The 144179-nt window shown below is 39.4% G+C and overlaps 3 protein-coding genes across 3 annotated transcripts; 2 read left to right on the top strand and 1 right to left on the bottom strand.

The window, feature by feature from the left end:
• The first annotated feature begins 28173 nt into the window (after positions 1 to 28173).
• On the top strand, positions 28174 to 47777 carry maea (macrophage erythroblast attacher, E3 ubiquitin ligase). The gene is made up of 9 exons (XM_062524475.1): positions 28174 to 28305; positions 35603 to 35785; positions 42761 to 42964; positions 43456 to 43578; positions 43845 to 43921; positions 44002 to 44110; positions 44309 to 44442; positions 45076 to 45271; positions 47516 to 47777. Exons 1-9 carry the CDS (start codon positions 28237 to 28239, stop codon positions 47609 to 47611), a joined length of 1191 nt encoding a protein of 396 aa, XP_062380459.1. The 5' UTR covers positions 28174 to 28236; the 3' UTR covers positions 47612 to 47777.
• Positions 47778 to 51976: 4199 nt separating this feature from the next.
• On the top strand, positions 51977 to 88998 carry uvssa (UV-stimulated scaffold protein A). The gene is made up of 14 exons (XM_062524765.1): positions 51977 to 52239; positions 55140 to 55249; positions 56782 to 57112; positions 57835 to 57955; positions 58907 to 59239; positions 60481 to 60590; positions 62558 to 62686; positions 70956 to 71049; positions 78203 to 78407; positions 79079 to 79216; positions 79939 to 80122; positions 80285 to 80396; positions 86736 to 86928; positions 87388 to 88998. Exons 2-14 carry the CDS (start codon positions 55140 to 55142, stop codon positions 87479 to 87481), a joined length of 2154 nt encoding a protein of 717 aa, XP_062380749.1. The 5' UTR covers positions 51977 to 52239; the 3' UTR covers positions 87482 to 88998.
• A 4149-nt stretch (positions 88999 to 93147) lies between these two features.
• nkx1.2lb (NK1 transcription factor related 2-like,b) lies at positions 93148 to 96056 on the bottom strand. Its single transcript, XM_062525409.1, has 2 exons — positions 95654 to 96056; positions 93148 to 93860 (listed from the first exon to the last, which is right to left on the bottom strand). Exons 1-2 carry the CDS (start codon positions 96054 to 96056, stop codon positions 93148 to 93150), a joined length of 1116 nt encoding a protein of 371 aa, XP_062381393.1.
• Between the last annotated feature and the right edge of the window lie 48123 nt (positions 96057 to 144179).

Here is a 144179-nt window from a genome sequence, read left to right on the forward strand (position 1 = left end):
AAACATAGACTTTATGTAATTTAATTACATGACAATTTTCCACGTAATTATATTGCATAAGTTGAATGTAAAGGGTAAAGTTTAATAGTATGTTTTTTATCAGGTTGAACAAATGTGAATGAATCAAATAAATTAATAAATTAAATGGACACTGAATGTTAAGGTGAAGTTTTACATAAACCTTAGGTGTTTATATGTAATTATTGAGTAAAGTTAAGGCAACCTTTTACATAAACCTTAGGTGTTTATATGTAATTATTGAGTAAAGTTAAACTGAACCTTCACATAAACCTTAGGTGTTTATATGTAATTATTGAGTAAAGTTAAACTGAACTTTCACATAAATCTCAGGTGTTTATATGAAATTATTGAGTAAAGTTAAACTGAACTTTCACATAAACCTCAGGGCCCGTATTCACAAAGAATTTTAGGGCTAAAAGTAGCTCCTAACTGGCGAATTTAGGGAGGAACTCCTAAAAATAATGGGCGTGTCACTCCTAATTTTTTTCACTAAAAGTTATTCACAAAGCATTTTAAGCCTAAAAGTAGCTCCTAAGTCTAGGACAGCGTAAAAGAACTCGAGAGGACTTCTAACTCACTAAGACCTATTCACAACCCGCTTTTAGTGGCTTTTATTTCACGTCGCCATGTTTTGAAATGACCGCGCAGTGCAGGAGCTCGCTGTCATGCAAGGGAATAAATGTGCATTGCAACTAAGGGTGCAAATGCAAATTATGCAATAATGCCACCGACAACCAAAACCACCATTGCATGTAAACTAAATGTAACGTCTCATTGTGCCTAATTAAATTAAATCGCTTCTCCTCTTTCCAAATATAGGCTACGTGTTTTCATACAGATTAATTTAAAACATGTTGCAAAGATACTGCTACAGTCCATAGTGTTTCATTAAGCCTAGGCTTGCTTTACTCTTTATTCATTAAGGCTATGCCTATTTATTCATCATCTTCCATCCTTTACAGCCCGACATAGCGCACGCATTCTCACCAGCTAAGACCTAACACCTGTCACTCAACTCGTCATTGTAGGGGAGGTTTGCCATCATTCCCGCGTTATAATCACCAGCCAATCAAGGTGGTCACTTTCATCAAGCTCGTGCATGAGTAATGACGTCAACCATAGCAACGAAGACTCACTTTTAGTTTAGGAGTGGGCGTTTCTCCTTACTAAAAGTAGGTCTGAAAGGCTTTGTGAATAACTTTTAAGGGAAAACTCCTAACTAAAATCTTCTAGCGCGATTTAGGAGTACTTTTAGTGGTAAGATAAAATGCTTTGTGAATACGGGCCCAGGTGTTTATATGAAATTATTGAGTAAAGTTAAGCTGAAATTTCACATAAACCATAAGCTTTCCAGCTCTTGTAATAACACATTACAATTAATTTAGTTAAGAAACTTTATTGCCATATTCATTAATAACAGTGTTGGGTGTAACGCGTTACACTAACGGAAATACTTTTCCCGTGAAAAAGTAAGCTAACGCGTTACCTACCGACAATTTAGAACCTAACGCCGTTTATTTTTCGATCCGCCGCAACGTTACTTTTTATTTACCACTCATCTGCCGGGCGCAAGTGCAGTCTCAACTCACGTGCGAGTCATCATTCCACACTGCTTCGAGGCAAATTTTAGCCACAATAACATTAAGAACAACTTAATGCAGGACTGGCCTCAGAATAAAAAGGCTATGCTCACTGAATATGCTGGCCCTTCAGTTTGGCAGATAGAAATCAGGCGAAGGCAGGCTTACATGGGAGGCAGGCAACCTACAGTATTCCACATCAGCACAAAATGCGTGATTCTCTCATCAGGAGCAGTCTTTCGAAACGTTTATCTGAAAGTCTGTTTCTTCTGGAGGTAAGAAAGGGTATTAGTCGGCAGGCCAACACCAGGAAATGTGCTTAGAAAACACTTTTGATGGCATTTTTGTTAAAAGTTGGCAACCATGCTAGAAGTTATTAGAGGGCTCTGAGGTTCCAGAATCCAGCGGTTGCCAAAATCATATTCATAATTTAAGGTCAAAAGGTCAAAAACAATGCACTTTATGGTTCATCTATTTGGGGGGCTCTATTTTCATAGCATTCTTTTTAAAAAGTTGGCAACCATGCTAGAAGTTATCAGTAGGGTCTGAGGTTCCAGAATCCAGTGGTTGCCAAAGTCATTTTTAGAATTTAAGGTCACATTTGAAGGTCAAAAGCTCAAAAACAATAATAAATGTTATGGATTGTCTTTTTGGGGACCTCTTTTTTACATGGTATTCTTTTTTAAATGTTGGCAACCATGCTAGAAGTTAACAGTAGGGTCTGAGGTTCCAGGATCCAGTGGTTGCCAAAATCATATTTAGAATTTAAGATCAAATTCGAAGGTCAAAAGCTCAAAAACAATACATTTTATGGTTCGTCTTTTTAAAAAGTTGGCAACTATGCTAGAAGTTGTCAGTAGGGTCGGAGGTTCCAGAATTCAGTGGTTGCCAAAATCATGTTCAAAATTTAAGGTCAGATTTGAAGGTCAGAACCTCAAAAACAATAAATACATGTTACGGATTGTCTTTTTTGGGACCTCTTTTTTCATGCCATTCTTTTTTTTTAAATGTTGGCAACCATGCTAGAAGTTATTAGAGGTCTCTGAGGTTCCAGATTCCAGTGGTTGCCAAAATCATATTAATAATTTAAGGTCAAAAGGTCAAAAACAATGCATTTTATGGTTCGTCTATTTGGGGGACTCTATTTTCATAGCATTCTTTTTAAAAAAGTTGGCAACCATGCTAGAAGTTATCAGTAGGGTCTGAGGTTCCAGAATCAAGTGGTTGCCAAAGTCATATTTAGAATTTAAGGTCAAATTTGAAGGTCAAAAGGTCAAAAACAATACATTTTATGGTTCATCTTTTGGGGGGGCTCTATTTTCATAGCATTTTTTTTTAAAAGTTGGCAACCATGCTAGAAGTTGTCAGTAGGGTCTGAGGTTCCAGCATCCAGTGGTTGCCAAAATTATGTTCACAATTTCAGGTCAAATTTAAAGGTCAAAAGCTCAAAAACAACAAATAAATGTTATGGTTCGTCTTTTTGGGGACCTGTTTTTTTTATTACATTCTTTTTAAATGTTGCCAACCATGCTAGAACAGTGGGGTCTGAGGTTCCAGATGGTACTTGCCACAATGATAGGTAAATGTCAAAAGAATTTAGATTTTAACACTCACATCATAAGCGACCAGGTCGCCGGGCTCACTGAAGAAGAGTCAACATGAGTCCGCTTCAACATGAATTTGTTTTATCCACTCATTACTTTATATTGTGATGTTTGATTTAGCTTGTCATAGAGCGGTCTGGCCTGTCAGCCTGGGGCATTCGAAAATGTGTACATTCCAATTGGTTTTCGCCGAGCTACATCATAGTTCATTAGCATATTCAGACTTTTAACTTTTTCGATCTGGTCACCCAATTCATTTCGCTTTATTATTTTGTTTTATGTGAGGCACATTGAGCTCCCCTGTATTAAATGCACTATATCAATAAAACTTGCCTTGCCACCGAATTTGCTATGGCTATTTTTTTTTTTTAATTTACCCTATTTGCAGAGAAATAATGACTTTCGTCACTCTGGTTGCTTCTGATGTGAACACATGGTTAGGTGATTAGTTACATAAAACAATCTTCAGTTTTGCGGATGACAAGAAATAATGACATCATTAGGAAATAAAAACCGAGAGTAGAGACTGTATTGCACACTATCCACGTGGAATTATTCATGGTCTACAGGCAAACCATGAGGAGGCTGACACACGCATCATCCTACATATGCTGGAAGTAATTAATGCTGGGTACGAGAACATCATTGTGAAGTGCCGTGATACAGATCTCCTCCTTCTGCCTCTTCACTTCACTAGGGACCAAGTCTGCAAGGTGTGGATGATGAGTGGGACTTCCAAGGAATATGAGTGCTACCCAGTCCACCTTATCAATGAGAACTACCTCGGGTAGTTGTGGATAATATACTCGGCTTCCATGCCCTAACTGGTTGCGATACTGTCTCCTCATTTGCTGGACATGGGAAGAAGTCATGTTGGACTGTGTATTTGCAACACCCAGAATTGTTACATGAGGTTGGTTGGGATGGGCCTCAAGGTGACGTTGAGGAGTTTTTGTGCCATCTGTACAAAGCACCATGCACATCTTTGGGTATTGACAGGGCTAGACATGACTTGTTTCAGAAAGGCAAAAAGGCAATGGAAATGTTACCTCCAACAAGTGATGCATTGTCATTGCATCTTGCATGTGCAAATCACCAGGCAAAGGTATGGCTGCAATCCATTACACGGTTACACGATATCAGCCCGATTTTGGCCATTTGTCGTGACCGTCAAGTTTACAGCATCGTATCCGATTTCAAATGATCGGGCACAACATCAAACATCTTATAATGTGACATGCTTCATGACTTGCGATTTGTCATTCACAACGTTCTAAAACAGCCCGACCAAAAGACTGACTTGTCAGAAATTTGACGGGAGTCGTAATGACGCGACCGATGCTTTCGGTGTATGTGGCCACTCTCCCGACCAAGACGCAGAGAGGTTTTCATGGTTCTAAAATCGTATAGTGTGACATGGTAGATCGTAAACGACAATTGAGAGCGACAAAAACATTGTAGCCTATAGTCTGACCCTGCCATTAGTGAAATCCCTGAGGAGACAGGTGGTTGGAAGGTTGTAGACCAACACTTGGTGGTTGTGTGACTCAGGAACCTCCTGTTCCAAGTAGTTGCTTGGAGCTGATAACTTGTGGTTGTAGAATCAAGTGCCGTACACATGCCTGCACTTGCCTTAATGGACAGCCTTGCACACCTGCATGCGGTTGTGATGCTGATGGATGTCTCAACAATGTAGGGATGGAACATGATCAGGACGAGACAGCCTTTTTGTAATACAGCAACAAAAATTGCACATTGCAAAACATTGCATATATTACAAAAACATTCAGACAGTCTGAATTGACATTTGAATTGACATTGAGCTTTTGCCTTGAAATAAAGAAGCATTCTTGTTATTCATTAGCAATATATTCTGAGACGAATCATGAAATCTATTGTTTTCGACCTTTTGACCTTCATATTTGACCTTAAATTATAAAAATGATTTTGGCAACCACTGGATTCTGGAACCTCAGGCCCTATTAATAACTTCTAGCATGGTTGCCAACTTTTTAAAAAGGATGTCATGAAGATAGAGCCCCAGTAAAAGAACAAAAAAGTCCGCACACTAGGGCTCCAAAATGATTTCTTTTTTTCTTTTATTCACCACATTGTGACGTGACGTTTCGGGCCAACAGCCCTTCCTCAGACATAAGATAGGTATCTAGCAGCCCATACTTATACAAATTGTACTGATTGAACACCTGACATCACATGATGCAGGTGATTAAAGTGACGAGTGCAAAGTGCTTAAAGTGCTAGTGTGCAAAGAGCCAGTATACAGTAAAGTGCCAACATGCAATAAATAACACAAAGCACAACAGTATTTCAATACACTCATATCACCTATAGTGCCACTAGATCCCTTTAAGGAGTAGTGAATACTAAATACATAAGAATAACAGGCAGCCACATCAATATATGCAATATATACACAACATGAACACCATCAAAGATACAATCAGGAAAAACTGACAGATTGGAAATAAGAAACAAGTTACAGCATTCCAGTCCAAAACCAGGCCAAGAGCAGTTTAAAGAAAGGGACGCAAGTCAAAGTCTTCATTCATTCCTCTAGAGTGTCCAGTGTGTAAATCCAAAAGGCTTCTTTTTTTAGAAGTAAAGAGTTAGTATCGCCCCCCCTAGTGGGTGTTTTAACCACTTCAATACCACAGTAGCGCAATGAAGACAGATTGTGAGAACACTGAGTAAAATGAACAGCCACAGGGCTTTTAGGGTCATGATTTCTGATGTTGGAACGATGCTCAGAAATTCTGGTCTTTAACGGCCGTGTGGTTTTGCCGATATATGCCAGGCCACACGGGCATTTGAGCATGTATATGACATTCGAGGTGTTACAGGTGATAATCCCATTGATGTTGAAGGACTTCCCTGTGCGCGGGTGGCTGAAAGTGCTCGTCTTCTGTGTAAAGTTACATTCGGTACACCTCCCGCACCTATAATTCCCAGGGGGCGCCGCCTGTAGAAAATGAGGTGTAGTTAGAGATGGAAGGTGTGCTCTCACCAATGAGTTGCGTAGGTTGGGAGGTCTCTTGAAAACCACCCGGGGGGCTGTGGTAAGAGCCTTGAGACCTGGATCTGACTCCACTATGTGCCAATGGCTGTTGATGATGGATTGGATGGGTTTGCCCAGCGGCGAGTACTGGATAATGCAGTTCACGTTAGGTTCCTTTTTCTGGGTCCTGGTCCGTTGAAGGCAATCAGTCTGGGAAACAAGTTCATAGCGACTCCGTGCATCTTTTATCCATTTTGGTTTGTATTGTCTCTGTTCAAAACGCTTCTCCAGGTCGTCGGCTTGGTTTTGATAGTCTTCGTCCTTGCTGCAGATACGCCGTATGCGGCTAAACTGGGATATGGGAAGGGCTTTCTTCAGAGCTGTGGGGTGGAAAGATTGTCCATGTAAGATTGAGTTTCTGTCAGTGCTTTTTCTATATAGATTTGACCCCAGTGCATTATCATCTCTGTAAATCAAAATGTCCAAAAAATTCATGCGTTCAGTACTGTGTTCCATAGTGAACCGCAAATGTTGGGAATTGGAATTAATAAACTGATGGAATTTATTTAAATCTACTTCAGACCCATGCCAAACAAAGAAAATATCATCAATGTACCTCCTCCAGTGCGAGATGTTATGGAAGAATGGGTTTCGTAGTTCATTGAAGATGATTTGATGCTCAAAGGATCCACAGTACAGTGAGGCAAAACTAGGGGCCATTTTCGCACCCATGCTCGTGCCAGATACCTGAAGGTAATAGTCAGAACCAGAGAGGAAAAAATTAGACGTCAGCACAATCTCAAGGAGCTCCACAATGCACTTAGTACTGGGTATGCAGTCTGTCCGTGAGTTGAGAAAGAATTCTGATGCTCCTAACCCACCCTCAAAGGGTACATTTGTGTATAAGGATTCGATGTCCATGGTGACCAGAAAACATGGTTCATTCGTTAGTTCTATTGTTTTTAGAAGTTTTAGAAAGTCCATTGAATCTTTTACATAGGATGGTAGGGCCATCACTAGAGGCTGTAGATAGTAGTCCACAAATGCAGAGATTTTTTCGGTCAGAGAGCCTATGGCCGCAATGATAGGTCGGCCAGGGGGAAAGTCTGTGTACTTCTTATGAATCTTTGGTAAGATATACAAGACTGGTGTGACTGGAAATTTTACAGTCATAAAGGCATGTTCTGGTTTTGAGATATCACCTGACCCAAGGAAACCATCTAGTTTGTTATTTATCCTTTGTTTAAAGTCCTGTACGGGGTTATGCTGTAATTTCCTATAGAAAGTCGTATTACTCAGCTGCCTCTGAATTTCACCGTCATACGCTGAACGGTCCATTATGACAATAGCTCCCCCTTTATCTGCACTTTGAACCACCAAGGTCTTGTCTTTCTTAATCAGGTCCAATTCCATCCTTTGTTCTTTCGTTAAATTGTTTGCCACTTTATACTCCTTCTTTTTATTCAATAAGAGCGATACATCTTTCTCAACCAGTCTGCAATAGGTGTCTAAAGACGCATTTCTTTTACTGGGCGGGATAAAAGTGCTTTTACCTTTAAAGACGGTCCGCACTGATGTCACAGCTCTTGTGTTCTCCTCCGTTTGTGCTAGGCCTCTATCCTGAATCCCAGTGTCTTTAATGACTGCAACATCAGAGCCAGAGACATTGGTAGCGTTAGAGCTAAAAAATTCTTTTAGTCTGAGGGTGCGAAAAAATTTATGCAGATCAACAATGGTATCAAAGTCACGGCACTGTGTCGTTGGTACAAACGACAGGCCTTTACTTAAAGCACTCAGACATGTCTCTGACAGTGATTTATTTGAAAGATTAATCACATTCTGTACCTGTTCGGCATTTGACGAGTCCAGTATAGTTGCCCTGGATTTGTTTTTCTTCTTCCCCCGCCTGCATTTCCTCTTCTGTTGTTTGGTCGCTTGTTCTGCGGCGGTGGCCGGGCATGTTCTCCTGAGTCTCCGTCTAAAAAATGCTCACTGGTCTGCGAGTGTGTACTGGATTCGGATTCGTACTCAAAGTCTTGGGTGGCACGTTGACCATTGTGTCTTCCAAACGAGTGCCTACCAGTGTTAGCTCCCCACTTGCTCCTTTTAGTAGGGTTATTTGTTTGTGTAGGGTTTTTCCATTGATACACCCTCCCCGTTTCGTAATCAGCAGCATCTCGCTCAAACTTTGCGCACTTCGTAGCTGTAATTTCTTTTTTGAGTTCAGAGTTCCTAAGTTCACATTCATCAAGAAGCTGTTTAAGTTTCGCAGGCTCAGAGACCTCCCAACCTACGCAACTCATTGGTGAGAGCACACCTTCCATCTCTAACTATACCTCATTTTCTACAGGCGGCGCCCCCTGGGAATTATAGGTGCGGGAGGTGTACCCAATGTAACTTTACACAGAAGACGAGCACTTTCAGCCACCCGCGCACAGGGAAGTCCTTCAACATCAATGGGATTATCACCTGTAACACCTCGAATGTCATATACATGCTCAAATGCCCGTGTGGCCTGGCATATATCGGCAAAACCACACGGCCGTTAAAGACCAGAATTTCTGAGCATCGTTCCAACATCAGAAATCATGACCCTAAAAGCCCTGTGGCTGTTCATTTTACTCAGTGTTCTCACAATCTGTCTTCATTGCGCTACTGTGGTATTGAAGTGGTTAAAACACCCACTAGGGGGGGCGATACTAACTCTTTACTTCTAAAAAAAGAAGCCTTTTGGATTTACACACTGGACACTCTAGCCCCTAGAGGAATGAATGAAGACTTTGACTTGCGTCCCTTTCTTTAAACTGCTCTTGGCCTGGTTTTGGACTGGAATGCTGTAACTTGTTTCTTATTTCCAATCTGTCAGTTTTTCCTGATTGTATCTTTGATGGTGTTCATGTTGTGTATATATTGCATATATTGATGTGGCTGCCTGTTATTCTTATGTATTTAGTATTCACTACTCCTTAAAGGGATCTAGTGGCACTATAGGTGATATGAGTGTATTGAAATACTGTTGTGCTTTGTGTTATTTATTGCATGTTGGCACTTTACTGTATACTGGCTCTTTGCACACTAGCACTTTAAGCACTTTGCACTCGTCACTTTAATCACCTGCATCATGTGATGTCAGGTGTTCAATCAGTACAATTTGTATAAGTATGGGCTGCTAGATACCTATCTTATGTCTGAGGAAGGGCTGTTGGCCCGAAACGTCACGTCACAATGTGGTGAATAAAAGAAAAAAAGAAATCATTTTGGAGCCCTAGTGTGCGGACTTTTTTGTTCTTTTACTGTTGCCCTTTTTTTGAGTCCAGCACCTGCTTTGAAAGACTCAGATGTGCGCACCCGCTCTTACACTACATGAAGATAGAGCCCCCCAAAAAGACGAACCATGAAATCTATTGTTTTCGACCTTTTGACCTTCAAATTTGACCTGAAATGATAAAAATTATGTTGGCAACCACTGGATTCTGGAACCTCAGACCCTACTAATAGCTTCTAGCATGGTTGCCAACTTTTAAAAAGGATGTCATGACAATAGAGCCCCCCCAAAAGACAAACCATTAAAATCTATTGTTTCCAACTTTTTGACCTTCAAATTTGACCTTAAATTATAAATATGATTTTGGCAACCACTGGATTCTGGAACCTCAGACCCTACTAATAGCTTCTAGCATGGTTGCCAACTTTTAACAAAAAATGCCATCAAAAGTTTTTTTTAGGGTCTTGGCCTGCCGACTGTATAGCCTACCTACCGATGCACTGGATGGTGTAGCAGTGTTGTATTCATGAACACAGGTCTCACTCGGGGGAATCGGTTTAGGACCTCTAATTCTGAGCCCGACCTCAGGTAGACGGGCTCTGGTTCTATCTCTCCCGTTGTAACGCAATGAAGCCTGATAAACGTTAGCTCGCATTGCGTCTGGTTAGGACATTCCTTTAGCTTTGAAACATCACTATTTTACTTAGACTAGCCTACATGCCATCCAACTAGCTAAAATCCACCTCCGTCATACTATGTTCTGAGCGTCTGTATTTCAGCTTGGATGCGTGACAGTTCATTTAAACTTCACAATTATTTCACATATCGCCGAGTGATTTATTATTAGCTGTGAAAAGTCAGAGTTGATTATCGTGGGATATTTCAACTCATGGAACATCTCTCGGCCAATCAGAAACAAATTAACAGCTCCATAGAGCCCAATAATGTTTGATATTGTTGTTTAGTGGTGGTGTTTAAACCAACAACCCTTGCTGTGCTCTGTGCCATTTTGATAAAGAGCAGGAAATAAATATCTATTGTCCTTCATAGTAGAACTTCCACAACACATATAGGAACATGCAGTTCTGCCAAAAGTCGAGCAACATAAAAGTAACGAAAAAGTAACGAGTAACATAATAAGTTACTTTCTTCAGAGAGTAACTAAGTAAAGTAACAGGTTACTTTTTAAAAGAAGTAAAGAGAAAAGTTACTTTTTATGAGTAACTTCCCCATCACTGATTAATAACAGGTAAAAACATGACCAATACCAACAAGCTGGACTGACTTACTAGGATCATTTGGGCTCTCAGACACACACAGGCTAAGACACACAGCGCACGCACGCAAACACACAGTACACACACCAGAGTGCCGTTTAGGCTGCCAGACAAGATGGACCAGGCCAAACACGGCACACTGGGAGAAATTAGAAGCCTAACATTGCAAGCAAGTAAAGAAAAGAAAGGGTGACCCACTTAAAAGTGAACATACTAGTATGAACTTCAAAATGTTACCACTGAACTTAGCAGAATTTGTTTCCCTCTTCACAACAACAACAACAAAAACTAGAATGCATTTCCCGGTGGGAAGTGCGAAGTGTGCTTGCTCAGACGCGCCGCGACAGCGCCCGGCAGGAGACGCGACCGCTCGTCCTCAGGTCAAAGCGCCAAAGTTTGGCCAAGACGCGAAGCTGCTTCGAGTTTGGCGGCGTTGCCCTCGATTGCCGAATTCTTACACTGACGTGAAGGGTTGCCTAGGTTCATCAGTGGTATGTCCCAGAGCACCTCCAATGTAAAAATGTGGATGTCATCCCAAAGACATAAAGAGATACCATATGAGACAAAATGCATTTTTGCTAATTGCGACGCCCCCTAGTGGCCAAATTGCACCAAATTTACTGAGGTTACTTTGGATGGTGTCCAAAATCATCCCACCAAATATGGTCTTGACACCTCAAAGTGTTTCCGAGATTTGACCTCACTTCCTGTTTGGAGGCTTCGCCATCAAATTTCATTGGCTGCCATGGGCGAACGCTTTGATGTATGGAAATGAAATGTACACCTCTAAGGTCTGTAGACCTTGTGTTGAATTATGTATGAGTTGTTCACGAGTAGCCAGCATGAAACACGTAACCACTGAAAGAAGGAAGGAGCCTAAGGAACTAGGCATGTTTCTGGAACAAATACGAGTAATGTTAGGAGTATTGCGGGAACATCTGCTGTTTACTCACTGTTGAGTAAGTTGCAATGTGTTATAGCCTCAAATTGATGGTAGAATAAACAGGACGAATCACCTGTTCAAATGGTGTAATAGGATGAAATTTGGTGTTGATATGTCAAAGCAACCAGGCTGTTACTGGTTAACGTTTCTGAATATGAAATCGATTTTGGATTGGTTGCATGTGATAAAAGCTATGCCATTTCCTGTCCAGACAGCATTCATATTCAGAAATACTGTACACCGGCAACAAGGCACACACACACAGACACACATACATACACCTCTTTCAAACAGAAGCATCAGTCCGTTACATCTGCCTCTTGTCCACAAACTGCATGTTGCTGAGTTGACCCACAACGGCAACAGCAACGAAGACTTTCACACAAACACACACACACAACACCCCCTCAAACCCAAATATCTGTGTGTTACGTCTGCCTCTTGTCCACAAACTGCATGTTGCACAGTTCACCTACATCTACCCCCAATTCTTTGATTTATAAATAATCCCTGCATTAAAAAACTGCAATGTGTCAAATCTTAATATATATATATATATATATATATATATATATATATATATATATATATATATATATGTGTATATACTGTATGGGCAATTCCATGCAAAACTGTCAAGTCCATAACCCCACACAGCGTCAAACTATGATGTGGATGATGATTTCTTAAAAGTTTACCCTTTCGCTCTTCTTGTTTGTACAACATATTCAATGATATTGTTAACTTAATCATTTGCATTATATAAATGTAACCTATTTTTCCACCCTTATGTCTCAACATATACTGGAGTCACATTCATAAACTTAAACAGGATCCTAGGTTCTCAATTTGCTGGACTCGCTGTCTACCATAAAGTTAAAGAATAGTAATAACAGAAGAAAAGGAAAGAAGATGTTGATAGCGTGATTAACTAGTGTGGTGCCTCCACTGAAGAATGTCTTTACCACTGCCCTGGTGGAAATATGTAAATCCTCAGAAATGTCAAGTGACTACAGTTACTTCTACCTGCTTTGATATAGCTTATCCTCAATGAAATACTATGCATAATGCAACCATCACAAAACATTTATTGTATCCTTTGTTTTCAACTCTTAGAATTCAGTTCAGTATGACATAATAAAATGAAAGTACAAAAATAGTTTTTAAACCCCTTTTTAAAAGTTCAACCTATCACTTTCAATGAAATCTCAATTAAGGATTACGTAGTTCTAAATAGTAACTGTGTGGTAATAATTCACCTATACCACCCATAGCCTAAATTAATCAAATGTTTACCATGAACAATAGTTAAATGAAACACACAGTAATACTTTCTGTAACACTTTGTGTTGGATGTAATTAATTGGACCTAGAATTGTTAACTGCTATAAGTGGGCCAAACTTCCCAGTTTAAGTCTCCACACATAAGCTTGCCTACCGAGTCGAAAAACGTAGCTCCCACTTTCCTTAGCTGTAGTGGAATTCTGGGATTTCTCCCTAAAGCGGAAACTATTATTTTTACCTAATTATAATTACTATTATTACTGGGGAGGTTATAGGTTTGCACTGATTCGGGTAGGGTAGGCCTAGTGGCAATATACTGGATGGTATATCGGTTAGAATATAGGACGGAGAAGAGATGGGGTTTAACTTTGTATTGTTCCAGCAGAGACATTCAGGATTTCCATACAGAGAAATATGGGTATGGCTATTTATATATATATATAGATAGTCTGAAATAAGAAAAAGACAAATACAATTTAGGTTCTAGTCTTACAAATAATATATCTGCAGCATACAGAAATGCATCAACACTAAGCTCATTAAACTGAATTGTAAGCCAGGACACACATACAGCAACGCTTACCCCTTCAAGATAGAAAGGGAACCTTTTTGTTCGTGACTACAGTTATTATGTGGTCAATTACGCCATCTAGCGGCGTAAAATGGTACGGTGTAATAGCGTTAAAAACTTCCTCTATTTGGAAATGCAACATCCTTACAACACGCTAAACGGTAGATTCCTAAGCGAAACACATGAAGTATTATAATTTCAAAGAACACTTACACTATATTACTTCATGGAAATTATGTCAAGAGCAAGTTTAACAAGCAAACCTCTTGCATACCAGTGTGAATTAACTCGATGTAAACATCATACAAACTTACTTTTCATCAATGACTCGCAACTCTGAATGTCAAAGACTGGATTACTCAGGATAACTGTAGGAATTGTCAAAAGGTAAATTAATTATCTCTGTTTTAGTGCACAACGAACTTGCACGTCTCTGCAGGTAGGCCTGCTAACAAAAATAAGAAACTTAACAGGAAGGCACGCGAGTTTACCACATGAAATATCGCGACAAATGCTAAATCACAGCGAACACACAAAAGTCCCGGCCTTTTCTACATAATCACTCAAACTATAATGAATTCTACACGCTAATACCTTACAGATGTAAACTTGTGCACATTCAAAGGATACACAACGAATACAAAAGCAGTAGCCTACATATAAAAATGCAAAGCGACAGTAAACAATAGGCCTAATCTCCGTTACATCTTCTAAAGACGTTAAACAACATGTTTCAGGCACGTTACAACATATGCTGAACAGTAAATATTGTAGGCTAGGCTACTGCCTCATAAGTTCTGAGCTAGCTCAGCTATCCAGCAAGTTTACAATCACTAGGCTAGGACAAACAAAGAATGCAGGAAATCTTCACTCTTTTCTCCTTTCCTTCATTTATGCTGTAAAACTGTGAATACAAAAATAAACTATTTTCAGTCCATTTGTCTTGTCTAACCACGCATATAGCGAATTGCCACTATATCAAAAAACAAATAAATCTTTCTCTTAAACATATCTTATTTTCTGTACTTATGTCTAAACACATATTTCACCAGAACAATGTATACTTACAGGCATTGCCTTCGTATGGGTAAGAAATAACTATAGCAGGTGAAAAACATAAATTGTCCGGAGACAGCAACCAGTGTGAATCATCTCAGTGACTTCTCTCGTTTTAACGCTAAGCAGGAAGTATTTACTACACTCCAAAGTAGATTCTGATAAGGCCAGTAGATGGCGCTCTAACATAACAAATGACTGGTAAATACTGAGTGCAATAACATAAACGAAATCTTGGTCGGCTCAGACCGTGACAATATTATTGACTAAACAATAAACATGTAGGAATGAGGTGTCAAACTCACTTTATGGTCAATTATCATCACACGCACGCCAAAGATAGCACAATGTCTCTCTCGCTCAGAAAGTGCACGAACATAATGACTGGTGCATACGTGCAGGAGCGGTCTTTATTACAGGAAGTGATTTACCCAGAATGCTCCGGTCAATTATGGTAAATAACAAGAAATAAAATCGAATTACTCTCAAAACATCACAAATATATCAAACAATATCCTGTAATCATTACAATCTCCTAAATAGCAATTCATTACGAAGAGAAACTATTACAAATTGTCAAAAACGAAACACCGTCACAGTGAAAACTCGTGTGATTGCAACCTTATATACCACCTGGACATTGAATTGAATTAACAACGAGTAAGTCCGTACTTGCCTCTCGAGGCCATGGCGTCGTTAAGATATACAAAGCCTCGGGATGAGACAACGCTGCCGACAACCCAAATCGCACCATTGCGGACAATCTCAGACATGTGAGACAAAGATATTGGAATAATGATGCGATATAACTACGCTGTCATCAAAATAACGAGATGATGGATCCCGTCCCAGTTACTTTTGCAAGAATTGGCATACTTTGATTTTTTTTTTAAAAATATCAACATTGTATCTTAAATCACTCTGGAATGTCCTTTTGGCATTACTTAAGCAATTTAAGATGAGCTATTCTGCTTAATAGTATACATTCGTCAACACACACGTTTTTGCTAATTATAGAGCCATCGACAGACCGAATAACACCAAATTTATTGAGGGTGCTTTGGATGGGGTCTTAAGTCATCCCACCAAATATGGCTTTCATACGTCACAGTATTTCCAAGATAGGCACACTTCCTGTTTGGCGGCTTCGCTTGCTGAATTTAATTGGTTATCACAGGCGAACGCTTGGACGTATGAAGGCGAAATCAAGGCGGTTGATCCGCCTTGGTCTGTAGATCACGCGTGCCAAGTTTCATGACGATCGGAGGAACTATGCGGCCAGAGTCGCTTTACTTTGACTTTGGACAAAATTCAAAATGGTGGAAAATCCATCATGGCGGAAAATTACATCACATGGTGCGTTGGAATCAGCTGAGTCAGATGATTCCAATGGTATAAGTTTTATCAAAATCGGCCATACGGATCAAACGTTACAGGCATTAACGTGTTTTCCAACTTTGACCAGTTGGTGGCGCTAGGGCGCGAGAGTGGCGAGCATGAAACCTGGTGGTGTCAATCAGGGTAGTCTCCTCTATCGGTGTACCAAATTTCATGACTTTATGTCTTACGGTTTGGGCTACAGGTGGAAAAATGTGTGGGCATCAGCGCTCAAAAGTCGCTTTTCCATTCATTCCTATGGGAAAAAATCGACCGGAAAAACTGGAATAACGGGAGAACGACAAGGCGTATCAAAAAGCTGTATACAAGCCACCATCGTCGCATCAGGACGCACGCGTGAGAGGTGGAACGGTGTCTTTAGCTCCAAATCCCTAGGACAAGTTAGGGAGACAAAAGTTGGCGTTAAGATAAATGATAATAATAGGAAGAACAATAGTGTGCTTTTGCAAGCACACTAATAAGACTATGGACCCCTTTCTTTCCTGTCAGCTGTTATGGACAAAGAAATAACTCATTTTTTGTTTTAATAGAGGGATGCCTGAATGTCCAAATTTTAGAAAAGGCAGAATTCAGGATTCAGGCTGGGGAAAGAATGGCGCTCGCAGTGGCATTGAAATGGGAGGGACGTGAGAGGGCAATTAGGGAGAACACCACTAGTGCCTATCACCCCTGGTTTTGTCTCATCACGCACAAACAGAGTGCCATTTAGGCTCCAAGACAGATTAACTGAGTCAAACACAGCAAGCTGGGGGAAACTACAACCCCAATGTTTGACGGTGTGTGAGTTTGAAATATAACAGTTACCACTTAAGTAACTTAACATCAGTGCCCATAACCCCTGGTCTGGTCTCATCACACACAGCACAGATCATTTTGGGTCCCAGTCAAATGGACCGGCCAAAACACAATTCAACCTGATCTTTGCAAACTTAACAGTCTAGTTTTGAGTTGAAGGGTTGCAGAACCAGGCCAAATGAAAAAGTATTTATAAAAATAAAAAAATAAAAAAAACACAACACAGCATGTGTCCTACAAGTCCTACAAGACTGCCTCACTTATTGAAGCATCTTAATCTTCAGCGTTTGGACCTTTGGGGACAGTTTGTTTCCGTCCAAGTTCATCAGCACCTTTTGGAAGAACTCAAATGTGTACTTGAGTTCTTGGGGATAGGTCAGGTTGAGCGCATAAATGAGTCCAAAGCACATGACCCACCCAAATGCAACACTTCTCAGCTCGCTGAGTAGCTCCACACCTTCGATGACGACTCCAACATCCTCTGGCTCATCCTCTTCATCAGCGCCTTCTCTGCGAATCATGAATATTCCCATAGTGGTCTGCCCAAAGGCCTCTTCACTGTTGACATCCTAATAATGGGGGAACATTTTAAAATCTCATTGTAAAATGCTACTACTGACCAAATATTCCTTGATGAACGTGCTGCTGTCCGCAAAACAAAGCATTGCGCGGCAACTTTTAAAATTCACTGTAAAATGCTACTACTGACCAAATATTCCTTGATGAATGTGCTGCTGTCCTCTTTGAGGTAGACACACAAACTTCTGATGACGCAGTCCCTCTTCAGTTCGATGTTATCACTCTGCAAAAGGAAGCATATTATAGAACACATTTTAACAAATCATTCAGGACAACCCCAGTGGGACAGCTCCAGTGATTACTGTTTGACAGATGACTGCTCAAAATAAGACAGCATACTGATGCAAAAAGTGTTGTTCTTTTTGAGCTGTGAGATAAGGGCCCGTATTCACAAAGCGTTTTATCTTACCACTAAGAGTATTCCTAAATTGCACTAAAATATTTGAGCTAGGAGTTCTCTTAAAAGTTATTCAAAGCCTCTCAGATCTACTCTTAGTAAGGAGAATGGACAACTCCTAAGATAAGAGCTCCGTTGCTATGGTTGACATCATTACTCATGCGATGTGAATAGACCTCTGAAGTTCGCCTACAAAAAAGCCACCATCTTTGCCCAAATAAGGAGATCCGGTATCTTGAGATTTTTTCTATGGGAAAATAACATGGGGATTTTCAATAATCGCACCTGTTAAACTCTCGCGGGGATGATGACATTTGAAATGCAGACGTTTTTCACTACACAGTTTTGTCCACTGCCTTCTAGTGGATATTGTGATCTTCGGCAGGTGAAGACGGCACACTTTGATCTTTGCTACCCCAAAGCTAACTTACAATGCAACTTGCCATAGGCAGTTAGCTTCAATTAACTCCCGGATCTCCTTATATGGGCAAAGATGGCAGCTTTGGATCCTTTTTGTAGGCGAACTTCAGAGGTCTATTAGCACAAAAGAGTCAAAAAAGTTGCTAGTGACACGCCCAATAAGAGTTAAGAGTTTCACCTAAATTTACCAGTTAGGAGCTACTCTTAGCCTTACAATTCTTTGTGAATACAGGCCCAGGAACTGTTTCCCCTTCATTCCATTCATCTTAGTTTTGCAGGACTTATGATGGCATTTCAACACTTATACCTTGGACCAAAATAAAGTGACAGATTGTTGCATTTTAGCTCTGGTCCATGTGTTCAAACTCATGTTGCATGGAAAAAGATTTTATTTGGATAAGTAACATTTTAACACTTGCCTTAGCTGTCGGAGCCATGAGGAGTCGCATCTTCTTTCCAGCCGCTCCTCCTTGGTTCTTGAACATTTTCAATAAGTTGTCTGTGTATCGATAAAGTTGTGACAGAAACTTGGCTTGAAGAGTTGAGGTGGTAATTCGCATGAACTCTGCGTTTGCCTATCAGAAACATTGAAAGAAAGAAAAAAAAATACATGAGATGTACACAACTGATTTAAGAGGTCATTCTTTGACAAATAATTAGCCTATGAGCTGAAACAATTACAGTAGGAAATGCAACTCAAGGGCAACATTTTTAAACACGACATTCATTTAGCAGACACTTTAAATCCAAAGTGGCTTATGTCAGCTATATTACAAGGGATGACTGGATATTGGGCAGTTCCGTACTACAACACTATACACTACTGATCTAAAGTTTGGGATCCCTTGGAGATTTCCTTTCCACTCCATTATAGATAGAATACCAGCCGAGATCAGTAGCATTGTTTGCAGCAGTTTTCTTATTACATTATGTGCTTACGTAATTGCAAAAGGGTTCTGACTGTTGTAGAAAGAACTGACTGATCTTTAATGCAATAGCTACCCATTGCCTTGTCCATTATCAGCAACCATTCATCCAATGTTCCAAAGGCACATTCTGTTTACTAATCTGATATAATCTTAGGAAAAAATTAACTGAGTAAACATTGGAGAACCATGTTGCAACTATGTAAGCACATAATGCAATCTGAAACTGCTGCCCTGATAAACTAACAAACAAAACAATGCAACTGATCTCGACTGTACTAGTATTCTGTCTATAATGGAGTGGAATGGAAATGTTTAAGTGACTCCACACTTTTGTATTATTGAATAGAAGAAAAACATCAATACTAACCTCACTCACAGTAAATAAAGCAGGCCATCTGTTCACAACTTCATAGATCACCGGTTCATTTTGAACAACTTCCTGACGTCTGACACAGAAGCTTTACTGAAAAAGAAACAAGAGTATCGAGTACAAAATAATTTGCCAGCCACTGAAAGGAAAGCTCTTAAGGAATTAATGCAAGATCCAAGTCTAATTGTAAAACCATGTGACAAAGGGGGAGGGATATGTGTTCTGGATACCCAAGACTATGAGAGAGAAATTCACAGACAACTGTCAGACGATAGATTCTATAAAAGTTTACCTGGAAACCCAACATCTAAATTTAAAACGTTCATAAATGAGAAACTGACCTATTACAGAGAGAAAGGAGAGATTACAACTAATGAACATAACTATATGATGGTCCAACACCCGGTTACTCCCGTTTTTTACACACCACCAAAAGTTCATAAGAATCTCAGCAACCCACCCGGCAGACCCATTGTAGCCGGGATAGGGGGGCTGACAGAGAAAATATCATCCTTTGTGGACACATTTCTAAAGCCTTATGTTTGGTCTCTACCTTCTTTCACCCGAGACTCCATGGACATGATCAAACTATTGAAGCATCTTCCCATAGTGGATGAAAAGACAATCCTAGCAACTTTTGATGTTGAGAGCCTCTACACGACGATACCTCATGAAGGGGGCTTAGAGGCAATAAACTTCTATCTTTCCCAACGCCCCCTGGAAGCAAAACCAAACACTGATTGTATTTGCAAGCTGGCTGAACTTGTATTGACATGCAATTTTTTCCTTTTCCAAAATGATTTTTTTCTCCAGGTCAATGGTACGGCAATGGGAAGTAAGATGGCATGTAACTACGCCAACCTGTTTGTGGGGTACTTGGAACACCAGACAATTCTCAACCAGGACAAGAATCCCTTTCTCCCCCACATTAAACTGTACAAACGGTATGTGGATGACATCTTGGTTCTATATGACGGCACATTTGAAGAACTAGAAGCGATCCACAGATTCCTCAATGAATCTTGCGGCTGTCTAAAGTTCACTATGGAAGCAGATATGCTGAACATCAGTTTCCTTGACATTCAAATACAAAAAATGAACAATGGCCTTGAGACTAAAATCTACAGAAAACCAACTGACCGAAACACACTGCTACGAGCGGACAGCTTCCATCCAACACCTCTAAAAAGAAGCTTACCCATAAGCCAGATGAAAAGAGTTCGGAGGATCTGCAGCTCAGATGAGCAGTTTAGAGTACAAGGGGAGACCATGATGGAGAGGTTCCGGGACAGAGGCTACCCTGAAGACTGCCTCCAAGCAGCAGCTCATTGAGTACAAAGCACAACCCAAATGGAAAGCCTAGTACCAACCACAAGAAAAAAAAGCTGAAAGACAGGTACAGTGCATCATTAACTACTCACCTTTGGCAAAGGAAATCAAGAAAGTGATAATAAAACACTGGCACATAATACAATCTGACCCCACCAGTCCAAAAGTGTTCCAAACTCCTCCCAATTTAGTCTATAAGAGACCACGCAACATCAGGGACTCTATAGTGAAGGCAGACCACCCTCCCCCACCTGCAACACCACACTTTTTGAGACCCATCCCTAATGGATTTTATCCATGTGGACGTTGCGCACAAGATAACTTCACACATAAGTGCCAAACATTCACTCACCCAACAACTGGCCAAAAAATAGACATTAAGAGCAGAATCACATGCAACTCTACAAATGTAATCTACATGATAAAATGTCCATGTGGGAAAGCCTATGTGGGCAAGACCTGTCGGACTCTTAAAACAAGGATAAGTGAGCATAGGAGCAATATTAGAAACAACAATGAAAAGAGTCCCTTAGCTGTCCACTTCAAAAAACACGGACATTCTCTTGCATCTCTGAGGTTCATTGGGATAGAACAAACCAAACCCCATCGAAGAGGAGGGGACACCGAGAACCAGCTGTTGAAAAGAGAAAGTTTCTGGATCTATCATCTGCAGACATTGGCCCCAAAAGGACTCAACGAAGATTTGGATATCCGCCCCTTTTTGTAGACCAGGGCCTCCTACCCCGAACTATGTTTTATGGAATATGTGATACCATTTAAAACCTGGACTGTCCCACTTAACATATATGCTCCAATGCTATACTGTAAAAAATGTGCTGTCTAATTGTTTATTGATAGTGTGTTTAACCTTCATGTAACCCAGTGCTTTGTTTTTATACTGTAGCTTTGGCACACTTTATTCACCACACAGGACTCTATACAATTGTTTTTCTGCAGGGGAATTAAGGGTTAAGAGAGGCCACACCCCTGCAGACCAGGTGTAATTAAAAACCAATCAGTATGTTTCCTGTATTGAATCTGAAGAAGACCAAACGGTCGAAACGTTATTCTTGTGCTAGAGAAAAGAAAATAAAACCAAAAAAAGAAGGATTTCAAGTGTGCAAACCTTTTTCCATTTTTATGATTTGCCCTTGTTCTGCACCTTGACCTGGGATGTGCAAATTTTTTCCACTATAACTAATTGGTTGTTGTATGTGTCACATACAAAATGGAGCTCTGTTGACTTCACTTCTTTTGCTGAGAGAACTAGTGTCCTCAGTACATGGTCAGCATATTGCCCAAATGTTGGCAAAGGCTTTAGCTGCTGTACAAGAGCCATAGCATCCCAAATGTAGACTGAGCCATCCGGACTGTCTTTCACAGTAGCAGGCGGGCTTATCTCCTCCTCCAAGACGTGCATGAGCTTGGCTTTATTGGTTTTTGCCAGGGAGCCGTCAACGTTTGCGAGAGCCTGTGGAAAAGGACCTAAACAGTAAGTCAACATTTCTTCAATATTAATTTCTCTAACACTGCCCACAATAATTAATCTGGCAAACAAGTTGCGGTGAGTTGTCAGGGTGATTTCTCTTCCTTTGATCTTTGTTGTAGTGCTTTGGTAAGAGTCTTTAAATGTTTTAAGTTTAATTTTTTTAATTGGGTCATGGTAGGACCTTTCTGCCGTGCCGATCCGTTTGTCAAAGAATTCTGTTAGTGCTGCTTCACCTCTCTGTTTAGCCTGCATTGTGGCAATGTTTTCTGATGCTAGTTGGCCAGATGAGACTTGATAGAGAGTGTCTCCATCCAGGGAGGGGTCAAAAGGATTCAACATGTTTTCGATGGTGGTCAGAATGTTAACAACATCCGTCTGATCTCTCTTTATTCTGCTCTGTTATAGCTCTGAATTCAGATGTGCCACTGGTCCCTGCCCTGCCATGTTTTTACATTCCACAGTGATTGCAGCCCTCTCATGCTGGGTCAAGGTCCATCGGTGAACTGCACCCTTATTTAGTGATAACCCACTGATGCCTCCCTTTGTTTTAGAATCTCGATTGACTGTCTGTTCAATGACCTGATCGCATGCTGTGCCAGCAAAGCCATGTGTTTGATGCCTTTGTGCTATGAAGTCACCTGAAGTCAACTGCCAGTGTGTTGCTGGATGTGTGTTTTCCAGATTGGTCATCTCGGCCCAATATGCTGTCAGATAACGGGAATAGTTGACTTTATCACAAGCAAAGAACCAAGGCAGCATGCATTGAACAGTGGACAAATGGAGAGCCCAGTTCCCCTCCCGCGTAGCCCGGATGAAAAGAAGCAGGGTCTCCACCATTTCAATGTATTGGCTCCAAAATGCAAAGGTCAGATTTGAGTTATTTCTTTCCACAAATTCATCATAGCCTCTCAGTATATCCAGGAATGTATCAGAGCTAAGTGCCTCATTGAACTCCAAGGGAGACTTGTCTTATAGGTCTGTTGCAATTTCCATCGCAGCATAATTGCCTGTGTTTGGCAAAGTGTCTAAGTAGGCCTGCCAGCGCAGTCTTTGCAATGCCTCTGTGAAGAGCTTGTGGGCCCGCATGCTCCTGTTGTAATGGTGGCCTGTAATCACCCCATCAATAGAGCCTACAGCCACCAGTTCAGACTCAATCAACATGTCTTGAAGGCCCGCGTCTGCATAGAGCTTCCCAATGCAGGAAAGAAATGCCATGGCCGTATGGAATTCTCCCATCCTTAAAACAAGTCTCTCTGAATATAAGCTTGTCTGCCAACGGATTTCTTGTGCCTTGGCGTAGATGGCTTGGTCCATAACCAATACCATTTCTGTTTGTTTTAGGCTGTCAGCAATAGCAATGGAGCGGCTCAGGATTGTGTGAACCGTGTTCAGATCAGTTGGGCTGGCATCAATCACAGGTAAGTAGGTCACATTTGTAAGAGGTAAGACGGCATCTTCCTTCAACATGATATTAAAACCTGTCCACCCAGGAAGAACTTTACCCTGGGCCTCAGCGACTTTCATTAAGAAGTATGCTGCATCAGTTTGCCGACCGATTGTTTGGGCACCCCTGTTTTGGTCCTGCTGAATATCAATCTCTAACCCTGAGCTATGAGGACCAGCTTTCCTCTTTTGTAATGTAGAAGGTTAAGTGGTGGAGGATTGACTGACCGCTCTCTTGTTCTTTGTCTGGATGTGTTTGGTACAGGTGCTGCATCATTACCCGTGGCTCGCTGGATTGCGATACCATTGGTGTTGTGCGTTGTCCCTTTACCAGATAGGGTCTCTTCTCCAAAGTCATTGTTGTCCCAGACCAAAGTCACAGGCACTTCAGCACACATGGATTCTGAGATGTAACTTTCTCCTCTCTCCATTTGCAGATTAGCCAGGGCCGTATCATGCTCAAGGACCAGGGAATTGGATGAACAGTGGCCAAGACCATTCAACATTCCAATGAGTTGTGCTGAGCCAGTCATATGTCTAACTGCCATGGCAAGTGCACACTGCTTTGGCATGAGCCATCGTGCTCTTGTTGCCAAGGTAATGATGTCCTGACAGGAGGACAATATTTTCCTGCTATCCTCAAAACTTACCCTAACATGTTCATTTGCTGGTTCTGATGCATTCCAGATGTCCATGCAATGAAGTTGAACAGCTGGTGAGGCACTACCTCAAAGGCCCTCTCCAGGGTGAGGTCACTTGCTGTGGGAGGCCATGGGAGTTTTTCAGACAATTTGGCAGCGTTGTGGATGATCTCTTTGAGAGTAAGTGCAGCATGATATAAAAGGCGATAATCATCTGTGATCTCTGTCTAACTCCTCTCTCTCCATCTCCAGACTCATTTCTCCATCACTGTCCTCAGATGAGGATGAAGAAGACGTGGCGACATCCTGGAGAATCTCTTCAGGAGACATATCGTCCACATACACAAGGTATGTTTTGGAGGCTTTGTGGAATTTTAGAAAAGGATGGGACTTTTGAAGCCTCTGTTTCAACAGGTGATCCTTATACGCTCCAATATCTACTCCCTCGGTTTCTTTCACAGTATTTTTGAAAAGGATATTGAGCCTTGCCAAGCGAAACACCTCTCGCCTTTTTATAAGCCTCTCCTCAATGACTGTCTCGCAAAATGTTTTGTAACCAATCTCATAGAGCCTGCTCTCTGTTTTCTCTGTTTTTAAGTACAGGTACCGAGTGTAATCCCTGAAACAAGTGAAGTGGTAACGTGCTTCGCTGGCAACCAAGTCCCTGTCTCTAATATGTAGGAGGAGAGCCTCATCTTTTCTGCCTTCAGCGGCAAGAACCAGTTTCCCAGCATGCAGCGTTTGACACAGCGAAAGTTTCTCCTTTAACCTTTTCCTGCTGTGTTTTTCCAGCTTGTATTTGTTACCTTTGCAGATACTTTGCAAACACTAGTCTTTGACCTTAGAGCCCGAGTTTTGATGGACCTTCCTCACCATCCTCTAGCTCTGCCTCTACCTCTAGCCCTACACAACAAACAGAAGACAACAGATTTAGGGTGTTTAGCCTACTCTCAACAATAGTGCATTAATTTACAGATACTAGCTGTTGGATCATATTGTGAGGGCAGTGCTTATTTAAACTAAATTAGTGTTTCATCTTGTAGTGACAGTATTTGTAGTCCCCTCTATCATTCAAATCAAGCTCAAACTGGTTCCTTAAAATGTCCATGTTAATGCAAGTACCATGTGCCTGAAGAGGCTACTTCCTAGCTTTTTCATGACGTGATAGATGTATAAAACTTACATGAAATACAAATTCAAAGATGTATGTAAAAAGTTTATTAGTGTTTGCAAAGACACAGAACAAAACATCATAGATGATGCTGTAAACGTTACTTCTACACCCATACTCATTAATTAACTCATCGTTTACAGCCTTTCCCCCCATCAAGTTGAGTAAAGAGTTCAAAAACCTAAATATTCCCCAAAAATTCCACATTTCACGTTGGACACAGGTGTTTGTTTACAGCGTTGTTGGGCGGGACAAGCCGCACTGGTATGATTCCAAGAATGCGATTGGATAGACAACGAACAAACATCATGCATTTAGGACCCAAAATATAGCGGTTTTCTCTATTTGCCTGGAAAATAACGTGGAGTTCACATAAATAATTATGTGAACTAGCTGTAAGTGGCAACATTTTTTATCTAACGTGAATATACACGTAGAACGTATCTAAAAGATATTGCCGCATCCATTGTACTTTTTCCAAAATTGAACAGATACGGAGCTTCGGCCCACCGCCTATACGGCCTCCATTGAACTCCGGTCTGAACTCCGGCAGAGCCCCTTTAGGGAGAGCCGGTCCACTTCCTATTAACTCCATTGTACCGGATTGTTCCTGCAATCTGTTGAAATTCCGCTAGGGGCGCTGCAAGTGATAAATGAATTGTGGTCTATGGAGCTAAGCGGCTAAAACTCGTTTTTTTCACAGTTGACAACTTCATTTCTTAATGTACATGGTCGTAGTAGCTACCTGAGTATAGGTTTTCCACTGGAAATGAAATAAAAAGTCACTCATGTCCTTTCTGCTTTTCATAGGATGGGCCGCTTTCCGCGTAACATGCTAGCATTTAGCTCATGGATGCTGATTGGTCAGCGAGAAATCGCGACCGATTACGACGACCGTCGTGAAGCTGAACCTTCATTTAGGTCTATGGCCGTAAAGTGGTTCGCATTTGTGTCACGTGACATGAAAACTTTGAAAGGGTTTTTAGGAATAACAACACATATTGAAAATTGCATTGGTCAGCTAATTGTCAAGTCAAGTTATCCTGCATCGCATGCATTAATGCAATTTCAGGAGAAAAAATTATATAAAGACAAATGTGGTATTGGGGGGTTCAGCTCCATTGCTACCCATTCATTCATCACTTGCTCGCGATCGCCCTCTAGTTGCAGTACCATGCGGAAGTATTTAGCAAGTGGTCCTTCTCCCCTTATTAGACATTGGCCCTTTCCGAAACGGATCCCTACTCACTTCGACTCGGTTAGCGAGTGAACTTCCTTTTCAAGTCCACTCGTGGGTGCGGAGAACACTCGCATTTGAAGGGTTAGGGGGTTAAAACAGCGCTACATTTCGGATGCGCTTGAAGGGAGAAGGAAGTTGACGTCATATTCGTTTTCATAGAAATTATGAAGGCAATATATTAAATCGCCAATTAAGATGTTCTGGACACCCCTGTGTATTAGGATATACATCCCTCTTCTCTCCTTTCATTACTATGAGTGAGGAGTTGCATTTTATGCTTTATTTAACATCAAAATATAAAAGTGCTGTAAATGCGACCTGCACATGTGTTTAAATAGTACAGCCTACTTCTGTACGATCTTGCACATTTTACTGAGTATCAAACTAAACATGAGTTGTTACAATATAGCTTAAATCACGCTTTTGTCTGTAAATGCTGTCATACGGACCAAAAAACAACTGGCATGGAGATATGCGAGCTGCACGAACACTTGAAAACGGTTGCACCTGCGTTTCAAGTCAGCATCGATGCTGACTTGCTCCTGGAGGCGTGGTAGCCCCTCTCCCTAGGCACTTCACTCGACTCAAAATTCGTTTCGGATGATACTTAATGTGGCGGACCCTCGCGTGAACGCGCAAACGAAGTGGAAGTGTGTAGTGTTAGAGTTTAGGGGCTGGTTTCGGAAAGGGCCATTCTCTGACTCCGGTTAGACTGATGGACTTCGCAACAATAACTAGGGGGGCGGGGCTTAGCCAAAGGTGAACTCTGTTCATGGGGGACCATACAATAAATTAATTTATGCTACTGTACACCAACTGGCCTGTAGGTGGCCGGATACAGTTTTCTGTGAATATCTCGAGAACCGTAGGGCCGGAGGACCACTTTTTTGCCATGTTGGCTTTAAGTGGCCATGTCAACCCATCCATAACCATCTCATGTATAGCGCCACCTAGTTAAAAATGAAAAAGAAAAAATTAGGTGTTGTAATCGCAGGTATCTCTCTGGTGTTGTAATATTACTGACGTTGGCATCCCTTTGGCATTTCAATAGAAAATCACTGCTAGGACCAACTCTATTTGGGTAGACCTACTGCACAAAGTTTGGCTCCTTTGACTTGTCCTTTAACTGGCCAAATGGCACACGATGATATGAAATAGACATCTGAGATGACTAGTTGTTAACATGTTGATTGGAGATTGTCAATGTTATTATGTTCATTGTCTAGGAGTTGTAGCATTGACAACACGTTGTTTACGTGTGGAAAAATAATCACGTGTTTTTGACCCTATGGGCCTTCCATATGAGCCAATCCGCGTTCCATACTACTACTACTGCTACACTACTGCTACTGCTACATAGGTGCAACTGCAGCCTACTGTCTGAACTGAACTCCGTTTTCCCTTTAATCCAGGCGAAGATGGCGGTCAATGAGACAGCTGCACAGCTCTCCATGGCCCTGAAGGTTCAAGAATATCCGACATTAAAGGTCCCTTCTTCTGTTTTACTATAACTTAGAAGTAGTCATAGTTTTACGAGCTAGCGTATACTTAACTGTGGTTGATTTATTCATGTGCTAAGATTGCACAAGACTGGCTGTGCGTTTGATAATGTCAACGTTAACGTTAGCTTGGTGGCTCGCTGTCTAACAATCATATTATACGCTGAACTGTAATGTTAGCTAAGTAACGTTACGACAAAATTGTCCATCGTCTGTGTAACCAACCTCTGACGTTCAAAATGATGGCATGGGAAAGGCTGCAAGAATAAGAATAACACTCATCGTTAGCTAGTCAACGTCTCCTATCGTCTGTGTGTGTAGCGTTGTGTATGTGTACGTTGTGTGTGCGCGCATGCTAACTTAATGTTAACATCATCCTTACTCAAGCTACTTATTGTGTTGTTGCTCATTAATTTCAGTAATGTCAAGGTTAGCATGTCTTCGATGTCTGCGTGACCGAAGTTAGTCTGGTCTGTTTGTGATGCCTTTGACGAACCAGCTACATTTCTGAAGTAAGCTATCCTGACGTTAGCTCTTGTTAGGAACGAAGCGTTAGCAGTCGTTTGTTTGCTATTTAGCTGACGTTGTCGATGTTCCTCAATTTCAGTAACGTTTTGATGTGAAGTACCATAACGTTACAGTGGCAACATGCATTAACTGATACGATGTGTAGGAATACACATCAATATACACTATCCAGTTATTAGCAGTGCCATTCATCGTGTAGCACTAGGCTGATCATGTTCAGGTGGACATGGTACATGAGGGGAAATGCTGAGACATATGTTCACATAACAATCACTCTGTCAAAATAAAAATGGTAGCTGCTAGCAGCTCTAATTTGTTTGCTGTCCAGCGTGCAAGGCAAATAGTTGACGTAAACGTACTTGGCGATGGTGGATTATAGTTAGCTGCTTGATCGGCACCTGGGCATGTAAAATATGTAAACGCAGTTTGTGATTTTCAACCTAGCTATCAATCACTTTGTCATCGGTTGGAAAATGGTAAATTATTTGGCCTCCAGTGTGCAAGGATTGACGTTAGGCTAGCAGCTACTTGGTGATGGTGGATTACAAATATCAGTTAGCTGCTTGGTCGGTCGGTCGGTCGGTACCTGGGCATGTAAAATGTGTATCATCATGTTACATGTTATCATGTGAACACTCTTGTGATTTTTGAAACTAGCTGATTCTAGGCTGGCAGACAGGAGCGTCTTTGTATTTTCTTTACTATTGTATGAGTTGAAGGTTTGGTAAAATCACTCAACCCCATCAACAAAAAGAACACAGTATTGGATGATGCTGTATTGAAAACGTAGGCCTATTCAAGTGACAAAAGCATAGATTATACCACATGTGCGGTCAACAACAGCAACAAAAAAGTAAGGCCATGGTATGCATTCCTGACCATTTTAAATGATCGACCAATGAGGCACAGTAGTGAATCAAACCACCAGTGTCATATGCATTAGACAGTATGTTATAATGTTGCTGTGTGATCCTGTGTGAGCTGTAGGCGGTAGGCGCTCTTAAAGTTTTGTATACCCTGATTGCCCTCTTTACCCATCAGTGAATTAAGCTAATGACATTTTGATACTGTAATGGAGACAATAGACCTGTCTGACTCAACGTGGCTGCAGTTACTGTTCAAGGTGTACCACTCACAGGGCATTTACTTAGGATCACAATCAGAATATTTGAACTATAAAAAAATAGTTGTTCCAATGCAGTCCCATGAACTATGATAGCAACTACCGTGGTATCTTTGAAATGGATATTTAGCCTAATTGGTGCTTCTACGATAATGTATTTAAAATCATGTGTCTTTGGGTATTTGTGGAACAATTTTGTTATTATTATTATTTTATTATTAATATTGTATGCATTTTTTTTCATATTTGTTTCCCTTCCTCCTCTATAATGTAATGGTTATCTTAACTCATTGGCTGCCAGCCATTTTCAGTGCAGAGCGCTCCATACTGCCAGACGTTTTACATCATTTTGACTGTTTTTCTAAGATCCACCGAACAGTGAGTTTTATGACTATGTAAACGCACAAGCTACCAGTAGACTCTCTTCTTTCACCAGGAAAAACGGTTTGTTTCTATCGTTTACCGTTCTTTAGTAATCGTCAGTAGAACATGGGTTAGTTTTGCTAAAAACACATTTTGACCAAAAAATGGAGAAAACAATCTTTTTGTGAAAATCAACTTTCTAGAGGGGACATATTATGCAAAACTCACTTTTTGCGGGCCTTTGTGTTCATATTTAGGCCTCTACTGTTCTTATCAACACTCCAAGCGTGAAAAAAACCCATCCATCCGTTTTCTGTAGATCAGTAGAAAGAATACTAAGGGAATTTGCATAGACCAACCCTAGCACCAGGGTCAAACATATGTGGTTGGATGCCGGCTCTGTTTGTAGTCATTTTCACCTGTGAAACGAGCAGCGTAATCAATACACGCAGCCGGAGGCGTGGCCAGCCCAGAAACGGCTCAATTTGGAAGAGACCAATTCTAACCTCGTTTAAAAAGAGGTATAATATGTCCCCTTTAACATAAGCGTTTCAGTAGTATGTCAACCACGATTGCACTGTTATCTCGTCAGTCTCGTCAAGGTTGCTAGGGACTCTGATGGTCGCTATAGACTCTGAACAGGACGGTAGACTTAGCAAGCTAGCACTAGCAAAGTTGTTGTTAGTCTATATAGCAATATCCAATGTAAATGGATCATACCGTTCACGTGTTTTCCATCCTTGATGTAAGAAGTAAGCATATTTATTTGCTGGACCACGTGCAAACTAGATCCACTGTGGTCAATCTTGATTGTGTTTTCTTGCTGTTTGTCTCTGCATGTGCACTCTGGAGGCAGATACTAATGATCCAAATGGCACTGCTGCCATCTAGCAGTTCGGATCGCTAGTACAGTCTGTTTAAAAGCCTGAAACTGCCAGATCGTTCCCAACCCCACCTATGAGCCCTCCCCATTGAAAAATGCAAATGATGGCAGTCAATGTATGGGTCTAAATTGACGTTTAAAGACGTCAATGGCAGTTAATGAGTTAATTCATTTTGCTTTGTTTTATTTATAGGCCTAGACCTATATACTCTTATTTGTTTTTTCTACCTCTCTCTCTTTTAATCAGAATTATTATACCATATTTCTTGTTACTTCATTATTTTGTTATATCGGCTTGGTTCATCAAAGGTTGAATGAATGAATGATGAATGAATATAAAGAACGTTAAATTAGCTAGCTAAGTAACCTGCTCGGGGAGAAAGCTGATGTGAGCGATTGTATGGAGACTAGAGCTCATATAGTGCTGTATAGCAGCCTGACGAGCCAGACCCACATCAAGATGTAGGGTCTGGGAACTCACCGTAGTCAGGGTTCAATGGGAGGGGTGTGATAAATCGTTGTCTTTCAAATTCCCTCTCCGCAATAGGATAATGCTAAACGAATCATCTTCTTGTTTTTAAATAGCAGGATGTGTTACCGTCGCAACTTATGGTCGCATGTCAGTCACCATTATGTTCAGCCCACCCACCGACTTTATACACGCTGTGATTGGCCAGCTTGATTTTCCAGTTCTCAGCTCCTAAGCTCTATTGATCGTGCCGAGACTGCCCCGCCAGCCAAATTACATTTGCTGCCGCTAGGGGCATGTAGATTTCTAGGCTAGCTGCATAGATGCCAGGGCTGGCTTTTCATTTTATATAGCTCTACCCCTGTTAAGAGTGCCTAGCCTGGCTCGCTCTTGCGCATCTTAATTTTCACTCATGCATGAATGCGCGTCCATGTTCTTCGAATGGATGGAGTTAGGCAGCTTTGAGGAAAAAGGGTAGGACTATTGAGTTGTGTATTTTGTATCTGCTAGCGTTTAGCGAATCCCATACCCAACCTTTAACAGAACATTACATGAAATTAAGAACTTAACATAAAAACAAACAAAAACATGCCAGACGGAGCAGCATCTCTCGCCAGCATCCCTGTAACCTAGCAACTGATCCACTTAGTTACCACTATGATTGCTCTAGCAGCATCCTATCAACCATCTCAAGTACTCTATGGAAGTGGTTGCCAAGTTGTTTGAATTTGAATTTGAATTTCGCCCGGCAACTCAGGCTGGAAACCAGCAGATCTAGATCCTGTGCTTACTGCCAGAACCTTTTGCTCCAATCAGAAACGGCCATACTCTAGTCCTGGCACGCTATTGGCCGGTGACGTGACGATAACGAAACTTAAGCAGCAACAAAATGAAAGCAGCAGCTGCTGTCCCTTCTGTTTTGGAAGATTTTAAAGGCAAGTTTTCTTTGAAAACAGAACAGCCCTGGAACGGGGGGGTATTCCATCAACCTCGCTAAACAAGGCGGCGCTCAACAGAAATAGCCTGGCTTGAACTAGTGTAGACTTCCACTTGAAGCTAAAGCCGTTCCGTTAACTCAAGTTAGCTGCATCTTGCCCTCGTTTATTCAAACGAGGCTAAAATCAGCTTCATGTCTGCTCGTGCACGAGGTAGAAAAGTAGACCAAAACCATAGATTGACGAAAAGAGGATACATGTCGTAAAATTAAGGCAAACTAGAAGATTTCAGTTCGATTTACAAGCGCCATCTACAGGATTTTCATCGGAAGTAATCAATAAATCGTGTAAATCGCTAAACAGTAATTATGATGGTTTGAATTGGGACTTTGATTGTCTGAACAAAACGAGTGAATAAGTAGGCTATTTAAACTCAAAACAACTTTGGCAGCTATTCAACATTGATAACCATTGTAGATTAAAAGGGTTCACTCTAAAATATTTTTTCGGTGGTCATAAAATAAATTCGTATTGTCCTGGGAGTATTGGGAGAAAACCTATTGTCTCCCATAAGCATATAGTTCTGCCAAAGTGTTTGTGAAATATAATTATCTGAAATGCAATTTGGCTTTCAATATGTCATTTCATAGGCCTAATTTAATTTGTGTAATACAGTTGGTTTGATATCCGAAACTATAGGCCTAATCATAGACTATATGAAGCGGTTTTAATTATTATAGCCTTTACAGAATAAACTGTAGGCTGGCTTGCCTCATCGTAGGCTATAGCCCACTGACAGCCTGCCTACTGTCACTGAACAAGCTACTGTAGGCCTACATGACCCTTATCAATAGTGATGCCTTTCATTAAAGAGTAGCCTATAACTAAACATGTCAATATTAATGTGTTAACATAGCCTATGGAAATTCATGGCATGGGAACCGAACCTGAGAACACGCAAAACATATTTAGATTGATATCCTGTTACGCTGCGCATGACACCACGAAAGACGTAGGCCTACTTTGTGCAGAGCCGTAATATTTCTTGGACCACACACAGATCAAGTTCAAACAATGTAAGTTGCATAATTTTCAGAAATTCTTTGAAACTAGCGAATAGCTAGCCTTAATCAATGCTTGCAACACTGTCGGAAAAAAGTTTCTCCGTCTATTTTTTAAGTTGTAGGCTACAGGTGACGAAAGCACAGGTTGACGTAACCAATGGTTTGGGACTCGTTTTCCGACTGGTGTTTTTTTTTTGCCACACAGATTAATTTAGCTCGGCAGTTAGCCTGCCACCGACCAGGTTAGTTCAGAAGCATATGTTACCCCAGCAACTCAGCTGAGACTCCTGTCAGCAGGAGTAATGGAACCGAACTCTCTCTAAAATTAGCGAGGCTTATCAAAGTTAGCCGCGATTTACGGTTAGCTCGCTTGATGGAATACCCCCCAGTTTTTTATTATTATTATTATTAATGTTTATTTGGTATGGACATAGCAATTACATTGGACAAACCAGATGCATGGATTTGAGTGTTTTAGCACAGGTGCTAATTTGCAACACATAGGCGGTTCATACAGAAGAAGGACGTGTTTGCGATTCTACCGACCGGCTTTAGTAGGCTAAAAGTTTAATTTACCAACTAGCCCTGCTCGTGGCAATTGCTCATGGAGTCATTTGAACGATGCCCATTGATCACGCCTCGTTGAGTCAAAGGACAGCCTCCCCAGACTAATGTTCAATCTTAAAGGGATATTCCGCCATTTTTGGAAATATGCTATTTTCCACCTCCCCTCGAGCAAAACAATCGATATTTACCTTGTTCCCGTTCATCCAGCCATTCTGTGAGTCTGGCGATACAACTTTTAGCTTCAGCCTAGCATAGATCATTGAATCGGATTAGACCATTAGCTTCTCGCCTGCTAGCTTCATGTTTAAAAGTGACTAAGATTTCTGGTAATTTTCCCATTTAAAACGTTCTCCTCTCAAGTTAGAAAGTGCAATAAGACCAACTGAAAATGAAACCTGGCGTTTTTCTAGGCTGATTTGACATGGAACTACACTCTCATCTGGCGTAATAATCAAGGCAACTTGCAAACGTACCATAGGCGCAGTGATCTCTTACGCAGCATCTGAAAATAGTCCCCATAGACAACAAGCAGTAGTAGTGCCAGTAGCTGCAAGTTGCCTTGATTATTACGCCAGATGGGCGATCTGAATAGTTTAGGTTCAAATGTGACAACGAAGGAAGAACAATACAGGCAGAGGTCTGCGCTGTCTGAGTGCTTTTCTAGTGTTGGTGATGTGTTTTGCCAACAAAGTTGATTTGTCAGGGAATTTTGTTTTTGACTGAATGGTCTAGGTTGTTGATTGGCCGCTTTGTTAAATCCTCTACCCTCTACCCATTTGGAACTGAACATCCCCTCAGTGTAGATATGAAATTTTAATGAAGGCTATGCAATATTTCCATAGACCTCCCCTCTTTCAAGTTAATATCTGGGTGCGTGGTTATATTTACCTCCACCAAGGAGGTATATGTTTTCATTGGGGACCGGCCGGCGTTTGTCTGTCTGTTTGTTAGCAAGATAACTCAAAGAGTAATTGATGGATTTTAGGTGAGATTTTCAGGGAAGGTCGGACATGACCCAAGGAAGAAACGATTACATTTTGGGAGTGATCCGTAATTTAATTTTGCGTTTATGTATTTAGCTTAGTGGTGTAATGGCATGGTATGGCATTGTGGTGGCGATCTGAATAGTTTAGGTTCAATGTATGACAACCTAGGAAGAACAATGCAGGTGGAGGTAACTGTGCTCTGTGAGTGCTTTTCTAGTTATTAAAATTTAAGGCCAAGATCAATTGTGATGCATAGATAATTGTCTGATAATTGTGACCCTCTACATCATAAGGTAGTTGAATTCTTTGTGTGAAGGAAAGCTTAAAATTAAATATTTCAATTTCATGCTGTATTTTTTTTTTACAGGTACCATATGAGACTTTGAATAAGCGTTTCCGAGCAGCCCAGAAAAATATTGATCGGGAGACCAGCCACGTAACCATGGTGGTAGCTGAACTGGAGAAAACCCTCAGCAACTTTCCTGTTGTTGACTCTGTGGTATCACTACTCGATGGCGTGGTGGAGAAGTTGAGTGCTCTCAAACGGAAGGTATGTATTATGTCTCGTTTGCAACTCTCGTTTGCACCCAATTTTGTTGTTACATTCGTACATAACTATCGATGTATTATCATGGGTCAACATAGACCTATTCATTGCTGGTCTGAGTGTTATAATATTCAGCAATACAGTGCACTGTTTCATACACCTGGGCAGGTGTTACATACTTCATAACTTGGCTCATTTAACCACTAAAATATGAAGGGTGAGGGGAGTAACACAGAAACTTAGCTGCCACCTGATGGATCTGACAGCAAAGTGAGGCTGATTCTTACGCTGTTTCTCAAAGTCAAGAGCGCATCCTTGATAGGTGCTAGAGAGACAAGGCTACACACCTTCCCAGTACCCTCCCTAGCCGTCAAGATCACATGCAATGGAACAGCCTAGCGAGTGTGGATGTGCACGTCAACCATGCACGGTTCCGCCTACGTGCTTCATTTGAACCGTGGAAATTGTGCTGCCTTAACAGGAGTGGTGACAACTGTGCTGATGCACTTTCCTCTAAATAAACTTTTTTTTGAGTAGCCTACAGTATTTCCACATTCGACTTGGTCTTCATATCACAATCCGTAGCTTATAATTATGTTAGTGTCAATGAAAAGTTATTATTGGCAACGGTAATGGTAGCCTGTCTGTACAGTCTGTTAAACCTGTACAAACTTTGCATTGGGCGAAGTTCACAGATAAATTAATGACAAAAGTCTATCAAAACACAACTACTCATACACATTGACATGCATTTATGATGAATATGCACAATAACTTGATATAAATGCCTGAGCAAATATGCGATGACATTAACAAAACATGTTATCTCTTCATGTCGAGGATTCATCGATGCATCCTCCAAAATTCTAAGAAATTCTCAGAACGAAGGACCCAGTACTTGATACAATTTAAAGCATTATTGACTTTGGAACACTGCTTGACGAGATTTGATGATGTAACGTCCTTGAGAAAGTGGCTTTGAAGGACCCATCCTTGACTTTGAGAAACAGCGCTAGTCTACTCAAGCTACCCAGATGCATATGCATCAAGCACCTCAAGGAGGGTGTGATGTGTACTTAAAGCAACACTTTGCGGCCCTCTATCGGCTATAACCGCACCGCTGACTATGTAACTTTACCATATCGGGTAGCGTATCTGTTAGTGGTGGGCCGTTATCGGTGTTAACGTGCAACTCTTATCGGGCGATTAAAAAAATATCGGCGTTAATCTATTCTCAAAGTTGGGCTGGGAGCTGGGTCTATACCACGCAAGGTATGATCACTTTCACCTTGATATTTTAGCGCGAACGGCAAATGTTTAAGAGTACGCCTGAAAAAAGTCTAGGTCACACTGGTGCACCTGATGCTGCTCGGCTGCTTTCTTTCACAAGTTGTCATTGTAGATTATGCGTGCAACTTTACCAAACAGTATAGAAGTAACCCCCCTCTCCTTGGCCCGCTTTCTCTTGCTCTCCCTCTCCCTCCTGTGCGCGCTCAATGGACACTCGCGACCCGCCCCTCGACATGCACATTTAATCCAAATAAAACATTCACAATCGTAAAAGCAATGATGCATATAAGACGTTAGCTAAATTAATATAAATTCCGGTTAGCATCATTGCTGCAGAAAGTTGATTAAAACTCTTACATTCAAGTCACTCTTGCATGAGTTGGATGATAATCTCAATACCAATGTTTTCCAACTCCAAAACTCGAAAGGAGAAAAAGTATTAGCCCACATCGAAACGTACAGTAAACACACGAGGGGAAACTGAACAGTCCAACCAGTAAACTATGATAAACTAGCCAACTATGCTACTTTGTTTACATTTTGAGGTTTCAAGCAGACAGCTGAATTAAAGAGGCAGAGTTGTAATATGAATAGTAGGCTACAATCTGCATAAAGTGTGCTGTCATGAATATCAGAAATTTCAGTATGTAGAATAGGCTTATCGTATATAAATCATTTTGTAAAGAAAATATTCTTTTATTGTGTTTCAAGCTTTTTCTAGGCTTTTTGTTGTTAAAAAATCATTATATGAAAGGACAGCAATAAAAAGGTGACCTTTTAGCGTTAAAGGCGATGCAATGAAAAATGTGGGTGCACCTACATTTTGCGCTGGTGCACCTAAAATATATCTAGATTAATCTAGATTAATTTCAAGATTACAGTGAGATTAATCTAGATTAAATAAATTGATCTATGCCCACCTCTAGTATCTGTGTAGTTCAATGAAATGAGATCTAAGAAACTACAAATTTGACCTGCTTCGATGTCGCAATACATCACAACATACAATAAAATCATGCAACATACTCTATCTTGTCTGTGGATATCGTTATTTGCTGGATAAACAGATAGTGTGCTTGCGACAGAGGAAAAGTGCTTTAGTGTTGCTTTAAGTTGGTCAAATGTTTGTAATATCACACAAGCATGAGTGCAATGCCAGGGTCCATGTGTGGAATATTGGATGCTTAGCTGGCAGATCCTAAAAGCCTAAACAAACTAGGGATGCACCGATCCGATATTTGGATCTGATATCGGCCCCGATATGAACAAAATAGCTGGATCGGGGATCGGAAAAAATGAGCAGATCCATGGGCCGATCCTAATTTAATTTCGTTAAATTAATTCGTTAATTTCGAAAAAAAGGCTGAGCCATGACGCGCAACCAGCCATTTAGCGCCGCTGTAGCAGACAGCTCACTGTCACTGCTGCGGGTTAGAGTGAACCTCACCTCATTGTGTGCTCTGAGTGTTTAAATTCACGGATGGGATAAATACAGATACCAAATTTATGTCATAGAATCAGAAGAATATCTATACTAAACACTATTTGTCATAGGTTAATTACGATCTTCATGCTTTTTGTTGCATTTAGGCAACACGTTTAATGTGTAACAGTCAACACAAAATAGGCTACTCAAACTAAACCCATTGTCATTTTCATCTCATATCTGTATAAACTGTTCTTGGCATCAAGACATGCAAATGTTCAAATTGGCTGTTAAAAACCTCTCATTCATTAGATAAACTCTGTGTGAACTATAATTAGTTTATCGTGGGGAAACTGAGGGACCGTACCACTATGAGTAAATAGAGGGGTTTCGCGGGTGACACCATTTTGGCAGGGGTGTTTCAATGTATGTCACTAATATGGGATTTTTATCTGCAAAATTGTTTTGATGGGAGAAAATTATGCATTTGTTGAGTAGATTATTATTTCGTAATAACTGTGAACTTGAATTTGAATGCTGTTCCAAGTTAGCCTAGAAATCTAGACGCCCCTAGCGGCAGCAAATGTAATTTGGCTGGCGGGGCAGTCTAGGCACGATCCATTGAGCCAGGGAGCTGAGAACCCGAAGCACCAGCGATCCAATCACAGCGTGTATAAAGTCGGTGGGCGGGCTTAACATAATGGTGACTGACATGCGACCAGAAGTTGCGACGGTAACGCATCCTGTTATTTGAAAACAAGAAGATGATTCGTTTACCGTTATCCTATTGCGTGGAGAGGGAAGGTTACGCTAGCCTGACTCTCGCCAGACCCTTGTAGTTCCGCAATGCTCCACCAGAGGCGTTTCGCTGAGCTCCACACAAGGGTCTGGACGCGAGGGCAATCCAAACCCCTGGGCCAGTGTTCAAAAAATAAGCAACCAATCAGGAGCGCCGAAGCGAGTGTTTGATTCAAATAACAATGGCGGCACGCAGCGAGGAGTCTTGTGCTGACATTGATTCTGCTATTTCAACCGTTTTGTCGAATCTATCGAGTATTCATTCTTTAAAAGATTAACAGAGAATAGTTTTGAAGACATTTATTGGTGGCAAGGATGTTTTTACTCTTCTTCCGACCGGGTTTGGCAAGAGCTTGAAGAAGCCTAGCACGTCATTCAAGATAACAGGCAAGTGGTTTATCGAATCACATGCGAGGATGTTTTACAAGGACCCGCCTTCAGAAATACATCTCCTATCGAGAAGTCCCAGATCCTTGTGTGAAGCAGACAGCGAACTACAGGATCTGGCGAAAGTCAGGTTAAGGTTACGCATCCTGCTACTTGAAAACAAGAAGATGATTCGTTTAGCGTTATCCTATTGCGGGGAGGGAATTTGAAAGACAACTGTTTATCCCACCCCTCCGATTGAGCCCTGTCTACGGTGAGTGTCCAGACCCTACATCTTGATGTGGGTCTGGCTCGTCAGGCTAGTTCCAAGTTGCTGCTGGTGCACAACTGTTTATTTTTAATACTAGTAATATAATTGATGATGATGATGATAATAATAATAATACATTACCCTTATGTTAGGGCTGGGCACGTTAACGCATTAATATCACGTCAACTCATCAATCATTTAACGCCGACAATTATTTTATCGTGCATTAACGCAGTTTTTATTATTTATTTTATACTGTAAAAGTCTGTTGCTCACTGGCTGGTCACAGGCGTCTCATCACGCATTGAAATTCCATAGCCTATTCACGAAATCAGGAGATGTGCAACAGAAGTGAGAGAAGCCACTGGCTGCAGCAGTGCAAGAGCAAGTCACATGTTCACGGTGCACGTTGTCACAGGCACGTCTAATGTTTATGTTTTGCGCTGGATTTGCGGCTACTTTGTTCAAGTGGCATTGATAAGTTAAACAGTAGTTTTTTCCTACACGGTAACATTGTTGAATGGAAAGAAAACATTAGCCTTGAGTATTTTAATATTCAGTTGTAAACAAAGACTATGTAGCCCAAGCTGTAGGCTAAATGGACTGAAGTTCGCTCTTTAAATATCTAATTTGATCGATTATGCTAACCGTTAGCATTTCTATGGGATTTCACATAGACATTAGCCATAAGCTAATGCATTCGTTTCTATTCTGTAACTTGGAATGATAGCCTACGTGACTGCACTCTAACAAAACATTTAGGAAATAACTGAAATGTACTCTGTTGTTCTGCTTAGTTTTACAGTAAAAGTTTGAAAAGAATTTCAGCATCAGTTTCCCTTGGGAAATTGGTTAGCCCTATCCATCTATTCTAATGTAGCTGGTTGACTTCATCATTACCACACACACAAGTGGGGGCAAAATTACAAATGTGTCATGGAGTGACAATGCATTGGTTGATTTGGTTAAAAAGTCACAGGTTGGTAATTGATTATAATAGTAATGTTGCTACTCAGAAATAATGAGCTGTAAAGTAACTCAGACTTTTAAAAAAATTTTTTTAAAGGATATCGACTAATTATCGTTATCGTCAAAATCACAAAAAATATCAAGATATTATTTTTGCCCATATCACCCACCCCTATAGGCCTAAATAAAAAAATATTTTGACATTATACCAGGCTAGGCTTATTACAACAAGTATTATGGAAATATACACACACTGTTAAAGGTTTTACAAAAAAAGTGTGTACAATAAGCTTTAAATTTGTATTTGTTTTGATTACATTGTGTAAGTTGAGATTTACACTAAATCATTTATTTAACTGCTACTGTATAAACAAAATGCTGATGTTAAATGTTTGCAGAAAAAATGCTATGACACTTGCGTTCATATGGCAGCACTTTTAAAATAGAAATGTGCTATATATTACTTTTGAATTCATTATTGAGTTGCCCAGCCCTACTTTATATCTAAGTGTTATTTTGTTAGATTTTTCCTTAGGAAGGTAATGTTTATCTCATTGGCTGCCAGCCATTTTCAGTGCAGAGCGCTCCATACTGCCAGACGTTTTACAGCATTTTGACTGTTTTTCTAAGATCCACCGAACAGTGAGTTTTATGACTATGTAAACACACAAGCTGCCAAATGAAAGAGTAGACTCTCTCCTTTCACCAAGAAAAACGGTTTGTTTCTATCGTTTACCGTTATTTAGTAATCGTCAGTAGAACAAGGGTTAGTTTTGCTAAAAACACTGATTTTGACCAAAAAATGGAGAAACGATCTTTTTGTGAAAATCAACTTTTTAATATTAGTGTTTCAGTAGTATGTCAAGCACGATTGCACGATTGTTATCTCGTCAGTCTCGTCAAGGTTGCTAGGGACTCTGATGGTCGCTATAGACTCTGAACAGGACGGTAGACTTAGCAAGCTAGCACTAGCAAAGTTGTTGTTAGTCTATATAGCAATATCCAATGTAAATGGATCATACCGTTCACGTGTTTTCCATCCTTGATGTAAGAAGTAAGCACATTTATTTGCTGGACCACCTGCAAACTAGATCCACTGTGGTCAATCTTGATTGTGTTTTCTTAATGTTTGTCTCTGCATGTGCACTCTGGAGGCAGATACTAATGATCCAAATGGCACTGCTGCCATCTAACAGTTCGGATCGCTAGTACAGTCTGTTTAAAAGCCTGAAACTCTGCCAGATCGTTCCCAAGCCCACCCATGAGCCCTCCCCATTGAAAAATGCAATTGACGTCTATAGACGTCAATGGCAGTCAACATATGGGTCTAAATTGCCGTTTAAAGACGTCAATGGCGTCGTGATATCTGAAAATAGTCCCCATAGGCAACAAGCAGGAAGTAGTGCGTGGTATCACTGCGCCCATGGTACGTTTGCAACTTGCCTTGATTATTACGCCAGATGAGAGTGTAGTTCCATGTCAAATCAGCCTAGAAAAACACCAGGTTTCATTTTCAGTTTTCAGTCTTATTGCACTTTCTAACTTGAGAAGAGACACGTTTTAAATGGGAAAACCTGGGGGCAGAGTTGATATTTCCCTGTGAATATGAATAGCTAACAGTGAACTGCAGGCAGACAAACAACATGGTTGAGATTGACACCTTGTGCAATACAGGAATATATTATGTCAAACTACAACCTTCTGCCAGTGTGTGTGTGTGTGTGTGTGTGTGTGTGTGTGTGTGTGTGTGTTGGTGTGTGTGTGTGTTGGTGTGTGTGTGTGTGTTGGTGTGGTGTGTGTGAGAGTATTGTGAGCAAGCATGCCCGTACTCATACGATACGATGTGTTCTTCTGTTAGGCTGCTGAGTCCATCCAAGCAGAGGATGAGAGTGCTAAACTGTGTAAGCGGCGGATTGAGCACCTGAAGGAGCACAGCAGCGACCAGTCAGCTGGAGTTAATGTGTGGAAGAAGAAGCGCATGGACCGCATGATGGTCGAGCACCTGTTACGCTGTGGTTACTACAACACGGCTGTGAAGCTTGCACGGCAAAGTGGTATCGAGGTACAATTTTTATTCACCCTGATATTGGTATACATTGAACCCACCTCCATAGTTCATCTTTTAATTCCGCCAAGGAGGTATATGTTTTCATCGGGGACCGGCGTCTGTCTGTCTGTCTGTCTGTCTGTCTGTCTGTCTGTCTGTTTTTTAGCAAGATAACTCAAAAAGTAATGGATGGATTTCAATGAAATTCAAAAATCAGAAATGACCCAAGGAAGAAGTGATTGAATTTTGGGAGTGATACGTATTTCCGTCAGGAATCCGGAGGCGTTTATGTATTTTGCTTAGTGGTGTAATGGCATGGTATGGCCACGTGGTGGCGATCTGAATAGCTCAGGTTCAAATGTATGACACCCTAGGTAGAACAATGCAGGCGGAGGTCTGCGCTCTCTGAGTGCTTTTCTAGTTTGAAATATGATTCATTTTTTCCTGTAATGGTGTAGATCAGTGATGCCTTCATGTAAGACTTTTTTTCTCTTGGTATGTTACAGGACTTGGTCAACATTGAAATGTTTCTCACCGCAAAGGAAGTGGAGGAGTCTCTGGAACGACAGGAAACTGGCACTTGTTTAGCATGGTGCCATGATAACAAGTCACGGCTTCGCAAGATGAAAGTATGTTGAAATAACTACTAAGACAGCAAATGCAGTGACATGACTTATTTTTGCATTTTTAGTGCTCGTCAATATGTTGGAGCTTTTACAGTAGACTAAATGTGTTAGTGGTGACTTCACAGGATTTTCTTACTGAATGGTACAAGAATGTGTGAGGCTTTTAGAAGAAATGGAAATACTGGGAAAGAGAATCTCATTAATTTGACATGATGTAGTTTGGTTGTATCTGCTAATGAAATGGAATTCATATGAGCCTTTCATTGTAGAGCTGCTTGGAGTTCAGTTTGAGGATTCAGGAGTTTATCGAACTCATCCGACAAAACAAACGCATGGATGCTGTCAGGTAAGATACTTTGGCAGATAATCTGGCAAGGGATTTCTTCTCTGACACCATTGCTCATGATCTTCCATTTCTTGCTTTAGACATGCACGGAAGCATTTCAGCCAGGCTGAAGGTGGGCAGTTAGATGAAGTGCGGCAGGTGATGGGCATGCTTGCCTTTCCCTCCGACACACACATTTCCCCCTATAAGGTAATGTGTGCGATTGATGAAGTATGTTTAACATAGGCAAGACATATTACCTTCTTGATTATCTTGATGACCATGATCCCTTCCAAATAGAGGTTTTCAGTTTGAAATTATTTTAAAGTATCATCATTTCTGTTTTGATCTAATCAAATGGTGGCATCACAACTAAATTGGTTTTATTTTTGTTCTCATTCCCCCTAGGATCTGTTGGATCCAGCTCGCTGGAAGATGCTAATTCAGCAGTTTAGATATGATAACTACAGATTACACCAGCTGGGCAACAACTCTGTGTTCACAATCACACTTCAGGCTGGACTCTCTGCCATCAAAACCCCGTATCCTTTTATGGTTTTTAGAATGGATGGGCTATACAGCACAATACTTTTTATTGGCTTACATTTATGTACGGTCAGGTCCATCTATGACAGTTTTTGTAATTTTGCACAGGTTCCCGACTATTAGCCGCGGCTTATACATTGATTTTACAAAATTTCTTCAGCTATGAGGTTAATACAGGGGGCAGTTAATATGGTGTTAATATGGCTTTATTCCTTTTAAGTTGCATAAAACACAGTCCTGCGGCTTATACACAATGCGGCTTATATGCGAGAAATTACTGTAGACTATTCTTCTCTGATTTTAGGTGTGGTGCATGACTAGTGCTGGAAATGGTTTATATTTGTGTGTGTGTGTGTGTGTGTGTGTGTGTGTGTGCGCTTGCATGTAATTGTGAGTGTGATTAACAAAACTGCTGTTAAAAGCAAGGACTGTTGAAATAGCCTCACACAATCTGGCAGTGTGTCATAGAAAAATTGTTTTCTTACAAACGTAGATATCCACTTTAGTTACTTTGAATAAAAAGCATTGGTGAAGTACATTACTCCCTTCATTGCCTGTGTTTGAGAAAATGTTAACATAATGAGGTTGAAGGATTCTTATGCTGATTCCCCTTGACATGTTGCTGTTAGCCAATGCTATAAGGAAGATGGATCCTCCAAAAACCCAGATTGTCCAGTGTGCAGCAAGTCTCTAAACAAACTGGCTCAACCACTACCCATGGCCCATTGCGCAAACTCACGGCTAGTCTGTAAAATTTCAGGCGAGGTCATGAATGAGAACAATCCACCTATGATGCTGCCCAATGGCTATGTATATGGGTACAATGTGAGTAATCAGAGCAAAGCTGGGCTGTAAACTTGGGTTTTTTATTATTATTATTTTGTTTTGTTTGATATTGCAATATGTGGTCAAGGTTACTCTGCTACTTATTTCTTCCATTTTATTTGCTCTGTGATGGAAAATGACTGATTGACTTGACTACACAAAACACACAGCATAGTTAATTAATGTGAATGAATGTGGTTCTTGTCAAGCCTGTGTAGCCTTTATCCCAACCCAGCATATTTAAAAGCACTCATCACAATTCTGGTCAGATAGTGTTTTATAGCTCCATAGAAGTTTCATTGGCCCTAATTTATGAACCATACGTACAACGTAAAACAGGCGTATGACAGGCGTATGCACTTATTTCCACGCAAAGCATGGCATTTATCAATTTGAACTTGAGCAGTTGCTACGTTTGAATCTCACTTCTAGTCTCAACTCGTGTACGCATGTTTTTCAGACGGCATAGCACCATGCAGCAGTAAATCGGTGGTGGATTGGAAAGTTGAATAGTTGAATTCATGGAATATCTTGGACATGAGACTTTTCTGCACATTTGTAGCCTACTTGCAGAATGTAGCTGTTGACATATTTGATGGCTTAAGATAGCCATAGAATATGTGGAGAGAGTTACTTTCTCTTTGGAAAGTGCAACAGTCATAAATATTTTTTTTATTATTATTTTCAAATGGCAAATAGCAGTGTCGAATGATTTTGTAATGAATGTATTTGTAGTATGATTTATCTCTGCGAAAAAAGTCTGTTGCATGCGCCATAGTTCCCTGGCTTCTAGCTGTCAAAATGAACAAGGTTCAGCTGGTCTTGCAACGTCAGTGTGTGACTTTGACTACTGTATCTCAAAGTCACAAATTTTTCTCTTTCGTATAATGCACCTCCATGTCGTAAATTCTAGGGGCGAGGCCAATGAAATGAGCATATGGACATGAAATTTATATTACGCTTGTTTCCAGCCGCCACATTTATCAACATGTGTTTTTTCTTACACTGCAATTTGAGTTATACGAAAGTTTCATGAATCACATGTGATCCCCGTCGTAAGATGATTTTTACACTCAGATCTACACTGTTTTCTACGCTCGGTTGATGAATGAGGGCCAATGTCCTTGGAGTGTAGTTCATCATCTTCAGCTAAAGTTCATTTTTAGTGACCCTAACTAAAACTGCATTTAAAGGGATTATCCGGAGTAAAATGCACTTCAGATCAATTACGGATGATTGGGAGTACATACGTTGAGTTGACATCAAATCATGTCATTCGGATGTCAACTCAACGTATGTACTCCCAATAATCTGTAAATTGATCTAAAGTGCTTACTCCGGATAATCCCTTTAAATTTGGTGTCATATTGATGACTGAATCTCTCTGGGCATGTAGGTACAGTCTTGAGATGTGCAGTAGTCGGTTCATGGTACAATATTCATAAGGTCTGATGCTCTCTCACAGTTTGCTCGCCCTGTTAAAAGGTTGAGCATGGATAGTGGTGTAACTGATAAAGCGTTCAAGAAGGTTTTTTTATTATTATTGTGCATACAGTAAATAACTTGTAGTCTACTTACGTGTCTAGACGTCTCATATTAATTGAACATTCATCCACTCTTTATTTGCTCAATTTTCTCACTGAAATGTGACATTATGAAATCGCTGCTCTCTCGCTTTGAATGAATGGAATGTTTGTGTGAATAACTTAATGCAATATGTGGAGTGATTTCTAGTGGGATATGGCTATGACTATCGCTATACATCTCATGATGACTTGTGGAATGCCCGTCATTGAATCAGAAATGAATTGATAGTTTGACTGGACCTAACTGGTGTATATGATTTTGCTCTATTCCACCTCTTGACCACTTCAATCTACTGATGAGCATCTAACTAGTGCTGTCAGTTACAGAAATGGCCCTGATGCATTTGAGAAGCTTTCAATTATTCACCTTTTAAAAGTCATTTGTCTGATACTACTTAGCAATGACATTTATTGTGATCACTATTATGACTGTTGATTTAAACTGTAGTTTGAGTGTAAATTGATACATTCATTATTATTCTTAATTGTTATTTTAATGTTCAGAAAGCATATACCAAGTACTATACCCTGTGTCATTTTAAGTAGGCCTAATTACTGAAGAAAATATTGCAGTTGTGTACTAAAAGCTTTCATTCTATTTGTTTTTGTTAATTGGGTTGTACATGTTTCATAAATCAGTGTTTTTTGTTTTTCCCAGTCACTTCTATCCATTCGCCAAGATGACAAGGTGGTTTGTCCCAGAACCAAAGAGGTCTTCAATTTCTCTCAAGCTGAAAAGGTGTATATTATGTAGTGGGAATTGTCCGGACGTGAATCTGAGGAGCATCTGATGTAATTCCAGTCAAGGGCTTGAAAATGAAACCATTCAGTTGTGACTGAATCCAAGAAACTATTTGCTCCCATGCCATGTTGCCCAGACTTGATGGAGGTGGGATAGGATGGGGTGGGGTATGAGTGTGAGTGTGTTTTTTTTTTTTTTGGGGGGGGGGGGGGGGTAAATGTTGAAATGGACAGCAGTTTGGTTGAAAGAATTGTTCTTGAATAATCTTGCATTCATTTCCTAAGTGTGGTGTTGGGAACAGGGATTCAAACTCTAGAGCTCCAGAACTGTTAGACAGTTTTTATTTAGTAGGAAAATACTCAATAAGGAACAGTGGCACCACACAAGTTACTATGAAGTGTACTAAATGGACTGTTTGGTACCTTGTATTCACCACTGAAATCTTTGAGCATAAATCTGTTGGATTTCTTAGTATTTAAACAAAAAAACAGTGTGACTACCGTTTGGTTTCTTGTGATTTCCTTTGCCATTCTTGTCAGACAGCACAATCCTTAAAAACTGGCTTTGAAGAAGAACTACAAAACAGAACATCTTAAATGGTGTCCCGGTTGTACAAGACTGTCTTGGGAAGTTGCTTCTGCAGAAATCTATCTGTTAACAACAGTAAGCTAGCTTTTGTGAAATATGTACACCATGCGTAGAACATTCTTCTGTAACCAAATCTCAGGGTAGTCACATTTTATACACATTGATTTTGAAAAGTTAATAAACTTCTCATAGCTGACCCTGGGCAGGGGTGTGGATTTGGGGGTTGTTTGCCACAGGTTTCCGTATTTAAACTAATTAAACTAATTCGTACACATGTAAGGTTTGGTTTCAATTTATTGCAATTATATTATCGATACATGTTCATAAAGTTTAAAGCGGATGACGCACAAGGCAATGTTGCAGGCAATGTTTCAGAGTATTGTTGTTTGGGTACATTCCGATTGATACTGGGAATCTTTTTTTTTCCCGAGAGTACTAGCAGATTGTCATGGTCATCCAATTACATGAAACCGCTTCTGTTGCCCACAACGTTGCCCTATGTATCATCACCTCAAGAGTCATGGCAGTACCAATGCTAGGGTTACTTTGGAGATTTGTTTGTGTGCTATGCTTATAAAAGTATGAGGGCATGAAACATTAACTAAAGCCTATCTTACACTGACAGACTTAAACAAGATTTGGGGAAGATTATTGAAAGATTGTAGTCTTCTGAGTAAAGCTTGATTGAGGATCATTAGTTAAAAGACTATATCTCTCAAGAATCTTTCCCAAATCCTGTCAAAGTATGTCGGCGTAACTTGGTAGGCTTTAGAGAAAAAGAAACTTTTCTGAACTCAACTCTGAATAGGAGAAACAGGATATTTTCTTAGATGTCGTCAAACTCATAGAAGCAGTACAATGCAGTTATTTTACATTGAAAACCGGCTTCAGACTTAATTTGATGTTACACTGATATAGTACAAACAATTAAACACTCGATGTTGGACTGTGTAACATTGTTGATCGGGTAGGATCATGACCCTTTTAGCCGTTTCTTGACTGACTGGGTACTGTCTTGGCATATATATCAATTCTTCATCAGTTACTTTAATTCAGATAAAAGGGTGACTTTTCCTCATCTCAATTAGGCTACCTTCTGTGTAAAAGCATGGATAAAAGACTGGCAAACTTTTTTTTCCGTTTTTCCCCCGGGATCTTTCACACATCTCACGCGACTATTAGCAGGTCACATTAACATGCCACTTGAGTCATTTTCAGAACATGCCCAAGATCTAAAAGTTTACCACTGAAATGTAAATATTTGCAACAGTAGTAAGGTAATATCAAGCATGTTTTTACTGATAGGGTGTAAAAAGAAATTAATTTGCTAATAAAGGTTTGTTAAATAAAATAAGACTTGCTTCATTAAGTGTGCTTATTGAAACTTTGTTGACTGTATGGGACTATGTGAGGGCACCTGTAGTCTCTGTATCCAAGCATCAGTTGAGAGACATAAGCATAAAGTAGCAGAATTGTCTAAACTTGTGACTAGCAATTCTGAAACATGAACAATGTTTCCAGCAGCAGTACTGAGTCAACCTGGTTACGTTCGATGTGTCCTAATTTGTGAAATGGTGTCATTCATTGAAAAAATATTCCACCTCTATTCCATCTTCCACCAAGTAATCTGAAACCCACTATACCTACAATTTTGTCAGGTTTGTTTGCCAGGAGAAACCAGAGTCTGCAGTCATACTTTTTAAATGTATTATTATTATTATTATTATTATTATTATTTTGTTGTTATTGTTGTTATTATTATTAATAATAATAATAATAATTTAACTTGCATAGTTTCTTAAAGAGGACATAGAATGGATGAATCGAGTATTTTAATGTGTTGTGTTCTGATGTTAATATGGTATGTATTCAACTTTGATTTAGAACAAATAAACTCAATTGCAATTTTACAAGCCCAATAGACCTCTGAAGTTCGCCCAAAGATCCTTAAGGCGGAGCAAGATACGTCGTTGTAGTTCATGTCTATAGGTGCCTCTCATGCAGCGTTTATACGTCCTCCCTCGCTCCTCGGGCCTCGATCCTCACTGATCTACATAAAGAATGATGGGGGGGGGGGGGGACAATGGGATCCAGTGTTAGTTATAGATCAGTGGGAACGCCCCTCGAGGATTGAGCATCGAGGATCGAGGAGGCATGTTGAGAGGCACCCTATGGGCGCAAAACGGGGATCACTTCCTCTGCATGTCCATAGACTTCATCCCCGCGAGAGTTTAACAGGTTATTTTCCCATAGAAAAAAATCTCAAGATACCAGATCTCCTTATTTGGGCAAAGATGGTACTGTACCTTTTTTGTAGGCAAAATTCAGAGAACAAAAGTTAAAACATGAGGGTAAAATCTATATAGGGAGTGTTTTACCTTCGCAATCGTTCTCTATTCCCATAGGGTTACATAGGGGTGCCAATATTTTTGACCTCAGTATTTTGGGAAGAACATTTATTTATTTATGATTCATTATTCATTCACAAAGAAAATTGGTGTCCTTAAAGGTTGGATTTTTCCTAATTTTATTACTTAAGCCATTAAAATCAATTAACAAAAGATGATTTGATATTCCTCTTTTTAGTCAACTTTAGCATGGGTGCCAACAATTTCAACCATGACTGTATGGTTGGCGCAGATAACTGTTTGAACTCCTTTAAACCTATACAGATTTCAAAATTAACATAGGCTAGGTGTTTTGAGGACTGCAACAAAACAGCAGCAATGTAGAGTAGTAGGCCTAGTAGAGAAACTTTATTGTCCCCATGGGGAAAGTAATTGTCAGCAAATGGGGCTTGGACATGACCTTATACAGTATCAAAACATAAAAACAATAACAATAACAACCCCAAGCACATTGACATTAAGCATTAAGCCCAAGACATGACATGGACGGTGGGGACATTTTAAAACATGAAACATTTAGACAAACAGGAAAAAACTGTTTCTACACATGGCATCAATGCATAGTGACCAGTAATGCACTGAGGCAGTGTGGGTGCACAGGAAAGAATAATAATGATAATAGTAAATTATAATAATAAAATGTACAATGATAAATATACAAATGTAGGCCTACAGATGTGCAAAGTTGGTGAATGTAGGCTACAGATGTGACATCTTGCTCAAGCCCGCAGCAGGGTAGGCCTACGGCACAATTTAAATCTAGTGTTTTACCTTGTAGGCCTATGTTTATTAAAAAGGCTAATTACTTGTGGGATGAATGATGTCTTAGTCCTGTTCTTAGAAAGGGCAGTGTAACGAAATCTGCTGCCTGATGGCAGCAGTTCAAAGATATTAAATAGTGGATGTTTAACATCTGCTAAAATTGTGCAAAAGTGAGCAAAAATGTAGGCTACCAGCTACCACCCTACCACCCTGCCTGTTTCTTCAGAAATGTGATATCCACTCATAACTTCTCATCGATTATCCCCTAAAGTTAAATTCATCCCCTTCAAAGACAACCAAATCAACAAAACAACAACAAAAAAAGCATGCGGGTTTCTGATTACTTTTATTTAGGCACATAACAGAGTGTCGGGAAGTTGAAGGGGCGTTGACGAAATGCAGTGGAGCGCTGCATAAGGTTTACCTGTCTTTTGCTTCTGTCGAGCACATTTCTTCAAGTCAAGAAAAAAGGAAGACTCCTTCAGAACTTTAACCCCTTCAGTTAAAACAAACAAACTAACTAACTAACTAACAGACAAACAAAAAAAGCCGAAAACTTTTATTTTGTCTTGTAACAAATTGACCGGAAATTGAAAGAGTGTTGATGAAATGTAGTGGATCGCTTTGGAAGGGTTAGTGAGTCTTTCTTCTGTCGACCACATTTTCTTCGCTCAGGTCAAGAAAAAGAAGAACAAGTTATACCTCATCACTTTGTACTGTATACAATTACTGGATAGGACATATATTTTTTTAAACCTACGGCAAGCTTTGGGGACAGGAATATTCAAAGGTTGCGATCGAGGAGGGGACGGGCTTTGGAAATAGCTCTCTTGAACTGAACAAAACGTTAGCTGCCAAAATCCAACGTTGTCAGATAGCAGGGTATGTATTAAATCGTGTACTGTTCATGGATTTGAAAGTTTGCTGTCGCTGACAACTTTCCGTAACTCTGTAACTCTGACTGAGGTCGTTGATCTTAAATTAAGTCAAAATGATCTTTCGTGAGTGCTAGGTAAGTCTCTTAATACTAAAAATCATAGGGCAATACAAGACAAGACAATGTATAGCCTACAATATTTTCCTGGACAGCAACACCTCCCTGAGTGGTCAGCAGCAGAACATTACTGCTGCGTTAGCGCTAGAACTAGGCCTACTCCAGAACTGAGTGAAGAAGTATGTCTGCATGAAGAAGTATACATGCATGACTTCCAGTATAACAGCAGGTGCAATAGACGGCAGAAGAGAGTGGGACAGGATCAGGGCATGTTGTTGGACGAATTCCCTGAAGCATTAGTATCATAGCCTGTACACTGCTTAAAAAAGATAAGGGAACACTTTTGCTGTAACAGAGGTGGTTGTGAATCTATTTCATCAGCTTTGGTGTCAACAAAATTGACAACAGGTACAGCCATGAGATGACTCCCAAAACAGTGGTGGCAACTGATAAGTTCCCATCATACCTTTCTTTATTTTCTCTAATTTCGCATTTGGCCAGGGTTAGTGTCACGTTGGTAGCATAAGCCAGTAACTGGTTGGTAGTCTGGAATAGCACAACGTTCTATTGCCAGAAGGATTGCTGTCTCCCAGCACAGGGTGGTAAGGCCCTTAACCCAGCAGTAGGACAAGTATCTGCTCATTTGTGCAAGGAGGAACAGTAGGAGCCCTGCCAGAGCCCTACAAAATTACCTCCAGCAGGCAGCTGGTGTGATGGTCTCTGACCACACTGTCAGAGACAGACTTCATGAGGGTGGCTAGAGGGCCTGTGGAGGGACCTGTGCTCACTGCCCAGCACAGTGGAGCTCAATTGACATTTGCCATAGAATACAAAATTGTCAGGTCAGCCACTGGCGCCGTGTGTTTTTCACAGATGAGAGCAGGTTCACCATGGAGATGTCATGGAGAATGTTATGCTACCTGCAACATCATTCAGCATGACTGGTTTGGTGATGAGGTAGTGGTCTGGGGAGACATATCCTTGGAGAGGCACACAGACCTCTACTACGGGCAAGACAACGGCACCCCATTACTCTATGTATCTTCAGACACATTGTCTGACCCGTACTGTACTGTCCTGGTGCAGTGGGCTTTGGGTTAAAACTGGTGCCCAATAATGGCCGACCACAATGTGTGTGGAGGCAGTTCCTGGAGGATGAAGGAATTGTTACACGCAGGAACACAAACGCAAGCATGCACACACTCATACACACACACACAGTCACACACACTTACATACAGACACAGGCACACACACGTAAATATGCACACAAACACATATATACATACATATAAACACACACACATATAAAAATACACACATGCACAGATAATGCACAGATAAATACCCCCACGTACACAACACACTCACAAGTGAACACGCACACACACACACAGAGAGAGAGAAGCTATACACAAAAACAATCACACACTATGCACACACTCATTTATCTACGGAAGTTGCAAGAGTAGGGGCTGGAGTAGGAGATGGAGACAAATTGACAAGCCTGATTTAGAATGAGCAGCAAACATATTTTGTACCGATTTGCGGTACATCTAATTTGCACCTGTCATAGCAAAGACAGGGAAGCAATAAGAATAGATGAGACAGCCAGGCGACTAGATTGTAGTCAGCAAGAAACAAGCTTACCTGAATGCAGATCTGGAAAATGTGTGTCTAAATTGGCTTAGATGATTTGAGACTTGAATTTGCTTTTTTATTTACATGCAAAATATGACTCTTGTGCCTAAAAACATGAATGTTAAAGGAATAGTTTGGTATTTTACACGTTAAGCCCGTTTTCTGTATTGCCTAGCATGAAAACGAGTGTTCGACACCGAAATTTTGACGATTGAGCCTGTTTGTGGAATTTGGCAGCTTTAGAATGGAGCTCTGTATGGCTTAACAGTGCTCGCTTTGTGCATGGTCTATTCTGTCCTTAAAACACCCCTAAACGTTCGTTTTTTAAAATGTGCAGCTCACCGAGTGGTTACTGGTCTTCAACGACCTTCTATAGCAAGTTTAGCAGCGAAATACAGCTTCTGTCATCTTTTATCAGGGATTTACGAAATCCCGGAAGTACTTTTTCAGATACCTCACAACCGTGTGTGCCTAATAGAACACAACAGAATTTGAATTTCTCGGCGAAACTTGCCATAGAAGATCGTTGAAGACCAGTAACCACTCGGTGAGCTGCACATTTTTAAAAACGAACGTCTAGGGGTGTTTTAAGGACAGAATAGACCATACACAAAGCAAGCAATGTTAAGCCACACAGCGCTCCATTCTAAAGCTGCCAAATTCCACAAACAGGCTCAATCGTCAAAATGTCGGTGTCAAACACTCGTTTTCATGCTAGGCAATACAGAACACGGGCTTAAAGTGTAAAATACCGAATTATTCCTTTAAGATAGATATTGTTATGCAGATTAATATTTCTGCTTTTATAGAATTTGGTTGTTAGCCTATACTGCAGAGGTCACACTTTCAACGATCACAATGCACACAAATTCACACAACAGATACATGCTTCCTGAGAATCTTTTAATGTGTTGTATGGTATGTGTTTTGTGTTGTTGAATTGATGCAAGTGTTTTCTGTATTTGTGTTGCTTTATTTCAGGCCACATTACAAAGTATAGATAGATAGACTGTTAGACTTATTGGTTAATTTCTATTCTTACCATTTCAACTGTCTCGGATATTGAAAGAGTTTATATGCAAACATATGACAGAAATATTGCTTGATGCAGGAACCCCTTGGAAACCATGTTTTATGTCTCCAACAGATGGATTCTGAAAATAGGGATAAACTATCCCAACTTGTGGAAGAGCTGACTACTTCTGGTGAACCTACTCTAAATGCAAAAAAGATGAAGGAGGTGAAGAAGATATCAAAGTAAGATTTGTCCTTGTTTTATCTTCTCTCCTTTGACCTTTTGATGGCTTGAATGCATTGTGTCTGCAGAACTACTCTGTTGTGTGGTGATAGTCCTTGCTATGGGCATGTTAACAGGTTAGAGCAGCCATACTGCCATATTCTGCTAATGTACTGTAAGCACATCTCAGGCGCTGCTTGAACCACGCTGCAACCGTGACTTGTGGGAGTATGATAGTACCAATGGGTACCCTGTCTCTGCTGAATTTCTGAAGCTTATCAGGTGTGCGTTCCGTTAGTACTTGGATTGGAGACCTCCAGCAACTAAGTTGAAGCTGGAAATGGTCTTGGTGGGGAGCTAGTACAGTAGCTGGCACTCTTCCCTCTGGCCAAAGAGAAATTATCCCAATGCCCCTGTGCAGTGACAGGGACACTGCTGTAAGAGATGCTGCCGTTCGGATGAGACTTTAAATCGAGGTCCTGACTCACTTAAAGATCCCATGGCACTTATCACAAAGAGTAGGGGGTACTCTGGTGTCCTTGGCTAATTTCCAACTGGCTCATTCAGTCTGGCTCCCTAATCATGCTGCACATTGATGGTGGTTAGTGAGGTTCCCACTTCACTGGGAAGCTCTCTGGGCACCTTGAAAAGCACTATTTAAATGCAATATGTTGTTGACTGCTTTCTGGTAACAACTAGTCTGCTCTCTGGACTTCATTTTAGCTCATCAATGTAGCTCATTGTGGAATTAGTGCCATTATCAAAGGCAAACTGTAGAAAGATAGAAGCAGCAGCACCGCTTCAGAAACGGTTCTAGTGTGAACACAGAAAGAAACACAAACTGTGCAACAGCAATACAATGACTCATTGGAGGCCAATGGGAAATATAAGAACCATGTTTTTGGAGTCATTACTGAAATAGTTTACTAAAGAATAACCATTTTCTTCTGTTGCTTTTATTGGCAGGTCTCATTCACGATATTGCCAAAAGTATTGGGTCACTTACTTTGACTCGCATATGAACTTACTGTAAGTGACATCCCATTCTTAATCCATAGGGTTTAATATGATGTTGGTCCACCATTTGCTGCTTAACAGCTTCAACTCTTCTGGGAAGTCAAAGCAGGTAACCCAATGCTTTTGGCAATACATTGTATAATTCCATCTGAAATGGAGAAGTGTTCAGTTGAAGTTAATTAGAGAGATGCAACTTTGTCTACAGGAAATTGCTTGGGATGATATAGGCTTATTGTGGTCCTGATCTAGCTGAAACCTACACAATTGTGTACACGACTCTCATTTTGGTCGGACTTTTGTCAGCCATACTGACAAGCTGACCTTTGATTTAAAATGACAATGTCTGTCTTGCACTCATCCCTTCATTGTGTTTCACACATTTTGTAGGATAGCAACTGGACAATATACATCACCTTCTGTGAACATACCAATTCTATGTGCTGTACATTGATTAAACGTCATGCATTCATAGACTTTGTATTCAATATAAAAAAAAAAACTTTTGTAAAAATATATTTTACACCACCCCCTACAGGATTTCCAACGACTACATTGAGCACTTGTACCATTTGCTCATAACCCAGTTGAACCAGGAGCATGCAGAAATCAGGCTGTCAGCTTTCCACATAGTTGCTGAGTTGTTCAGCCGCTCACATTACTTTCGTGTGCTTCTAGTCGCCAATCTTCAAGAATTTCTTGACCTCACTGTAGAGACAGACATAGATCAGCCACTGCCACCACCAAAGGAAGTTGCCCAGAAGTTGAAGAGACTAGCTATCCAGACTGTACAGACATGGCATGCCACCTATGGAGAGGCTTACAAGAAGCTTGCTCTTGGCTTCCACTTTCTTAAACAAGTGAAAAAGGTCAGTATTGCCTTGTTAAATTATTTAGTTGATGTAATACATAGTTATAAGTGTCTCAAGTATGTCATGTGAATTATTTATTTTGGTAACTTTAACTTAAAATGTGACCTTATTTACGAAATTCAAAAAATGGTCAACTTGCAGCTGAGCCTAAATCACTTAGGTGGAAATTCCTTCACCACAATATTGTGAAAAATATCAAATTTAATAATACATAATTTGTATTTGTGGAGTTCAAGGGACACTTCACCGATTAGCATTAAGCTTTGTATCTTTAGAAAACCAGTCATGTTTTTGAATGGTCATGCATCATTGCCTCAGTTTGCCTTGAGATGGGAGAAATACGGATTTCAATGAAACCCATGAATAGGACTTCCTTCTTTCAATGATGTAAAATGATGATTTTTACATCATTGAAAGCAGGAAGTCCAACATTGAAATCCGTATTTCTCCCATCTCCAGGCAAACTGAGGGAATGATGCACGACCATTCAAAAACGTGACTGGTTTTCTAAAGATACAAAGCTTAATGCTAATCGGTGAAGTGTCCCTTTAAATATCAACCTGATTTATGCCATTGTTGTAAGGTGCACCATGCAGCTTTTTGGGGGAAATTTTATGTCATAAGACTGATAGTCTGAATTTGCATTTGATTTCACATAAGAGTACCATAAATAATAATTTTGATCTATTTATGTTTAAAATCATCTTTTTTTATTTAAGGTAGATTTTCAGGATGTGGAGGCTCGAACTCTTACAGAAAGAAGGAGACAAGAGGAGAGACAGAGAAGACTGCAAATGGTGTACAAAGAGAAGCTTGAGAAAGCCAAGTCAGAGATGGAGGGTACTTTTTTCTTTTTTAATGTTTTAGACAATGCGTGCTGCTTGCTGCTTTTTCACAATACAAGGTGTGAACTCTTCTGAATGTATCCCCTTAAACCTGAATTATTTGCTACATTGTTTCTACATCAGTTGGTAAACTGCACTGCTTATCGAATAAAATCTAACCAAGTGTTATGAATCTTGTATCAAGATAAAACAATCTAGTTGGTATTGTTTTCAGTATATAGAGACTTACCTAGCACTTTTTCATAAAAGCATTTGACTTAATATAAGGCGAGTTTGACTTATTTTAAGACGTCTCATCCTGAAAACGAGCAAACGAGCAATGTCTGCCAGTGCATTGTGTATATTTGTCTTGATAAGACTCCTTAAAATCACCTATTGTTTTGAGGCAGTCGTGGCCTACTGGTTAGGGCTTCGAGCTTGTAACCGGAGGGTAGCCGGTTTGATCCCCGACCAGTCCCTTGTACCCTGGGCCTGTAAGTACCCTTGAGCAAGGCACCTAACCCCTCACTGCTCTGGGTTAGTATGTGCTTCACCTCACTGTGTATTCACTGTGTGCTCTGTGTGTTCACTAATTCACAAATTGGGATAAATGCAGAGAAAAACAAAAACGTATACATACCTATACTTATATTAAGTCAAAGTTTTCTTTCAAGACAGTGCTAGACAAGTCTCTTCTTAATAAAAGCAATACCAAATAGATTTGTTGTAAGATTTGTTCTTACAGTAATGTAAGAATATACTGTAGCACTATAGATTTGATTTTTTGCAGCATGTGGACTTACTAGTATTAGGTTTTGCCTATTTACATGCTTCTTAGTCTATGTTATCCTGTAGATATGCGCCACTAACAGGATTTCAATCCCATGGGTTGTCATGAGATGTCTGGCTATCATGAGAACGGTGAGTGTGGAGTACATGAATCTGTTTTTGTGTATTGTCAATGCAGAAACCCGTGAAGACATTGAGGTGACCTTGACTGAGATCCTCAGCTGTATGAAGCTCTTACTACCTGACCCAGAAAACTTTAATATGTGCAACCTGGAGCCTATAGCCAGCACAGATGGAGCTTCAACATCCGTAGAGTTTCGAGACTCAAAGTGCAACGAAGATGTCCAGCCATGCTGCAGTCGTGACCTTAATGATGAATCTGATAAGATGACGCAGAAAAAAGATCCAAATGATTCTGAGAGTGAAACCGAGGAGAGTCCAAATGAGAGTTCCTTCCTGCGCAACTCTGGTGTGATGTCTCACAAATATAGTTTGGAACTCAGCATATCGGGTATGTTGATTTCTGTGATCAGCAGCATTTATGTGATCATTCCACTTTGCAGAAAGTTGTCAAAGGTTATCAGCTTGAAGATGGATATTACTGTGTGAATGGGTGATATATAGACACACCGAAACTCTAGATCAATATTCCATGGGAGCTGTGGAAGCTGCGGTGGAGAGCAAGCATTGATGTAAAATGAGCGCGTCTGAGGAGTACCTCTTGGGTCATATTTGCAAACAGTGCTTTGAATAAATTGTTGTGGTCAACATCAAAGCCTTAAGCACTTGTAAGCATAGCTTGTTCATGACCAGCATTTCACCGTTCTGCCAATCGTGCGTTCATGTGAAACTGAAAGCAACACTGCATGTAATGTTATACGAGAGCGTAAAAGATCGTAGGCATTTTCAATGATGCACAGGTTCAAAATGACAGGAAATATCCGATCTGCCTGTTCAGACTGCAGACACATGAACACATTTCCGACTCATATTAGATTTATTTCCACATATGAATGAGGCCTTAATCTGATCTGAACCTCTCAGAAGCCACACACTTTTTTCCTGTTTAGACGTCCGTGTTGCAGATCAGAATTTTGCCTCTGAATTGAATTGAAAAATCTGAATTGGGTCACATTTAACTGACGGTGTAAACATAGCCGTAAATGGTTGGCCAAATCTGATATGGGAATTTATGTATCTTTAAATTCTGATATTTGTCATCAAACTCTTCCAGAGGATAGCTCCTATTTTCAGATATTTGCAATCCCTGTTGACTCTACTGTTCTGGCATCTCATTTATGGCATCTCAAACATTTTATTGCATTGGCATTTACTCATCGATAACATTTAAGCACCTCACAGATTATCACCCTTCAGAATTTGAGGCTTACTTATTTATGTCACTTATAATATAATTTAATTTCACTGAAACCTTGTGTAATTGTTGGAAGTGCTTAAAGCTCAACATTGCTGGATACTGTATTGTCTAAATACAACACCGTTCCCTTGGATTTTAGACTGCCAGTCTACTCATTTTATCCAATAAAACTCCTTACTGTTATAAACAGTACAGTAAGAAATTACAGTAGTAACACTGTCTGCCAGTCAGAGACGTTGACATGAATTTAATTGGTATTAATTACTACATAAAATAGTAAATAAGAGTACTTAATTGGTATTATTAACCAATAACAATTAAAAGAGGCCCCAGGGTGACTTAAGCTAAAATTTATCCTCTCTTTTTGTGCACAGATGTGGATCTTCAGGAGACTGCAGACAATGAGGCAGTTCTGGACACTGTAAAGGACCTGCACCTACTCATCACCACCAAATATCTGCCAGCTGTACAGTCCTGGATTCAGGTAGCCCTCTGCAATCTGTCTTGGCCCATGGCACTTTTCAGTTTGCTTAGAATGCCATCTCTACAGTTTCTATTCAAATCTACTGTTTTAATGTATACATGTCAATATGTTGGTCAGCCCAAATACTTTTTTCTTTTCTGCAAATTGAATTCATTCAATTGGTGGTAATAGTGTCATGTGCCCTATGTTCTGATAGGGTATGGTCTACACCAGGGGTGTCCAAACTAAAATTAAATTAAATTAAACATTCAAATGAAATGAGTAACATAGCGTAAATTATATCTGCTGCAATGGAGATGACAAAGTTTAATCATGTAGCATGCTGTATTGACATTGACATTGTAAACATTGTAAGTAGAGTGTAAAGCAGTTTGCAGTAAAGTTAACCACAATCAGTGTCCATTTTCTTCCTGGAGTCCTGTAGTCCTGTTTCTTCCTGTAGAACTCCATGGGCCTCATGCACAAAAATGTAAGAACCTTGCGGTGGGATGCATCGAGTAACATTAACATGACTGTGTGTGTATCTTCTCGCCAACTTTCTGAGAAATACACACACAGTTGCTGACACTTAGAGGTTGTACAGAGCGACCACCACCATCTTAAACTATGAGTTAGTTTATGTAGGCCGGGCCTACAAACTACTACTTCTCAGAATTATTTGTACACTACTCAGGCATCAACCTTAAACATAATGCATCAATAATAGCACTCCTATAAGTATGTGCAAATACTATGCTCAACAATATTTAGCCAGATAAGAATCCTTATTACCTCCGCCAAGGAGGTTATGTTTTAATCAGGGTTTGTTTGTCTGTTTGTCTGTTTGTTTGCCTGTTTGTCTGTTTGTTAGCAAGATAACTCAAAAAGTAATGGATTGATTTCGCTGAAATTTTCAGGGAAGGTCTGAAATGACCCAAGAAAGAAACTATTACCTTTTGGGAGAGATCCGTCTTGATTCAGGAGGCGGTTATGTTTTTCGCTTGGTGGTGTAATGGCATGGTATGGCCACGTGGTGGTCTGGTAAACCTAACCCATTCACAAAGTGAATAGAGTCTGGTCACTCACGATTGGGAAACCTCTCCCAACACTTGCATTGCGATTTGAAGTCATAGGTCCAGCCTAACCAATCACATTGATCAGGGATTTATAACGTTACTTTAGCCTGACCAGCCAGACCCACATCAAAATGTAGGGTCTGGGAACTCGCCGTAGGCAGGGCTCAATCGGAGGGGTGGGATAAACAGTTGTCTTTAGAATTCCCTCTCCACGCAATAGGATAGCGCTAAACGTATCATCTTCTTGTTTTCAAGTAGCAGGATGCTTAACGGTCGCACCTTCTGGTCGCATGTCAGTCATCATTATGTTTAAGCCCGCCCACCGACTTAATACGATGTGATTGGTCCGGTGATTCTGCCAAAGCCCAGCTCCCAAGCTCTACGGAGAGTTGCTAGACTGACCCGGGCAGCAAATTAGATTTGCTGCTGCTAGGGGCGTCTAGATTTCTAGGCTAGCGTTACTTCCTATTTCGCTTAAACTTTACGAACTGACAATAAACAGCATTGGCAGTCAGGAAACAATGTGAGCCTACCTTTGCTGTAAATACATTTACACATTCTTCGAACTGCAATTTTTGATGTTTGCATGCGTTGCTAGTCTACTACCGTTTACCACAGCCACTTTCGGTTTCGAAACTATAGCATCATCCCCTCTCATCACTGATTGGGCAGGTAAATCTGCCGACCGATAGAAACTGTAGTGAACTATGGTGTTCCAGACTAATATCTCCCTGACTAATATTTCTCTGTCTTATGGGAAAGATTATTATTATTTTTTTTTTAAGTATTCACTGCTTAGTGTACTGTTCTGTATTGAAATCTAGCTATTGTGCCACTGCTTAGGGTACTTAACCACTGGCTGAGATTGAGACTGAGTGTTGTGTCAGACCCATGACTTGTGATCTATGGCAGGTTTTCACCAGAGCTGGAGGTGAGGAGCAGCTTCTTAGACAGGCCGTGGAGCTGAAGCACTCTCTGGAATCTGCTCTACAGAAGCACAAAACCCTTAACATCAGCCAAAAGAACAGGCATCGCAGAGTGGTAAGTCATTTCCTTTTTCGAAATAATGTTGTTTTTTGTCTTGAAGGTAGTATATCAAGGTGTTTTTTTTTCTTTCCTTCTTTGATCATATGATGATTTGTGGAAATGATGTGCTATCCAACTTTAGCCACAGGGTGGCAGTGGTTTACTGTTGAAATATGGATATTCTATTTCCTCCTCCATTATAAAATGGCAGGGTATTGATGGTAATGAAATGGCACAATATACAGTATTTACCTCAAAGTTAAAATAGAAACTGATGTTTTATTTTAACATTCAATTATTAATGAAGATCACATAATGTGGATGAAGCAAGCAATATAAAACTGCTATTCATGGACAACTTGGCTTAATATATTATTAAATTCTCCACCTGAAGTGGGTCTTTTATTTAACAAACAGTTATTATGATGATGCCTGTTTGAACTGGAATAATAAGATATTGAAATATAAAGCATGCTTTAAGAAGCAATTAAAGGGCTGTTGTAAAGCACTTTAGCATGCCATGTAGAATTGTATAACTTGTCTTGATAAGTGTTTCATCATATTTATTCTATTTTTCCTAATAACAGATTTAGTCATTTGACTTAATCTTGGTCACCACATTTTTAGACTGTCTTGACTGAGTCTGTCCAAGTAGTTTGTTTTAAGTCGAAAAAAAGCAAATGTTTAAAACCTGTTGGAGGATTTTTACTCAATACTTACATGGTGTTAAGCTTTGGTGGCTGGTGAAGTGTGATTGTCCATTGATTATTTCATCAGTACCTTGGGAAGGGATAACTAGAACACTAAATCAACAAGGAAGGTTCAGTGCAAGCATAATGATTAACCTTTTGAATCACTTACATGTTGAGATGTGAAGTATTTTTTACACAAAATGCTGAAATGTTTCTCTGGTTGCGCTGTTGGTTTGAAGAAGCACAAGAACTTTCTTTAGCACTAATCCTCTTGGGCATCTTGTTGCAACTATTTGGAAAAGCAGGATCGACACACACACACACACACACACACACACACACACTTGTGCGCGCATGCAAGTATGCACACGATGCACAATACATGTAAGTAGTTCATGAAATAGTCAATATGTGTTCATTTTGAATATGGTACCAGCACCATGTTTCAAAAAAAGTTGGGACGGGGGTAACAAAATGCTTGATAAGTTGTGTAATGATAAAGAAAACAAAAGGAGGAATGTTTCATAATTAATAGAGTAACTGGCAACATGAATTGGTATGAAAGAGCATCCCAGAAGTAAAGATGTAGGGTATTCATCACTCTGTGCAAACCTGTGAAGTCACATTATGTAAAAAGGCAATTTTGATGTTTCTTAACATAACATTGTGAACTATTTGATCTACAGTACCTAATGTAATAACAAATATTCAGAGAATCCTGAAAACTCTTCGCAAATAACTGATAGAATTGAAAAACATAATTGTATGCTTGTGGTCTTTTGGACCTCAGATGGCACTGCATCATAACCATGCATCCAATTCTGTAAAGAAAATCATTGTATAGGCTCAGGAAAGCCTCTGTTCAGTTGATTCTACTTACTGTTCCGTTAGTGTTTAGGGCCGTTAAAAACAGCCCTCATGCTACAGTGTATGCATCAGCAGTCCGTGGTCTCTTTCAGATGCTGAAAACACAATAATCCCGGGCATCTATTCTCTGTTCTTAGTACCATGACAACAGATGGAGGGCCGTGTACTTGTTGTGCCCTCCATGTAGAAACAGGGAGGGTCATGGCAAAATGTCCAGTTCCAGGGCATTAAACCAAACATGGGCTCCCCATAACTACACAAACACACACATATTTTCCATATTTTTAAAGCACCGGACATTTTTTTTTATTTTTGGTGTTTTTTCTTAAACCTTAGAAGCTGAAGTTAGAAGCGACCAAACACCTCCATGTTTTCCCTATTAAAATACAGTTACACGAGTAGTCACACAACCAAGTATGGTGAGACAAAATAAAACGTGGTGCATTTCTAAGCAGGTAAGAGGGATAATTATATTGCGTGGCGCAGTATCCTCACTCTTGCACTTTCAGTTTCACTTTGGAGTGAGGATATTACTGCGCAGAGTCTAAGCGCTCCCAATATTATTCCGCCACACAATATAGTTATTAGGATTAGTAGTAGTCTTAGCTCTCTTTTTCTCAATTAGGCTAACATTATCTATCAGGCTTTTTGAGCAGCAGAAGATTTAAAAGGCAGCCCTTTCCATATAGCCTGGGAAAGCCCAGCTGAACCTATTAGCACATTTGAATTTGCTCAGCAGGTCCATTTGGAAAGGATCTCATTGTCACCCATTTGCAGTCACAAAAAGCACCAAATACAATTGTGTGCACTCAACACAACCAATGGCTGAACTGATGGTGATAGGGTTAAACAGATATATGGACGTGTATATTTTCTTTGGAATCGAATAAAGAACTGCATGAAGTTTTATTTCACTGCAAGTCGTAAATGGAATGAAACAGAAACAAACATCAATGGGATCCTTTCTAAATGGACCTGTAGAGCAAATTCAAATTTGCTAACAGATTTGTCTGGCAAGGCAATTTTGATAGGGAATGTCTCGTAAATGTCCTAAATCATTATTTTCCATTCTCCCTTTTGTACTCCAGACTTTTGAGTATGCTGTGAGCTGTACTTCGACAAACAAAGAAAATGATCTCCTATGTCCTCTATTAGCCACTTTTCCTGAACCTAGGACATTGGAAAAGACAGTCACAGACAGTTCTTAGAGAATCTGCATGCACTTTCTCTAGGTTACGTAATTATGTGACAGTGGATATTATTGAGGTGGCTCTTTAATTATTGTTGTTGAAAGGAATTGTGGGATAGTATGGTCTCTGTCGTGTGATGGCATGATCTCTTTGCTTTTCATAAACACAATGGTACAGTGTCTTCTCTGCTAAAGGAGATGAGAAAGGAAGCATTGTAGTATCTTTCTTTAATATTTAAAGACTTCGACCAGCTCTGATCTTGGCTGCCTATTTGGGCCACCTCTACTGTAGGTAATTTCCCTCAGTTTGGAACCCTCTTAAGTAAAAAAAGACTATCCAAAACCCTCCTCAACCATTCAACACACATATTTTGACACTACTTGAAGAACCCGTATTGTGCTTTGTTGCTAGACTAAACCATGCTCAAAGGGCTGAAAGAAGTTTTACTGGTATAAAATAGAGTGCAATAAATGTGATCAATAGTAGTGTAACTGGATTTTAAGTTATTTGGAGTAAAACCACTCCATGATTATTTGTAAAAGCAAAAGGATTAGGTCTGGGCAGATGGAAGTACAGTAGCTGAAGCAGACTGAACAGAAAATGACTATGTAGAGTGTACAATAACCATACAAATCTGATCAGTGTCTGATAAATTGAGAATACTAACTTATTCAGCTTTAGGATATGTTTTAATCCAATTTACCACAAAAGTTGACAAATCATTTCACTGAATTGAAATTTCTTGTAAACTCACTCATCTGTGTATCCCTTCAGTCAGTTTTCCAAACTGTTGGAAAACCTCTGCAACTATTTCATGCCAAGACAATATTCTACTCCTCCTAGGTAGTTGTAGCCTTTGGTTCACATATCTGATTTATTGGCGCTCTCCAATCATTTCTAAGACCATCCAGCAAGACAGGAGGATATTAGCATATAAATAGCAGATGTGCTATACCACACCGCCACCCCCTGGTCATCCCATTTTTGTACATTTTATTTGTGAGTTAAGATTGAATGGGTTGTTAAATTCATAACCATTGGACTTTGGAGGAAAGACAAATGAAGTCATTAATTCAGTTGTTGTAGGTGGCCTCTTGACTTCTCACAGAGAAAACTAGACATTTTTCTCAGGCTGGTAGCAATGGTCAACACTTAACCTGGCCTGTTGTAATGTAGATGTGTAGAAAGTTGATTGCATCTTGAAAATATATTTGGAAGATGGGCTGTTTGACTTGGTTGTCATTCTCCACAGCTTTCATGAAAGGAAAACAAACTGATTGTTAACGGCTTGCAGATCAATGGGAAATCGTATGTCAAGAGATTGCTGATTCCTTGTGTCCTTTCTATGTACCTCACTGCTTTTCTATGGAACCTTTCACTTGCAACAACAGTCTGGTCAGTTATTATTGTTTTGTAATGATCTTGTTTAAACATTCTAAATGTCATCTGTCACATAACATTTACTGTAGTTATGCCAGTCGCACACAGGAAATTCACTCATCTATTGTAATGGACTTACACCAAGAAAGCATCTTCAGTGTGAAATCCAATGCATCTGTGAGCAAAATGTTTTTTTCCCCCACAACACTTGAAAAAAAAAAGCCTTTTTCTGTATCAGGTGAGTTGGGGCAGTTTAAATGCAAAGAATTGAATATAGTGCACATCCCATATTTTAGAAAATCCAGTGCCAGCAAAATGCCTCCATATAGCAACTAATTCTCAGACTACTGCATACTCTCAACCACAAGAGTTACAGTCCTGCCAGGGTCTGGTGGCAGATCTGATTTTATCACAACAGAATTAAAGTGAATTAAAAGTAAAATAATGTTTGCCTCCCAAAGAATTGTGAGCTTGGGTGGTAATAGTTTTTTACTCCTTGTTTTCATTTTCATCTATCAAGAGACGAAAAACTGCACAGGACTAAGGACAACAACTTGCACAAACAAAATAGCAATCTTCTCTCCCGCAATTACTTTTTTTTCTAGACTGCAAGAAAAACTGTTGGAATAGAAAAGATGGAAATGATAGTTAAAGTTGTGGTCGGTGCTAGGATATTTGGTTGTAGCACCTTCCTGCAGAGTAAGCATTAGTTTGTGATAGTGAATGGGAACAACAGGAACTAGTCAATAAATATATAGTAAGTACTGTTGTAGCAAACAGCATAATTGATGTGCATTTGCTTACAGAAACTGGCACGTGTTCCTGTAACGTGTGTCAAGTCGTGTCTAAATTCCATTTCAATAAGCCTGTTGTGAATTTGCATTGGGATATCAGCTAAATTAAAGCATTATACCTGCATTATCATAAAATTAAAGGAACAATCTTCAGTTCAACAAAGAAATAGCATTTGTCCTCAAATTACATGATGAAATTATTCACTGTAAAATGATTATGCACATGGATAACAGTCTTTTGGAAAAAAAAGGTCACAGGCTTCAATTGACAGCTCCATAATCTCCAATTATTGGATGCAGTATGGGGAAGGATCTAAGTCCAAAAATCTTTAGTACCTGATATAAGCATAATTACATTAGCAATTAAGGTGAATTAGCATTAAATATATAAATAATTATGTTTTAAAATAATGCAAAAACAGCTCCATTCTCTATACGCCCTAGAAAAACAAAGGGCATCCGCCTTGTGTATAATGCTTTATGAAAATGACCCCCATATTTAAAAAATGGCATTCGGTTATGCATTGTAGCACCCGGGAACAGTTAAGCACTCTCTGAGAAAATTAAAAGGCATAAATTCTGTTTAGCGCTGATGGGATCCGCGGTGCTCTCCCTGGAGTTGAGTGCTATCCCTTGCACCAGATGGAACAAAGAGGAAGGGGGAGAGAAGGAGAGGAAGCCTTGGGTTGCATTTTGTCTTCCATAAATTCTTGCCCCGAGATTTCTATGCTGTCACAGATGGGAGGAGAAAAATAATAATAATTTGCCTTTCTAGGAACTCATTGATATTACATATAGATTGATGGTGGCCATTTACCCTTCAGAAGCTAAGTGCCTCTGTCATTTCTGGGGAGCATAATTAAGAGGTGCCACAGGTCAATGTCAGTGACAGTTTTCTCTTTTGATTAGTGCCAGAGTGATAACTAAACTTACATAGAGAGGATGATTGATGTGAATGTGAATTGAAGGTAGGCTGAAAAAGCAGCATTAGGGAATAAAGAGCTTTAACGGTGCACATTTCGTATACAACTGGTTTGCAAATTGTGACTGCCCCCATCCACACCCCCCGTAACATTCATTAATGGATGCATTTTAAAATAGTCTATGCTACAAAAGAGAACTTACCTGAGTGTTCACAGTTTTGTTTTGCATATTATCACAGTGATAAACAGACATCCCCACTTTGAGAATTAATGGTTGAAATAGAACTAGTGATTCTATCAAAGACTAGTATTACCTTGTAAGGTAATCATATATCTAAGGCAAGAACCTTATTGGAGTTCAGTTTACACACAGAGTGAATAGCAAATAAGATGATGTAATGTGTAAAGGATGTATTTTGAGAAGTATGTATTGCAGCAACAAATATGGAGTATAGTGTACTGAATTCAAAACTCTAGTTTTAGTCTTACTGCTCAACCAGTCTACTTTTAGCCTATAGCTGTTAGAAAAATGGAATATTGTACACAAGCTGTGAAAATGTATGCTTGCTTTGTCCTTAAATTATCACCATTATGCTTGCTTTTCTCATTTTGGACGTAAAGTTAGATATAAGAATATAACGACATTTGGTGGAAAGTGGGGTAAAGAAGTGGGGGGTAATATTTCTGTAATTGAGTAGTATGTCAATATGACGTGTAATGTGTCAACATCATTTGCAAGGTCATTTTTACAATACAACAGGTAATTTGCTATTGAATCCTGAGATCTATTAGGAATAGCATTGTCTGTGTATTGTATCTGTGCGCTGCCCATACCACTTCACTAATAATTTGCTGCAGACAAATATGTCAGTCTGAAGCATATTAGTGCGTATTCTTCCTTTTGTAAATGTTCTGTCTTCAGTTTCTTTCAACTTTCACTGAATATGTCGTTCTATTTGAAAAAGGAACTGTAGTCTACATTACAGCAGTGTTGTATGTGGTCGCAATTAGGTGAACTATTGGTTAAGTAGATCACATTTGGAGGAAGCAGTGAAAAGATTGGATGTGGTCAACTGGAAATTCTATTAGGAGTCTGAATTATAATGGTAAGATGGACCCACGTTACTGCAGAGTGTGCTGTTCTGGGCACCATAAATCTCAGGAGATTCCCCAGGCCATTGTAGGTCCCATTTGATTGTTAATAAGCTGAGAAAGCACTGCTGTTGAGACCCTAATTCCTCTGTAAACCACTGGCAAACAAATATTGAGTGAAGGGTGGCCATATTAAGGTAGCTCAAACCTCTTGGGAACAGCCTTTTTGAAATCTTCAGTCAAATACTCACTTTTATTGCTAATACAATGTTAAACATGCATTTATTGGAGCTTCAATATAATTTTCAAGATCTCATAAGGGACAGGTATTTGCTCTGTCTTTGTAATAGTAAGCCTAATTAAATCATGATTTGGCTCATGCGAGACTGAATTCGTTACTTGCAAAAATCAATTAATAAAGAAATATATTTTGGAGCTACAGCAACTAATCACCTTAATTGACTACAAATGATTGTAGAAATAGTTCCAAACTAATGTGATAATTTAGTTGTGTATGTCATTAAGCATGCTGCTGCACACACATTAACATAAAGGTTGTTTCTAGGTCTTTGGTCTATCTAGCAAGACTACGTCACTTTGCTGTTATGAAGAGGCATTGCTGTGAAACAAGGCATAAATTAATTTGCTATATGTCTATGTAAATATATCAACTGCTTACATGTCCTTCCAAATTTTGGGAATTTACAAAAACATGTCAAAATGCCATTTCAGTAGACATTTCCATACCAACATAATTTTGACCGTCACTAATTCACTGTCAGTGTAATTAGCCAAAATGTTCAATTTCGATTCACATAGCAAAGACACCCCATTTGACAGTAATAGTCTATTGATTGCACATAGTTTAGATAAACATGGCAGTAGTGTTTAACACTACTTAAAGATGCATTAAATTGGTTACTGCTGCTACTACTAATATTACTACTGCTGCTGCTGCTAATAATAATAATAATAATAATAATAGTTGTAGTAGTAAGAGTCAAAGTAGTAGTATTGTTATTAGAGTTATTAAAACCTGTATAATGAATGAATAAAGAACCTTGCATTCTTCCACTCGTAGAGTCGTTTATATTAATTTATTCAGATGCATTTTCCTAAATCTTTGAACTAGTCAATTAATTGGATGAAGATATAAATAGATTATTTATTGCTGGTTCATATTATGATATGATATTGTTTAGGTTAAAGTTTTGGGTTATTGTGCTCAAGGTTTTTTCTTCTTCTTTTATTTGCACTTGCACTTGCACTTTCACTAATCTTTTACGTTCCTGTTTCCAAACCCCATGCACCTACGAATCCCCTTTCAACCATACAAAACCAAACAGATGAGAGGAGATGAAAGTGATGACGACTTTGAGGAGGTGCCAGAGAAGGAAGGCTTTGAGCCACAAGTTCTTGATGACCTGCGTGCCAAGTGTGGTAAGTTTATTCAGGTGGCAAGAAGTAAAGACCTCTAAAATAAAGTAAACAGACACGTGAAGGCACGTGCTGCCATGATGGCAAGCTCACACACTACTTTTGATGAAAATGCTAAATTAGGTATCAGTTGGTGAATAATTGCAACAGCATATATATATATTTGTATATATGTTAACTGTTCATTTGTATCATGTCTCACCACTCAGCAGCCATCTTGTTAATGCTAATGACTAACAAGGTCACTGGCTGCTGGGACGATGTCCATAATTCCACATAGGATATATGTAATGGTCAGACAAATATTAAAAGTAGATAAAGTGAATCTGCTACCTCAATGACGTGAGCATCTTCTGCAGAAGATATCCACAGAAATTACTTCATTCTTTGTTTTGGCCCATGTTTGCTGCAAAACTGTTGCTATGCTGACAGTGAAAATAAAGAGAAGTTGACATCAGTAATGTTGTTTCCAACAAAGCGATTGGCTCTGTATATCACAGGACAGGATGTCCTGTTACAAATCAGCCATGTTTAGCTTTACGGATTTCCCCTGTAGATCCCTATTAATTTCTGTGCAAGTGATCTGTCTCCTCCATTAGAATGTCTCTACTTTAACTACATAACAACTATTTTACCTTAGATTTTATGGTATCTTAGTTTTTTATGTTTACCCTCTCTGGGTTTGAACAGATTTGTAGAAGGCTTGTAGAAGGTATTCATTTCCATAGGCCCATAGACAAAAAAATACTTTAGAAAGTGATGGTGCTCAGAGAGAATTGGCTGCTTGTTAGGTTACAAGCTATGTGTGAATCTTTGCTAACATAAGGATTTACAGCTGAAATTGAGTGGAGAATTGAACCATCATTCAACAACTACGGAAAAACTAATAGAGCAGTTTTAAACCCAATGAAGTTTGTGGGAGCTGTGAACCCAGCCTGACCCAAGTAATCAGAAGAAATTTAGAATTGTTATCGTTATTCATATGCTTGCGTGACCATACATGTGTTCACTTTGATATGTTGTTCGAAGTGATCTCAAATAGCATCATGTGTGAAAGGCTTTAACATGTATGTGAGCTGTAGGATTCTACAGTCAGTACATGTCTGATATTGAGCTGGAAAAGATGTTGTCACAAGTATAGTTTACAAAATCTAATCTGCCTTCTGTGGCAAAACCAGATATCTCTCACCTGTCTCATAGAACAGATAGATAGCTTTTAACTTTAGCCTTTCTGGGCTCTCACCTACTGCTATTCGTCTAATTCCCCCTTTTGTTTCCATTTCTCTTTCATGCATTCTCTTGATCTGTATGTCTCTTGATCTTTTTTTGTCTTCTTTTTATTTCTATGAAGATGCTGAATTGTCATGGTTCTTGAAAATATGTTGATCTCAGGAGCCTAAAATTGTTTGGGTATCAGATTTGTAATTTGGATGGTTGACATCCTAAATGTTATTACTATTATTTCTATTGGTGTTTGGGACCAGAGAAAATAGTCCCATCCTTTTCCCTTTCAGTCATTCTTTAATTGATTTCTTAAGTCCCTTTTTCTCAATTTCTGTCTTTTTACGACTGATGTGTTATCTATCCCTTTATCAAAGCATTCTTGTCAGGACGTTATCTCTTTCCAAAATTTACATTTTAATTACAAGGCCTGGTGAACCCACTGAAATCAATACCCCTGCCATTGGCAGACTCAACTGTGTATCTACTGGAAAGGCCCTCTCCATTTCCTGCTATTGATTTATCTCTTTAACACCTGCAACTTTATTGCTTCAGACAAATAGCTACCATTTTGGTCAATTTGAACAGAAATAGAAGGGATTTGGTAATATTTTACCATGATTCCCGACAAGGGCTTGGCTATGATGCAGTATGTCTCCGGAATAGAATGGAGCACCTGAAAGCATCCCCGGCAGTAGTCAGCTATTTACAGCCAGACATTTATTGTTTCCCTCCTCCTTTTTCTGCAATTTTCAGTGCTTGCTATTTTATCATTTACTAGGAAAACAAATTCAAATGCACAGACCACAATAATTGTCAAACTGCTACATATAATTTCAATTTCAATTTAATTTCACTTATAGAGTTCCAAAACATTACACATGTCTCATGGTGCTTTACAGAGTGTTAAACATTCAAAGAAAGCCCATGAGTAACAGGGGCAAGGAAAAACTCCCTAGAATTGGAGATACATATAGGAAGAAACCTAGGACAGATCCACGACTCAAGGGCCCAACCCATCTGTCTAGGGTCAGTTACAGTAGAGTAAAGTCATTTGTAGTATCAGAAAGTTCAAATACTCCAGTGTAGGGAATAAATTGTCCATTAGTAATTAGTAATTTTCGGAAAGCAATGGGTCGCTAGGATGCGTGGGCCAGGAATCCGGGCAGGGGACCACAGCAGGCGATGGTAGGGCAGTCATAGGGATGGGACCTCAGGTGTGATAAGGGCCAGGCACAAAGATGGCTGATGACTGGTAATGGTTTACCTCACAGGTGAGGTATAGGGGAAAGAGAAGAGAAATAAAGTGGGTTAGTATTACTATAAGTCATGATGGTTAGTAATAATAGGCATATCAATGGTGGTATAAAATACTATAGAGCAGGGCTCTTCAATTAGCGGCCCGCGGGCCGGATCCGGCCCCCGAGATACTTTGTAGTGGCCCTTGAAGTGTAGGCTAATGTTGTTATGAGCATATCCTTATATTCGGTAGAGACGTAAATAGCTGGTGAAAAAAGCGATAATGGAGGAGCAACGGTACACTGCGACGAGTTGCGCCTATAAATAATGTTCTCTGTGGTGCGTTGCCGTTGTACCATGTAGCCTATTATGCAAAGAAGTTACTTGTGCCTTGCTTCGGTTTTACCCAGCGTCTGTCACCAACATGTTGACGTGCGCCAAATCCAAGTTGTTTCCCTTGAAGCATTTTCGGTGTATGAAATCTCACTGGTAATGTGCCTCTCCAGTCCAAGCAGATCCTCGCGAAAACATTCGCCACTCCTAATGGAGCTATTGAGTCGGTTTAAAAGTTGAACATTGGTGGCATCTGTTCTCTTGCATGCTCTTGCTTGCTCTGAAGTCCTGCAGCCACTGCACCTCAGCCAATTGCACGTAACATTTTGAACGAGTTGAACTTAAGTTCCATCTTAGCTTAGTTTCAACGTAAATTGGCACTACATCGGAGTATATAACCTCCTAACATTTTAACGGGTTGCACCGCGCAGTTTCAGTGTGAAACTAATACACATACATCGCCTTAGATATCAAGTCCACTATAAGTATATTGATTTGTGAACACGTTCATCTCATTTTAATGGTGGGAACGTTAAATGTAACAAGTATGTTGAGAAGAGTTACATATGCGACCGATTACGCACATTTACACTGGAAATTTAAGGACCTAGCAGTTAATGCACAAAGCAGATTCCATTGCTGTTAATATGTTATCACAGATTAGTAGCCATATTAGCAAAATGGAGCCAGTGTCACCTTCCCAATGTTGGCCTAACCACTGTGGTAGTCTGGGCCAGTGGCAGAAATATTCCCAAAACACAAATACAACAAAATAACCACCAAAAAACTATATTATGCATTTACAAAATGCAACGTTTGAACACCCATATTGGTGGTGTTGTAGTTTATTGCATCTACATTTGTATGTGATTACTCATATTTCAAGCTGTATTTCTCCTGCCCCTCAGTTGTGACTTTTTACAAACTGGCCCCTATTACAAACTAATTGGATAGCCCTGCTATAGAGGGAAAAGGCAGAGAGGTAGAGGGAGTTGAATGACAGGACAGGGAGAGAAGGAAAGAGGGAGAGTTGAAAGAGACAGAGGGAGAGGGTAGAAGAGGAGTTGTACGGCGTGACACATGAAAAGTCCACGACAGCGCTATGCTATAGCAGCATAACTAAGGCATGGTGGATGTTAGTCAGCACCAGCACAGGTGTGGTCAGTAGCCACCATGGGACGCATGACTGGGGCACCAGTCACACAAGCCCACAGCAGAGGTGGTCCGTTCCAATAAGACCCTGAGATAGTCGAAGTTCCACACTGCACCATACCTAACTATAGGAAGCACTAAAGAGGTATGTTTTAAGTATAGACTTAAAAATAGGGAGGGTGTCTGCTAATCGAATTGAGGGAGGAAGATTATTCCAGAGGAGGGGTGCACGGTAACACAAAGCTCTGTCTCCTACTGTAGTTTTTGAAATTCTTGGAATTACAAGAAGTCCAGTATTTTGTGATCGTAAAGGTGTTAGGTGGATTACAGTATATGGGACTAGAAGATCTTAAATATATTCGGGTGCCATTTATGGCTTTGTATGTTAGAAGTAGAATTTTGAAGTCACTGCAACTTTTAACAGGTAACCAGTGTAGAGATGCTAGGATGGGGGAAATATGTTCATATTTTTTGGTCTTAGTAAGTGTGCGAGCAGCTGCGTTCTGTATAAGCGGTAAGCTTTTTAGACAGGTATTATTGCAGCCAGCTTATAGTGCATTACAATAGTCTAACCTGGAAGTGACAAAAGCGTGGATTAATTTTTCAGCGTCTGGTAAGGATAAGGACTTGCTTATCTTTGAAATGTTCCTTAAATGGAAAAATTACGTTTTTGTGATGTGATTATTAAGTAAAAGTTCTTGATAACTCCTAGATTTGTAATACTTGTGGATGAGGTCGGTGAGAGATCACTATATGTAACCTGTGATGTGGATAGAATGTCCCTAATCTTTTTAGGACCTAAAACCATAACTTTTGTTTTATCTGAGTTCATAGCAGGAAGTTATTAGTCATCTAAATTTGTATGTCTCTTAAGTTTGGCTAACGGGGTGGGTTCGTTGGGCTTTATGGAAATGTATAATTATGTATCATCTGCATAAGAATGGAAATTAATGCCATGTTTTCTAATTACAGAACCTACTGTAGGGGAAGCATATAAATAGAAAATACAGGGGCCCAAGTATACTGAGCCTTGAGGCACTCCATATTTTATCATAGTCTGGGTGGATGGTTATTATGGACCTGTACAAATTGTTGGCAGTTAGTAAGGTATGATCTAAACCAAGCAAGTGCAGAGTCTTTGAAGCCTATGGAATGTTCAAGCCTGTGAAGTAGTATGTCATGATCTATGGTGTCAAAAGCAGCGCTGAGGTCAAGGAGGACTAGTATTGATTAGGGATGCACGATAATATCGGCTCGGTATCGGCCGATAAGAGCTTTAAAACTTAATTATCGGCATCTGCAGATATGAACATTTCTGCCGATATACCTGGCCGATAACGTGACGTGCAAATGATGCGCATGCAGAGTTATAGCTGTCTAGTGTGATTAAATGTCTGTGTATTTGTCATGTTGTGTCAAGAATGTGTCATTGTAAACAACACAGTTTAAGGAAACTGTAGTTGTTCAAGTTCAAAGAGGTAGCCTAACATGCGTGTGCACAAGGCATCCCCTCCCCTAGAAGCTATCCTGTGGGTGTGCGTCTTTTTTCTCACACGTATGCGCAGCAGTGCCATAAACAGCGAGACATGGCTGCTAGTTTAAGTGATGCTATTGTAACACATAATAGGCTTGTAATATCAAGTTGATTTGCTCACTTGCATCTCTTAAATGTGTGTTGCTAACCTATCTAGGCTATGGGATTTAGGTAATTTGAAATAATTTATCAGTTTTCATGAGTGAATGTCTATTTCTAAAATGATAGGCTACAAGTTTTTAATGTCCCATATCTACAGCAAGTACCCTATCATAATAACAGATTAATTATAGTACCCGAGAGACTTTTCAATAATTAAAAAGCAGAGGTGTATATATATCGGTATCGGCATCGGCAATCGGCCAAAATTAGCTTGTAAATATCGGCATATCGGATATCGGCTAAAATTCATAGCGTGCATCCCTAGTATTGATGCATATCCGTTATCAGCAGCAATGAGGAGGTCATTAAAAACTTTAACTAAGGCTGATTCGGTACTGTGGTGGGCTCTAAAGCCAGATTGGTACAGTTCTTAAATTTTGTTCATATAATGCATGAAGCGGGCAGGCTGTATCTATGGAACGCCCATGGTTTTCATTCATCAATTATTTGGGACATACTTAGACATGAAATTTGTAGAAATTAACATTCTGTCTTGTTCTAATAACTGAACAAACTGAAAAATATTGCAGGAAAAGATGACATTGCTATGTATTACTACTGTATGTGTATGATGTGTTTCTGAAGCTGCTTTCACACATTTAGAAGGGTTATTATTTTGCCCCAGTGCAAAGTCTGGATTATGTCTGAGGAAGCCCATGTGTGAATAGAGCTGGTATTTGTCTGGAGAATTCACACAGAGCAAGAGGGTGCATTGAAGACTCTCCTCACCTTTTAAGCTGCTTTATTCTGCATGTTGTATCTGAAACAAATGCATTCAAAGTTAAGCTTCATGTGTCACTCCAAATTGTATCATGTCTAGTCCCAATGGTCAAAACTAAGGCCACATCTACAGTACAGTGTATTTGTTTGAATCCGAAAAGCTTTTGTCACAGTTCGGCCTTGCGTCCACATACTGTAACACCATTGTATCCGAGCTCCTAAAACACGTGCTGTATTTGTTTTAAGGGAGCCATTGTGTATGATTGTGGACAACTGTATCACAGAACCATCTGAAACAGATGAAGTACAAGTCCATGTCCCCTTCCCTGATTTGTTGTGCTGGTGGTATGTGACAATGGCCATGTGCTCCTTTTCCAGAAGTAAACATAAAGGTGAAGGGTGAATGACCCTCTGAACCCTGACGGTGAGATTTGCGTATCAATGGTAATAATGTGGATGCACAATGGATCTACTTCGAAACTGGCACGTTTTTTTGTGAAGGCGGAACAGACTTGTGCGCCAGTATAAAATGTGCACCCACACATTTTGTCCACATCTTTTTGGCACGGCAATGATACATTTTAAGCTTTCGCTTTTGTGTCGGTAGCCAGCCCATATTGTTTTATCATGACAATGCCATGGTGGCATAAATCATGACTGGTGTGTTCAGTATCTATATTTTTTTCATACCATTGTTTGTTTCATTTTTTTTTTCTTATGTTCAATCCCCATATTCACTGATTAGAACGAGTTATTCTTCTCTTGAGCTAATTCTTTCATTCCCTTTATTTATAGGTCTGGAACCACTCATCTCTCCCTCAGGGTTGGCGGTGAAACAAAAGCCTCCAAAACAGCTGGCTACCAAGCATGTTCCCTTGACTTCCCCTTTAAGTACTTTACGTTCTAAAATGAAGGCCTGTGAGGAAGAACAGGACCCCACCAGTGCTGCTGCAACCTTACGGATCCTGAGGCAACGACTCCCATCCACTGTGACAAAAGAGTAAGTAACGTCACTGCAAAGACTGCTAACCAAGTGTTATTAGTCTTACATTATCATCAAAACTCAAATTTGACTGCCAAATATGTTAAGCAAGTTTGTCTTTTTTTTCTTACATATTTTTGGGGGACTTTAATCAGACAGGACAGTTGGGAGAGTGACTGGAAGCGTGCGGGAGAGAGAGATAGGGTGGGATCGGGATCGGGAAATGACCCGGGCTGGACTTAAACTTGTGTCCCCATGGGACATGGACCCATTGTGGTATGGGTGCTGTAGTCAATAGTGCCACAGTGCACAGGTCCTTAGAATTGGGCCACTTAAAAGTGCTTTTCTGATTCATGTCCTGCACTTGCTTTGATAAAGTATAGATCAATTGGTATTATTAAAGATGCAGTCCGCGATTCTGGCTAAAAGTTGGTGTTTGAATGTCAGTCAATTTATCAGTCAAGTTACACGACTCACTTTTGTCCTCCTGAAGCAACTGGTAAATGGTGTGGTCCAAAACATTGTCCTTCTTTTTTTATTTTTATGAATGCACTCATGAAACTAACAGCTACAGAACTGCAGAAATGTTCTGATTTTGACAAGTGCTTTGGATTTGAATTGCAGACAGCAGTACGTGAGACCAAAAGGCAGTAGTATTTGATGGGTCATCTGTGTTCTCTCTGTGATAGTTGTGGTGCATCAGGCAGCAGTGTGTCACCCAAAGAGGCTACTGAAGTCGGAGAAGAAAAGGAAGTCCCTGTTGTGCCTTTTGGTATAGACCTCTACTATTGGGGGAAGGAGCAACCTACTGCTGGGAAGATTATCAAGTATGACGTTATGTAAACATGAAACCATGCATGAAAAAGCATATATTGACTACACTAAAATTAAACTTCATACACATACTGTAGCACAACAACACAGCCAACAACATAGCTCGATCACACGCCTCAGTTGAAAGCATTGACGGAGATGCTTCTCATTCACTTTCATACGCCAACGTCGTGCGTTGCAGAGCTAAATTGTGGGATTGAAACCTTGCATTGCCATCAAAAGTTGAAAAATGTTAAAAAAAAAAATGCAAAACTTTTCTAGTGGCAACACAAGCACCAGAAATAGTGGCTGTGCTATCCGAAGATGGCTCTCATCTGTCTTTGCAAATAAAAGTAATTTCTTTGGCTGTTGTATGCTTGAATTTTGTAAAAGTTTGCGAGAAATAGACACTGTACACTCTAAAAATGTTCTTATTGTAATCCCAAAACACGTTTAAAATGATGTGTGAGTGAATTATCTAATGTTAGCAAGGTAGAGCTAACTACTCTCCACTGCCAGCTAGCAATGGTGACTGGTTGTTGACCTGTCAATCTCGCTCCAACGCATACACTCCCCTGAACTTCGGGAAAACCCATTGGCAAGCTTTGAAACGTGTGACCGAGCTGCAAGGGTTGGTAGCCTAATATGTTTTGTGTTTGTAAGAAATTGAGTAGCATTCAAGCACTAATTCACTTTCTCCTAACCTCTGCATGTTTCATTTAAATTAATTTCTCAGATACTCCTCACAACATCAGTTCTGGGTACCCAATGAAAGAGAAGAAGAAGTTGTGAACGAAGAGCTTTCTGCCCAAATGAAGTCGCGTTACATCACATTTGCTGGTCGCTTCCAACCAGTGCTGCATAAGTGCAAAGCTCCTATGTCTAATGGTGGTCTTTGTGAACGTCAGGATCGCGTTAAAGTAAGCTTTCTACTAGTATCAGTAACTCAATTTTGCATAGTCATAGAGAAAGGCCTGTAGAACTCCTTTGCATGGGACTTTTTAAAGTAATCTTTCAATTTTGGCTGGAGTATACAGTTGAATGGAAACGTCTCTAAAAATATCTGTGATTGCATTTCCCAGTGTCCTTTCCATGGAAAAATTATTTCACGAGATGATTTAGGAAGGCCAACTAATCCAGAGGATGCAGAACGTCTGGAAAAAGAGAAGAGAAAGCTTCAAGAGGAGCAACCTGGTAAGTGAACACATTTTAGCAATCCCGTGTGACCTTATGTTTTGAACTTGGTTGTCTTGTTTCAAGTTTCAAATGTATTGTAATTTACTCATGAATAGTAATTTGTTAGCATAATATTATGCTAGTCTATATTTACAGGCTAATGTAGGTCGATTCCCGCCCTGTGGTCCTTTCCAGATCTCACTCCTACTCTCTCTCCCATTCACTTCCAGTTACTTCTCACTTTCACTGTCAGTAAAGGCATAAAAAGCCCCAAAAATATACTTAAAAAACGTGGACTTTCTCATTGACCTTCTGAATTCCATTTAAATCCAGAAAGAATGTCGAATTGAATGGAGAACAGCCTACAGTAAAATGATGTGTCATCACATAGTCTAACAAAGAATTGACTTCACGAAATTTCACTTTTGCTTTGAGGTTTGTTTATAAAGAGTCAAGACGTGCTTGAGGTGTGTAGATTCATAATTCAAAAACTCACTGTTGACAAAAAAAGGTTTCGCTGGCAGCTGCCTCTAATAATATCAATTTATCTATGCTAACGATTCTGTAGACTGACACCTGCAGCTTCAAACACAGTAGAGAGACTGGTGTAACAACTCCAATGTCCATTACAAACTAATCAAGAGACAGGAGAATAAACTATGCTGCTCCACAATAGTGCAGACGTCTGTGCAAATGTATGGATGACTTTGGTGAAGTTGGAAAGAAACGGACAGATTCGAGCGAAGTATGATATGGGATTATGACGTCACGTCAAGTTAAAACCGAAGATGCACAATCGGTAAGCTCCAATACTCAAAGTGGGTGATTATAATGGGGTAACAATGTAGCCTCATGGATAAGGTAATGTCGGAAAATATGCCACCGTGCACTAAATGTATTTAGAACTAGGTCTACTGTCAATATGAGCAATATGCTGTTTCACCTTGTAGAAGCACTCTACCTTAATACAGCCCTCCGGAGTGCGTAGATGGATAAGTGCTTAAGCTTAGGCAGAATGCGCGCAAGAGTTGTATGTACAGTGGAGGGGACATGTATTTGATACCATGCTAAAGTTGCCTAAAAAGAGGAATATTGACAATCGATCTTAATGCCTTAATTAAAAAAAATATTAAAAATCAAAAAGCTGAGAACAGCAATTTTCTTTGTGATTGAAGAATGTATCGTAAATAAATAAATGCTCTTCCTTAAATGCTAGGGGGAAGGAAGTATTTGACCCCTATGTTAAATTCCCATAGGAGCAGGAGGATTTTTCATATTTCAATTTCAATTTCAATTTCAATTTAATTTCACTTATAGAGTGCCAAAACATTACACATGTCTCATGGCGCTTTACAGAGTGTTAAACATTCAAAGAGAGCCCATGAGTAACAGGGGCAAGGAAGAACTCCCTAGAATTGGAGATACATATAGGAAGAGACCTCGGACAGATCCATGGCGATGGCGATGGTAGGGAAGTCATAGGGATGGGACTTCAGGTCAGGGCCAGGCACAAAGATGGCTGATTACTGGTAATGGTTTACCTCACAGGTGAGGTATAGGGGAAAGGGAAGATAAATAAAGTGTGTTAGTATTAGTCATAGTGGTTGGTATTAATAAGCATATCAATGGTGATATAAACTATATGATTTGCATTGAGCTCAATGAGCATCAAACAGGCTAATAGGCCTACTGGAAAAAGCACCATGCCAATCTCTAGCTATGATAAAAGGTGATGATGTGGGGCTATTTTAATTCAAAAGGCCAAGGGAACTTTATCAGGATGCATAATATCTTGGATCCATGAAATAGCTGGCCTTTGAAAATAAAAACATATATATAAAAAAAATCCTCCTGCTCCTATGGGAATTTAACATAGCGGTCAAATACTTTCCCCCAGCATTTGAGGAAGAACATTTATTTATTTACAATAATTCTTCAATCACAAAGAAAATTGCTGTCCTTAGCGGTTTGATTTTTAATATTTTTTTTTAATTAAGGCATTAAGATAAATTGTCAAATGATGATTTTATATTCCTCTTTTTAGGCAACTTTAGAATTCACGTAGAGTGAAATACGCATAGTTAAGCGTTTTTTTTGGAGTCGCGCACCCTTATGCGCATGGGAGAATTCCCCCCTAATGAATGCGCTATATGAATAAAGTTGACTTAGACAGGAGAGGCATATTTAGGAGCAGTGATGGGCAGTAACGCGTTAGAAGTAACGCTTTACTGTAATCAAATTACTTTTTTTCAAGTAACGAGTAAAGTAAGGGATTACAATTGCAAAAACGGTATTTAGATTACCGTTACTTTCCCAGCAAGAAGGCTGCGTTACTGCGTTACTAAACCGCGATTTTAATTGCTTTGTTAGGCTGTCTGGTGACAATCAGTATAACGGTGCAACGCATCCGACATGTGTATCAGCAAGACATTGGAGTGCGGGAGAGAGCATGACCACGCTCCATTTAATAGCCAACATGAGTTGGGGTTTTCCCTCAACTTTTCCCATAGTTCGGGGCTTGAACTTACTTTATCTTTACTGCACTTTCAGTAAAGTTCTTCTTTCTTCATTCTTCTTTCTACTTTAATTTCATTTCGACGACTTATTCTTTCGTCTATAGCTTTCACTCTGGACTGATGCTTCAAATCAAATGTCTTTTCAAATTCGAAATTGAGGTAATTGAACTTGTTTTTGTTGGACAAAAATGTTAAATTTGTACCGTCGGAGTCCTTGCGAGACAATGAGTAAAATGTCCGTAAATAATATGTAGAGCCTGTATCATCTGTGCTCTCTGTAGTCGCTTTCAGACATAACCCCTGAGTAGCCTTTGAGGTTTGCCAAACAGAGGTCCGACCCTTCGGTTAATTATACATTACAGAATCTCTGTGCGTTTGAGTGAGGGGTGGCGCAGAATATGCTGCCGCTGTCACAGGGTTTACTCTTTTTGCTTTACCACCGACAGCATGGAGGGTGAATTCAGCTCGCTCGTTTCGAATGTTGTTGCAACAATGCAGCATGTATTCTGTTACATTCACAACATCCGCAGCATCGATGCAAGATTGGAGCGTGACATACAGGCAATTTGAGCAGATTAACATTTAATTGGAACTCAGCAGTGACGCTTGTTGTTCATTTCACATAACCTGAATGAATTCACGTTCAAGTTCTTTATTTACAAATGTGTTGCATGCAGTTCATAGTTCACAGAAAAATAAACGTGTTCAATAAACACATTCTTTTTAACTCGTTTATGCACAACACTGCATTTGATTCTATTTTATATGATGGAATATCCAGAAAGAATAGGCCTAGAATTAGGCTGAAAGGCTTATTGCTTTATAGCATATTCATGTTGTGAATACACTAGAGTGTTTTTGAAAAGTAACTAAGTAAAGTGATTAGTAAAGTAACTACATTACTTTCTTGGATAAGTCATCAGTAACCAGTCAGTAACTTTTTTCAAAGTAACTTGACCAACACGGTTTAGGAGCCTGCTTAAAAGGGACTTTCTTCTGAATTTCGCTTTTGTGAAACATTAATTCATACACATACATTACACAATAGGTAGGGTATAAATCTCTACAAAATTCATTCATGACATGGGAGTGTAGACATCATACAGTGAAATGATGCCAAATTGTAGTGGGGAGATTCATGGATGAAGTAAGCAAGGAATAAACCCCAGATAATGCAGTCATGTTCTGTTTTTCTGATACTGTTAGATAACTAGCAGCTACAGTCTGTGGACAACCTTAAAACTGGCTCAGCAATATTACATGTAGGGTAATGTAACCTTGTCCTTTGTCCCCTCAACCTTGAGTACCTAATCAGTCCATGTTGTGGATAAAACACACACACACACACACACACACACACACACACACACACACACACACACACACACACACACAAATGCACATACTACATGTTGATAATATAATAATAGTTGAATTTAAAATGTTGTTTCATCATACTTAACATTAAGTAGTCTGGCTAACATGCTATGCCTTATCTTCTGTGCCTCACTCACACCTCATCGTTACAGCTGTCACTTGGGGTCAAACTGAAGTATAGTGACCCCTGAATATATATAGGCTCAAGGTTGAGCTCATGGACAGAATGAGAAAACTGTACAGGATAATTAGATTAACTCACTGGTTGTGTAGCACAGGGACCAGTGCCGCTGCAGGCAAAGCAGGTAATTGCCTAGAGCCCCAAGCTGAAAGGAGCCCCCCAAGAATGGATGTAGTTAATCTATAGCATTGACCATTGTGTGCGCGCCCATTTAAATTCTATGATCGGCATTTGCAGGAAAACTGCAGTGACACTGTTGATGGCACCCCCCTAGTGAGGGCCCAGCCTGCCAAAAGATTTGTGATTTTAGAGCACCATATGTGACTCTGCAAAGCGAAACCAGTCATTTCGGTAAAATTGACTAAATTAAGTTATTGTGCTCATGTGAACGACCATAAACTAAGCTTTCCAACGATATGTATATCGTTGGAATCATCAAGTTATTGTGCTCATGTGAACGACCATAAACTAATATCATATCATATACATATCGTTGGAATCATGATCAGCACACCTGTAATTAGTTGTCATGGTAAAGGCTTAAATTAAACCGTTGAATTTGTAGCAGGCTAACAGCAGGAATTTGGGTTTATTGTCAATAACTAACAATAGCATGCTAGTTAAGCTATACTTATGTATATATCCTACTTGTAGAAGTCTGTTTACAAAATGTAGGATGTTGCCAAAAGCTGAAAGTTTAAGTATTGTTCATGTTGTAAAAGCATTGGTATTTGAAACTGTGCTACCTGGTTTCTCAACCACTAAATAAGAAACGTATTGTTAGCTGCTTCTTCTATGCTGAATGCTTTCAAAGTGCTAAAATTAGGCTGTAAGCTGTGTCGCCTACAAAATGTAACATGCTAGGATATTATTATATATTTATATTTATATTTCCTCACCACATACAACCATTTCTTCTTTCTTTCTCAAGGTGCATTGCTTACATTATTAAAAGAAGAGTAAAAGCGAATTAGGCTCTATTTACGGTAGATACCAAGTTCATACATTTGGTTGAGAGCAAAATTACGATAATTGGTAGACTTTTTAGCAAGACCATTGTTTAAACACACCCACTGATTTGACAAAGTCAGAACATTCTTTTCCTCTAGAAACAGGTCTTGCTATAACCTCTCTGAACACTTTCAAAGTTTACAATACTCAGGTAGTTGGTTGGGACATTCGCCACACTACCACAGAAGTGTAATTATAGTTTGAGCATTGTCAGTGGTATACATGTGCTGCCTGGGGCCCTCAAAGTGCCTGTGCCTATTGCATGTTAATTATAGTGGCACTCTTTTTATGGAAATAGTTATTTTCTTTCTGGCAGTGGCAGTGAACAGACTGAATATTAAACCGCCTTTGCAGGAACATGCTGTTATATCAGGGGGAAATCAGTTTGGCATCGGTATTTGCAGATTCTCAAGTTTGTGGTATTGGTTAGGGATGGCACGATACCAATCATTATGCCTGATACAATACCATAACCTACCAAAGTCACCTGAGAATATTGTGATAATGAAAAAAGGGGGCACTCCAGTTCAAGTATCAGTGGTTCCTCCTCAATGTGAGTAAATTACTTGACCTCCTCCACCTTCTTTTGCTGGCAAGTCACTCCAGTCAATGACCCTTAACAGAAGCAGTGATCTTAAGGACAGGATTTCAGTTGGCTTTTGTTGTGGGTCTGTGTGTGTTTTCTTGCTCCTCCACGAATATGTTTGTGTGTGTGTGTGTGTGTGTGTGTGTGTGTGTGTGTGTGTGTGTGTGTGTGTGTGTGTGTAAAAGGCTTTCCCCCCACAGCTGGAGGAGACACCCAAAGCTGTTGACAGATAAAGAGACAGGGCTGCAGGGGCTTTTCAAACAGCTCATGGCAATAAGAGTTGTGCTAAAACCCTAAGGAACCTCACTTTCATTCCACACACTTCAAATGAAACCTTCAAATAGTGGAGCTTAAGTGTGATAAGGTTCCCGGACACATATAATTTAAGCCTTTCACATTAGGATCACTATACAAGGGGTTGAGCACTTGCACTAAATTAATGTGTAACTAAAACTAGTTCTTTTTTTATTCAAAGCTTAAGCTTAAACTATCTGGTCACGATCCAGAATGTTTAGTGATTAACTGGAATTCATTGTGGAGAAGAATAACTTCTGGTATTATTTCCCCTGGCTTTGTTTAATGAGAAATAGAAATGTAGTGACAGACTTCAGTCTTGTGACCTTTAGGAAAGACTAAAGATTTTTTTATACTATCCAACAAAAATATTTCCATCATGTCCTTTTTAGATTGGCGAGATCCCGAGTTGATGAGAGAGATCGAGGCAGCCACTGGAGAAGATCTTGGCTCCTCTAAAACATTTGGCAAGGGGAAGAAGGGCTCTAAAGGGAAAGGGAAAAAGAGGAAATACCCCAGCCTGACAGACCTGAAACAGAGTGTCAATACCTCACGCTCGAGGCTTGAGAAGAAAGTTTTTAACAAGTAAGTCTGTAGATGGAATCCTCCCAAAATTCTTCTGCTGTTTTTTTAGTTCTGTTACATTTTTGTGTGATGTCCTTATTGTATGTACTATATATTTTCTTAAAGTATTATCTGTTAGTCTCACATGAGACTGGTGCCTGCTGATGTGAACTGTCTGTCTGTGTAATGTTCTGTATTTTATGTACCATCATGTATCATGACGTGGATGTACAGTGCTTTTGACCAGAATTTCTCCTTGAGCGCAATTAACTAACTAACTAATTTTTACATTACATGCCCTTTTAAATTATTTTTGCTCTAATCATCATTTTTGACTTTACTTATGTATTCATTAAGCATTTTGTACGACATGAGAACCAAAATTAGGTTTGTGTCCTATAAAATACCGTTGTGAAGTTTTGACGGACACCAACCGCTAGTCCCAGATTATTGGAGTCACCATGCTTTTGTGTTTTTCAGGAGCTCCATGAGGCGTGTCACTGACGTCATGAATAAAATGGACAAAAGGAAGCATGAGAAGTTTTCCAACCAATTCAACTATGCGCTCAATTAAAATATGGACAAACACAACAGCTTTTTGTGATTGTCTTGCACTCATTGTACATATTTGCTGTACATACTGTCATAATGTTAAAGATGCATGGTGCTGTCAGTGAAGTAAGTGTTCTGGTTTGTATCTGGGATTTTTCTGCCAAGTATTTTTACACTGCCAAACATGAAAAAGTAATCATCTTAATACATGTACATTACTATGCTAATTTATTGATAATACATAAATTATTTTCCTGAGATGTCATCATCAGCAATGCTATTGTCTTATCTTTTGGTCTATTAGCTCTGAGGTCTCTGACATTGGAACACACTGTTATTACCCTTATAATTTTGTTATACAATAATATGCCGTCTGTTGCATTTTTTCCACTCAAAACGGTTTTAGCTGACTACTCCAATACTTTGAAAAGAAGTCATTTCTGTTTTAGATTAATCAGAATCCTTCCAACTCTGAGAAAAGGAATCCATAAGCCAATCATTTTAGTAGTTTTTAAGATGACGCTGAACATTTTTCCTGTGTTTTCTGTGCATGTTGGTAATTTTTGTAAGTGTTTAATGTATTTGTGTACATTTAAGGAGGGCAGGGCAGAGTAATAGTGCTATTGGAAAACTCTTAAAGAAGAGATCCTTTAGGGCAATATGATGATATATGAATTTAGCAACCACTTGTTTCCCTCAACAGAGTGATCCCTAAACTCTCTGAAGAATTACTTCATAGATCCATTGTGTCTCACGTGCCTAAAAATGTTTCTTTATGAGAAGCCTTGGATTTCCGGGTGTGAGAAAATTACATTAACACAAAGCCTAGACCATACTCAACATTAAGGGGTCTGGTGTAGCATCCACCTTCAGGAAAATTCTCTGACTGGTGTTAATGTCACTGAGAGAAACATTGTGTGGATGCCTGCTCCAATAGCTATGTTGGTGCCTTTAAATGTTTCATAGCCAAACTACAGTAGAATGAATGTTATATGTGAGTCCTCTGTGTTACCTTTTTGTTGAGAATGTTGTGTGGATAATCCTCACAAAAGATAATCTTTACCCCAACCAAAATTAATTGGTTTATCTTATTAATGTTCGAAATTAAATGGATAGATGGCATATGTATTGGTTGATTCTACATCCATTGCAATTTTTGACAGGGTCTGCATTCATCTACTAAAAGGTTTAGGAAACTCACTTTATGTTTAAACAACTGTTATGACATCTTAATCCAAAATATTTGACATGTCTTCCCTGTATGCCCTGTGTATTTTGTATATGTTCCTTTTGTGTATTTCATGTGTAGGAAATATTTAGCCTATGGAATGCTTTTGTTTACAATGGCAATAGGCCCACAACTTCTCAGGATAATATTTCCATTATAAAATGTTTATACAGTTGTAAATAAAGAAATTAAAAAATGCATATGCTCAAATACAGAAATATCCCTCTCACCTTGGACCCTAATATGGCTAATGGTATGCAGCATATTGGGTCAGACGGAGTTGGTAGTTTTCCGATAGGCCTAGGTCTCCTCTTGCTTTAAAATAAACTCACAAATGCAGGCTATCAGAAGAGAGAATGATGAAATGATGTTGCCTATTGTGTGCCGGAGTTTACGTTTAGAGCATATTCAAATGCAGTTGAATAGGTCTAACCCTACAAATCTCCGTCAAACCAAAGCTTTTGAAATGAGAAAGTAGAGAGAAAAGTTAGTTTTTTCATCCGGTCAAAGACGTAGCATGTAGGCCAATGGTCTTCTAAAGCTAAAGCATCGGTCGTCCTATAGCCTAGACCTTCTGATGTTATAGGGTGAACAGGGCGACAATAAGGCTAGACCACATGTTTTGAATTTGTCTATAGCCTACAATGATAACTTTACACTGGTCAACAACTTTGGAATTTTAACCTTCGTTTCTCCAGCCTAGCCTAGGCTACTCCAAATAGTATAGGTTCGCATCATTTAAAACGTAGTCAACTTTCGATCCACGTGTTACTTTACGACCAAATGAGGGAACAAAAGTCAAATCTATGATCAGGCCATAATGACAGAATTAGTTGAATCTCCCTCATAGGCCTTGCCTAAACTGTTTTCTGTCCAGGTCAATAAATGCTATTTAACAGAGGAAAGATGAGTCACAAAATAGGCCTATTGTCTTTTAGTTTCCTATAATCAATTAATCAATTAACATTTCAATTGAAAGTGTTGCTTTTGTCCCTTTGCTTTCTGGCGAGTTGGGTTAGGCTTTATTTTTCTAAACATAATTTAGGCTATGCATATGCGCCGCGCTGTCTTCAAAAGAGGGAGTAGGCAGTTGACTGATGGGGACAGCATGAATGATTGATTAAGATTATTAGGCCTATTATTATTATTGGGCATATTATTATTATTATTATTATTATATTACATTAGTAGCCTATAGTAAAACAGGCCAGTTTATTTTTTGAGAAAATTCAGCTGCTCGACACCACTTTATACCGCAAAATTAGTCAATTCGTCCCAGGCTTACTGTGTTCCAAATCTTGAACCTTTACAAGCCAAGCTGTTGTTGCCAAACTTTGCGTTCTATTTAGGCTAAATTAAAAGGCTAGCCTTGGTTAAAACAAGAGTTGATCATTATTTGCATGAGCGTATGCAAAATTATCTATTTAGGCCTAAGACGGCGGCGCTTTGAGCTAATATGTTTTGGTGCAGAATATTATTAGGCAAGGCACAGAATGAAAGGCCCGGTCAAATTGGATCAGTTAAGATTGAGGACTATACCGAAAAATCACAACCGCCGCGCTGTCCTTGAGAACCAACTTAGCCCTAAACTAAGCCATTCGTATAATTCCCCCTTGTGTTGCCAGACTTGGATTGTTTATTATGTCAAATGTTGAATGATTGGTCTAAACTTGTTCTGTAAGTGTGGAGCATAACCTAGGCTATTTATGCCATACGCACATTGTAAGCCGAGGCTAGTGTGTGAGAGAGATAGACTAGGCGCACTTGCTTGTGTGTATGTCTGTGTGAGTGAGCGTGTGTGTGTGGGTGGGTGGTGCTCGCTGGCATTCTAACTATTCCTATATATTTTTGCATAATTAGGGTGTTCAAGTCGGCTAAATAGGCCTGAAACCTCTGATTCAGTCACTGTAATATCTGTCTTTCTTAACATTATTTACCAATCAATTATGCGCAATGTCTTATAGCCTACATCTGCCATTTTACCAACAGGTCTGAAATCACAGAAAAGTTGAATAGCCAATCGTCGTGGTGGGGTAGCATGTCCTGCATGCGTCCTCAAAGACTCTTTCCCTCCTTGGACGACTATGTTAGGTTCGATTTCAATTTGAACATGGTCCAGACAAACCAGGACACCTTCACATGCAGGCTTTTGCTTTTGTACAGCTTAGGCAGTTAAGTTTTCAGGGAAAATAAAAATATCCCAATCTGATGATCCGTTGACACGATGATTAGGAGATGGATCAATGGCACATCAACATTTTACGCAACAATTTTAAAAACATAATTCAAAATTCCCATAAAAAAACTTTCCCTCCTCTGCAGGCGGCAAGGTTATTGACTAAAATATGCTTGGGCCTGCCCGTGGCTCTATATGCGCTAATAAACCAATTTGCAAAAATAAAATGATCAGTTTGTGCAATAGCCTATCACTACCCATAACTTGCGAAATCAATAAGCAGAGAGAATTTTGTTCAACACATAGCTTAAGTAGGCATGAAATAGGCTAATAGGCATGGGAAAAACTTACAAATACCAACAGTCTGGTTGTAACCGAGTTATTGGACAACAGCTTGGTAACATACTAAATGATGTCTAAAGTAATGTCTAAGTTGATTGATGGAGGTTGAAAGTTTAGCGAACTGTTAGCATATATCTGATCCGATTCTGTCACTTCCAATTCAGCAATTGAAACTGAAGATCTCAGATAACCGAGTTGTCTCCGACAGATCATAATGTACATAGGCTAATCAACCTGTGCTTGAAAACATGTTAAATTGTAACTATCCTATTGCCCCCAGGGTTTTAGAGTATATGGAGTCGGGTGGACGTTGCCATCGGGATACAATAGAGTCTATGGACTCTTCCAGTTGGAGTATAGCTCTGCCTTGTTAGAGTTTAAATTATTATGATTATTTTATTATTGATATTATTGCTATTATTATTCTTATTATGATCATTATTATGGTTATTCACAAAAGGCTTGGGGCTGGTTAGAACGATTCTGGTTTAAATGCTTTCCTTTAGCTTTCCACGTCGGGTCATTTCTGTGCTCATTATTTTTTTCCATAATTAGGCCTACCAAAAATAAACTTAGCAAAAATTCACTGCAAGGATTGATTTATTTTATAGGTTATAACTTCATGAAAAGTAGCATGATGTGCAAGCGGGCAAGTAGCCATTAAGACCATTAAGATAAAAAAAAAAAAAAAAGATTATGTGCGCTTTAATGTTACTTTGAAGCCCACTGTGAGCGTCTGCAAATTCACACACAACTGACAACTGTTAATGATAGTGTTGTGAGATTTTCTTGGGATAAAAATTTCATAGGCTTTAGGCTATATCCTTTTCTGTCAGGGACCACGAATCGTTTTGCCATGTAGGCTAGTAGCCTAATTGTATCGCCATGGAACGTATTAGGCCTTGGCCTTAAAACGTAGTTTCAAAGAGCTTTCTTTGGTAGCCTATCTTTAGCATAGCACAGCACACCGAATAGCCTATCTATTAGTTGCCAATTAAAGAATCGCTGTATAACAGTTAAAGGCTTGTCATGAGCCTATATTTGTATTCCTCTATTTATTGTTAGCATATCACTATTTCTTTTATCATAATAAATATTGATAGGCCCATTGTTATTGTTGTTGGTGTTGAATATCAATTCTAATAATAGCCTAAGTAATTATTATTAATTAATTACTGTTGGGCATTGTGTTAATACCCTGATGTTAATTAGGTTGAGGCATTGGACATCCATGTAATTTAATCTCTTATCACTTCGGGGTTTCAAAACAAAAATAAAATACATTAATTTACATTGAATTTAAACTGTATAATGTATACATACATACATACATACATGCATACGAACAATGATGGGCCATATACTATATGATAGTTGGCCTATAGGCTATATTATGATAGTATATCATAGCACTGACTAAACCTTTTGCCATTGAAAGTTTAGATAGAAACCTTAATGCTTCAGAATTTTACGGTGACCCTAAAGATGTATGTAAATGGCATAGACGATGTCATGTTTGTCGATATACTTTTATTGTCTGATGTGCTATTTCTTCCGTTGCATTCCAAATAGGACTGTTGACATCTTTAATATTTACAATTAAAACTAGAGTAAGTTTATAAAACAAGAAAATTCTATTAAATACAACTTCAACAAAAATCCAGGCAGATCTTACAACTTTGAGCAAAGTCAGGATAAATATTCTCCGTCAAGACAATAAAGAAAGTTTCTAAGTGCATTAAAAGGGTTTCTTAATATCCCTGAACGCAAGCTAAATTTGCAGTTGACATTCTCTCAAGATCATTAGAAATTTTTAAAATATTATTAAAATATTATACCTTTTACAAAGTGATTCGACACATGACTTCAATGGAATATGTAGAAAAACGTATTTCCATATTTACAGTATTTTTTTCTCCAGATGTTTTGTTTCGATTAGTTTTCATAAGTGCGGAGTGTAAAATGTGGGCGCCCCATATGTCTGTGAACTTAACATGAAAGGTGAGAGAACTGCATGACTTGGCAGAAACGGTAATTGAGCAGTACAGACAAGTCCCCCTGGTGCATGGCCCGGGTAGCTGGTGTGCATAGACAGATGGCCGCCCATTGGAGGAGACGGACTCAGAGGGCTGAGACCCCCCAATCCGTTCTGACCGTTCGTGCCACTGCCAGTTGGGGCACTGGTATCTGCCCCTGGATTTTGTTTTTTCCACTTCGTACGCCGGTTCTGAAACCAGATTTTCACTTGTGTCTCTGTCAAGCTGAGTGACAACGCCAAATTGAGTCGTTCACAGACGGAGAGGTACCTGGTAGACTTGAATTTGTTCTCGAGTGCAACAAGTTGTTCGTAGGTAAATGCTGTACGAGCCCTCCGAGGCTTTCCCGACTTGGAGTCTGACCCAGAGCGCTTTCTCTTAGGTTTTACCTGGTTGCTTTGACCGTTTGATGACGACTGCTGTGTTGGTGTGCAAGAAGGACTTGGAGATTTCTCTCGCGCGTTGTCCTCTTCATGGGGATCTAATCCTCCGTCCGCGTTGCTCATAAGCGCGCTGCTACTCTCCTCGCTACACAGCTCGTCCTGCATCTCACTGTCCGTGTGGTTCCCCTGGATGAAGTCGTGTTCACACTCGTCAGATCTGTACACATAGCTATCTTCTGTAGAAAAACATAAACAAAATCACTTAATACGTAACCTCTCTAACATCGGCCATTGGTATTTTGCAATGGGACAAAAAGTAGTGGGATCTAGGCATATATACCATATAAGATGAATTTTAATTAGCCTATGCTAATTAACTGAAGGTGAACACAAAAGGCACCTGTAAATGAACGCGAAGAAAACGTTGCCACTTCAGAGATTTCAAACGGTTTTCCATAGGCTAAAAAGTTATGATATCAAGCCAAAAAGTGAATACCAATAAAGTAAAGAATATGGGAATTCCCCTGTTAAAATCTACACAACACTCTCTCCAATATAGGCCTATTGGATGACGACAACTCTATTTTACTATACAGTAAGCCATCCAATTTGAACTGTAGCATTTTTACGCACAATTACGCACACAAAGTTGTAAATGCAAGCATAGGCTAAGTGGTCTAAAATAATCGTATTAGACTATATCCCCTACAATATTAGCAACAGAACACAGGAAAAATACATTAACTCTATTGTTAATGTGTAAGCAACTATTACACGTTGTATTTTGTGACTCGTTGTAAGTTTTTGACAGATCTGCAATCCCATACGCGCGCGCTGTTTAAGAATAAGAGTTGTGTGACAGATTCGATTAGGAATTGTGTCAAATGTGGAAACCGTGTTGTGAACCACTTTTTTTAAATTATTTTTTTAGACAAGTGTTCAGCTTCGTTAACTTGGCCTATTTTGAGAAAATTCTCTGAATACTTTGTACCAGTAGCCTAGACCTATAGGCTATGCATTTTTTAAAACTCGGTGTTGGTTATTGCAAACTGCTAATTAGTCGACTTGTAAGAAAGTAACCCACTGCCAACGACAGACGCCTGATAAGCGAGTGAACAGGTCGATATATCATTCTTGTATGAGTATACAATTCCTAAGCAGCTTGCAATTCCCACTAGCCTACATGATAATTACGAATATAGAGTCATATTTTGAACAAATAGTGTTAAAACCGTGTGCTGCAGTTTTTGAGTGTGATTAATCCGCTTCATGAACTCTGCCAAACGTGGTTTCCTTCCAGAAATTCCATATCAGAGTAGGTCCTAGAAGTTTTGTACTGATGAAAGTCATGGACTGATACGTAGCCTACTGTACCCTGCACATTTTTTCCCACCTTTTCCCCACTTTGTGTCTGTAGAGCCCTATATATGTATTTCTAAAGAATAGAACGATGTTTTGAGACGTCTTGCCTCTGTGTGTGAGTCATTCCTGGCTGTTTTGAACTCTTACCTTGACTGCCGGATCAGAAAAAACAATTAATTGCAAACAAGGTGCAGCTCATGGCTTTATTTCAACTCTTATTTATTGAGTTTATTTAAAAAGGTAGTGATCATCTGAAGTCAGTGGAAACTTTTTTAAGTTGCTCAGGATGTATATTTGCTAGAGGAACGAATGCTATGTTGACATCTATCAGCATGGCAGTGTCAATTTCGGTAAATGGTGGTTAACAATTTCACCATGACCATCTCTTATTAGTCAAATAAATAGTCCTCAGTGCAACACTGCGGGGAGTTTGCATCGTATGTAATTCTTGAAAATGAAACTTGCCATGATAATTTAGCCTGTACTATCCGAAATATTGAGGCTGTGACCTACTGTCCTTAACGTTAGTAGGCTATTCATGATACAGTGCTTGGATAATTTGGTTTAATTGAGTCATTCCTACACTAGCTTGGTTTTCTGGTCTTGCGATAACGGTAGGCTATATTCTTCAATGTTGTTAATCTGTGAAATTATTCGAAGTACTCACTTGATAATGATGAAGATTTTTTACAAGTATCGTAGTCTGTATACGTTTTCTGGTCGGATCCATGTGACGATTCCTCGTCCCCTCGGTTCTCTGCTCCTAAGGTGAAGTCGATGACTGTTCTTGGTTTTTTACTTGTAAACTTATTCGGATCCAAAATGTCCAAAACTGAAAATGAAGTCGTCCGATGGACCGTTGGTGCGACGGCTGGCGCGGGGTCTTGTCGCAGTGAAGCGTCTCCTCTCCCGCCTTGAAGCACTTCTCTTTCTAAATCGTTGCCAGACACTCGCTTCGGGCTGAGGTTGTCCATGCTCTCCGGAGATACCGCCACAATAACCGCTGTCTGTGCGACCACTCCGGACGCAGGTGGGGCGATTGCTGTGTCTCCAATCTGAGTCTTGTTCATAATTTTTACTGGGAAAAACACTCCCCCTTTCCCCGCTGCCCTGCGTTTTGCACAGCAACGATACTCGGTTGTTTACTTATGCTACTTAGGTTACAAAAAATGTAAAAATGTCCTGAAATATCAAAACCATTCAGTGACCTCTTCCTTCAACACTGAGAGTTGACGGTTCACTGCTGGATGTTGGTCTCCTTTGCTTGGATCCTTTTTGGGGTTTAACCATCACCCCAAGACCTCCAACGTGCATGACACACATGCGCCTCACTTGCACTCTCTGTGTGTCACCCCTCCCCTTGCTTTTCCTGCCCTTACCCCGTCGCCAAAACTTAGACATAAGCAACGCCTTACTTATGTATTCATATTCCACCGTGGATTGTAATTGGCTACAAATTAATCCCATGCCTTTAATAGCCTATTATCTCCATCTGCGGGCGTGAGAGGCAACAGAATCGAGCCGGGAGTGAGCGATGATGTGGCCCATGATATACTAAGCTGTCAGTTCACAGTCGACGCCAAGTCCAGCCGACTGGAAAGTCTCTAAATAGGCATATTTTTCTGCCTCCCTCCTTTCTTCATAGTGGAAGAGCTTATGATAATGATTGTTTCATGATATATTCACGAGAAGATAGAGCAATTAAACGCGGTGGTCTAGGGACTCGATAAAACGGAGATGTCCTTTACAATATACATATTCAGGCAGGTAAAACGTGTTAAAATTGGCTGCAATATTTAACGACTATTTTCATTGCAATTATAATGAGGTGATTTGGGTCCTCACAGTTGTCTTGCAAATGGTGTCTCAATATCTGACATAAATCTTACCGTTTGCTTGATTAAATGTGGTTTAGTAATAGGCTGCGTTTTCTCTAAATGGAAACTACGTTTCACTTAACTCAGTTCAAAAACTCGATATACAATAATTGCCTTTCCAGTGAAATATTGATTACTAATCTGGTATATCATTATTAAGCCAAGAACATAATAGATTTAAAATTAGGCTTTGATCAGATTGTGGCATATTTATTTAGAAAGGCAATAATTACCCCCATGAAAGCGATTAATTCAAGTTTAGCCCCCTGAATTCTGTTTAGTGACTGCCCTGTAAGCTGTGTAGGCTAAGGTTGAGGACTTCACAACTAAGATACTGTGGAAAGAGAACAGCCCCACAGACTGAAAGGCATCTATAGGCTAGTTCATAGCGACCCCTGGATATGCCTAGATATGAAAAGCTGACCAAAACAAAGATGTAATTATCACTGGGATAAAACAAGATTATCACATAACATGCACCTGGATGAGTATTCAGATATTCCCTTAAAGTGTAATGAAGCCAATGAAACAGAGGCTGTCCTGGCTTGTTTAGAATTGAAGAGCTTTTATTTCAACTCGATGTTATCAGTATCCCCATGGTGCTGGGATTCCCATATTCCCTGAAGGTATTCAGCATTATTGTTCATGTTATTATGATGTGGATATGACCATATAGAATGAGACATTCTCCAAATTTGTCTCGTGGCAAACCTTATGTAAAAAGTGTCAAATTGGGTAAGCTCTTTGCCAAAAGGTTAAAGCTTTTTTGTATAACATTTGGCAGCAGACCATTTCTTATTCAAGTAGGCATATATTTCTCTCAACAATGAAGGATAAGAAACACAAAACAGTAGAATCTTTAAAAAGATGAAACATTACTAAGGTGATTTCAACTTAGAATATGCTTTACTGATGAGACGTGTTCAGGCCACCCAATGATGTTGCCACAACTATACTTAATCAATTGACCCGTGTTCTGGTCCTATCACATTACGACTTTGTACAAGATGTTTTGTCTTATTATTTGCAAAGCATTTGATGTCATTTAAAGAGAGGCCGTTGTGTCTGAATCAAAAAGGCATCACCACTTTCACTTGATTTGTCTCATCTCAGTTTTTTTGTGTGTGCTCTCTGTTGACTGGAACCTAATAAACTAATAAAATACTTTAGGTTCCAAAGGCCAGTCAACAGATTGAGAGGTGGTAGGCCCAGTGCTATTATAATTCCCCCGTTGAGTCTGATATCCCAATTTATTCACATAATGCCCTACAATTTGCATTTAAATAGTCTCTTTCAACGCTCCCTTTCTCTAACAGCTTGAGCCACTGTCTCTTCACGAGTTACGAGCCCATAGCTACTGGATTATTTACCAACACTGAACTTGAGGTATCTATCACATGTCAGTCTGATAGCAATGCATCAGTTATTCACAAATTAATCATGTTAAGTGTGAGAGCAGGGGACATTTTTCCAAAAGTAAAAAGGGGATTGCCCTTTTCGTAAAAGGGTCCTTTTCCTGATTTTTCACTAACACAACAGGCTTTGAAATATGTTAAGGTGGCAACATTTAGTATATTAAGTAACTTTTTGGGCATATTTGCAACCATGTGTAGTCAATCACACACACACACACACACACACACGCACGCACGCACGCACGCACGCACGCACGCACGCACGCACGCACGCACGCACGCACGCACGCACGCACACACACACACACACACACACACACACACACACACACAGACACAGACATACACACACTTACTTAATTACTTACTTAATTACTTAAATGATTACTTGTAAATGTAATTCTATATCTATAAATATTTATAGGAAACACAGAAATCAGAACCTCCACATTTGTGTCTAGTTATATTCAGAGCATCCACGCACACACACACACACACACACTCACTCATGTCCATGTGTAGTTGGGATGGCATGTTCAGTGGTTAAGGATGGGGGTAGGGGTTGGGGATCCGCAGTATTGGCAGTAGCAATTGAATGCCTTTAAATGAGCCTGAGAGTGGTGGAAGCTGACCGTGTCCCACTGCCAACGCAGATGATGCTTCAAATGACCATAGATCAATATTCTGACCGGGTGTCTCCCTCTGATAAGAGAGGCCAAGACAATGTTGACTATTAAACTTGACAGCTTGAGATATTACACTATTAGTTATGGTATTTTTAATCATCTATAATATTTTGGTTATAATTAATTAATTATACAGATTAGATTATATCTACAGCAATGACGAGGTTGGAGGCATCTATTAAGGCTAGTAATAGGATAAGAGAATCCTGTCTTTGTGATGAGGCCTCACATACACAACCACTTTAGTCTAATGGAGGGGAGCAAGGACGTAGGAGAAAGAAACGATAGTGTGTGCTGTTTTAAAGAAGAAGAAGCATTACATTACATTACATGACATTAGGACAACATTTTATATATATATCTTTAAAAAGAAAGACATACATACACTGCTGACAAGGACATGTACATGATTTTTACATGCAAATTTGACATGCATGAAAAAAATATTCCTTGATGTATATTTTAGGTATTCTTTTGTTGACTGTTGACATTATTAGCTGCGACAGATGGCTCATCTAAATTTAAAATTTTAGCTTCTCAATGGAACTGAGGCTGTTCGATGTTACATTTGCTCCTTGATCAATACATTTGTAAAAAATGTGTCCCTCTAAGTTAACCTAATAGCAACAATAGCATTCACAGTGGTATATTCTCAACATGTACTGAACACATGAACAGAGCTTTACAAGGTTTGCCTGTAGAATCAAAGTTTGGGAATAGGCCACACTTGGTCATCATTAGGGCATAATTTCAAAGTCTTTCACTTTTGATTAGACATTCATAGGTCTGAGGAAGACATTTTCCTCTTGCATTGAAACATCATTGCTTCACCTTCATTTTTGTCAGATGATCAGATTTATGTCCATCGTGGCACTTGTAGATAAGCCTTTAAATTGTGAGCATGCCAGAGACACAGTGGTAGTTTAAACGCAGTGGAACTGACTGTCCTTATAAGGTTCATTAACAGACTGTGGAGTGGATATAAATCTACTGACACTGCACTCCATAGGATGCTATGACATTCACACTAGATTACAGTCATCTAATTAGTCCGGGAATGTTCTAAATTTCCAGCCCTCCTTTAAGATCTTCAACCTTTGTGTACTCTGGCAAAATTGAATGCAAAATAGCCATGTAGTGGTTTATGGAAGATATTACCAATAGAGATGATTACAATACACTACTTTCAGGGCAGCTTTTCTTGAATGCATCACTATTGTCCTAGCAATAGCATACTTCAAGGGTTCAATCGGAGGCTCCACTAATATAGAATTGGTCTCCTGTTGTGCTAGTTGATGCTTTGCAAGGCCATGATAGATGAAATAATGAAAAAAGAGAGCATTGTAGTAAACAGCACCAGTCACGCAACTACATACTCAGGTGCTGATGACGACTGTTGTCATTCTCCTTGCGGGTAGAAACAATGTTTAATGATTAAAATGCTGAAAGGGCAGTGGACTAAGTAAGTGTCAGGATATGTTATCTCATCTAAACATCATATCATCTTAATTGCAATGTGCTTCTAACACTTGAGTCCATGAGTAGATAAAGTAACGATGAATAATTAATTTGGAGCATGTCATGGAGGCACTGGTACATCATAGTTAGTGTCTCTCTTCACAAATAGCTCTCTTGTTCACGTCAAATTCAATCAAGCCCGTGGAAATGTGCCTTAGCACAGCCAATTAAGACAAGACAGTCCCATAGAAAATAATTAAAAAACTGCTCTGCATAAGATCTCTTACACACATCATAGTCAGTCAAGAGAGCTGGATCACATTGCTTCCATACTACATTAAGCATTACACATTCATATGGAGTTTGGATTTTCTTTGAAAGGCAGTGTTTTGTCAGTGTTTAGTCAAAAATGTCTAGTCACACATATATATATATATATATATATATATATATATATATATATATATATATGTATCTAGTTGTAGTGGCACCGTTGTGAGGCAGGGAAAAGTTATTCAAGGGCCCTGCACTGACAAGGGTCCCTCATGGAGCATAATGACCAACATCATTATTATGGGAGGGGAGGGGGGGCACCTCTGTTCCTCATATCAGTCCAGTTGTGATATAAGTGAATGCCACTGGCTACAGTGGAGGATAAATTACTTTATGCCTGTGTCTCTTCTTCATATTTTAATACATTTGAAGAAAAGATTTTCACAATTTGTCATTGAATTAAGCAAATGCAGTACAAGATGTAATAAATCCATGTTAATCACCAGAAGCTGGCAATTACTGTTATGACTGGCTTCATTTATGGTCATACTCACTTAGGCTACATTCATTTTCATAGCTATTGTTAATTAAGACTACGGCCATTAAGTCTCTAATTAACAATTAGCATAAACATAATTACTGAATGGTGACATTCAACCTGTTACATTGTTAAAATTATTTTAGGAACTGCCTCCAGAGAAACTGAGCACTAGAGTCATAATGGCAGCACTTTGTCTTAGATGCTTGTGTGCAGTGGACACCCATTTCAGTTAGGCAACATCATGAGAATATAATGTAGGCTATATCAGATTATTTACATCAACAGCATTTTTATTGCAGTGCAAGGTGACAGCTCTTTGAAATGTATTTTCCTTTAAGGGTTTGGTATTCACATGATGATTCACAAACAAATGTAAAGTATTCATAATTGACATGCTGTTGAAAAATATCATTCATTGGTGTGCGTGTGTGTGTGTGTGTGTGTGTGTGTGTGTGTGTGTGTGTGTGTGTGTGTGTGTGTGTGTGTGTGTGTGTGTGTGTGTGTGTGTGTGTGTGTGTGTGTGTGCATGCGCACACGTTGTTACTGTTAGAGTTAAAAATCATGTTGGCATTTTGTTAGATACAATATATTCAGTGCATTAGCTTCATTTTTCAGAAACAATGAATAACTTACAATATAGGCCTATTTACATGTATTCATTTATCATACTTAAATGCTAAAATAAATCGATCATGAATTTAGAACTGGAAGATACAGTAATTGATTTGTAACACAAATAATGCGACACAATTAATATACATTTAGGGATCTTTTAATTGCCTTAAATAGCATAAAAATGCATCTTTGATTACCCTGTGGGGTATGGGGTAGCAGTGTAGCAACAGTGTCTCTCACCATGGGTTTGTGTGCTCTTAAGGAACACAGTTTGTGTCATTAAGCCATCCTTCTCTCTTTTACTGATATTTCTATTCACATGAGTAAGTATGAACTAAGTAATACTAATAAATGAACTAAACCTATATATTAAAAAGTGACCATATTGCTACAGGTATTATGGCCTAGCATTTTAACATGCACTATGCATACACTGATATCACTAGAGAGCATATATAAAGAAAAAAAAACACACGACATCATGATGGTGGTTATATTCAAAGTTGAGAACAACCACATCACACTGACATATTAATAACAACATGAACAAAAAATACAGCAGAAATGTTTTGAGGAAGCATGAGTGAAGGATGATAGTAATCCAGATAAGTTATCTTTGGCATGAGCCAAGTCATTTAAAGACAGGTGGGGCAGACGCTGCATGGGAGTAATGCATGAATGGCATATTAGAGTAGTCCTGGCACAACATACAAAGCTTCCATTTCATAGGCATTCTTTTTCAGAAGGAAAACTTTTGTTTGAAAGCTAAATATATTTCATCCAAATGATGATTAAAGGAGAATTATACTCTAACATAGGTACTGTTTGTAGATATTTTCAGGTACCAACATTCACAGTCTTCAAAAAAAGAGAATTGATGCAGTTTTGTACTAGTATGCTATTCAGTGGCTATACTGTAGGGGAGTGGCTACACCAGCACAAACATGTATGAGGGATTTGTAGCACCAAGGTGTTTGCAAGGTTTCCATGCCTTTCACACACACATAATGTTCACAGTGCACATAATGGTTGCTGCATGATGTTGCCACCTATTATGCAAAGACTAACCCCTTGCTCCCATCCCCTGCAGTTATGCAACTGCACGTACTGTATGCAGTATGTTCGCAAATTTGCATATGAGTACAAAAAAATGCTGTAATCCAGCTAGATTGCATATGCATTGCATGTGTGGTCCGGTGTGTGTGTGTGTGTCTGTCTGTGTGTGTGCGTCTGTTTGTCTGTGTGTGTCTGTCTGTCTGTCTGTGTGTCATTTTCAGCATGATAGTGATGCATTAAATAATGTAAATGACACGATTGCAAGATTACACAGGCGTGTTTTGGCTATGGAGCGTTCAGAGTGATGAAGGTCTAAACTTTGGTGTCACTTGACACGCGTCACTCCACGCCACCAGTGGGCGTTGGCCTTAAGTGGCCAACCTACTGTATCAAAAGATTATTACGTTTTGCATTGGCTGCCAAGCAATATCAAAAAAAGTCTGTTCCATGAGGAACAATGAAGTGTAAGTATAGGATAACGTTGAGCAGAAATGTCAAGTTAAAAGTAAAAAAAAAAGTGAAAACTTGATGACAACTTGATAAACACTATGAGATCTGGGCCAGGTTTCCCAAAAACACTGTATGTAAGGAATCTTGTGAAAACACTTGGAGATATTTGTATGCTCCAGACTTCCTAGACTGATAAGAGCTTCTTAGCGGCAACGTCCCACTTAAGTCATGAGCAGGGCATACAGGGAAATGACAATTACTTTCATCACGTATCAATGTTATGTTCCATCCTTTATTACATTTCATTGTAGTGAATCAGTTTTTAGTTGAAAAAAGATGGGCTATATTTCAGTCATAATCATACATTAAAACGGACATAATTGGCAATGTTAAAGACGTTAGACGTGGCAATGTTAAAGGAATAGATTCTTTCATCTAAGGTTTTCTTTTATAAATTAAAAAAGTGAGATATTATCAAACATATGGCCTAGCAAGACTTTTTCTGCATCAAAATGCAACTTATTTAAGGCTATTCACTATTTCTTGTCATATCTTACTCAACATCTTCATACCCCCCAAAATACCCCCAAACACTTTATGCAGGCAGCATACCACACACACACACACTCTCTGTGGGGCACTCACAAGTGGCAAAGAGTAGCATTATGTCAAGAGTAGCCTAGTCTAATATGTTCACATGTATGCAACAAACAAATACAGAAATGGTGTAATAATACAATTTAAAATAATTTGCATCTGTGTGTGTCATATAGGCAGTTTAGACAGATTTTTAAATTTCATGCAGATGTCAGGTTTTCCTCTGGGTCAATTAACACGTAGGTCCTATGAGGTTCAAAAGACAGCCGTGATATAATTCTACTGATAATAAAAAATAATCAAACATATTTTCTTCTTTCTAAAGTTTTCTGTTTTGTATATTCCAGTGTATTAATTCATTTTAAATGAATGGTGATAAACTCTAACAGAAAACTGTTTGAAAACAACAAAGAGACATATTTATGGGAAGTATTTCAAGTTGAAAAATACACAGTGAAAGGTCAATGCAATAAAGGGCGCAATCTTCTTTCTTCCCCACAAAATTGGTGTTGTTTTAGCTATATTTAATGTACTGTTCTTGACGTGAAGGCACAATTCATCCTCTTGGTGTGTTGAGCAGTGATGAAAGAGTTTAGTGAATTGGATATATATGTGGAAGAGTAATTGTACTAGACCTGTCTGCTGGGTCACTAGGCCCTCCACTTTACTGGCAGTAGGGATTTGGCATTGCTCTTCTTAACCAAAAAACCATGTGGACGGCTTAGAAAGAGATCTTGGCCGTATGTGTGCACTGAGCCCTCCTGGATCACTACAAAGAGGGATGGAGAGGGATTACAGTCAGACTTTAGTGGTTTAGGACCTTATCGACTGAAGTGAATTTCCTCAAGATGCGAGTTTTACAACCAAGTGACAGCACACCTTTCGAAAGAGACTTATTTGATATGACACTCATCCTCTAAGTGCCATGGGCTCTTGCCATTTAAAGCTCAGAGGTAACTTGAACATTAGAGAGGAAGGATCTAGCAATAAGGTAAGCTAATGTCCAACATATTATTAATATTCACCTCTTACCAACAGACATTCTAAGTGCTGAATTCTTTTTTGCTTTTGTCACTATACTATACTGTATACAATACAATACAAAGATTTTTGACAGACAATACAATGATTTCACGCTTTTATTTGGTAAAAGGAAGCACATTATTATTATTATTACTAATATTGTTATTGTTATTATTGTTATTATTTTATTATTATTATTAGTAGTAGTAGTATTTAGCTCTAAATAAAATCAATTTACAATTGAATACATCCTACAATGGATGAGAAGAGAGGGAAATATTCATACACAATTCTTGGGAGATTGCACTTTAGAGTTTTCCTTTTTTATTTGTCATACATACGTAGGGCTAATGTTTTTTTTTTGCATATGCACTCAAGTATCCTTTATTTTGAATATGTGATTTAAAATATAAATTATTCTCCTATATATATTTGAGTGAAATAATAATATAAGTCAATGAAATATATAAAAAAATAAAATGATAAAAAAAGGTGTGAGATCTACACCACATAAATTGATACGTAAGACCAATACTTGAGGCAAAGGTTTGCTCACTGAGTTCCTTGTTGTTTCACCACAGAGCGATATCTTGGGAAGCTCTCTGAGAAAAGCTTGTGTCATGTCCACCCCCTAATAGAATCCTATAGGAGGTCTAAGATCTGCTGCACCAAGAGGGCTTGGTCACCTATTAAACTCTTTGGTAAATTTCTCATTTCCGTTTGGCGGCTAGCTGTCTAATTGCTACTTAGTTTCACTAGTCAAGTAATTCGGGGTGATTTTTTAAAAGCAGCCACTAGTAGTTAAGCCTCCATGCCATGGGCTTCACTGAACAGTACTGACATCTCATCACAGTCTTTGTCTCCTTGAGAAGACTGCGAATCAGGTTCCACTTCTCTTGAATGGGCAAGCAATCTTCAGAAAATTAAGTCTGTAAAGCTGAGGAAGAGGTGTGCGATCCATCACAGCTGACTCTGTCAAGCAGAGGGCTATTAGAGTCACACCAGTGCATGTGCACCACAGGCTGGCTGCTTCTGTCAAGTGTGGTGACTTGCAGCATGGGACAACTCCTTTGCTGATGTGAAGGGTGTAGATGGTCTTAATAGCATATGTTGCGCACCATTTATATTGGAACATTTGTCTGAGAAAACGCCCGCTTCCGACAAATTAATATTGAACAATTCATAGTTGTACATATGAACAAAATATAGTCATTTAAATGTGCAATGTGTAACTTTTATTTTGCATCTGCCCTATTTTAGTCACGTTTGTCTCATCATCATGTGTATACTTTTTTAAATGATTATTATTGTTATTATTTGTTTTTAAATAAAAAAAACAGCATGTCACTGCAACTCTTTTGATAGTATGGCCAGAATAATCAACCAAAATAAACTGAAATCCTTCTTACAATGCCAGTCATACACACATATTTGACAAAATGACCACTGTCTACATGAGAGTGATTTCTACAGAATTGCCACCATTTTGTTGTTAAGAAAAAGAGAAAATAACAATAAATTAATAAAACCTGAAGACTTAGTAAATGAAGAATTTGTTTCAAAACATATATTCAGTCTTTTCAAATGTGTTATTTGGTACCATCAAGAATTATGATGTGTTTGTGTCAAGCTACAGCTAATGCAAACAAAATAATACTGGTGTCCCCTCACATTTGTGTTAAGCCTACATGCACTTGTCCTTAGCATTCGCCTATTGTGCTTGTGTTGTGAGTAACACAGCAGACACAGTAGAGGAGCTGCTTAGCACCAGAGCAGCCAGAGCACTGCTGGCTAAAGAGAACTGGCAAGGAGGACCCTATTGATTTTAATTAAGCTGAATGGCCCTTGGGGACAAAAGGACTTTGACTGTTTATTCAGCTATCGTCTCCCGCTTTGATCGTGTAGGTCAAGATAAAATCACTCTCCTAATTATTGCCATAATAAGGTATAGAAGGCTCCAGGCCTTGTCTGTTGAAGATATATCAATGAATTAAAAAAAAAAGAAAGAAAGAAAGAAAGAAAATCACACAGACTGAAAAAACAACAACCCGTTTTCACTCAGTTTATTTTACTTCACCCTGTCATGTTTTTCCCCCCTGGTAAGCCTTAAAAGGGGGCATATAGTGCCTTAGCTGAGCCGCTGCCAGTGCTGGAGACCCCATGTCATGGATGCCTCTTGTGGAGTATATCAGGATTCCCTTAGCTTGTGATTGGACAAGGTTTAATGGAGGTTCAGTAAGATTAAGATCTGGTAATTGTCTCAACCAAGGTTAGATGTGAACTGAGATCTCAATTAGAAGCCCTTACCACAGAATTATCTGATTATTTTTGTCTACAACTTCCATTTTGATCAGCCATGAAAAATAATTCAGTGTGGGCATCCTGGTGCGACCTAGCTAAACCTAGTTCATTCATACATTATTGAACACAAATCAATGTGTGACCTGCCACATGCCATAAAAGTATTTCAAAATCCCCATTCGGTGTGATGATCATAAGCTCTGTGCATTTTAGTTTTCACCCCATAAGTAGCCACAAGCTCAGTTTTGCAGGATGGCCCTGAAACCTGTTCACTGCCACAATGGCAAATCTAATCTGCTGTCAGGACCCGAGCATTGCCCTTCAGTTTGAGTCAACCACCATGCCTAACAGAGTGAAACTGACCCGTATTAAGGCCCCCTCACTCTGGCTAAATTATTTGATCATAGCTCCCGACAGTTGTTTGGGTGGGTAATTGCTTGTTTATTGTGGGTGACAGGAGAGCTGGTCAATGGCAGGGTAGAGGGACAGACATTGAGGGCTTGCAGACAGCACCCATTTTCCCCCACTGTCCACAGGAGATAAGCCATTCAGACCTCCGCACCACCCTCTCTATCTGTAACGCAAGCGCGGGTAATCTTGCCTTTCTTTTTTTCCTCATCGGCATCCCAAAGCCATGCCCTACAGCAGTGCTACAAAGAGCCAATGAGTGCATTCCAGTTGGATGTAACATCCCTCAGACCTAAGATACTGCTTGTAGAATTGGATAGATTTCTCAGAGCAATTACTCTAAAATGTCAATTTCATGGCACTGTATTGGGGAGATTACTGGGGAACAGCAGATGGAGTATCATCCATAATTTTTATGTGTTGGGGTCTAGATTGCCTGGGGTTTATAGTTGTATTACGCGGCAGAATTTTTAAATTGAAGATTCAACAGAAATGTCTGCATATTTCCTTAATTAAATATGAAATTCAAAATATCACAACTGTGAAATTTCAAAATGTTTACTTTCAATTGTGGTGTCCGTTTGCACATTATAGCGGCTTCAAAATAATCAATTAATTTACAAATGTAGTGTCATTTCCGCACAATACCACTGGATTCATTAAACAACAATGATCTGTGCGGCACACCAGCGCATTTAGGTTCACTGGATTATTTGCAGGCAATCAAAAAATCGAAGCTGATTTCAGCATGCTTAGTAAAGCTTTCACAAGACATCCAATATCACATAGACTGCTCATGTTTTAAAATTTCTATTTTCTCTCTACCTCTCTTCTTTGCCATAAGTTCCTCAGTATATAAGGTGCTGTTCAGTTTTAAATACTATTAAGTAGTATTTCATTTCCCATGATAACCCCAGGGTTGTTTCTAGGGACCATTCTCTGGTTTTCTACAGTCCAACTTGTAAAAATGTCTTTTCTGGGGGGAAAAACACCTCTGAAATAAAATTGAATTGAATCTTGTCATGTGTTCTGTCGAGCATGAAATACCTCCCATGCTGTGCCCTCTGGCTGTGCATGCTGGTCCGCGGGGCATTCACTACACAGGGCAATGCTCCCTGAGCTGCCCCCACAGTGTCCTTTAGACCCACTGGAGTCAATCATATGCTACCCAGCTGAGTGGCTGTAAAGCCTCTCAAATACACTATATTAGCCTCCAAGTGAATAGACAGGGCAATGACCGAATGCCATGTTCTCAGTCATATGCAACAATTTATTATTGAGATTCTTTACATTGTCACATAGATAAAAACATATCAGGTTACTAAGCTAAAGTTCTATGATCATGTCACCGTCCAAAGGGAATACAAAAATCAGAAAATGAAAATGCAATAGCTTGCTTGCTCCTTGCTAACTAAAGGACCATCAGACATAGAGGCAATCGCAGACACTATCATTCACCCAGAGGCACATTGACATTATGTGCACCAAACGCTGCTTGTGTTGCCTTTTGTGCTCCTGAGCATCAATAACTGCAGGTTATCTGCTTTGGTGGTCTCCAAGTTCCCCTCACAGAGGTCCGTGTAAACAGCCAGTGCCTCTGCTCCCATCCCTCCCCCTGTCCAACCTATTCTGCCTCTGTGATAGTCCTACTGCTGGTGATTTATCTAAATCTCACCTCTCTTTAAACAGTTTTATCAAAACTGGCGGTCAAATGAGCTGCATGCGGCAGCTGGCCTCAATTGGAAATGCGATGGTGTGGATTTTAATTTCGGAAAGATTAATGTGCTTGTGGCCCCTAATACTGCAGATGATGTCTATCTACTAATTTCTAACCATTGGGTTATAAGCAATACACACAACTATGGGAACACAAGCGTGGCAACACAAGAAAATGAAATGGGCTACCATGCCCCATTGAAAACAGAGGAATTCAACAATTTTCTCAAATTTTCTCTAAATTAGATAATGTCTTTCCTGCTTTGGACATCCATTTAAAAAGATTCACCAGAAGCTTTTCCTTTCCACAGAATCGGTCCCATTGGGATCACTAGAAAAGTCCATCACTGGCACGGAGAAGGAAAATAGAGCAGACATGCCCTTAAATGGCATGTTTTAGAGAGTTGTGGAGTAGCAGCAGTGCAGTAGCTCAAATGCTGCTTTAGAGGGAGTGTTGGGTAGTGGCAGAATGGTTGCTACGCTTGAATTTGACGTGTTACATTGTTTTAGACTTAAATCCTTTCTGACTTAAGACAGTGCATCATTTTACGCACAAGTCAGAGTAACAAGCATGCTGTGCAAGTAATTTCTATACCATGGCTGCTTTTCACAGTGCATCCCATTAAAGTCAAATGTCATTCATGTGTATTCATGTATGCACTCATGTAAAACAACAGTTAGCCAATGGTAAACAAATTCTGAGCATTGATTTAACATATTTCTAGAATAAATACCAAATTCTATATATTTATTTCACTACATATTGCATCGTATATTCACATTCCATCTGTTATGTCATATCTCCTCCAAACTGAAAAAGGAGACTGTTTCGGTCGTAAGATATTGTTTAAGTGTAATTCCATTGAATCATACAGGTGCAACTTATGCAATCCATTTTAATTACAATACACTGTTAGTTGCACAGCCAAGAGTAAAATTAAAATGGCAATCACAATTAGAAAATTGCAGAGTCGATTAAAAGGCATTAGCCTGGGTAGGAGGTGTAGCGGGGAAAAAAAACAGGCATGGCTCCTTTTGCTCTTTATGAATTTAAAGGAAGGACACAGTGCAGTGGTCACAGTATATCTTCAGAAGACATACTAATTATTGTAACGCTCTATATACTCCTCAAGTTCCATACATTCTTGTAAAAACATGATTGCAATCTGAATGTAACATGAATAAATGATATCATGGGTATGCATAGGTCTGCCTCTGTGTAGTTTTCTCTTTTGTGAAGACTGTGAGGTTAATAAGATCCTGCTGGAAATCTAATGGTGTATGTGCAATCGCTGCCCCACCCATTGTTTCTGAAAAACTGCTTTGTGTTAACTTCTCTGAGAGGTCTTGCTGTAATGCTGACTGCAGAATATACCTCTGAGAATAAGTAAGTAGTCGTGATTGTTTCTTTTATCATACTGACTTTGCATTTCTTCATCCTGAAATGAATTCATTGAAGTGCCTGGCTGGTTTCGTGGTGGCGCTCTACAATAAAGATGGGGGTAGAAGGGGTCACCAGTAACCTTTTATCTGCTACATAATAAATTTGCAGTCCTCATCCCCTGGCTACTGCAGCTAGTGATATGTTTAATTTACAAAACATGAGGAATTAATCACATATCTACATTTAAAAGGGTTGGGACATTACATTGTCACATTCAAATGCCCACACAGGGCATGTCATTTTGAAATAACCAGCAAAAGCAGAGCACCGTAATAGCCTCTTCCTACTCCATTTATTTTTTTCAGCAGTGAGACTTGAATTGTGCCACAATTTTATTCTAATATTGTTAGAAAACAGCATGCGTGGCAGGTTTCTTTTCAACTTAGCTTCTGAACTGGAGAGAGGAGATACCCAAAATTCCCCATCCCCAGCACTTAAAGCCTGACACTCTGAAGACCTAAGGCCTGTCTACCTCTTACCGTTGTTTCTTACTTACTTCCCCACTCAACCCGCTCCTATTCCACTGCTACAGGCCCTTCAGACAGGTATCTGTGCAGAGAATCTTGCCCCCCCCCCCCCCCCCCCCCCCAAAAAAAAGACAACACTTGCCCCGTCTCAAATATGGACATATGGGTGTGTTTGTGACACTTATAGTTCCATGGTGTAAATGACAATAGCATAAAGTGACTAAACTGAGTCAGTCTATTTTCTTCCTGAACACCGTATTGGCAATTAACTGATTCCAAAATTTGTGTGAGGACGAAAAACATCTAATGCCAGTTGTGGTATCTTTATTAGCCTTGCCGTCTTCAAACACAACATTGTTTAAACACATGTAATAATTTCCATTTTCAACTAAACAAGCAGTGTTTAAATCAAACTGCTGCTATCACCCCCCCCCCCCACCCCTGCTCCCCACCCAACCCAACCCCTACCCCCACAACCAAAAGCATTCCATTTTGTTTGTCGCTTATACAATACCTAGCTGTTAAATTATTACAGATGGTGGAAGATTTGGGGGTAAGTGCAGCTCTTCAGAATGCATTCAGGGCTCTAACAAAGCTGAGGGTAATAGGCTGGATACTGCCATTATCCATTCAGTGAGAGTCATAAATTACTTGGCCCAAGCATGCCATATACCACATAGTCGAGATAACAGCTAGAGAGGGAGGGAAATGAAATTCTGCTTTTGTTGAAACATTGTATGATTTATGTATTTGTAATACACCACCATGCTGTTTGTGTGTGTGTGTGTGTGTGTGTGTGTGTGTGTGCAAGTGTGTGTTTGTGTATTTCTGTGTGCATCACATAGTCAAAAAATGTTCTATACACCCAATTATATTGAATTATTTTCATTTCCTGGTCAAAATTGGTGGTCCGAAATGTTGAATGAGCTCTGTTGTGGACAGGAGGGTGTCAAGTGTTTAGATTAGCTTACTTGTTAATGGTAATTAACACTGAACAGCCCTCTTGAAATAAGCCAGTCAAATTAACATAACAAATCTACAACAATAAAAACAGCAAAATATGGTCAAATTAATAATTTAATGATGATTTATGAATTATAAATTAAAGGTAAAATAGCATGCCATACAGATAACCTATTGCATTTCATTTAGATGTAGAGTATCTCCAACTAATACTAAGGCCCTTTGATCACAATAATGTTGACTGATGCGTTGGTGTCATCTAGTCTGTATATGTGTACACTGTCCTGGGATACGTTCTAATGGCAGGGAGGTAGAGTAGCCACAGTCAATTGACCCAAGGGCAGATCACTTGACCTCCAGTCCTTCACACTCTCTCTCATATATACCCTCAGAAAGAGGGACAGGCACATGCTTCCTCTCACTGAAACACAAACAAGAACAGTGTGTAGAAATACACCTAAAAGATAACACAACATGCTTTAACAGGCTAGTGTTTATATACATTTATCCTCACTGCCATATTTGTTCAAGTCAACTTCCCTACACATTTGATTGTGTGAATGCCCAGAACAGTGCTGATAAATAGGTGAGCCCTGCTGTGCGACGCCGCTGACCACAGACGCACAGCTCCCACCTCTGATCTGGGATTTGTCCAGGTCAGCCGCATATCACTGAGGCTGAGATTAACACTGTGTACCGTCTTTTATGTTGAGCTGACCATGGACGATATCACAATGTATTACACACTGCTTTTAATATATTGTTATGGCAAGTCAGGCTTTAGAGGGAGATTAATGTGCTCCTGCTAGTGGCGCTGGAGGGAGTCAACCACAGCAGAGGTCCACGGCAGAGGTCAACTCCGCTGAGTAGTAGTACAGAGAGGTCTTCTCTCTAGTGTCTCTGCACACACCCGTCGTCAGTCCCAAGCTAGCCAGCAGGAATGGCCGGCTGTCTGAAATGTACAGACAGCTCTTATATCATGTACACACGGTTTATGAAGTAGCCACCATATGGAACTGTTGCCTGTGGGCGCATATGTATCGTTTTTTTTTTTTTCCTTTTAAAAATGGCCAGAAACTAGGCTGCATTTTCTGTTGGCCATCCTTATTTCAGTCATCATTCCATGTAAATGGATACATGTCAACCAGCAAGATGGTAATTATGGGTTAAACAAAATTAGCCACGATGGTTTATGTTTATGGTTAGGTCACACAATAACACACACACACACACACACACACACACACACACACACACACACACACACACACACACACACACACACACACACACACACACACACACACACACACACACACAAACTATAATCAACCTGTGCATGTTTCCTTTATACAGTGTTAAATATTATATTCCTCTGTGCTCTGAATAGTCTTGACTAATGCCCTCTAGTGGTTGCATATGTAGCATTTTCTTCAGCAGCCTACAATGCTGCTGAAGAAAATGTATAAAATATAAATATAAAGCTATAATGCTCCAACACTGGCTTACTAGCCCTGGACATTTTGTACAGTGAATATCAGTTTGCCTTTTGCTGATTGTTCAGGACAAGGGACCTGTCTAGGGATTAAGTTGAGGGAAAAGAAAACAAATCAAATATTGTGGTGTGCTGCTCCTACTGGGGAGACTCAGACAGTGAGTAGAGTTGGGGGCATCATTGGTATGTATAGAGCATGGCATGGCTCATATTTAACATACAGCCCTGGCATGCTTTATACCTAGAGTCAGCATTGTCCATTTCTACAAAAGTACAACAGTGTATCAAGTATCAATGTATCACAGTGTTTAAAGAAAGACAGCGTATTATAAATGTTGTCTTGGAGTGGTAACTGCATCTGTAATCTGTACTGTTGTAACTCTAACCTATATATCCAGGTTTTTAGATGAAGAGTAGCAACTCTCAGTTTGTATGTTGAAGTGACAAATACATTCATATTTATACACAAGAACTCTGTTTTCTCGCTCTCACTCTCAGTAAGAGACAAGTGCTCTCATCTACCATGTGCAATCCCTCACACAGAAAGGGTGGCAACGATAGCTCTTTCGTGAATCAGTGATCCTTTGTGTTGCAGTGGCCCGGGGCTTGTGGTCCCCCTGCTCAGTAGATACAGGCTATTTAAATGCTCCATTGGAGAGGGATTAAAGTTTATGCAAGGTCACTGGGGATGTGATAATTATAATCACAGCTTTTTGGCTCTGCAATGACAGCCATTTGTTATTTTCACTTGAGTAATTCCCACAGCCCACGGATGTTGACAAGCGTGCACTGATTTAGTGGCCTAACAGCATCCCCACCCACTCCCAGTCCTCCCCCAGCACCAGCCAGCCAGCCAGCCATTCAGCCAGCCAACACCAAATTGGAGTCCCATACTCCCTGTGGGACTAAGCCATTCTCCTGTCTGGTTCCAGCACTTCTATAGCCAGCGCAGAGACTCTCAGAGGACCCAGAGAGAAGACAGCATGGATGAACACATTTCTATAAAGCTACACTATGGAAGGCGACAAAGCAAATCGTCAATGTGGAAAGCACACTAATTCCACCATTTTGGGAGCTAGAAAGTTGTATCATAAAGCTATGTCTCTCAACCAAAAAAAAGTCTACAATGAAGTGTAAATGTCCTTATCAGTGAAATTGCACAATGAAGCTAGTTTTGCTATTTTATTTGATCCAAGGCCCTTGGTTGAGACAGAATGTGCAGCTCATTCCCTGTCTAATTGCACACAGACTGTGACACACCTCACAATCAGCACGTGAAGGACAACCAATTCCCCATTACCCACAATAGAGAAGAAAGAGAGAGGCTGGGAGACGAGAGAGAGACTTTCATTAGTCATTCTGCTCTGAAAGCTTTAATCCCAATTGGATTTGTGAAAAATCTGAAGATGGTGCAGTTGTGCAATTTGCACACAAAGTGGTCTGAATTGATCTAAAATAAACCCTCAACTTTAAATGTGCAAAAAAGGCAGATAATTACATCATTTAGGAAATTGATTGTGGTGGAGTCAATGTGAGAGAATTCGGAAACAGGAGATAAATGGCAACAGGGCCCTCTTTTAAGGAGAGTCATTGACGTTGACGATGACCAGAGAGAGATAAAATTTCTCAAACAGCACAAAAAAAGGTGAGGGTGAATAATCAAAGTGCTTCAGGGGAACAATGGAGGATGGAATTAGGGCCAACAAAAGATTTCATTAAGCCAAACAAGGCTTAACTACAAAATCAATATGTCATAATTAAAGCCAGAGCCCTGCCTTTAGAGGAAAGAGAAAGACATGGTAAAAGGAACTTATTTGAACTAAATGATGGCCAGGTTATTAAGATTTGACGATAAATGTGTTTCCTGCACAAAAGACATGGCTCAATATATTTTTTCCACCCTTTTTCTTCTACACTTAGTATCTGAAATTAATAGGTAAGGATATGTCAGTGATGTTTGAATGGCGAGTACATTTCAAGAGAAGCTTACATATGAAACGCAGCCGTACTGATGAGTAAAATCACTGCATTACAATTCATTTACACAGATCTGTATGAAGCGATAGCGTTGAACAGAAACAGTGATTGCAAACAATGACTGAAAAATCTTGGTTAAACATAATTTGATTCCATTTAGAACGCTTGATTACCCAGAGACATCTAACCATTTTTAACTGTTAATATAAAAGTTCAAGATTTTCCGCTTCAGATGATGATGGGAGGTCAGTCCTTTTCAAATGTTTTATCAGATTTATTAGCTTTTTGCCTTACTAGAGCTTTCATTTCATCCCAAATTAACATCAAAGCACAATAGTATTTCAGTTAGAGCTAAAAAAACATGAAAATCTTCCTGATGATGGACTCATTTTGGTTGGAATCTGGACTCCAAATGATAGAGATCATTTGAGTGAAATAATTCATTTCCATTTCATTTTAGTCAGGAATCAAGAGTTAATACGTAGCACTTGAATAGAAGGCTTATCACCTGTGTATAAAGCTGAGAAATGAACATTTGTTCTGCCTCATCTAAATTTTATGAATACTATACAAGTCATATATGGGCCATTGTTAGTCTCCTTTGAATTTCTCCCCCTTTTTCCATTCATTCATCCATACTTGAGAGAGCTTGAATGGTGTCCTCCCTTCCCAGCTACTACATTCCTTTCCAGTTCTTTAAATGTACAACCTTTGTAAAGGCACTGTAAAATAAATATAAAAAGGAACACAACAATTCTTTCAAGAAATGCAAGGGTAGACATTTCACAAGGGCATCTTTATGACAACAGCTACATTTTCCCCTAGGTCACACAAAGGTCAAACATCATGCTTCAAGGCTTAGAGAATGGGTCAATACACACAACCTCTCTGACACCCAGTCTATGTTTTATCAATCACTGTTCCCATTAATTAGCTGTTATCAATTAATAGACCTGTAAATGTGAAAAGTGTTAGAAATCAATTTTTGAGTGTTACCCTTGAGTAATAAAAACATTGTACATTACAACATGGACCACCAGGGAAGAGGATGCACTTTCTACTAGCAATGGATTACGTTTTAAAATTAACTGTTATATGTTCAACACTATTCATTGACCTACTTAACATTCTAAAATGTGGCTGCTTATTCTGCTTCAATAAAAAGTTGCACTATATTTTTTGGAGCTTTTTGAAACCCTTAAAATGATATGACAGATTATCCAGGAAGTACGTGAGAGAAAGAGATGGCTCGAGAAATTATTTCATGACAGACTCAAGTCTGGGTCATCATGATACCCACACTGTTGTAAAAGGCAATTACCGTATTTTGCAATTGACGCAAAAATTAGCCTATTGGTAATTTCATGTGCTCAAATATAAATGTAATTCAGCCTTCTCGGCCAAGTATACTTGCGTATACAAAGAATTGGTCTCTGCATTTATCCTACTGTATCTGCGAATTAACACACACAGCACACAGTGAGGTGAAGCACACACTAACCCGGAGCAGTGAGCTGCCTTGATACAGCGGCACTCGGGGAGCAGTGAGGGGTTAGGTGCCTTGCTCAAGGGCACTTCAGCCATGTATGTGGGCATGGGAAAGCAGTGCTTAACCACTTCCCCCACCCACATTTTTCCTACTGGACGGGGATTAAACCAGCAACCCTTCGGTTACAAGCCCGAAGCCCTAACCAGTAGACCACTTACCCATTGCTCTCAATTTTGAGAACACATATTGGCTGGGTATACACATAGTGTCGTGTTATATAGGTAGGCTATACAAGTATACAGTGAGGCAAAATATTCATTTAATAGGTACCTTTATAGTTGAAAATAGACAAATTAAGTCAATGAACTTCTCATGCATTAAAGGTAGCCTACTGAGTGATTTAAGTAACACTTTTTTGTGACACTCATGTACTAGCTGTCCATTCTGAGTACACTGCAACCTTCACACACAGCCCTGACACTGTGGGTAAACTTCCTTTTGCATTCCCCTAAAGTACTGACCTAGTCAATTATAGTAACATGTAGGTAAATACAGAGTAACTACACATGAAATGCTGAAACACCTCATTTACCACCAATAAAGTATAGCGTATTATTATAATTACTACTGGTAATATAATAAATAAATACAGAGAGATTACAGGACAAATAACAAAAACCTCCACTATTACCCATCAACTCAACTAAGAACCAGATGTGCAGTTTAGGCTTGTAATAATTTGTAAGTTAGTGCTTTCTATAAAAGTAGGCAAGTAATTCTTAAAACACTTTCTGTATTACCCATCAATTCCAGTATAATAGTAAGTTTATCATGCTAGGAATTAAGAGAGAACTTCCAAATAAAGTACTTGGAGGAGAGCCTGAAGACGGGGTTTGGTGTGGGTACATTGGTGTTGACACAAGTTATGACATAATGTCCTGTGAATCTACTCCTGTGAATTTATCCTTGAACCCAAAGAATCCAATGATAGCTGTATGTGTTGGCATGTGTGAGACTGGACCTTTACCTTTGACCCATTGGTGGTGCTGAAGCCTCTGAACATTCACATAATTATGCTAAGTACAAGAAATCAATAATTACAATATTCCTAGCATGGAAATGCAGACCCAAATCTACAAAAGATTTAGGGTCTGGCTATGAGTAATGAAAATGGTTCAACTCCAGGGGCGGAACCAAGCATGCATTTGAAAATATCACTGCAAGTAATTGGATAACACTACGACCGATGTTTACTGACTGATTCCGGATGTCGTCATCTGTTTAGCTCGCCTCTGGCCCGCCTATAAGATACACCCATGTGATTGGTGCAGGTCAGCTCGTAGGACATGGGTAATGATCAGCATTTCTGATTGCAAGACTGACTCGCTAAGAACAATTCTAATTGTGCTCTCCCAAGAACTCTGGATTTCAAGCTTAAAGTATCAATAGTTTAATAGCCATTATTAACTTAATTACCAGGCTTTTGTCATTGTATATACCTAGCAAATAGCACAACATTAATAGATTAATACTCCAGACACATTCAATTTCAATTTAATTTCACTTACAGTATGGAGCATCAAAACATTACACATGTTTCATGGTGCTTTCATTCCTGGAGGGTAACTAATGTGTTCGTAAAATGAATGGTATTCACATACAAATACTAATAACTAATAATGATATATTTTCCTTCTAAGTGCTAGACAGTTAGTGTACAATAATATAAACCGCTACTCTAAAATCTACATGCTTGCCTTTTCACTTCCACACTGTGCAGAAAGTCATTCAAGTTCATCATATCATGATCATTTAGCATGTAATGCAGACAACAATAGCTATAATCCAAGATCTGAACACGGACTAAAACGGCCATGGAGTAAATCTGACTGCTGACCAGAGCACTTGCTTCAGGTTAGGCTTGTGATATTACACATGTAAGAGAAATGAAGACAGTCTCCTAATCTGGTGTAGGTCACTGAAGTCACCTTCTGCAGGAGTGAGCTTTCATTAGCACCAGGGTTTTGCCTCAGAAAGGGGTGGAGTACTGGGGTGTATTTTTAGCAGAAATAACAAATGAGGCCATTGCTGTGATAAGGGGGAGCTGCTTTGCTGCAGTTAATGATAGCCGGGCTCGGCTGCATCCATCTCATTTTCACGGCTCAGCCTCTTGTCTCTCATCTGGCCTTAGACACAGAAATTAATATGCCTCCGTACACTCCCTTCATCAATATCACCCCTGTAAGCAATGCGGCAATTTAGTTTCTTATGTTTTCTATATAATATCCTATTAACAAAACCAGATGAATGCGCACTTGAAGACAATCCTTCATTTGCAAGAGGACAGTCACCAAATTAGCATAATCACTAACTGTTTTTGTTTCATAAAAAGATAGTACTTTATTGGGATGTATGCCATTATCATAAAAGTAAGATAGAAATAGACAGCCTCCTTCAGCTTTGATTGTGTTAACTTGTGGTAGTTATAAAATGCCTGGTCCCCCAATTTATTGCTGAGATGATGGAGGAACAGATCTAGCAGGATTCTGCTACAGCTGTGTGTGACAAGCAGGTTATGCTCATGTTCTGCACCTGCCTATGTAGACATGTGACTTGAGCTCATAGGTTACAACAATACAACATTTTAGATCTAGATATTTACTTTCACAGTACTCACAACAGTAAAAAACATCACGCAAAATGAACACTAACAACACGCATCCTAGTCTTTGGTTTTCGTGGATAGGGACTTGTTGCTAGGGAGTATGCAACTGAAGTATCAGTATTTCTTGCTTTTTCTTGTTCAATCGGATAATCGATCAATCAATCAATAATTTTTTTTTACTAACACACCCATTGGCACTTATATAAAGTGAGTGTATTTTAAACAATGTGCAAATTGGGCAAATATAAAAACAAGCAACTGGCACACACTAGCATCCAATCTAGTGTTTTTGGCGCCCGCAAATTAAACTCAATGTAAGTGTTTAGATGGAATATTTTCAAAATCATTGCAAAAAAAATTGATACATTTGTTTTCATTACCAATTTATTTCATTTTTGTTCAATGCCAACATTGTGGTCTCTGTTTTGGCCACATAGCAAGTGCTGATACGCAAGTCAATTCACTTCTACTTAAACAACAGAGGAAAGAGTGTGAGGAATACCCACAAGGCAACATTTGAGGAGACTAGTAACTTTGTTGTTGAGTGTTGATACAAGAACTACTGCATGCTCAGCAGTACAGCATAAATAATAACAGTTGATATCATAAAGACTGAATCATTTCAGGCAGCCTATCCTAACTGAGAAGCATGTCAAGTAAGTCATTCACTCCAGTGAGATAACCGTGAATAAATGGACAGAAAGAGAGAAGCTGTCAAGTTTCATTTTCAGTCCAATCTGTGTCTTGGACTGAAAGCTAAACGCATTCAGAGGGTATGATAACTTCCACAGAAGACCCAAGGCTTGTATGGTCACTCCATTAGGAAGTCATTTTCTGTTTAAGCTCTGCAGTCTTTTTTACACATGGGTATGTGGCTGCATTTCCATTAAGACTCTGAAATGTCACAGAACATGTTGAAAGAGAGATGAAAAGTGTGACAGAACAACCTGATCCAATATAGCGTGCAAACTAATTTCTAAAGAAATGTTATCATTGCAGAACAATCATATTGTTTTTACTTCTCCAGTTGACTATTCTCTGTGTTCTGTCTGAAAAGAAATAACAGAGTTACTGGCTGTAGAGCAATAATTAATTGTGAAGACTAATAAAGACTGAGGCTAAACTGAAAGAACATTTTTTTGTGTTTCATTCATTGAACAGGACAGACATACATGTGTATAGAGGGAGGGATATTTTGGTGCCTAATGCTGTTTCCACACATACTCTCTGTTCTCTGGATGGTTAAAATGGCCCCCTGGTTTCTACTGAGCTCCTAGGTCCTTCTCTGTCACAAGGTCAACTGAAAGGTTTTAATTGCAGTGGGCTGTTATGTGCTTTCATGGGCTCCGCCATGATAAATGACTCATTGGTTGAAAAGCAAGTCTATATAAACAAGCTTATCTCCTCTTCTCTGTAATGAAAAATGAGTTGTGAGTATCACTGTTAATCATGGTAATTGTTAATGTTAAGAGAGCTGTTTTTCCAAGGTTTCCCATTATTGATTTAATTTTTTTTCACATTAAAAGTGTGCTATTTCCCCTTTCACCCCACTTTCTTATAATTCTCTTAATTAGTTATTTTTCGCCTCTCAGACAATCGCAATGCCTTAGATAAAGGAAATTGCTTGTCGGACCATTCAGACATTATATAGCTGATGTGTTTTAGTAATACTTGCCATAACCATGAGATCAATTCCTATTTTAACCTTGTTTCTGTGTCGTAGGAGTCTACAATTTTAAAGTCTAAAGTTTTTTTGGAATATGCTTCATTTCTTCATGATGTATAGCACTGCACTTTCAGCACTTTGTTATACTCATAGAAATACAGGAAGGATTTTAAGATTTCAGATATCAGCGATAAAGTTACTGTGAAACAAAAGAAATCAAATGCAATCAATGTGACAGTGCAAATATTGTTTTTGTTGTAGTGAAATTGTAGAATGTTAGCAAGGAAGGGTTGTAGGGGGTTCAAATAACAACACAGAGATATGAAGTTAATTAATTATCTAAGCAACAGCTACAGGCAGTTCACAGATCCTTCTCCTCTTATGCAACAGTAGTAATTAACCTCTCCTCTATAGGATTCACAACAAGATCACTGGGGCATTGATGAAATAATTATTATAAATTCCATCACTCTGTTCCACTGCCACTGTTAATTACTTGTAGGTCTACATAGCAGCTCTGTGACTTTCTTCTCTGGTGTAAGTATCACACAGAACTCTGGGTGGACACCCTGTGTGTGGCACTGGTACCTCTGCTAAAAATGGACCTCCAGCTCATCCCTCATTGCACTCTTGATTAGCCTGTCTAATTAGATGGCATCTGTAGAGGTAACCACCCATCTGGCAATACATTAGGAGATATAAAGAAAGCTAATCTGACATGCTGATATTAAACTGTCTTCAAATCAGTTTGACTGTTTAATGAATATGGATGAAGAAAGCTACATGGCATCAATTTTTGCATACACTGTAGACGAGCAAAGTGCCACATTTGTCTTTTTTTGCCTTTTGCTTAAAACCTGTTCCGAAACAGCACTGCAGTCAACTCCACACTGCCAGCCCTCCACATAGGAGGAATTGAAGAAAATGAGGCCAGTGTAGTCCAGTAAAGATACAGTACATGTAAATACAAAGCCATTGCATTGGTGCCATGTACAGTTGTGTGAACCGGACATTACAGGGAAAAAATATCTTCTATCATACCTGTGTGCTTTGGCGAAGGAAACGTATTCCAACTTTATAAATGACATTATATGGAACTCTATGGGGTCATTGCAGTATATTTTTTGGTACATATCCATACGTGCACTCGTTTTACTATATTGTGTGCTGATTTCACTAAATTGTGTGCACATTTTACTAAAGAGTGCGCTCATCTTACACTAAATGTGTGCACAATTTAGTCAATTGAGTGCACGTTTTAATAAATGGTGCACTCATTTTACTAAATTGTGCTTTCATTATAATTGTCGTAAATTGATCGCACACATTTAGCAAACTGTGTGCACAATTTAGTAAAATGAGTGCACAATTTACTAAAATGCACACATTCTCTTGATACACAAAAATATCTTGCAATGACACCTTCTAGCTCCATAGTACGTATTGAGCCTATGCTCAAAAGTAAAAAAAAAACAGTATGTTTTTCATTGTCCATCTTACAACATACCTTTTTATAGTCATTGGGTGGGGCTAGCCTTGTTTGAACCATTTAATGCTACTGTATACAGTATTATGAAGATTTGCTGAAATCAAAATTCAAGCAAACGCTGTACTATTATTACTGTACAATGTCTATTGGCTGTTGAAACCCTCCCTCTATTAAATATGTTTGGGATTTAGTATCCTTTTCAGCATGTGCATGTCCATGTCCTATGGACTGTGGGTGAATTTCAGAGTAAACTCTAAAGCCCATGCACTTCAAGCCAACGGTTGAACAATGCAGTTTCTCTTTAGTTCTCCTCCACCTTTCTTCTTTCCAAGTAAAAGACTCCCAGAAATCCCAGTGATTTTGACTTTTGAAAGACTTTAGAAGATTAACAAAGTAGCATCACAAAACTTTTCGGAAGTCGCAACCAAGTCTATATTTGCAATAATCTACTGGAGTTAATGAACAACCCCTTCTCTAGTTGAACGGCCCTAACGAACTATGTAGGGTATGCAGCAGACATGTAATAGGCTAATAATTAATTTTACTGTAAGGTAATAACCCCCGATATCAAAAGCCCTCAAAAATAAAATAGGCTAGGCTATCTTTAAAATATGTAGCCTACTGGGTCCTCCTTTGAAGATAACGTTTCAGTGAGTAAGTAGCCCTTTGAGAGAAACTACAGTCTACACTAATCCAGCGAAACAAGGAAGTAACGCAGCGCCGCCATTACTGCGTGGCTGGCTGCTAAGAAATTAGCCCGTTGGTTACATAGGGGGCTGTTGCAGAGGTTAGCTGTCATTAATACACGTCCTATGTTGTTAAGAAATTACCTTCATCGGTAAGTTTTGGCCACAGTCTGACATCATTTATCCAATGTTCCCTTTCACCTGAAATTTTCTGTCATGAGCGGGATCTCTTGTTAGACATTCTCGACAGGATGCTTTCATTCAAAAGCACAGGCAAGTGTCACTCGTCACACTCGCAGGCACGCAGTAATGGTGAAATTCAAGAAATTCAAGTTTGTGCTGGATTAGTGTATTAGGAATGAGCAGTTGTTGTCATGGTAGAGAGCCGTAGAGAGCCCCTCCCACCGTTGGAAGGATGGTAGCGAATAAACTTGATTTATGTGTGTTGTTAACTCGGTAGTAAAGGGGGTTCTTGCAATTCCGCACTGTTTTACCAGGCCTAGAAATCACTACTGCGTTAAAAACTGCTCCAGTACCTCACACGATCGGTAAACATCGAAAACATCGGAATATGGAATAGCCTAGCCTACATTTTTTAGGTTTCCTAAATGGACACAGCATCAGGGGGAGCCGGTGTCTGACCTTGGTTATGGTTATGCTATTTGGTTTGTCCTTTGTCCAAAGCGACATACAAATAAAAAGAAGAATACTATAATTAATTTAACAAATTCAAAAAGTTGGTCAGACTAAGTAGGGAGAATAGCAGTGTTGTGCATGAACAAGTTCAAAAGAACACGTTCATTTTTCTGTGAACTGAGGAGGAGACGTCGGATTGCTTGGTTGGCTGCAATTAGAAGAAAGAACCTTACTTTCGATCGCACCCCTCAGTCGATGAGAATGTGTTATCTGCATTTTCTGCCCGGCTATCTAACCGTCTAACAAACTGTTGCCCCTTCGAAAATGCTCAATGGCCAACCATTTATGTTAGCTAAAAAGTAGTTGAGATTCTGCTCATGACTATAGGCCTATGCAGATCCGTCTCTGTCCCGCCGAAATAATAAATGCAAAAATGTTTTAGTTGCGTCTCTGTCAACCAATAGCGTATCCCAATAGCGTATACATACGGCAGACAGGCATTCCGAGATGCGTCGACGGACGTAGACAGTGTCAACGCCCTGTCATTCCTTTTTTTTTTTTTTTTTTTTTGGGGGGGGCTTTTATGCCTTTAATCAGATAGGACAGTGTAGGGTGACAGGAAACGAGTGGGAGTGAGAGTAGGGTGGGTTCCGGAAAGGACCACGGGGCGGGAATCGAACCCGGGTCGCCGGTGTGCGGTGCAGGTGCCCCAGCCAATCGCGCCACGACTGGGGCCTGCCCTGTCATTCCTAATAGAGGAGCGTTAAATCCGACAGACATAGAAAATGCGCATTTACAGGGCTTGTCACTATTATTGTAGCCTATAAGCTATCGTGGCAAGTTTGGTCGTCTACGTTACATACAGTATGTGCAGAAATGAAATGGCCTGGATTTGGTGAGTAGCCTTTTCAAGTCCTCCTGAATATCAAGTGGGCCTATGAAGGAAATTATTTCCAGATTCCACTCTGATAGGTAATAGCCTACTAGTCTATCAAGTTCAAGAACAATAAAAAAAAAAAAAAATTCAAACTAGCAACTAATCAGGGAGATTATTACATTGCATGCAAATGCAATGTACTATTATCACAGTTCTTCTTATAGTTATTCTTCTTCCGACCAAAATCAACGATCAAAGGCTCTAGAACCACTGAACCGTTTGACGTCATTCAAGCACTCCTACAAAAGTCTTGAAACGGAGATTTGTTCTATTACTTTTCACATTTGTGAACTTTATACTTTTTGAGATATTTACGATAAAAGAGTTCAAAAATCCCATAGACTTAACGTTGAGACTCATAGAGCTCACCTACACGTACCTCCACCCACATCAAATCATCATTATGATTATCATTATCACAATTATTATTATGCTATATTGTTAGACATGCACTTTCACTTCAAAGCAGTCAGTACTTGAAGTGCTAAAAGTGCTTAAAGAGCTAGTTTGTGAGAACTATGCACATGTGTACATATGCACCTATGCATATCAGAGGCCTGCTTTACTAATGTAAGATACAATAGTTCATTGCTTTTGCATGGTTGCATGAGAAATACTTCTGAAAACAACAGCAATTATATGGGTGCTATAGTTTTGGGATGTTTCCCTCATGCAAGCATCATAAATGGAGAAAAAAATGTATATGCTTTAGTGAAATTTCATTTGAATGCCTGAATGTAAAGATCCAGGAAATATAATACCAACTTTTGTCTATGGTAAACGGCCCAGCATAGGCGTAAATCACTTGTCTGGAGATCTTTAAATGAAAGACTAAAGCTACAATCTTTTGACCATGTTATTATATTCAAATTTGACAAATTTGAACAATACTCTATGCTAAACAATGTATAGTACAGTCTCTGCTCTGTTTCCATGGAAGTTGCAAGAATCCACGTTGTTAAATGTTGTTAAATAATTAAATAACCTTCCAACAGGTTGAAGCGGAGCTTTGCCAACAACGTTATTATGTAGGCTACACACACATGCATTCATTGAACGCTCATACCACCACTTATTTGTATGACTCTATCTCTAATCACATCAAACTAGCAAGCATTTCCTCCTGCTTGCAGAAACGTTTGTTTTCTTTTCTGTCGGGCCGCGGTTGCTTGATCCAGATCGATTTGCGCAGCTATATCAAGTGAAGCACCGGACCTCACTCCATGCCTTGCGGACCAGCAGGCTCCACGTTATGTCAGGGAGTTTTTAGTTTTGTGTGTGTGTGTTTTTCATTTTAGTATGTGTGCATTGAGCAGTTTCTCAAAAATACGGAACAAAGAGCGTTCCGTATCAGTTCAATACGGAACAAGACTTTTAGGTGTCAAATACGGGACGATTCCGTATTATACGGAACGGTTGGCAACCCTAGCCAGTTGTACCATTTAGGTTTAAAGAGGAACTATGCAGGATTGGCGATTTCATCTCTAGTTTCGGTTTCGTTTTTAGTTTTCGCTCGTTTTATGCTTGCATATTTCTCTGCAGAGCTTCCCCGACAGCTTTGGCTTTGTATATTTATACATATATAGGCTATATATAAATATATAAATTGCAAGCGTGGTTCTTCTTGTTCCTTACGCGCCTCAGACCTCCAGATGTAAACAAGGAACGATCGTCTCCTGCAGAAACTGCAAGGTTGCAATAGCGGATAGGGACACTGGGGCGGGAGGAAATATTACTGTTTTCGATGAAACTGGTCAGTCAAGCAAAACAACGATTTCTGAGCGGTTTTATGACTATGAAAAAGTTGCATAGGGTCTCTTTAAGCCTTCTTCTCACAGTCGTTTGTACAGTACAAGCTACACTGTCATCATTCTCATCATTGCCATCATGTTTGTTGTTAGCAAGCTAGCTAACGTTATATATCATTTCCTCAGCCTACCTGTTGCTGCATAGCATCATTCGTTTCACTGTGGGTGAACTTCAGTAGGCCTACTAAACAAAGTGTCAGCGCTTGCAACTCGTAACTCGTTTGAAGTTGGCAACTTTATTTCAGTCTATTATTTTAATAAATGAAGAGTTATTTTCCAAAATACTATCCACAATTTTAATGCATTTTCATGAATCACTTTTTAAATGTGGGTTTACTTTCCAAGTAATTTCAGTGGAACTGTAATTGGGTTATTATTCATCTATTCTTATTGTGTCATACAGTAGGCCTATATTGTCTTTTTAACTAATAGCTAATAACTTGATAACTAGCAGTCAAATTGAGTGCCTGTCTTAAAGAACGTGAGCGTAATTAGACTTCAGTCATGGTCTTAGGCTAGTGAATTCAAAGGGTTATATAATATTCATAATGCCTCATTATTATGACCGCCGATGTGACCCTGCAAAGCGAAACCAATCGCTTTGCGCACAATGATATATGATAAATCCACAATAAACAAACTTCCGGGTTAAAATGTTGAATTTCACGTTTTCGCATAGTTTGACAGTATACATTCTACAGTGTCATATCGTGAACTGATTTCACGGAAAAACATACGTTTCGACTCTTAAACCTGGTGAAGATTCAACACATTTGCAGTCTTTCCCGTTGTCCACGCCACTTAAAAAGGTGATTTCTCCTCTTCTGGTATATCGTGACGGGAGAACCATGTCAACTTCGGATGCGATTATCTTAGCGATAGTTTGTGTAATACCCTTGATATACATATCGTTGGAAAGCTTAGATTTTGGCCGTCCATGTGAACACAATATCTTAATTTTGTACATTTTATCGAAGTGACTGGTTTCGCTTTGCATGGTCACATATACACAAAGTAGGCATACACACGCACACAAGCACCTGCATGCACAAACAAACACACACACACACGCATGCACCCCTCCCCACACACACAAACATGCACACACAAACACACACACATCCCATTACCCCCACCACACACTCACAAGCGAAAAATCACAAACAGAGAAGCACACATGCACAAAAGCAAGCGCACACATGCACACACTCATTTACAGTCCATACATAAAAGTTGCAGCAGGGGATGGAGTAGGAGATGGAAACAAATTGACAAGCGTGATTTATTTTTGCGGAGAGAATGTGCAGGACTGAGCAGCGGTCGTATTTTGTACTGCTTTGCGGTACATCTAGCTAACTCATGAGGTATAGCAATATTATTGTATAAGCCCTTACAGCTTCAAATATCACAATAAAGCTTCTTTTACTTCTTTTAATTTTTCCTTAAAGCAATGGCAATAGCCTGTCGAGATCAGATAAGCGCTCTGACCAAAAGAGAACCTTCATTTATTACAATTTAATAGTCACTCCATATACCAAGCTTTCACTATTTGTAGTGCTTTGGCTCAGAGATATAGTATCAGTACAAGTCAGCCAGTCCATATAAGCAAACCACATGGATGCACATGAATGAAACCACATTCTACCTGCCTCAGAGTGTGGAATAGGATATTTCTGTTGGGGTTTCTATACTGTTCATTCATTTGGTGTGGCTCACCCATGAAGAAAGAGCTAAACTGTCCTTGTAAACTGTAAAGTATTCTTGTATCACTGCTGTGATATGGCATGGTTCTGACAAACACAATGTCAAAGCATCTTAGAGAGGAGAACGCCACTGGTTTAGAGGACTATTGATTCAGATCCACCAAGACTGAAGAGTTTGCTGGTATTTGGTCATATGCTCACATCAAGGGTTTGTCTGGTAATGTTGCTGATCGAATCCAAAGAGCTCAGGAAGTAAAGCTGGAACACACATCACCCCCCATCCTCATCACTGGTACAAAGGTGGAGCGTGCCACCAGGTTCAAGTTTTTGAGCGTCCACATCTCTGAGGACCTCTCTTGGACCCTCACACCCTCACAGAGAATCCTCACCAACTGTGTCTGTCACAGCATGGTACGGCAACTGGTGGTGAAAACTGCCCAATGCATCACCAGTTTCTTACTCCCCTCCATTGAGGCCTTCCAAGGTAAGCGATGCTTGCATAAGGTGCCCAGCATCTCAAAGACAGTTCTCACCACAACCATAGACTGTTCACCCCACTCCCATCCAGGGGACGTGACAGGCCTCTCCGCACCTGGACCAACAGGTTCAGAGGAAGCTTCTTCCCTGCAACTCTCACCCTACTGAACACACTAACAAATCCCCCCAGGTTACCTAACAACACCCTACCCCTCTACCCCCCATCCCCACCACCACCAATGCCTACTTGCCTGTTGTGCTGCACCACGACCGTGGACCACTTGACAGGGACAACAAGGAGGTGGAAACCCCCACCCCACCTACAAAGACACACACACACACACACACACACACACACACACACACACACACACTGATGCCCCCTCACCTGATAATCTACACCACGACCATGGACCACTTGACAGGGACAACAAGGAGGTGGAAACCCCCATCCCACCTACTAACACACACACACACACACACACACACACACACACACACATACACACACACACACACACACACACACACACACACACACACACACACACACACACACACACACACACACACACACACACACACACACACACAGGAGGCGGCACTACTCTATTCCACCCATAGTATTCTATTTATATTACAAATGTACATACTTACTTATTTGCTACACTTATACCTATATTTTACTGCTCTAATGCAACCATACTGTAGACTATAATACTCCATAGTCAACTGTACATATCTGTCTTACTGTTAATATTGCAAATACACTTTTTCACTACTCTTATAAGGTTACCGTTAAAACACTGCACATACTTGTACATACAGTACATATCTGTCTATATTGTCCAAACTGCATATCCATGTTTATTGTGGTCTTATCATGTGATTGGTAATACACTGCACATATCCCTGTGAACCTTGCCACTTGCTTAATTGTATACTGCTGTCCACACTATTCACTGTCCATATGTCATATTGTATACTGTGTACACTGCAGTATCTGTCTACATTGTTCACAGTGCACTTTTTGCGCTTGTGGTTAGACGCTAACTTAATTTTGTTGTCTCTGTACTTGCACAATGCCAATAAAGTTGAATCTCATCTTATCCAATCTAATCTGAACGGCCACATCAACAAAGAGTATTGACTGACAAATGTGTTGTTTGAGAAGCCTTTATGAGAGTGGAGGGGGCAGAGGCTGAGGGCCCTAATTCAGTGCAACACAGATGAGGGAAGGTGCTGCTTGATGACCCAGGGAAATGCTCTGGTGGTGATACTGATTTCTGTGCATGAAGGTTGCTTTGTGCTGATTTTGTTCCTGTTGCTTTGGTTATTTGGTTGGGCATTCAGGTTACTGTCAGCTCATGTGGCCCCATTAAAGGAGAAATCCAGTGATTTTTCATAGATCTCGAGGTCACTGAGTACTGTATGTCAGTACGAAACCTTCCGAAAACAATCGTTCTCTACCTAGCTTGAGTTGCTAGGTTGTCTAGTTAGAGCTTCCAGGCAGCTATGGCGCTACACGCTGAGGGCATGTTCATGAGCCCACAATATGCACTCTATTTGCGACTGCCATCACCCAACCATGCAATGCTGTTGTATCCTGCGTCACGCTGAGTCACTTTAAATAAGGCTGCCTGTTGATTCTGGAAATATTGTAACATATAATCACATTTCTTAGAAAATCTAACTAAAGAAGCATGATTTCTCTGGCAATCATACAGTAACATGTCTCAACTCGATGAACCAATAAAAAGGTCATTATCAGTAGTTTGAAAACGATAAAATGTGCTACCTGTTTTCAGTCTTTTTCCTTATTAGTCCTTATTAGTAATTACAGGTGTATGATGTTACGCATGATGCATTTTGATTTTATTTTCTGTTTCTGCTTTTTTACTGCTTCTTTCCTTTGCAGTCAAAATAAGCTAAAGCCAGCCCTCTCCTTCTATAGCTTCAGTGTAATGGGCATGACTCTCATATTGGCCTTAAACACATCAGCAGTAAGAGACCTGCTCTTAAGCATGATTTTAATTAAAGATAAGTTCTTCTTTCGTGTAAGTCCATGCTTAGGTTACTAATCTGAATTCAATACATCCATATGTTCAAGGTAGGGGGCTAATGTGTGAACAGGGAAAATATTGAAATGCATTGCACTTAATTTGGCACTGATCAATTTCAGATTGACTGCACTTAACATGCAAATGGTCTGTAGGTCAAATTTCCCTGCCTCTCCACTTTATGTGGTGTACTGAATTCCAAGCTAAAAACAAACCAGGCAACTTGTATAATCATGATTGTAACCCAAACTGCTAGGTAAATTCTTTGAAACCTGCAACATTATGGCTGTCACTACATCAATGGCAGGTAATTTGCATAGTGGACCAGTGTGTTTAAAGTGGATGCTAATGGAGGCTCTCTGAAGGTATGGAGAAACTCATTCCAGGGTGTAGGCAGGAAGTTGTGAAGTGTAATGCACACTACAGACACACACACACACACACACACACACACACACACACACACACACACACACACACACACACACACACACACACACACACACACACACACACACACACACACACCAACGTGTAAGACAGTCTAGCAATGAAGATGAAATTGCCATCATTCCTATTTCAAAACCTTTGCCATAATGAAATGATAAAAATGACCATCTTGCCAACTTGTAAGTAATTCAATACATTTGTCTTTTTAAATTTAGCCTGTTCACATTTCTATTACTGATTATTGTAAGATACCTTTTCTGTACACTTAACACAAAGAGGTTTTTATGGTGTGTGATGCCATGAATAAGGAACAAGGGGGACAACACAAATCAATAACCATAGCAGTTTTCCAGTTACACATTTCCACATGGCATTGCTCAAAAACGTTTCTTAATAGATAAGCACTGCAGGGTGGCTGATTAAGAGTGACTGGAACAATTGCACTGTTACATGGCAAGTATTCTTCAATTCATTTGTTGCAGCATGCAGTCTCAGCGATAGATCCTCTTTCACAGGGATTTTATTTTTTTACAGTTCTATGATAATGGTGATTACTGATACCATGTATTAGTCTAAAGCTGTGAATAATTTCATACAGCACAAGAGCTATTTGTAAAACACTGAGAGCGTGTCATGCACTATAATGTTTCCCGCTAAGACAAATCAAGGAAGTTTCAGATATTTAATTTGCAATTATGGCATGGAACCATCTCAGTCCTCATTACCATCCAGCTGTGAATGTGACAACAGAAAATGGGAATTGAATGATAACAATAACAACATCAGGAGAAAGATAATGGGTTAGGCTGCAGGTGTAAATAGTGGTATCAGTAAATGCTATGTGAAGATCTCTCCAAGCCAAGAGACTCAGTCACATTAATGATTCTCCCAAGAAGCCCACAAGGGGACTGCTGAACACAGATATTGGTCTCTCAACAAACATCCACAATTCAGTAGAGTTCCTTGAGTCCTAATATGCTACACTGCTTTGTCTTTTGAGGGCTATTTGTTGCATGGTACTTCACTTGCATTAAGGGACAGTTGTGTGCTCAGCCAAAAACAACACAAAATAAAGTCAAATGATACAATCTAAATTATTGTGAACATTATGTTCACACAATATCTGTCTTTGCCCTTTTAAGTTAAATTGAACATGAATTAAGTAGTTTCGAAGATATCTCATTCAACTAAAACTGAAATAAAGAAACTATATTTTTAAGGAACAATTATCACATGTAACATTTTAATGTTAAAGTCATTGTGGGATTGTGGTAAGATTACAGTTTTCAAATACTGTTGAAGTAATACAAAACCCTGAATAATTCTATTCATTTTTTCATCTTCTTATATTTGCAGAAGACAAATATCTTTTCAAGTGTCTGCTTGTGTGTGCATGAGCATGTGAGAGATACAGAGTCAGTATCTGTGGGCTAGAGAGAGAGAGAGAGAGAGAGAGAGAGAGAGAGAGAGACTAGACACAAGACGGAATTGAAAGCATTAGCCTGATTTAGCTGCTTTAGATTGCTTCTGACTGAAAATATTTGAAAACCACAAGGGGCCCCTCAGATGTTATGATATGGTCAATTCAGCCCCCTGTATGTTCTGCCATGGGCTTCTGTTACAGAAATTGAATTGATATTTTGTAAACTTCATTTGTGGATAATATAATCTGACAGGGACAAATGCACAGGTGAATTGTTTTCAAACTGACTCTAAATAAAAGTTATTACAGAAATAAATGTGGAATTCTTTTGTCTTTCCCTCCTACAGCTTCAACAGAATTGACCTCACAGTCCCTTTAAGGCCCTGAATATGTATCCATTTTCAGGGTAATTGAATTGATACTGTCATGTGCTTGGGCCAACAGAATCACCCAGCAGGTCGAATGGCCCAGGTGATTGAATTGGAAAAAAAGGAGAAAAAATTTCCTTTGCCACACGCCCCACTAGGTCACAGTGCCATCATAAGATAGACACACCTCACTGTTTTTTTGTGATTACACAGACGGCTCCAATTGTCTTTCCAATAATCGGCCCCGCTGATATAATGCAGACTTTTCCAATTCCACAGGCTCCAGCCTGAACCTCAGATGTATTACATATTAATTTCCTTCCCCGTAAAATTTGCTCAGCTTTAGTTCAAATTCAGTTAGTCGGATTGATGAAAGTGGCAAAAGGATACGACATTTACTGATTCTCCCTTTTCACCTTTGATTAGCTCTACTTGTGAATTATTCCATTGCTGTCAGAGTGCTATTTAGCTGCCAGAGGAGCTGAGCCCCAGACAGGAGCCTCAGGGAGAGAAGGCAGTGAGAGCAACTGGGGAACTCTGCTCAGTCCAAGAGCTACCACAGCAGAATACATCAAGAAAAGAAATGCTTGCATGTTTTCATGGACTCATGAGGGTTTAGACATACCAATGAGGCACCCTAACTACACCATCAAAAGACAATGAGTAACCCCCCCCCCCCCCCTGCACACACACTCACACACACAACCCCCCCCCTGCAATTTACTGTGTATTGACTTGAATGTAACAAACTGCTACTCAAAAGCACAGGTATTAGCAAATATTTGCAAATGTTAATTTACATACAATTAGTTATTTAAAGTTGCATGACCTTTCTCCTGCTGAAGTTAGTCAATCTGCTATGCAAACCTTTTGTTGTGCCATGCACCATGACCATTATTTTTCCTTTGTAAGTATGAACAGACTACCCAGAAGGAGTTTTCAGAGATAATGTGCGCTCATTTTACTAAATTGTGTGCTTTCAATTTAGTAAATCGAAAGCACATTTGACTACATTTTGTGCTCATTTTATAAGAATTAAAATAAGAGTACAATTTACTAAAATGAGAGCACTATTTAGTAAATAGTGCACACGATTTAGTAAAATGTGTGCATGATTCAGTAAATCACGTGCACAATTTTGTAAATTGTGCTCATAATTTAGTAACATATGTCCACAATACTAAATTGAGAGCACAATTTAGTTAAACGAGCACACAATTTAGTATAATGAGCGCACATTGTCTGGATATAAATAAAAGAATATCTTGCAATGACCTCAGGGTTCCATAAACAGACAAATGTAATAACCATGTTTTCTGAGTCCATAGCTACTCTTCTGTGAGAGTCATTCTCAAACAGACCAGTAGTTGGTAGTTTACAATTCTCATTCCATTTTTTCTCTGTCTTCAACCTGTGCCCCCATTGTCATTACTCTGCACGTACCACGCCAGGTAACACAGCCCTGCTGAAAGAAAAAAAAAGCTACTTGCTGTTTATGCTCTTGCTGATAAATGAAGAGTAAACCTTGAAGTATTCTACAATCAAAATGTGCCCCATGTCAACTCAACATTTTTATACAGCTTAGCATACTTATTTAGGTAGGCCTACTCATGTTAAAAATACATTATTGATATATTCCAAAACAGCATAAAGAGGATACATTTGATGAGGACAATTTCATCTTTCTTAGACGGGAACACATCCCCCTTGATCTGTATGGTGATTATGGCCTAGCTATAAACAATAACATCTGTCTGAAAGATATATCAGAATGCCTCCATAAAACTAATCTCCACTGGCAACCTTGCAAGGGTGGACCATTTGCCATAAAACACTAATTGCTTATTGACTTTGATTTTATATGAAGATAACCAATAGCATACACATACTGTAGACCTGAGGCTGTAGCTATTAAACACATGTCAAAAACTTGTATTTATTTTCTTGTTATTATTCATTCAGAGGACACTTATATCCAAAGTGACTGGACAAAAGTATATATTTTATCTGTATTTATGAAATCAAATGACCTATGATCTTGTTCTTGTCACCAAATGCTCCACCAGTTGAAGTATGAGAATGAGAACACTAATTCTTACAATTTGAAGGATTTACTCAAAAGGTTTGACTTGACTGGTATGCCATATCATCACAATAGTAAGTCAACTAAATTTCCCCATGTCTTGAAAAGCATTTACTATGTTTCATGTGTCAGATTATCTTTTGATAGCTTCCACAATACCCTATGAGTGTCATAGTGATTTCTAGCTAACTGTAAGTTCAAGTATCCATACATATTTTGCTTAAACAATGCTCCATAACAGTACTAATTCTGTGGTTGTACAGAGATATCTGTCATGTTTACAAGATAACATGATAATACTCTCTGGTACACTTTATTTGAAGTACAATGCACTTTAATTACTATGTATAGAAGTAAATTACAATATGTTTTTGGATGGTACTATGACAATTGAAGCTACAATTTTAGTATAACATACTTTTTTTAAAATAATAAGCAAGAAACTTTATTCACAGTACAAGACTGAAGATAAACTCAGACTAAACTGACCGCAATAGAAAAAAATGCTTATGACCACGCCCTGGAAGGCCTAAATATACTGAATAAATATACTGAAATAGTCTGAAAATATGGAGTTGAACCTGAAAATATTAATTGGAATTCTGAATAGAGTGGAATCTGATGCCATCAAGGTGGCACCATTCTTGTGCTTGCTGCTACTTCTACTTTGTGGAAGACCTGACATAAGAAATCAGGTTGCTTTATTATTATTATAATTAAAAATATTATAACTGACTCAATCTCATTTACAACAAATCTGCACAGCATCTGGTATAGTGCTTTAACAAGAGCAAGAAGCAGTGTCATAGCCTACAGATAACTATAATGGCTGCAGTAGTCCAGTCACATAATTAAGTGGAACATAGTGTACACAATATGTGCATGAAGTAAACTTGTTTATTGCAATATAACATTATACCTTTGTCTGTGAGCTAACTTTGATCAACTTTGCTCATTTTCTCACTGGAGGAAGATTGTGATGTTGAAGGGACTCTATCAGATCCTCAGGATGTTACATGTGGGGTGCTACAAGGCTCTATTTTAGGGCCTCTTTTTTAGTGGATATTAAAGGGATAATCCGGAGTGAAATGCACTTTAGATCAATTTTTCGGACTATTGGGAGTACATACGTTGAGTTGACACCAAAATCATGTCATTCAGATGTATTTTGAGAAAGTTCGAGTTCACCGTTTTTAGCCAAAACTCGTTAGTACCTTCCGGAAATGTCGCTGTGGCAGCTGCGCAACGCTTCAACAACACTTTACTAACATTTCCGGAAAGGTACTGACTCGATTAAATTCATTCTGGACTCTCTATCCGACCACATAAAGACGTGAGGATACTTCGGTTTGGCTTTAGGGACCCTCTACTCACTACCACGTAAGTGTAGCGTTGTTTGGAACAGTAGAAGAGGTATAAAAATAGCGTTTTGTAGTGGCGAAAGGACCTGCCCCGGTCACTTACAGGCTAACGAGTTTTGGCTAAAAACGGTGAACTCGAACTTTCTCAAAATACATCCGAATGACATGATTTTGGTGTCAACTCAACGTATGTACTCCCAATAGTCCGAAAAATTGATCTAAAGTGCATTTCACTCCGGATTATCCCTTTAATAATATGGTAGTGGCGGTGAAAAGTATGCTTCTGTTATATTACAATGACTCTACATTACTGAGTGGTGTTAGGAATATTGAGAGGACTTGGTAATAAGCAAGAGAGAACTACTGTACAGTCTTGAGGCATGTACTGCATGTGAGACGTTATGTTTCCTCAGAGTGTAGCCCTGTAACTGCCTGGCTGCTTTACCTATTGAAACTCAACTCAAGGTAGAACCCTTTTTTTTACCTAGAGAAACGTATGTCTGGGTGAAAAATCGCCAGGTTTCTCTTTTTTGGAACAGAGTACCATATCCATAATGCAATTTGTAAGATTTTCTTGGATTTGGAGTTATCTTTTAAAATATATTTTGTGATATGTTCCCTTTTGATTCTAGAATTGTGCTTTATTTGCCTGGGTGAACCCAGACCCATTTGAACTTCCCGTTTATATAAAATGGGGGTGTGTTCCTTGAACACCTACGGCAGCTAAGATCATATTGGCAATACATGTTTTTCACTTTAACATGTTATCCTTTGTATTCTTTTTTCAGTCAGTCCATAAAATCAAATAATCAACCAACCTCCCCAAACTCCTCCTCCCACAGGCGTCTCCCCGTCCCTCCTTTTTTGGTGAGGTCATTGATTTGGTGTAAAGTGCAATATAAATAAAATGTATTATTATTATTATGTGTGGACACAGTCTTTTATGAAATATACCCATTTGATGGTAATCTCTGAATCACTATGTTCCTAAATCATATTATAGCTCATGTATCTTGATGCATATTAGATCGACTTATAAGGGAAAGATGCACACCTCGACTATACGCTGATTATTATAACTTTTCATGACAGCCTGTTGTCTGGCTCCTCAGAGTGCTGCAGAGAGTTCAACTGAATTGAAAGGGCCATCCCAAGGTTCGGAGGTCTGATATTTCTTACATTTTCAACCTCTGCAAAACATTAATGGCGCTACCTTTCACAAGAAACTTGGGCTTTTGGCCCATTCTGCAAGTAGCCGATTCACAAGAGCTTCATTTTAATTAGAAGTGAGTAAATACGTCAAACAACACTTGACAATTAAAAGTTCTATTTGTGTGAGAACTATTTTTTTCTCAGTGGAAGATGTATAGTGTAGTAAAAATAATTCCTGCCAAGATAAAGAGGACCAGGATGACACTGACTGACCGGCAGAGGATACATTATCCTTTACATACTATATCACTTGCTACAACAGGATGAGTTGTAGTTTGTCTAAGCACAGTCCAAAATTGTTACTGAAGGCCTTGGGGACAGATGGATCAGAGAGGCCCATTTTGGTATGGGTATAAGAGCAATGGCTAACTGAAAGGTCTTTTAGTGTCGATAACACTGAGATTGCTTTCAGTAAGATTCTCCATTGTAAAGATAGGTGACATCATATATGTAGAAGGAGGACTAGTTGTAGTACAGATCATAGATATTAGGAAGCCAGATACTGCATTGTCCATCGAGTCTTATTAGGTGGCATACATGAACACCGCCATATTGCTGGGGGCAAACACCTTACTGTCTATAGACCTCTTATGTTGGCCTACAATAAAAACCACAACTGACATCTTTGCCCATATAAGGAGATCCGGATGTTAAGTGAAGATAACTACCTGGCATGTTGCATTGCAAGTTAGCTCTGAGGTAACAAAAATGTAAGTTTGCCATCTTAACATACCAAAGATCACACACAGGAGCCACTCGGAGGTAGAGGGCAAAAGTGTGTTGAGCAAAATGTCTGCATTTCAGACTTCTTCGTCCCCGCCAGAGTTTAACAGGTGCGATAATTCAAAAACCTCATGTTATTTTCCCATAGGAAAAACACAGGATATCGGATCTCTAAGATGGCAGCTTTGCAACTTCAGAGGTCTATGGGCAATTAGAGACACCTGACTGATTTCTAGTCAGAGATACATGTTTCTCCATGGGCTCTATTATACACAACTCCATTTTGGATTCGCTTCCAACTGGGCAATCAACTACCTGTTTACAATGTACAGAGTAGACTATGACAGATTACTGGCCTGTCAGTTTTAATATAATAGGCTATTGCTAGTTGAATAACATAGCTAAATGTATCTAACCAGTTCAGTAATATCAAGTTCAAGTAGTTTATCATCATGTACTCATAAAAGGAATTATAAGTAATGGAAAAACCTTGGCATTTGGCATTGGCATCAGTTGCCTGATTAAGGCTAAGAATATTTTAAAACCTTTTACCATTGGGAGTGGCACGCAACATTTTCACAAAGACGGTCTACATTACCGTGTGACGAGGTCCTGAAGACATAACTTATAGAAAAAATACATATTTGCCAATATTTGAATGTGAACAGGAAGTCGATATGCCAGTACAAGCGAATCCAAAATGGAGTCGTGCATAGAGCCTATTGCACCAGTAATTGTTGCCCCCACCATGATGGCGACACTATTTACGTACATTCTGGAGCCCAATGATGTATCTAGCTTTCTAATATCTATGGTACAGAACACTTGTATGTCTTCCTTTAAATATGTCACCCCAGTGGTTACCCATCATCCACCAGTCAACCCCTTACCCCAGTGCAGTACAATTTTGTTGTGCATGGTCTTGTCATCTACATTCTGCGATTGTGTTTGTGTGGCCTCTGTGTCTTGTCTGTCATCAGGACACCAGCATTCAAGTGTTTGATGAGATACTTGGTGCTAGTATTCAAGCACCCCCACGTTACTGTCATATACACAAACAGTGAAATGAACCAATTCAATAGTATACGTTTCAGTTTGGTTATAACATTTAGCATGCAAAATAAAAGAGTGCATAACCTCTTGCTCAAAATCATATGATGCTATTTAACGTTCTGTATGAAATGTAGAGGATGATACATTAATTCTTGATAATAACACTGAACAGAACTAAACCTAAAAAGAGTATGCACATCAACTGGTTAAAAAAATGTGCTTGATCTCCTATGCCACAAATCCAGAAAATAATTCAGAACCACTGCAGGTATTAGAGTCCTGCAATGTTGTTCAGTTCTCAGAATGATACAGTACATGGCCTAATAAAAACAAACTATAACATTTTATGATAATGGAACTGTGCCTAAGTTTTAATAGGCCAAATACTATTGGATTATTGACTTATTGGAACCATGAGGTTTAAGTATTCTTTCATTGTCCTCTCTCTCTTAAAACTCCTACGATAATCAATATCAATTTCCAACCTTTCAAACTCTTTATGAATTCAATGAAGATGTTGTTGCTTACTGCTTAAAATGTTTTCCCCCAAGGTAAAATCCATATTTCTTTAATGTCAAATGAAGAGAGGCCAGCTTTGATGTTATATTAGAGATACTCCTCTAAAGTAACCACAATAAACACAGCATTTTAATATTACCTCAACTACCGCACCTGTGTATATTCTCTACAGATTAAACATTATTATTATTATACAACAGTTAGGTCTGGTCAAACTATTTATTAATGTCTAATGAGAGGCATTCCAGAGTGAATATATCCCAGTATAACCTCACTTAAACTTCTCAACACTAGTAATCAGTCCGACAGGAACCTTCCCTTAATTGAAAACAAGAGAGCAGTGATTTCATAACATCACATTTAGCATGTACCGTATAGACCAGGTCCGGGGACCCCATAACCAAATCATTACAATATGTTGCTTTAAATGATGAGGTTGTAGTTGTATTGATGTCTACCTGCTTCATCAATAAAACAAGCAAACTGTGCCTATTTGCTCCCATCCAAATTAACATCTAACTTGTATCGCTTCACTTTGGTCACAAAGACCATTTTAGCTTGGCTCATTTGCCACCTTGCTAGCTGATAAACGTGGAGAAATGTTTGAGTCAGTCCATGTGGTCAAGTGATGTAAAATCCAAAGTTGACACAAAGATGATACCAAGTTACACACCTGCCAGAAACCACGGGACAGAGAATACAAATGGTATAATCTTAATTGTTCTGATTGTGAGGGGCTCTACCCCACATGGGGTCCTTGGAAAGTCTGAGAATCCAATGGGATTTTATGACATTGTGTTTTTAGTTTTATCAGTACATTTGTAGATCAGAAGTAACTACACTCTCAGTCCACCTTGCGTCAAGAGTCAAAGAGAATATAAGCTGTAAAATCTTTTTTTTTAAGTCTCAGAGATCAGAGATGTAGTAACTCTAGCAGCTGTCATCAGGTTTATTAGGCCTAAAGTTGTTGAAAGACTGGCCTTTATGCTGGTGTTGAACAAGAAATAGGACATGAATGATCCAAATGTCTCCAAGGCAGGACAGGACTCCCATTCAGTCTCTCTCCCTCTCTGACCCTGGCATGCTAACCAAAGGAAAGAGACAGAGCATTATTTGGAGATAAAAGATACAGTAAAGGGGTAGAGAATGGGCAAAACCCTGGGACATGTTGGTGCTGTGACTATTTCATCTTCCATGGTAGCTTAAGCACAAAACAAAAGCTTTCACACTCCATGGACCACTGCTGGCCTAGAAAGATTGACTGGAGGTCCTATAAAATTCATAGCCACTGAGGCACCCCCTCACTTCCAAGATATATTGTGATATTGTGACATGGTCTTGATAAACCTGGCCCAAAAGCTCTCCCTGATGCCCAAGACCCCACTTTATCTTCCCTCCTGGGACTACATGGTCATGGTGGTCAATCTTACCTGACAGTAGTCTACTGCTAAATGTGGGGATAACTTTTACATTTGAAGACATCTGCTATTCAGTAGTGTGGAGTTTTTAAGGCATTGCCAAGGCTCTCAAGTTGTGTGACATTGGATAGATATCAGCAATCTAGTGATAGAAAGACTTGCACAATCATCCGTGACCTGATTTATTTATTTTTTTTTTATCAACACTACAGTTTCCTTACTATTTTCATCATTAGGATAGTGAAGTTCAATAATCCAACAAATACAATTACGTCCCTACTAAAACAGTAATAATGTTTAGCATATGTTAATGTTTAAAATCATTCCAAAATAGGAATAATATTAGAATGTCAGCATCTACTGAAATCTAGGCCTACTGTCATTGTAAATCTCCTGTGCAGCATGCTGTAAGAGGGAGTGGTACATTCTACACAGTGTAGGATTTTAGAATATCTGCTGAATGTAATTAAGCGCTAACCTAAGCCCCAAGAGGTTACACTGATTTTAGAATAGCTAAGACCAGTGCAACCTAATCATTCATGATTCATCATTATCAGAATGGTTGCCAAGCAAAGTCGAGACAAAGCAACTCTTACTTTTGTATCCATTTGTGGTGGCAGCATAGTGTCAACAAAATGCGGTCAAGGTGTAGGATTATGCTGGATTTTACAACGGCATCAAACGTGATTCAGCCAATCACAATCAAGCACCAGTACTATCAGTTTTAGAAGCAACTAATTATATATATGATCAACACAATATTTATGTCAAAGATTAGGTCCAGGATCTATAATCTCCTAAATGTCATTCAGCCAATGCTTGAATCCTTTCCCAGTTTGACAGGGGTTTTCAAAGCTCTTTCGGAGGAACAGCTAAGAGTAAAAAACGTTGCTGCAGGATCATTGGCATTCCATCTTATTCTTCTACATCACTAAATAATCAGAATGGATGTGTGATGAGGCCACCCTATGCATCCTAAGCCACATCCTAAAGGCTAGTTCTTCCCCAGCGCATGGTTTTATGCTTGCAGCCTCAACTCTCACTTGCTTGCTTCGTTGGTGTGGGAATATAGTGGCCATGTGAACAAAAAGACATTAACATGATATCAAAAGTTATTTCAATTCGCTATCTATTTAAGTTTTTTTTTAATTTTATTTAGTGTTTCTGCTATGATATTGTCATTTTTGATGCCATTCAGATTGTGCTGTTATCAAAAAAAAGTTTTTAAGCGGATGCATCCTGAAGTAAAACTTTAACCAATGGATATTTATGTATCCTCTAATAGATAGATTTGATTACCTTTTTTCATCACCCAGATGTCAACTTCAAAGTGTCAGATAAGCAAATCTACAGTCTAAATACCTGAGTTCCCTGCATAATGGTACCACAGAATATTCAAGATGTCTTTCTTGAGAATGCCCCCCCCACCCACCAACCCCTAGCCTGTACACACACTAAGGCACAAACACTGCGTATCATCATTAGCAGTATTCTTGTGTGGAAACTGATAGAAAATAAGTCGCATTTACAGTTGGCCATTAAACTGTCATTTGGGCAACTGTGCATGAAGGGGGCATTGCGATAACGTACAGTGCTGATGCAGAACCAAGTTTTTGAATCATGGCTACGTACAATAGGTCTAAATCACCTTTTGCTCTAAAGCAGTCAAGGGTTTCATTAAAGAGGTAGTCACTCAGCAAGATAAATATTTTCAAAATGGGTGGGGGACCATGTGCATCACCAGAATCATAAATCAATGCATGAATGTGTGTGTGTGTGTGTGCGTGTGTGTGCATGTTTTTGAAGAGGCACTGACAGCAGGGACCCATTTAGATTTTCTATTTACAAAAGGTTTTATCAACAGCAAAGTTGGGCTAGCATCTAAGCCTATTTTACCCAATCCAGACATACAGGCAGTGTGAGGATCCCTGATAACAGTTTAGACTGTGATGCTACCACTGGGCGACTGCAATATACCCTCTGTGACACTGGAGCATAAACTGAAGGGTTTTCAGCCTTTTGAAAGGAACCATTTATCTAAAGTCCATCATGAGAATGAACAAATATAATAAAACAATATTTAGAACAATCAGTGTGCTACATATTGAGGTATTGCTTAAACAAGATAACTATCCGCTTTTCACTACCAATGAGTTCATATCAGCTGTATTTCATTATTTCATAGATGTCCAAACCACTGAGAAT

This window comes from Sardina pilchardus, chromosome 21 (genome assembly GCF_963854185.1).
Source record: "Sardina pilchardus chromosome 21, fSarPil1.1, whole genome shotgun sequence".
NCBI lineage: Eukaryota > Metazoa > Chordata > Actinopteri > Clupeiformes > Clupeidae > Sardina > Sardina pilchardus.

Excerpts from the sequence above, each read along its gene's own strand:
- maea (XM_062524475.1), top strand. The coding sequence starts at position 28,237 with ATGGCGGTCAATGAGACAGCTGCACAGCTCTCCATGGCCCTGAAGGTT. Across the intron at positions 44,111-44,308 it reads CACACATTTCCCCCTATAAG|GATCTGTTGGATCCAGCTCG; the intron begins GTAATGTGTGCG and ends CATTCCCCCTAG. Across the intron at positions 44,443-45,075 it reads CTCTCTGCCATCAAAACCCC|CCAATGCTATAAGGAAGATG; the intron begins GTATCCTTTTAT and ends TGTTGCTGTTAG.
- uvssa (XM_062524765.1), top strand. The coding sequence starts at position 55,140 with ATGGATTCTGAAAATAGGGATAAACTATCCCAACTTGTGGAAGAGCTG. Across the intron at positions 78,408-79,078 it reads CCATCCACTGTGACAAAAGA|TTGTGGTGCATCAGGCAGCA; the intron begins GTAAGTAACGTC and ends TCTCTGTGATAG. Across the intron at positions 80,123-80,284 it reads AACGTCAGGATCGCGTTAAA|TGTCCTTTCCATGGAAAAAT; the intron begins GTAAGCTTTCTA and ends TGCATTTCCCAG.
- nkx1.2lb (XM_062525409.1), bottom strand. The coding sequence starts at position 96,056 with ATGAACAAGACTCAGATTGGAGACACAGCAATCGCCCCACCTGCGTCC. Across the intron at positions 93,861-95,653 it reads AAAATCTTCATCATTATCAA|AAGATAGCTATGTGTACAGA; the intron begins GTGAGTACTTCG and ends GTTTTTCTACAG.